The sequence below is a fragment of the Mus musculus genome, chromosome 2 (assembly GCF_000001635.26).
Source record: "Mus musculus strain C57BL/6J chromosome 2, GRCm38.p6 C57BL/6J".
Taxonomy (NCBI): Eukaryota; Metazoa; Chordata; class Mammalia; order Rodentia; family Muridae; genus Mus; species Mus musculus.
Window position 1 is genome coordinate 169407202 of NC_000068.7, and position 144179 is coordinate 169551380.

The following is a 144179-nucleotide window of genomic DNA, read 5'->3' on the forward strand; positions in this document are numbered from 1 at the left end:
TGTGGGTGCATAGGGAAACAAATGTGTCTATGAGCAATTTGAGAATTTGTAGATGTGATCCACTTCCTGTCTGCTCTCTGCTTCCTGTCTGCTCTCTGTTTCCTGTCTGTCTGCTCTCTGCTTCCTCTCTGTCTGCTCTCTATTTCCTGTCTGTCTGCTCTCTGCTTCCTGTCTGCTCTCTGTTTCCTATCTGTCTGCTCTCTGCTTCCTATCTGCTCTCTGTTTCCTGTCTGTCTGCTCTCTGCTTCCTGACCGTATGGGATTCCTTCACCACCAAGGTAAGCTATAGTCCCTCAGATTGCGAGGCACTGCACACTTCCCCTCCTTTAAGATGCTTCATGTCAGAGTGTTGGTCACAGTCATGAATACAAAGCAACTAACGTAGAGCTATTGAGGAATCCTCACTAGAGCACCCCTCTGCAAATGTTACAAATGGTTAACTGAAGCTTTTGAGGACCTATCCGTCTCCCATCAACACTGACTGCTGGTAGGAACTGATGTCCCAAGGAAGATGAGAAACTCGCTAATCAAAGGCACTAGCTATCATCTTGTGGAAGCAGGACTGGCTCTTGTACCCAGTGGCATGGCGGGGTATAGATGCTGTCTATTTATCTGAGTGCTGCCCCAGGCCTCTGAAACTCTGAGATTGTTCCCTCTGCACTGGAGTGTTTGCAGACTTGTAATACTGCTGTAGTAAATGAAAAATTCTTCTTTGTGGGAAGGGAGTGGAGTGTGTGGGTAGATTGTAATGGGGGTTGTGAGTGAATCAGAAAGGAGATGTTAAGATTCATCTATTGCTTGAATTTGTTTGGTTATGTGCAACAATGATAATTTTTTTATTATTAAAAATAAGCAGGCCATTTGTATGAAGGCAAAAATCACATTAGCCAACATTTATAGGATCAGCAAGTTAGCCTAGCTATTCCATGGGTTTTCATGACTTGTGTAGAAGACAAAGTCCGAGGCATGTTGTTCAGTGAGTTTGGGGGAAATGTACTTGTGTACACGGCTAGCACCACATCCAAGCACAGAATAGAAAGCTGGCACCCAAGGGTCAACTGTAGCCTTTGAGTGGGCTGGGGTCTGGGAGGAAAAGAAGGGTCATTGAGGTTTTTTACCAGGTTATTTGAAGGGGGGTAACACCCCAGAGCTTGTGGCTTTCAGAGACTTAGCATCTGGTAACTCTTTTCTAATCAGATAAAAACTCTTTTCTAACGTATGTCTTCATGTTTGTCTGTTTTGGCATTCATAAAAACAGAACCTGTAAGATGCCCTCTTCAAGAGTTTGAACCTTTGGCCATACAAACAGTGTTTTGTTTTCAAATGCACTTGCATTGATTCGCATATATTTAATCCATTTTCATGGCTGAGTACTATTCCATTTTATGAACAGACCATTGACACCTACTAGTAATGACGAGAACCTAGGTTCTCTCCACTTTTTTTTCCTTGTGTGAATAAAGCCCCCAGGAATCTTCTTGTACAGTGGCTTTCCAAGTTTGTTTTAATTTCTTCAGGATAAAGATTAAGATATGGGGTTGCTGAATCATAAGATAGGTGGGGTTTCAGTTTCTAAGACACTTCTGGATGAATGTCTGTGGTGAAGACATGGTGTGTTGACATGCCAGGTAAGTGTGAAGAATCACTCAGTGGAGAGCCTTAGCAGCACTGGCGGTCCCAACATTAATCCCCACAGATCTGCCCAGCACCTCTCTTTATATGGCTTGATCTAGTTAGCCTGATCCCCCGGCTTCCTTTGCATGTAGACATTTTCAAATCTCCAGCATCCCCAGGCTGAATATCTAACACTCCCAGAGCTCCCAGACTAGAAACTTTGAGTAATCAACAGGACACACTTGACACTGCTACACTGTAAAACTTTGTTTCTGCCCCCAAATAATTAATAATACTGTATTTAACTGCCATCTAGATATTATATACACAGGAGAAAAGTGAGAAATGTCAATGGATTGTTTAAAAGTGGGTACCATGTGTCTACACACATGAAGTCTGAACTCAAACATTGTCAACGATATGCATTTTAGGGTAAGGGACACTCAGCCTGCTTCCATGTTCTAAAAGCACAGAGACTGTCATGCCCAAGGATTAAAGGATTAAATTGCCCATGTCATCCAGCTGACTACAGACCCGGTGTGTGTTACATGCTGTGTTCACATTTGCTGAGATGTAGACAGGTCAGCCAACCCAAAGGAAGCAGTGACAACAGACCAAAGAAATGATCTTGCCTAAGTCTGATTTAGTGAACTTCAGGAGTATGGGCAACACCAGCCCAGCCCAGCATGAGTGGTGACTCACAAAACTTGTGTCCTCGGAGGCTCCAGACGGACTTGCAGGCAGCTCCGCTTAAGAGTCTCTTCTCCCAGGAGTGGGTCAGTGCTGATATACTGTGGTGGGGTTCACATGGGTGTTTTCTAATTTTCTCAACTTTCTAAGCCTCCAAGTCATATGAATTTCTTTCCCCACTCTTGGAGAGACTGTGTCTATTCATGGGGCATGGCCCCTCAACAGTAACACTGGTGTGGCCAAGCGTGTAGGTGTGTTTGTTTACACACCTGTTTTCTGCTCTGTTGGCTGTTTATCCATGTAGTGGTTTTGAAGCAGCGGTCAATGGAGAAACAAAGCAATATTTGCATCCAAGATGGCAGTGTGAGGTTTTACCTCCTGTCTATTTTGATTACATAAGATGGAGCGCTCTCCTTGTGGTTTCTGTGAAGAAACTCCAGTGGGGTCTAGATTACCTAGGTAGAGAACTGACCAATAGTTTAAATCAAAACCCAGTGAAGCCTGCAGTGATATGCTAAATAAAAATCCACGGATGGACAACAGAGAGTCAGAAGGCTTCTATTCGCAGTTAATTTTCCTAAGCTTTGCTGGGTGTTTCCACCTGGCACCACAGGGTCAAAGGTGCCTGCCTTCTATCCTAGGATGCCAGCTACTCAGTCACAGTTGCATTTTAGAGAAGCAATACATAGCATTGAAGAGTTGTATGTCCCAAGGATTGCATTATGGGCTGCTCATCTGATATGCAAATTTAACTGGGCATCTTGCATTCCTATTGGCTACAGCTACTCATCCTCTCCAGTTCCCTGAGAGGGTCTGACTTCCCCTGACTTGCAGGAGACAATCCAGCTGAAGCAGCTTCGCTAACTCACTTTCCTAGGAAAGAGCCATTTCGCCCTTTACATAAATAATGTAGAATTTTAGTGATAAAGTATGTGAGGGATGGAGAAGGTGAAACGGAGACTTTACAATCTAACGCACTTTCTCCCTGGCCCTAGTTCATTAGCGAAATCTAGTGACTTAAATTACCCAGCTAACCTCTTCCGCCACTGTTAGATTATAAATCAAGTAGGTGGCTACCACCGAAGGAGTTGTAGAGCTTTGAGGAAGGTTCTCATCAAGCTAAGAGGGGCAGAAAATTTCCTATTACCATGTCGTGCATAAATGGAAATGCTCAAAGCCCCACTTACAGCGCATTACCTCTGTGCAATTCACTTGCTAAAATCAAAGAAACAAAATGGGAACAAATTCACCACTTTGCATAATGGAGGAACACACAAAAAAGAAAAAAATAGTAGGGACTCTGTTCAAACAAAGACCACAGGTAACCAGGTAACCAGAGACAGACAGTATCATTCCAACAAGGAGCTGAAGCATCTCGAAAGGCTTTGCTGTCTGTCTTTCTCCCTTTATTTTTGTCTGTCTCCATGACTTTATTTTGTGTGAAATTTTGAGAGATGAATTCCATTTTCTGTTAATTCAATGGTTGTCACGCCGCATTTCATCATGTGCCTCGGATCATCACAATGAGACGTTAGGTTTAAATGAAATGTTATTGTATATCTCTTAATAGTGCAACGTGCTTAATACTGTCTGGATGGCCCAGGTAGCCAGAGCAGCCAGGCGACTGGAATCTGCAAACTGCAGTGGAGTGACCCGAGTTTAATTGCAAACAACCTATAATTGTGAGCCGAGTGCTTACTTGGGCTTCATGGTAGAAAACGTTGATTTAATATGCTGCTGCGACAGGAGAAGCTTGGATTTCTTTTTTCATAAAATAGTTGGGTGAATGAAGAGCAGGGACTTTGAGATTTATATGTAGCCTCTTCTACTTCTAGAAACCTCTCCCTCACCCGCACTCCAGTAAGCTGTTGTATGTGTGGTCTCTGTGTATGCTCTGTTAGGTAAAGCCTCCAAGGTCAGTGGGACAGTGGGTGAGGGACCATGGGTGACAAAAAAGCCTTTGGGGAAAATGAATTTGGCCAGCTATTGAGAGAGCATTTGTAAAGACATTAACCTGAGAGCACCTGTTCACCACTGCAGTGTGGGGAATGGAGTTAAACTGTCCCTCTCTTGAAAGACGGTAAAATCACACGCCCGAGGAGGGTGCACCAAAAATATTTCCACCCAAAGCAGATTCATCTTTCTGAGGGATTATTTTTTTTTTCAGTTGTGTTTTTTTTCTAAGCAGACAAAACAAAGTAATTGCTATTTATTTAAAATATTCTTTTAAGAATCTATTACTATTAATTATTATTATTTGTGTGTGTGTGTGTGAGCATGTGCGTGTGTGCACGTGTACAGGAGTATCACAACATTCACAATGTGTGTGGTTAAGACAGAAGACGTCTTGGAGGAGCTAGCTCTCTCCTCCTTCACGTACGACTGGGGTCCCAGGGATGGAACTCAGGTCTTCAGAGTTGGCCCCAAGTGATTCCCCCGCTAATCCATCTCATAAGCCACATACATTCATGTTAGGAGCTAAGGGATGGCCAGGACATCCTTAGACTGCTCACTGATTGCTCACAGTGGGTCCTCAGAACCTGAATGCCCCTGACCAGAGTCTCTGCCCCCTTCCTTCTCTCCAGAGACAGCACAGCACCTTGTCTGGTTTCCAGGCACACCCACACCCAGAATGGAGCAAACTGGGTTTGTCTGGGGGACCTTCACTGAAGTGGGTTGCCCCCTGTCAGATGGGTGTGAATGCAAATCGGCCACCTCCAGTGCAGTCCCATTTGCAGGTATTGATCTATGCTTGAAGGAGGGTTCTGAAGAAACTGTCTTTGAAGCTCCCCCACCCCTGCTCTGCTTCCCCAGTCCCTGTGGCTCCCTGATTCCAGGCATTCATCTTGATCTTTGTGTTCCCAACACCAAGGTAGGTCATTTCAGGTGACTTAGAAGTGAGATACCATCAGGAAGAATTTGGAAATAAAGTCTTTGTCGTGTCACATTAAGGCAGCCCTATCAAGTGGCAGTTTATCAAGAGCCACCTCACAAGGTTTTAATGAGCACGCTGCCTGTTCTTGTACAATACTAATTAATCCCATTTTTTCACACTGCTGTGACTGCTCAAGAAACCCACATTGTTTTATACTCGGTAGCAAAGCGGCTCTTACTGATTAAATCTCCTTGCCTGCGATGGAGCTTGACAACTGAATTATACCTTGCTCAAAATAATAATGGGTATCAGCTAATAAATACGGTTTAACACACACAAAACTATGCAGCCAAAATCACACCACAAAATAGTGGTTTGACTTATAGGCTCAGCAGTGTTTCATTAAACATCTGTATTATAATTCACCAGTTTCCCAACTGATGTAATAACCTAATTGATGAGAACAAAGACAAGCCTTATTTATCCACCCAATTGCTTGAGTCTTGACTCACGCTTTTTCCCCCGTGGGTGTTATTGTGAAAATAAATATGCAATATTCTTTTTATAGAAGTCTAATTTAGGTCCCCTTCTCCCTCTGTTGAGAAGTCAGCACCACTGCCACCATGTGTATCTGACAAGTTCTTTACCTTTGTCATGGAGGGATTTGGATAGGGTGGGTGTGGCTGTGGCTAGCAGAGAGGAGCACAGGCTTCTGGGACTTTTGATGGAACTGGGGGAAGGTTCACTGATCTCTTCCCCAAGGACGAAATTGTTTTCTAATCCGACCCCACCTGTCTCTTTTGATGTTCTAAAGTAATTCCAACAGAGCTAGTATGACAATACCCACCTCCCAAATGACTTATGTACCCTCATCTTCACCAAGTCCCCACCTCAGTGGCACCACAGATGTTGTGTAGAACTAGAAAGGGAAAAGAAAGCACACCCAACATCTCCACCATATCTTTCTTTGCATAAGGTGGGTGTTTTCTAGGTATGATGGTATGCACCTGCAATCCCACACTTGAAAGGCTGAGGCAGGAGACTACCCCAGTTTGAGATTATAAAGCAAGTACCATGACAACCAGGGCCATACAGCAAGACCTTCTCAATAAACAATTAAAAAGGCGTATGTTTACTGGAGATTGAAGTAAAAAGTGGTGAAACTTGTTGACCCTGTAGCTTGGATTTGTGTGCCTGTTGATACCAGGTGTTTAATAAATAGATCTTCAAAGATAATCTTTGAATCTTATAACTCGACAGTAGCTCTTTTTTTGAGGTGAAAGTTCCTGGCTTTGTCTTGATTTTCCTGCTCTCATAAACAACTCACTAGATGGCTCGTTCATGTAATTGCCTGCTTCACTCTTGGTTTCTGCCTCTGCCCTTCAGCCTTGAACTAAGCAAGGATGAGCACTTTATTGAGAATGTAGTTTGTCTCAAGAAAGCTTCTAGTCCTTGAGGAGACCACACACAGCCAAGGAGGAAAGACCCACTTTCTAGAGAGTTTCCTTTGTGACGGTGGAGGCAGAAGGAATCACATTAGGAGGCATATGGCGATGTGACAGACAGACAAGGAAAACCAGGCATCAGCAGAGCTACCTCTTCTGTGTGGTTGTTCACTGTGCACTCACAGGAGACCAGTAAAGTCAACGAAACGCTACAGTGTTGGTTATGAAGAGGGGTTCTTTCAAGAACCTGCCTTAAACACCACTTCCTTCTTTGCCCTGCCTTCCTAACTCCTTTACACATGTGCCATGCTCCTCCCAGTGACATCACTTCCTCCCTTGACCCGCCTTCCCAATTCCTTTAAACACGTGCATGCTCCTCTCAGTATCATCTACCTTTGTCCCCTGATCACGGTGACATTCTTGAGTGGAGAGCCAGCTGATATTGCTTATGTGGAGAACTGAATGTTTTTTTTACACTATCTGCATTTTTTGGCTCCTGCACAAACCCTGGCTCCTTCCTCCATGTTCGTGAGCTAATGATATAGCGAGGCAGCAAACCATACCGTTGCTTAAGTCACTTAAGTAGTTTTTCCAACCTGAGCTCTCATATCACCCCTTTGAGAAAATCTAGCAAAGTCAAATCTTACCTTACTTCATTTCTAATGAGTCCATCATGACAAAGATCCCCCACTGAGCCCTCACTCAGGCTGTTGCAGAGTCCCTGTGAATCTGTCTTACCTTCCTTCTCAATTTCCTTTGTCACACAGCCTTGCTGCTCCATCTCCTCATGGGCATTATGCCTTTCTTTCTATGGTGGTTTGCATGAGAATGGCCTCCTAGGTTTATATGTTTGAATACTTGGCTCTCAGTTGGTGGAACTGTTTGGGAAGGATGTGTGTCACTGGGGGTGGGTTTGAGGTTTCAATAGTCCATGCTATTCCCCTCTCTCCCTCCCTCCACCCTCTCTTCCTCCCTCCCTCCCTCCCTCCCTCCCTCCCTCCCTCCCTCCCTCCCTTCCTCCCTTCCTCCTTACCTCCCTCCTTCCCTTCCTCTATTCCTCCTTCCCTTCCTCCATCTCTCCCTTCCTTCCTCTATCCCCTCTCTTGTAAATCAAATGTGAGCTCTCAGCTACTGCTCCTGCCCCATGCTTGCCTGACTGCTGCCATGCTACCCACCATTATGTTCATGGATTCCACAATCCTCTGTAACCGTGAGCCCTAAATTAAATGGTTTCTTTTGTAAGTTGTTTTGGTCACGGTGTCTCTTCTCAGTAATAGAGAAGTAACTAAGACACTTCCTATTCTTCCAACATTAAGAGTTCACATGCCACGTTTTAGAAGCATTTTAGACTCTATTGTCCTGCCCCTTTCTTCTCCATGATTGTCCATTAGTAAAGCAGTACTCACTACATCTTTCTCCAGTACAAGAGCTTTGGGAACCACTGATCATTACAATAAGACAAATGTAACTCATTTGTGTTTGAACGTTTGCCCATGCTATACATGCTTGTACCACAGAGGATGGCATTCTCCTCTAGCACCCTCTCTCATTTCCTCTTTTCTCTCTCCCTCTCCCTCTCTCTCCCCCTCCCCCTCCCCTCCCCCTCCCCTCCCCTTCCCCTCCCCTCCCCTTCCCTCCCCCTCCCCTCCCCTCTCCCTTCCCTTCCTCTCCTCTCCCTCCCCTCCCCTCCCCCTCTCCCTCTCCCTCTCCCTCTTCCTCTCTCTCTCTCTCTCCCTCTCTCTTGGTTTTATGAGACAGGGTTTCTCTGTGTAGCCCTGGCTGTCCTGGAACTCACTCTGTAGACCAGGCTGACCTTGAACTCAGAAATCTGCCTGCTTCTGCCTCCTGAGTGCTGGGATTAAAGGCATGCACCACCACACCCAGCTCATTTCCTCTTCTCTTGCGCTCACTCCCTTCTACCTCCAAGTCAGTGTCATACTTCCGTGTCTTCTCCTGGTGCAGGTCTGGCTCAGGTCACCATCACTCTGCTGCATCCATCATAGGAACAGCCACATCACATTCATAAATCAACATTTCTCAGCACTCCTCCCTGTCACTGGGCTCTTATTGTATTTCTGTCTCACTTCTGTTATGTTCCTGGCAGTACAGATGTGCTATTTAGGGCTAGCGTTCAACAGCCACTTGTTCTTAACACTCTGATCTAGTATGAGTCTCTGAATATCATCAAGTTTCTTTAGGGAACAAAGAAAGTGCGGCCTTCAGAATACAAGATGACTGACTTCCCCCATGGGAGTCAAAAGTCTAGATTGCGTCTCAGAGGAGAGCTCCCTCAGTTCCGATAGCGAGGATGAGTCCCTTCTATTGAAGGATGAAACAAGAACCCTTCACCACCACTGCCTAGCTCCCACAATTAATGTTTTCTTGCCACAGGTGTTCCTGTGTTTTGTGTGTCTGGAGCCTTCGTTCAGAGGCGTTACAGTATGGTTTTCATCCGTATTGCACATTAATTGTGCACGATTACAGACAGCACCATCGTTTGTGAGATGCTCAAATCAGAGCAACTAGCATTCCAACCCCCTTTATGGTTTGCGTTAGGAACTTTTGACCTCTGTGTTCCAGGTCTTTACAAGACATGCAATGAATTGTTTTTAGCCGTAGTTACCTTGCTGTGAAATAGAATATTCCAGAATCCATTCTTCCCATTTACCTGCATTTGCTCATCTGCTTCCATGTAAAACTGGGACAACTCCCAGGAGACCGTGTGAAAGGCTTAGCCATGGTCACCAGCCTCTGGCATCTGTATGCTACAAGGCTTGGTAGAATGTAGTTAGACGATTAGGGGCGTCTAAGGCCCTTGAAAAGGGTAGTGGGATCTGCCTCCCTCTTTTTCTTTCTGCTTTCTTGTACTCATAAGGTGAGTGGTTGACTAACCGGGTAAAGTAGCAGAGCCATATAATGAATATATTCTAGAAAATGGGATTATTGACTGCCTTACAGGATATTGTTCAGGTAGGCCAACAATGGCTGTTTTACAACAGAAAAGCAAAACAATCCAGTAGTTGCTCAGTGTATAGGTCTGGGGTCTTAGCACTCCAAATCTTATACTAGAGTCCAAGAGGATTCCTGGAGAGCTGCTGGCCTTCATTCTGCTTTGGAATCCGGAAGAAATTGGGTTTAGTATTGGCTGCAGTGACAGAATGGATAGACTTGCTAGCAAGAGCAAGAAGGGGCAGGCAAAAAGCAAACTTTTCTCCTTCCTTTGTCCTTTTACCTGGGCTGCCACCAGAAGGTGTGACCTGGATTTGGGATGGGTCTTTTGCTTCAGATAATCTGATCGAGAACTTCCTTCATAGGGGTGCCCAGCATCTTGGATTCTAGTTGGCTCCAGATGCAGTCAAACTGACAATCGAGATTAGCGATCACAGCAATTGACTCTTCTATGACTTCCCAGACCAACATGGCCAGCTGACCACAGTAGAAAATCTGAAATCACAGGTGAAGATGGTCTGCCCTTTCCCCATGAAAGTTAACGACATCACGTCCAGTAACAAAAAATGCAATCACCAGATCGGAGTGTGTCATCAACAAATGAGGCATTGATACCAAGCGTACACATGGAATAAAGATTTGGACTTCCATACATGGCTGTGTTTTGCCAGTCACGTGAAATATAATCCACCTATTCATTGAGTGATATAACAAGGTAATTGGTGAGAGTTAAAGGGGAGTTTTTTTTTTTAACTCATTTGTTTGATCATCTACTTTTCTACACATTTATAGAAGAAATTAATCTGTACTCATGTCTAGGATTTATATTTAGAGAATGGATTTATACCTACGAAAGAATTTGAAGTGACTGTTAAAGACATGAGTGACAATTGAGTCGTGAAGTAATGGAGCTGCGGGGTCATTTTGTCCAGTCCTCTGCCTCTGAGGAGTGTCATTTGTCTTTGCTCGCTCAAGCCTGGAGAACTATGGGCATCAACCTTGGGAATGCATACATTATATTTCTGTTGCTGTGAACCCTGGAAAGTAAGAGTGTGTTCACCTAAATTTGCACTTAACCAAGTCAAAAACGTTAGAGAAATATGTGACAACATTTGATGAACTTCGGGGAGGCTGCGGTGAGCTCCCCTTTTCCCCATGGATGCTCTTCTCATTTTTCAATTTAGGTATTCGAGTTATCTGCGCACTTAAGAAATCAGACTCAGAAGTCTTAAAGGCAGCAGAGCTTTTTACACACACCCCCCCTCCCAAGGTAGTCGGACCTGTTAAAAACTGCTTCAAAATGTAAAAGAACTACTTTGAGATCATCCGAGTCACTCGTTTGCCTTATTACAGCCTTTGATCACACAATGTCGTTGTACTAGTGTTAGGGGAAGGAAGTTCCGTTTCATTGCTCAGAGTTTCTTCCTTGAGTTTCGTTCATTGATTATAATTATGATGTGTGAAGTGATGAGTTTCTACATAATGGCAAGATGAGAAGTTGATTTATTGTGTGGGGAGATTTATGCAGAGAAGAAGACGTAGACAACAGGTTGCTGAGTCTTGGGATGTATTCTAGTCGGTGCTCGGGGGATATGGGCCTTTTGCTTTGACTGTTGGGGGTTGGTTGAGGCTTGCTGAGTCTCAGAGGTACGTGTAAAAGGCTCCATGCTTGCACTTGCTCTTCTGGCCTAAGCACCAAGGGCGATTTTAGAATTTATGAATTGTGAGAGGGCTGAATCAAGGTCTAGGAAGCCATGCATGATGAAGGTCAGTGATGAAGATGGTAACTCCACCATCTAAGTAAATTGGCGTGATCATTTTTCTATCTCAGGAAGTATTGTCTGCCGAGTGCCTGTATGGACAGTGGGAGATAGCTCAGGTGATATGAATTTTTCCTTACCAAGACTGACTGGCTTTTAGTTCATAGGCTAATGTCCATATTCTAATCAGAGAATACAGCTGGGCGTCCTGGATGGAATGGGAAGCATTTGTGGGGCCCAGGAAGGATCCATGTCTCAGGCTCAGCTGCAACCTTTGTATGGCATCAAAGCATGTCTGATATTTTCCACCAGGCTCCTCTAAATGAGTTTGAAGAGATTACAGAGAGCTCCCATTCATTAACTAGAGCGATGCCTCAAAAGCTAAGAGTCCCTGCTGCTCTTCCAGAGGTTCTGAGTTCAGTTCTCAGCATCAGCATCAAGTAGCTTAAGAGTGCCTCTAACTAACTCCGGGGGACTGACTGCCTCTAACTAACCCCGGGGAAACCGATGCCATCCTATGCCCTCCATAGGCACCTGCCCTTACATACATATAGCGCACACATACCCATAATTTTAAAAAATGTACCCTTTTTTGTAGTTGAGCATTTCCTAGTTTTGTGTTTTTATGGGATTCCAATATGTACACACACAGGTGTCTCTGTGTCTATCTGAGGTTCTTGTGTGCTTTTTTTTGTTTTCTGGTTTGCTTTTGTGTTTTCGTTTACTTTATTATCTTTATTTAGATACCCATTTGTTTTCTAATAAGAGACAGAAAGAGTGTGGATTCTGATGGGAGGGGAGGTAGGGGAGGGGAAACTGTAATCAGAGTATATTGTATGAAAAAAAAACTATCTCTAATAAAGAAAATTAGACAAAGGGACTTCCATTCATGTTGTTCAGCAACAAGATAAAAACAAAGACATTTGGTTTCATCATCAATCAGACTTGCCCTTGCTTGGTGTCCTGTGACCCCAGAAGGGGGCATTTGCTGAACTTGCTGGTTGTTCCCCTGGTATTCTGTCCCCACTAATGTCCCATCTCATAACCTGTTAATCATGAAGTCGTATTCCAATCCACACCACAGAGGAGAAGCCTCTCTGTTCTGTGTGCCCATGGCTGCAGTCAGCACTTACCTTCAACGGATGCAGGCCTCCCTTCCATTCCCTTCCCTTCTGGCAATCTGCATGAGGCATAGAACAGGGAAGACAATGATGCCTTCCCATCCTTTTCCAAACCAGATGTAAACTAGGCCAGTCCTGGCTTCAGCACACTCCTAACATCTTTCTTTTTCTATTACAGTAAAATCCAACCCTGTGTCTGTGACATCCAAGGCCCCACAATGTCTCCATTCTGCCTCTTGTCCCTCATTCTCTAATTTCCTTGATTCATGTGCACTCTAAGCAGGTTTATTTCTGTGCTCCATTCCAAGCTTTCCTTGCTTTGGAGAATTTACATGTGTTAGACACTTGGATTAAACTGTCTGTCCTGCTGCTTCTCCACACTGGATTTGAGCCTCTTCAGAGACTCATTTTCTGTTCTATCAATACGAAATCCCTCTCCCCCTAGACTCCCATCCCATGCATCTGACCACATTCCCAGACCTTAGCCATCAAAAGGCCGGATCTCCTGTTTTCTGCAAGTATCCCCTTCCCCCAGGGTTGGGTGATGTCTGTTAAATGGAAGGATCACTAACAAAAGGGAACTGTGTATATAGTAACTGCCATTCTGGGTCTATTCTGGGGCATGGTGGTTATGGGTACGGGATAGTGTCCCTTTGGAAGACTCGTATGTGATATGGCATGTGCTCAGTGAATGGGGCTGTTTTAGAAGTTTTCAGAATGCTTAGGAGGTGGGATCCGACTGGAGACAGTAGTCATTAGAAGCAGGTTCCTGGGGCGGGGGTGGGGTGGGGTGGGGGTGGGGAGAGGCCAGAGAATCCTTAACAGTTTCCTAACGCTGACTCTCCTTGCTGTCCACTTTTGGGCAACTTCCTCCTTTTACCACCTGCCCCCCTCCTCCACACCTCCTTCCCTGCCACCTGCCCCTGTCATCATGGACCTCTATATCAGTAGAGTCAGGGTCCCATTCTGAAAATTTTACAACTGTGAGTGGAAAGTAACTCATTGCCCCTTTCTGCTGTTTCCGTTCGGCGCTGATCATAACGATGATAATGTAAATATAGCCAAAGTATTACAGGAACGTTCACACTTGAATCTGATTCGAGACCCTGCCATTCATTTGTTTAAACTCTCTGGCATAGATGACAAGGAGCCACCAAATCCTAGTCACATCTCTTTTTGCAAGGCAGAGTCTAGTGTCCATCCAAATCAACTCAGGGCTTTGCCGTTGTACTTCTTTTGCCTAATGGACTAGCACTGTCCACTGGGGCGAGTCATGCAGACTGCACTCTGCCCTAGCTCATGATGTTGCCCCTCTGGAATTGCATCTTGGGATTGTGATGCTGTAAAAAAGCCAGTGTGGCTGAACTTGGAGAACCAGACAGGGCAGGACAGATGAACAAAACCAAGCTGAGCCCTGCAGTGCACCTGCCCATGTGATGCGGTTGGGTGGAGGAACCCGAAGTAAAGCAATGGAGAAGCCGTAAGACCATACCACTAGGTCGTGGAACTGTTACAGTGTCACTAGGCCTTGGGGATGGTGCTTGGGAGACCAGATGAGATCCACTTGGCATGGAGAACATCTTTAGTCCACACAAGCTGTTCTGCAAGTCTCGGAAACTGACCGGGAACATTTTCTTAAGTTAAGAATCTGAGTGTTCTTTCTGCTTTGATGTGCCCATGTCATTTGCACAACACACCTGGGGTTGATCCAGTCAGATGCAGAAGAAGGGGGACTCTGGGTCAATTATATTTATTTAATAATTCTTTCTTGAGGTAAGTAAGGTGGACAGTCAAAGTGAAAAAGAGGTTTAAAATACAGGTCATGGCAGGTGTCATGGCAGGTATCATGGCAGGTGTCAAGGCAGCTGTCATGGCAGGTGTCAAGGCAGGTGTCATGGCAGGTGTTAAGGCAGGTGTCATGGCAGGTGTCATGGCAGGTGTCATGGCAGGTGTCATGGCAGGTGTCAAGGCAGGTGTCATGGCAGGTGTCAAGGCAGGTGTCAAGGCAGGTGTCAAGGCAGGTGTCATGGCAGGTGTCAAGGCAGGTGTCATGGCAGGTGTCATGGCAGGTGTCATGGCATGTACCTTTAGTCCCAGCAGAGGCAGGTGTATCTCTGCCAGTTCCAGACCAGTCAAGGGTTCATAGTGAGATCCTTTCTCAAAATAAGTACAAATCAAATACAACAGTGGCTTTTGCTTAAGTACCCATGCAGTACTTGCAGGCACACTGGCCCATTCTTTACATCACCTTAATGATTGACATTGTCTCTAGCTTTCAGAGAACACTAGAGCTCACAATGTAATTTGAAGTTCCCATTAGTCCTTTGTACATTATTTCTTAGCTAGGATGTGAGTGGGGAGCTGGTCTTGGCTGACACTGTGTCTACTCGGACAGCCTCTATCCTGAAACTGGCCTGCTGAGAAGACAGATAACCAATACAGGAAGGGACTGCTTCAGAGTCGGTAACTGTGGCATCAATATTTAGTAAAATGGAAGCCCAAAGATAGGAAGCTCAGGCCACATTGCCAAGAAGATCTTGGAGTCTTTCAAGGAAGAGTTGAGCATTCAGGACCTTAATGACCTAAGGTTATGTATTCATGAATTCACTTTGAACTTAGAGTGTTGCGCACATCCTGCACTTCAGCCACACAACAGCTTGGTGAGCAGCCATTGTGATTCCATGATTAGATGAAGACAGCCAGGGCTGCAAAAGCTACATTTCCTGCCTGAGACACAGTCATTCTTTGGCACCCTTAGGTTGCAAGAGACTGGTGATGTGAATCCAGCCTTGAGGAGAAGAAGCCTTGAAAAGTGCTCACCTGAGAGAAGAGGGCTGTGCAGGGAGCTCAACAAAGCATTGCAGGTGTGTGTGTGTGTGTGTGTGTGTGTGTGTGTGAGAGAGAGAGAGAGAGAGAGAGAGAGACAGACAGACAGACAGACAGACAGACACAGAGAGAGAGACAGAGACAGACAGACAAACAGACAGACAGAGACAGACAGGCAGGCAGAAACAGAGACAGACAGACAGACAGAGACAGACAGACAGGCAGGCAGGCAGAAACAGAGAGACAGAGACAGACAGACAGACAGAGACAGAGAGACAGAGAACTTCAAATCACGGTAGAGTCTGTAGAGATGCAATAGTAGTTCTAATGAAGTGGAGGAGTTGATGCCTAAGCAGCAGAGATTTAGATGATGTGGATTCTGAGGGCGTGGGATGCCTGGCACTGGACACTCGCTCTCATTGTTTATTTACCTCTAGCTTCCTGTTCATCTTAAAATAGCAGTAGGTTTGCTCTCCTGAGAACTACAATCTTCCTCCTTAGAGCCATTGGCCTGGCCAATCAGAGCCCTCAACCTTCTAGGATATGGTTATGAGTTGACAACCAGGGGCTTAACACAGTGTACCTAAAGCATACAGGAATTAAACAGTATGGGGCACAGGTTTGGAGAGGCTGGCAGCCACCTTGGCGTTGTGAAGAACCTGCAAGTTATGTCACCTGGGAGACACAGGAGACGGCAGGAATAGCATTCTGGGTACACTTTTCCAAGTCCACGGTAAACCTAAATCAAGCTAGGTCCTGCTTGTAAACTTCTCAGTTACATCAGCCAATCAGGGCTCATGAGTAATCAGCCAGCCCAAATGAAAGCTTCCTGTTGTTGGGTATAGAAAAGCCACCCGGCTGTAAGAAGTTGCAGTTTCAAAAATTACACTCGTGGGGCAAGCCTCGTCAAACAGTGACTTCCATGTTTAACTGAAACAAGCCCACTGTATGTATCAATAAGAGCAGGGCATGACAGAATCATAAAACCCTGTCTTTGATGGCCTCTGTCTGCTCTTCTGAGCTTGACTCTGTATCGGTTGATACAGTTCTCACCAGTCAGATCTTTGCTGACTATCGTTTGTAAGTTAAGATCTCATTCCACTCCAACATACGGAGCCGTATGATTTGGGCAACATTTCTCCCCTTCTCTAAGCTATGGTTCTTTCATCTGTAAAAGAATTATGACCCCTGTATCAATGGATGGCTGTATTTTGAGTCCTGTTTTGTCTCTTGCAGTTGTAAGAAGAAAGGCAATTAGCTATGTGATTGGAGAGCAGAGATACACAGGTCCTAAATTGAAACCACCCATGTCTACCAAGGTCTTCTCAGATGAAATCTGCAGGTCGTTCCCATGGATCACTATTGGCTGAGACGGTCAGACAAAGCATGCCCCGTCCTTTCCTTCCCAGCAGCCCATGAGGCTGCAACACAAAGTAACAAGGATGTGGTTTTACCTTGTTGTGTTCTGATACCCACACCGCCTACTTTCTCCTGGGAGCTGTAATAAACCTATCTAACAATCAAAGAGTGCTGTGACTATGCCTAAGTCATCACCCGTGAAAAGAAAGGAAAAAAATTAAGGAGACAACCCTGTTCCCTTTCCCACTAAGGCATGTTGGAGGATTGGAACCTTCCATTCTTCTTCTGGGACCGACCTCATTGGATGGAGCCTGGTTACACGGTCGCACTAAGGCCCGAGGAAAACTGGGAGGTGTAGTCTTTAATTAATGATCTGTGCTGTTGAAGAAGGGGAGATATCCTGCTGTATCTATGACCCCGTATGTGGAGGAAACTAATGCATGTTCCCATTCGTTTGCTCCCAGACTCCTCTTGGTTTTGGGTTTCCACAATTCCTTGAGCAGCCAAATGGATGCTCTTCCATCTGGCCTCCGCTGCAGTTCCTCTCAGCAAGGGGCACTTCAAACACAGAGCCAGTGCCTCCGATGTGGGTTGTGGCAGAACTTCTAGTGTGATCACACACACTCGGGTCCAAAGTCCTTCCAGAGCGAGTCTCTGCGACTCAAGGGTCCACTCCCGCTTTATGTTCGCTTCTGCCTTGTTTCATAATTTTTTTTTTAAAAAGGAAACTCTTTTTCTCTTATGCAGAAAAATCTAATTATGCAGTGACAGCAGTTGGCTGACTTGGGCACAACACAACATGTCAATTTTCAGTTGCTTACACGGGCTCGCAGAAACTGTTAGGGATTGTTTTGAAATCTGGCATACACTTCAGTCATGTTAATGCCTACAACTGTGCCAAACTTGATGAAGTTTGGCTCCTTCATACTCCAGGGAAGGTGGGGGATTGGGAAAGGCAAGCTTTTTTTTTTCCTGGCAGTGACATCATCTCCCCCCTCCCCCACCAAGAAGAGTGTCCTCAAAGAAGCCAAGAAAATAACTTGGTATTCACAAGACTGTGGGACAAAATGACTTCAAGAGACCAGAGCCACCCTGCAAAGCGACTGAGGAAATACAGCTGGCATAGCGCTTCCTCTCTCTCCTTCCAACAGATTTGTGCCAGATGTGTGAATATTGATAATTTCTCTGGGGCTCATCTCAAGGCACAATATAGACTTCTGTTTGATGAGGGGGATGAGAGAGGGCAGATCTGTCCCAGGGATGATATTTACAGGAAATATTTGCCTCTCCTCTCAAATCTGTCAAAGCAAAGCCAGAAACCCCAAATTTCCAAACGAGCCTCTGATTCACCCTTTGTTCTGGACCTAGTTTTTATCTCTCCAGTAATTGACAGACTGGAAAATTCATCGGGAAGGCACGTGGTTTGATTCTTAAAATGGCTCCTCTCCAGTGACAGAAGGAACCTGGCCATCAGCTTGGAGAAGGAGAGGTGGAGACTCTCAGGAAGGCATCTCACAGGTGTGTCCAATGCATTTTCTTTACACACTTAATAATAAAAGTTTTTCTTAAAAATGAACATTTTGGGTTTCAAGGGAATGCATCAAACAGCAAACCTACTATTTCTGAAGGATTATGGGTTTCTTCCCTCCCCCCTTCTCTCCTTTCCTCCCTCCCTTTTTCCTCTTCCTCCTCTTCCTTCTTCCTCTCTCCTCTGTCTCTCTCCATCTCTTTGTCTCTCTCCATCTCTCTGTCTCCATCTCTCTCTCGTTCTCTGAGACAGGGTCTCACATGCCCCAGGCCCATCTCCTCTCCCCCAGCAGCCGAGAAGAGCTGAACTCTCTGGTCTTTTGTTTCATGTTCCCTGGTTCTCGACTGTGTCTGCACTCGTTTTTAACACGTGATTCTGGAAAGCTAGGAAATCTCAGAGAAGTTCAGTTTCTTAATTCAACTTTCATGTTTTCTAACATCAGAGGGAATCATTGAAAAGAGTTAAAAAGAAACAGGACGACTTAACATTTCTTGAGAGGTTCAGCTTTGATCAAATAATTATGTTTGAAGTCAACTTTAAAATCAGTATAAAATGTTTATACCTGACTTCCCGTGTGAAATATTTCAAATGGCTTTAAATAGAGGGAGACATACTATGCTGGGGAAAATAGAAGCAGAGAAGAAAGAGGGGTGGGTGGGGAAAATGTACAACCTGGATTTAAAAAAAAAACGATGGATAGGTTTGGAGGTGTTTCTCAGTGGGTAGAGCTCACTTAACATGCAGCAAGCCCTGGGTTTGAGCTTCAGTGCAGCACAGACTAATAACGGTGGTGACATTTATGATCCTAGCGCTGGGAGGAGGAGGCCTGAGAATCAGAAGTTCAAAGTCTTTCTTGGATTCATAGTGAGTTTTAAACCAGCTTGGGGATACATGAGACCTTGTTTAAAAAAATGAAAGGCAAAAGGAAGGGAAGGAAGGAAGGAGAGAAGGAATGAAGGCAAGCAGCAAGCAGGCAGGCTTGCTTTTGCTCAGGACTTCATGCCTGTTTGTTAGAGATGAAAGGTAAACTTGCTTTTGAGTTCTGTGGGAGCCACAGTAAAAGTGGAGACACAATCTCTTATGTCAGAAAATAGAGCACCAGCTTCTATGGGAGATACCATTTATTTCTAACTTTAGAGCATAATTTTGATTTTCAGTAAAGGTGGTGGTGTCCCCTGAAAACATCTGGGAATGGCTGGAGATATGTCTGGTTGTGAAAAATGACAAGAATGGGCAGGTTACTGGTACCCAGAGTCCCAGCATGCCTCTCAGCACCTCACTGAACATGAGATGGCCCCTCCCAACATCTAAACATCTGGTCCAAATGTCAGTCAGGGTTATCCAATCCATGTTTCATGTGATGGTTCAGGCTACCTCCACAGATTAAAGCTCCACAGTGAAGTGAGTTGAGTCGTGCTCTCATGCCTCCACACACCCACCGTATTAACCTCTCCAGTCTGTGCTTCCTGGTGACAACTATGTAAATCCTACTGGATTAGCAGGCATCATGTTGGCACGAACTAAAACTTTCGTTAAGATTCTTCCACAGGGCAGAGAGTAACACTGAGGTGTCATTTCTCAGAGATGGTATGCTTGTGTTTGGAGGGGGCTGGAGGGTGCAGCTCTGTTGTAAGCTTTTTAACCTATGGTAAAGATGTAAGAAAATACAGAAATAGACATAGATGGGTGGATGGGTGAATGGATGGATGGGTGAATGGATGGATGGATGGATGGATGGATTAATGGGTGAATAGATAGATGGATAATTGGGTAGGTAGATATATGGATGGATGGGAATGTGGATAAATGGATGGATGGATGGATGGTTGGATAAGTAGATATATGGACAGACAGATAGATGGGTGGGTACATAGTTGTATGGATGGGTAGATGTATGTATGTATGTATGTATGTATGTATGTATGTATGTATAGGAAGGTGGATGGATAGATGGATGAGTGAATGGATAGATGGATAGATGGATGGGTAAGTAGATAAATGGATGGGTAAGTAGATGGATGGGCAGGTAGATGGATGGATGGATGAATGGGTGGGTGGGAGGATTGATGGATGGATTGGGGGGTAGATAGATGAAAGATACATAGATACATAGATACATACATACATACATACATACATACATACATTATAGATAGATGATGGACAGACAAACTGGCAGACTGACCTTCCATTAGTAACAGCAGTATGGCAGGTTGAAGTGAGGTTCTTAAAGAGGGTGTCTGAGCACTTCACCTGCAGTTGTTGGATGAACACTGTGCCATGTTCTCTAGTGCCATGTTCATAGTTCTGCCAGACTAGCAGACGACAGAAAGATGCCTGGAATACTTACCTGCCTGATGCCTTGTCAATGGTCCCGGTGTTACTACCATCTCTGAGAGATCTGCTGTTTAATGAGCAGCACAGATCCACACCATCCTCCATCTTTGGGAAAGATGCTCAATGCGTGGTCACAGCCTGCAGTCAACATTTAAGGCATGGTCCAAAACAACCAAAGCAAGCAAACAAACAAAAGTGGCGTTTTGAGGGCTTAGGGGAAACAGTGTTTGGCTGTAATCTGGGTGTGGATGGCTCTCTGCTTGGAGTGTTGTTACGTGCTGAGATCAGTATGTGATATATTGGCTTAACTGTGTGGACGTGCAATTTCAGACATGCAAAGTAGGCAAGTGTGGCTTTCGTGGTCAGCGCCAAGCTGGCTTCACTCTAGAAAGCAGTCCCGCATCCCAGAGCTGCCCTAAGGCTCCACCAGTCCACATTCAGACACCATGGCTTTCAATGAGAAAATGAAAGAGCAGAGATGGCAAAAGAGATGCGTGACTGCCATAAAACCTCTCCCTGGATGTGACCATGTTGTATCTGCTTGGATGTCACAAATCAGTCTCATCTCCTGGCTTTTCCCAGATGCATAGCTCGGGAGGTGAGCTCTGCTGGCCAGGTGCTGCTGCATGCAGGGAGGGGCCCTGCACTGCTGCATTCTGACACCAGCATGGCCTTGTAAAACACCGTCTGCAGAGAGCACTACTGTTCTGAAAGCAGAGATAAAATATCCATGCCTTGAGACCATCTGCAAGATCTAGCTTAGACCCCTTCCTCTTCAGCAGTAGGAAAAATGGAAAAAAGGGAGGAAAAAAAAGGCGGAGAAGCGACAAGCCTGATAGACTGGTAACACTCTAAAAAGGCCATTATTCAAATATTTATGGATCCTTGTAGCTAATGGATTCAAATTTACAGTGCTGCAGTTGTCAACAAGATAATTTTGAGAAAAAAAAAAAAACGAGAACTGGAGCTCAGTCCCTTCTAACCCCGAGGCCGAGCTTCTTCCCAGTAAATGAGCAGCTGTTCTCAGTGAAAATTGAACACCCGCTCTCAGGGTGCTCTGTGGAGAGCCATGCCGCCGGCCTGGCATGCCAGGCCCTAAGCTCTGCTTCCGGGAGAGGAATCTGGCTTGTGGTGAGCTACCCACAATGAGCTAGAGGCATCTGTTTTATCAAACAAAGAAAGGAAGGAGCCTTGTCAGTGCTTCAGACACCTCGAACAAGATGTATCTTTAATCAAACTTATGATTTTCAACCATAAGCAGCCAGGTATGGTGGCTCACACCAGTAACCCCCAGCAACTCAGGAGGCTGAGGCAAGAGGGCTGCTCTCTGAGTTCGAATCCAAACTGGGAGAGAGTGTGAGAGTCTGTTTCAAATAATCAGAAGGCAGCAAAGAAAATATTGAATCATAAGCCACCATGCATGACATATGACATCTCAGGGACTGCTTGGGTGATAGTGCTACCCCTTTAAAAATTGGGGTTCACAGCGTCATGTGTGGCTGGCGATGGCCATGAAACCACCAATAAATGTAGAGTGTGGTAAAGCATGCAGGGTTGCTAACATTTTATATCTGGATTAAATTAAATCTATACATTTGATACAATTCAATAAGATGGACTTTGTAAGCATGTTATTTTGGGGGCAAAAAAAAGACAGTAAGTGGGAGAGACTCTATAGTGTAATATTCTGGTGGTTTCCAGAAACAAGGAAAAAAAAATGAAACAGCTTGTTTGGAGAATAGACAATAAAACCTGTAAACCTGTAATAAAACCTGCTGTGTGTTCCTGGGTCTTTAGAAATGCTCCACTAGAGTAGTCTGGAGACATGGCGGCATTTGATTACCATCCCTAGGGGAACAAATGGCGCAGCGCCCTGGCACTGTGGATAAAGCCCACGCGGAGAGATACCTCCTTCTGCAGATGCCTGTGGGTGAACCTGGTTGACTGGACACTTGGATTCCGTGTTTCCTGAGTGCAGGTTCATATCCTAAATATCTCCCTAAGGTTTATGAGTCAGAGGCTTGGTGGAAGTGCTCAGGAGCTGGGGCTTAGTGGAAATTAGGAAGCTGGGTCACTGCAGTTGGTCGGCTCTTGAGGGAGATACTGTGATCCTCCCTGCCTCTGCTCCATGGCTGCGCCGTTTTCTTCCATCACCCCCTCCCACCCTTATGTTCTGCCCAACTCAGTCCCCAAAGCAGTGGAATGAGTCTAAGTCACTCTTGCCTCCTTTGGGTTAATTTTCTCAGGTCTTCTCACACAGTATGAAAGTTCATGATAACCACAGGATTTCAGATAGATTATTCCCCTCCTTCCATGCTCAGTGCAAAACCCAAAACAACAACGACCCACAAACAAACAAACAAACAAACAAACAAACAAATAACAACAAATTTGCAACATATATTTCCTCCCAGAAGCCAAAGGGCAAAAAGAGCTTCTAGTTAGCAGTGCTGTAGACACCTGGTGCCTAATTAAGGAATAATTGTCAGCTGTGTTGGTCTCTATGGCCCTGATGGGATATCTTGCCATCAATGGAATATTGTCTACAAAGAATTTTAATAGTGTCAAGAAATTTTAATAGTTTTATTTTTATACTAAATGACGAGGGAAGAACAATGTGTAGCTAATAGGAACACAGTTGCACCAATGTGAAAGGCTGCGGAGACAAGGTTCTGAACTGTGCCTGGTTACTTAGGTGGATTCAGATGCATGGTGGATCACGTTCCCATAGTTCCCCCCAACCCCGCCCCAGCACTGAGTTAGCACAGAGATGCTAGTAAATTGTGGATGTCCAAGGCAGAGTTTGGCTTGAAAGCAGAAAGGCACAGCAGCAAACAATGTGTGTCCAATGTCGACAGCTTGTGTATGTGAGGGGTTGGGAGACGAGCCCAATATCCCCCACTCCTCCCAGACTCACTGTAGAGAACCTCATGTGTCCAGTGTCCCGAGTGGGAAGAATGGACAGTGTGAAAATGGAATCCCGAGAAGACACCATGTGTGGACTTGGGGCCATAATCACATTGTCTATAGGTGCAAGGCGTGGAGGCCAGAGCAGAATGTGAGCCATGGTGCTTGAGCAGAGAGAGGCACATGGGAACTCTGTTCTTGCCAACACAGCATTCAATTACCAAGAAATCCTCTGCGAACTCCCAGGGCAACTTTAATTCAGGTGTTGCAAGCCCCACGGAAATGAATGACTCCAAGAATCAACACCAAGGCTGGGATGGATGGGAGTCCCATCTTCTTGTTCTGTCAGCTATGACCATGAGGCCTCCTTGTTCTCCTGTTCTCTGGCCCTAACCTTAAGACTATGTGATGGCACGTAACTCACCTGAGGGATGGGCCTGAGGTGACCTGGAAGCACGAATCCAGTCTAGCTTATCTGTGCAGCTTCAGCATGTGATTGGCATTGTGCAGATCTGTGATGGAGAGGAGACATATCCACCTAGCCAGAATGTACATGAGAACACTCACCTGCGCAGACCGCCCTGGTCTCACCTCTAGTATAACTGATGTAAGGAAGATGAGATTTGAACCATGGATCAACCTGAAGTACATAATACTAAGGTTTGGGGGCGGGGGTAGAGTTATCCTTTCCTTTTTACTTTGTTTTATTTACATTATTTTTGTGTTTTTACTAAATACATATTCAGTACCCATTTTATACCTCCATTGTGGTTTTTAGGAAGCTTTTTTGTTTGTTTGTTTGTTTGTGTTTGTGTTTGTGTTTGTGTTTGTGTTTGTGTTGTTTTGTTTTGTTTTGTGTTTTTGGTATGTGAACGTCATATTTCTTTATGAGAGGATGAAGACTCTCCGGGTCATCTGTTGGAAGAAAGAATGCATATGTCACCCGGAAGTGCATTGAGTTGTTTGACATCGATATCTGTTATAATTTAAAACATTTTCCTCCTCATAGATATTTTGTATGTGTTAAAATATTTTATTTTATTTTATTTTGTATTTACACTTGTGGGTATGTGCACATGAGTGCAGTACCCTCGGAGGCCAGAAAAGGGCGGTGGATCCCACACAAAGCCGAAGGGGTTTTGAGTCATCTAATATGGGTGCTAGAAAGCGAACTTGGGTCTTCCTCAAGAGCAGTGAGTTTGAGCTAACCACCGAACATCTCTTCAGCCCCCAAGTGGATTTGAATGAACTGTACTTAATTTTTTTTTCTTTAGGAAATAAGTTAATGTGTTGTTCAATGAATGGCAGGTGACCTTCTGGGATCCAGTCTCCTTAGATATTTTTAAGTCTGTTGGTTTTTAGTGTATGTCTCAAGTTTATCTCAAACTCCAGGTCAGGCAGTCTTGAAGAATCAATGGCAAACTGAACTGTACTGAATTTTAATATCAAAGTTGGGTTGATGTAAAAGTGATCGCGAGGAGGCAAGAGGAGATGATCGGTCGGTTCTGATTAGGAAGCGGGTCCACGCCTGACATGTGGAAAACCCATTGTGTGAGTTCAGAGAGATGGAGAGAAGTTTGCATAGGGAGCCTAATAAATAAGTCATGACCACCGAGGGCTTAGATGGTTTCATATTTAAAGAGATATTTATGAACTATTGCAGAGCTAGGAGAGGCTCTCCACTTCTTTCTTCCCTCTCATTACAGCCGAAGGGGAGAAATGAGTTCTGAAGAGAACTGCAGACAAGCTTAGAACCAGATCCGACCTGTTCATTAAAAGTCAATGCGAGGCTGAGCACAAGTTTTTATTGAAAAGTTCGTTTTGATTTCTCCCTTCCATAACAGCTTCAGAGAAGTTTCCCAAATGGACATGGCTTAAATGCGTTGTGGAGTATGGCAGGGGCCTTTGAGATGGATGTTGTTTTAGGCAGTTGCCCTTCCACTGACAGACCAAATCCTTCTCCTCCCTCCCCCACTCAGGACTCTTAGTTGGGTGCTAGAAAGACAGAGGGTAAAGTCCCTGTAAACCTTCACTATGGTGTGTTTTGTCTCCACTGTTCCTGTATTTCCACCATTGCTCAAGGCAGCTCAGAGAGCAAGCCACAAACATAAGGAGACTCTGGTAGTATGAAGGCAGGCACACATGTGTGTCCGGAGGTGTGTGTGGGGGATGAAGGTAGGTAGCATGATGCTAAGAGCATAAACATGCCAATGAGAGCTGAGGAGATGGCTCAGTGTGTAACATGACTTCTGGCAAGCGTGAGGACAGGGCTCTCTATCACTCACATAAACACTAGGCAACCCCAGGTCCAGGCGAGCAGAGGCAAGCTCATTTCTGGAGCTCGTTGGCCAGACAAGTTGTTGAATTGCTAGGCTTCAGGCTCAGTGAGAGACTCTGTCTCAAAAACATAGGGTGATGTAGCATGGTTGAAGAGGATTCCTGATGTCACCCTCTGATTTTCACATGTGTACACAGCACATACACACACACACACACACACACACGCACGCACGCACGCACGCACGCACGCACACATGCACATGCACATGTGCCCGCACAGCCTAGAGCATGTTTATACTATCTTAGTTCTTCTTTGTGCCAGTGCTGCCATAGGGCACACACAATCCACAGCCTATCTCAGCCTCAGTCCCCATAGAATGTAAACAGAAATGTCCTCCCTATTGAGCCGTCAGTGTGAAGCTGGACAGGGTATGTAAGTAACTTAGAACACTGCCCGGTATGCATTGAGCATTCGTTAAATATTACCTATTTATCACAGTCGGCTTCATATAAATGCCCATCAATACCAATAACTGTTTATGGTTGTACATTCCAATTCCCAAAGAAGCTGATTGCTTATCATTATGTGTATTGATCCCCACACCACCCTGGGTTTGCTTCGAACCCATTTTGTAGAATGAGAGTTATTTTGTTCATTTCCTTAACACGTCACTCAGAATCCGTGATGGGAAGGCATGGGGAATCCAGGATGCAGATGGCTGGCCATCCTTCTTTGCTCCTGTAAGTGGGGAAGAGTTTTCTCAGGGCAGGTGTGAGCATCCATCTCCTCCCCAGCCCATGGCAGGGGACACATTTGTAATTCTTCTTCCTGGGTGCTGGAAGACACTTGTATTTCATGATCAGTTATCTGTAGACAGGTGTCTTAGAAAAGTGTCCTGGCTTGGGATTGGCCATTCCATCATGCTGTCTGGAAGAGTACACAACGAGAGTGTCAGGGGGACACACACACACTTTTCTTTAAGTAAATCAAGCTTTCTTTGAAAGGTGTTCTAGTTTCCCCCACGACAGCCATGACTCTCAAAAGACACAGAGTCCTCAGAGATAAGTGACTTAATTCAATGATAAATGGGCTTCTGAGCAACTCCTGGGCCACCCATGGGTGAGGAGTCTCAGAGCTATAATTTAGCAGAGTGGAGGTGATCAGAATCCTCTCTCACCATCACCTTAGGAGTAACCTGAGGACCGAGGGTCGGGGGATGTGGGAGAGGCTGAGCAGCGTTCTTCCGGGGATAGCTTCAAGAGAAAATGGTTTCATCTAGAATAAATGCTGATGATAAAGTAGAAACTGAATCTCTAAAGATCAGTGGTGGAAGCAGGATGAGATCCCGCTCTTCATTGCCAACATCTCTCTATTTAACCCTGTAAATCAGGAACCCAGAGCTGTGGGGATGGGGCAGTGTGCACTAGTCCATTTTCTATGGCTATAATATGATACCTGAGGCTGGAAAGTGTATAAAGAGGTTTGTGTTCAGTTTGGGAGGGTGACAGTCTGAACAGAATGCCATCGGCCCTGTCGAGGGTCTATTGGCTACATATTGTCAGAGTAGATAGCATCATGACAGGAGCTTGCGTGACTTTAATTTTTTCAAACCTTAGTTTTAATGATGGTTCTTAAACTCTTTAATCTCCCCTTTAGCCCACCACCCACTAGAGGTAGGGGGAAAGAAAGAATATAGGGGATAACAGGGAACAGGACCTGTTTAGAAAAGTTCTTTGGAGCAACTCCCATCTGTGTTGTCTGGAAATTGGCAGTTCAGTTCACAGGTTAGCAGCGACAGCTCGAACCACTCACAAACACTTCACAGATGTGCCAGCAGTCGACTAGAGTTGGGACAGCAAACACAAATTTGCAGTGGTGGCGCTACCTAGCAGAGACAGCCAGGCCTCAGCCTCAGCACGAGTCAGCAGGAGGGAACAGGAGGATCGCCAGGAAAAGTCTCGAGACCCACAAGCACTGCACAGCTAGCTCTATAAGCAAGCCTAGCTCAGCCTCCATCACTGTTCGCTGAGTTCTTTTTATAGTCCCTCCAACCATCACATGTCCTCTACAAGTCTTGCCTCAGCATGTATGTCTGACTTAGCAAAACTCCATGTGAGTCTGTTTCAGCTAACACCATTCTTCCAATCAGCCCAAGTCTGAGAAAGCGACAAGAAACTGCAGCACACCACCAGAAGTTTCTTGGTGTGTTTCTCTCTATGGAATCCCCACAAATACAGCTCAACTACACAATGTAAGGCAAACCAATACATGCATTGTTAGCAAAGAATCCTTCATCACATGCCCTTTCATGTGCTTGCTTTATTTAGCACAACATCCTCTCTCCTGTGTCTGCTTCAGATAAACCTTCCTTCACGAATCTGCCTTAGTCTTTCACCTGTGTCTGCTCCAATGAAACATTCCTTCACTTATTTGCATTAGCAAAACACCCTCCAAAACAAATGACTTTGTTTATTATTATTATTAGATATTTATTTCATTTACATTTCCAATGCTATCCCAAAAGTCCCCCACACCCTCCCACACCCACTCCCCCACCCACCCACTCCCACCTCTTGACCCTGGCGTTCTCTTGTACTGAGGCATATAAGGTCTGCATGACCAATGGGCCTCTTTTTCCACTGATGGCTGACCAGGACATCTTCTGATACATATGTAGTTAGAGACACAAGCTCGGGGGGGGGGGTACTGGTTAGTTCATATTGTTGTTCCACCTATATGGTTGCAGATTCCCCCAGCTCCCTGGGTACTTCCTCCAGCTCCTCCTTTGGGGGCCCTGTAATCCATCCAATAGCTGACTGTGAGCATCCACTTCTGTGTTTGCTAGGCCCCGGCATAGTCTCACAAGAGACAGCTATATCAGGGTCCTTTCAGCAAAATCTTGCTAGTGTATGCAATGGTGTCAGCTTTTGGAGGCTGATTATGGGATGGATCCCCGGTTATGGCAGTCTCTAGATGGTCCATTCTTTCGTCTCAGCTCCAAACTCTATCTCTGTAGCTCCTTTCCTGGGTGCCTTGCTCCCAATTCCAAGAAGGGGCAAAGTATCCACACCTTGGTCTTTGTTCTTCCTGAGCTTCATGCGTTTCACAAATTATATCTTATATCTTGGGTATTCTAAGTTTCTAGGCTAATATCCTCTTATCAATGAGTACATATCATGTGAGTTCTTTTGTGATTGAGTTACCTCACTCAGGATGATGCCCTCCAGGTCCATCCATTTGCCTAGGAATTTCATAAATTCATTCTTTTTAATAGCTGAGTAGTATTCCATTGTGTAAATGTGCCACATTTTCTGTATCCATTCCTCTGTTGAGGGGCATCTGGGTTCTTTCCAGCTTCTGGCTATTATAAATAAGGCTGCTATGAACATAGTGGAGCATGTGTCCTTACCGGTTGGAACATCTTCTGGATATATGCCCAGGAGAGGTATTGCAGGATCCTCCAGTAGTACTATGTCCAATTTTCTGAGGAACCACAAGACTGATTTCCAGAGTGGTTGTACAAGCTTGCAATCCCACCAACAATGGAGGAGTGTTCCTCTTTCACCGCATCCTCACCAGCATCTGCTGCCACCTGAATTTTTGATCTTAGCCATTCTGACTGGTGTGAGGTGGAATCTCAGGGTTGTTTTGATTTGCATTTCCCTGATGATTAAGGATGCTGAACATTTTTTGGGGTGCTTCTCAGCCATTCGGTATTCTTCAGATGAAAATTCTTTGTTTAGCTCTGAGCCCCATTTTTTAATGGGGTTATTTGATTTTCTGGAGTCCACCTTCTTGAGTTCTTTATATATATTGGATATTAGTCCCCTATCTGATTTAGGATAGGTAAAGATCCTTTCCCAATCTGTTGGTGGCCTTTTTGTCTTATTGACAGTGTCTTTTGCCTTACAGAAGCTATGCAATTTCATGAGGTCCCGTTTTTCAATTCTTAATCTTACAGCACAAGCCATTGCTGTTCTGTTCAGGAATTTTTCCCCTGTGCCCATATCTTCCAGGCTTTTCCCCACTTTCTCCTCTATAAGTTTCAGTGTCTCTGGTTTTATGTGGAGTTCCTTAATCCACTTAGATTTGACCTTAGTACAAGGAGATAGGAATGGATCAATTCTCATTCTTCTGCTTGATAACCGCCAGTTGTGCCAGCACCATTTATTGAAAATGCTGTCTTTTTTTCCACTGGATGGTTTTAGCTCCCTTGTCAAAAATCAAGTGACCATAGGTGTGTGGGTTCATTTCTGGGTCTTCAATTCTATTCCATTGGTCTACTTGTCTGTCACTATACCAATACCATGCAGTTTTTATCACAATTGCTCTGTAGTACAGCTTTAGGTCAGGCATGGTGATTCCACCAGAGGTTCTTTTATCCTTGAGAAGAGTTTTTGCTATACTAGGTTTTTTGTTATTCCAGATGAATTTGGAGATTGCCCTTTCCAATTCGTTGAAGAATTGAGTTGGAATTTTGATGGGGATTGCATTGAATCTGTAGATTGCTTTTGGCAAGGTAGCCATTTTTACTATATTGATCCTGCCAACCCATGAGCATGGGAGATCTTTCCATCTTCTGAGATCTTCTTTAATTTCTTTCTTTAGAGACTTGAAGTTCTTATCATACAGATCTTTCACTTCCTTAGTTAGAGTCACGCCAAGGTATTTTATATTATTTGTGACTATTGAGAAGGGTGTTGTTTCCCTAATTTCTTTCTCAGCCTGTTTATCCTTTGTGTAAAGAAAGGCCATTGACTTGTTTGAGTTAATTTTATATCCAGATACTTCACTGAACCTGTTTATCAGGTTTAGGAGTTCTCTGGTGGAATTTTTAGGGTCATTTATATATACTATCATATCATCTGCAAAAAGTGATATTTTAAGTTCTTCCTTTCCAATTTGTATCCCCTTGATCTCCTTTTGTTGTCGACTTGCTCTGGCTAGGACTTCAAGTACAATGTTGAATAGGTAGGGAGAAAGTGGGCAGCCTTGTCTAGTCCCTGATTTTAGTGGGATTGCTTCCAGCTTCTCACCATTTACTTTGATGTTGGCTACTGGTTTGCTGTAGATTGAGTTTACCATGTTTAGGTATGGGCCTTGAATTCCTGATCTTTCCAAGACTTTTATCATGAATGGGTGTTGGATTTTGTCAAATGCTTTCTCAGCATCTAACAAGATGATCATGTGGTTTTTGTCTTTGAGTTTGTTTACATAATGGATTACGTTGATGGATTTCCATATATTAAACCATCCCTGGAATGAAACCTACTTGGTCAGGATGGATGATTGTTTTGATGTGTTCTTGGATTCAGTTAGCGAGAATTTTATTGAGTATTTTTGCATCGATATTCATAAGGGAAATTGGTCTGAAATTATCTATCTTTGTTGGGTCTTTCTGTGGTTTAGGTATAAGAGTAATTGTGGCTTCATAGAATGAGTTGGGTAGAGTACATTCTGCTTCTATTTTGTGGAATAGTTTGTGAAGAATTGGAATTAGATCTTCTTTGAAGGTCTTATAGAACTCTGCACTAAACCCATCTGGTCCTGGGCTTTTTTTGGTTGGGAGACTATTAATGACTGCTTCTATTTCTTTAGGGGATATAGGATTGTTTAGATCATTAACATGATCCTGATTTAACTTTGGTACCTGGTATCTGTCTAGAAATTTGTCCATTCCATCCAGGTTCTCCAGTTTTGTTGAGTATAGTCTTTTGTAGAAGGATCTGATGGTGTTTTGGATTTCTTCAGGATCTATTGTTATGTCTCCCTTTTCATTTCTGATTTTGTTAATTAGGATGCTGTCCGTGTGCCCTTTAGTGAGTCTGGCTAAGGGTTTATCTATCTTGTTGATTTTCTCAAAGAACCAGATCCTCGTTTGGTTGATTCTTTGAATAGTTCTTCTTGTTTCCACTTGGTTGATTTCGCCCCTGAGTTTGATTATTTCCTGCCATCTACACCTCTTGGGTGAATTTGATTCCTTTTGTTCTAGAGCTTTAGGTATGCTGTCAACCTGCTAGTGTGTGCTCTCTCTAATTTCTTTTTGGAGGCACTCAGAGCTATGAGTTTTCCTCTTAGAAATGCTTTCATTGTGTCCCATAAGTTTGGGTATGTTGTGGCTTCATTTTCATTAAACTCTAAAAAGTCCTTAATTTCTTTCTTTATTCCTTCCTTGACCAAGGTATCATTGAGAAGAGTGTTGTTCAGTTTCCACATGAATGTTGGCTTTCTATTATTTATGTTGTTATTGAAGATCAGCCTTAGTCCATGGTGATCTGATAGGATGCATGGGATAATTTCAATATTTTTGTATATGTTGAGGCTTGTTTTGTGACCAATTATATGGTCAATTTTGGAGAAGGTACCATGAGATGCTGAGAAGAAGGTATATCCTTTTGTTATAGGATAAAATGTTCTGTAGATATCTGTTAGCTCCATTTATTTCATAACTTCTGTTAGCTTCCTGTGTCCCTGTTAGATTCTGTTTCCATGATTTGTCCAGTGATGAAAGTGGTGCGTTGAAGACTCCCACTGTTATTGTGTGAGGTGCAATGTGTGCTTTGAGCTTTACTAAAGTTTCTTTAATGAATGTGGCTGCCCTTGTATTTGGAGCACAGATATTCAGAATTGAGAGTTCCTCTTGGAAGATTTTACCTTTGATGATTATGAAGTGCCCCTCTTTCTCTTTTTTGATGACTTTAGGTTGGAAGTCGATTTTATTAGATATTAGAATGACTACTCCAGCTTGTTTCTTCAGACCATTTGCTTGGAAAATTGTTTTCCAGCCTTTAATTCTGAGTTAGTGTCTGTCTTTTTCCCTGAGATGGGTTTCCTGTAAGCAGCAAAAAGTTTGGTCCGGTTTGTGTAGCCAGTCTGTTAGTCTATGTCTTTTTATTGGGGAATTGAGTCCATTGATATTAAGAGATATTAAGGAAAATAATTGTTGCTTCCTATTATTTTTGTTGTTAAAGTTGGCATTCTGTTCATGTGGCTGTTTGTTGAAGGATTACTTTCTTGCTTTTTCTAGGACGTGGTTTCCGTCCTTGTATTGTTTTTTTTTTCCTGTTATTATCCTTTGAAGGGCTGGATTCATGGAAAGATAATATGTGAATTTGGTTTTGTCGTGGAATACTTTGATTTCTCCATCTATGGTAATTGAAAGTTTGGCTGGGTATAGTAGCCTGGGCTGGCATTTGTGTTCTCTTAGTGTCTGTATAACATCTGTCCAGGATATTCTGGCTTTCATAGTCTCTGGTGAAAAGTCTGGTGTAATTCTGATGGGCCTGCCTTTATATGTTACTTGACCTTTTTCCCTTACTGCTTTTAATATTCTATCTTTATTTAGTGCATTTGTTGTTCTAATTATTATGTGTCAGGAGGAATTTCTTTTCTGGTCCAGTCTATTTGGAGTTCTGTAGGCTTCTTGTATGTTCATGGGTATCTCTTTCTTTAGGTTTGGGAAGTTTTCTTCTATAATTTTGTTGAAGATATTTGCTGGCCCTTTAAGTTGAAAATCTTCATTCTCATCTACTCCTATTATCTGTAGGTTTGGTCTTCTCACTGTGTCCTGGATTTCCTGGATGTTTTGAGTTAGGATCTTTCTGCATTTTGCATTTTCTTTGATTTTTGTGCCGATGTTCTCTATGGAATCTTCTGCACCTGAAGTTCTCTCTTCCATCTCTTGTATTCTGTTACTGATGTTCGCATCTATGGTTCCAGATTTCTTTCCTAGGGTTTCTATCTCCAGCGTTGCCTCACTTTGGGTTTTCTTTATTGTGTCCACTTCCCTTTTTAGGTCTAGTATGGTTTTGTTCATTTCCATCACCTGTTTGGATGTGTTTTCCTGTTTTTCTTTAAGGACTTGCAACTCTTTAACAGTGTTCTCTTATATTTCTTTAAGTGAGTTATTAAAGTCCTTCTTGATGTCCTCTACCATCATCATGACATATGCCTTTAAATCTGAGTCTAGCTTTTTGGGTATGTTGGGGTATCCAGGACTGGCTGAGGTGGGAGTCCTGGGTTCTGATGATGGTGAGTGGTCTTGGTTTCTGTTAGTAAGATTATTATGTCTGCCTTTTGCCATCTTGTAATCTCTGGAGTCAGTTGTTATAGTTGTCTCTGGTTAGAGCTTGTTCCTTTTGTAATTCTGTTAGCCTCTTCCAACAGACCTGGTAGACTAGCTCTCTCCTGATTTTCAGTGGTTAGAGCACTCTCTTAAGGCAAGCTCTCCTCTTGCAGAGAAGGTGCACAGATATCTATTGTTCGGACTTGCCTCCTGGCAGAAGATGAAGGCCTGAAACAGGGCCTGTCCCAGAAGCTGTTAGCTTCTGTCATCCACACTCTCACCTGTGCAGACTAGTCTTGGCAGGATCCAGGAATGAAGATGGCTCCCGCAGATGCTACAGCAAAGCCCTCCCGGGCGGGGTGGACACCTCTCCTCTGGCAGGGAAGGTTCCCGGATGTCTGGAGCCTGAAATGGGGTGTACCACAGAAGCTCTGTGGCTCCTGCCTGTCCCAGAAGCTGTTAGCTTTTGTAGTCCACACTCTAACCTGTGCAGACTAGTATTGGCGGGATCTGGGAACGAAGATGGCTCCCGCAGATATTCCAGTAATGGCCTCCTGGGCCACAACTGACTTTCTAAAGAACTCTTGAGTTTCCACTTCAAGCTTGCATGGGAGGAAGTGGTCCCTTGTGAAGAAAGGAAAGGGAGGAGCCCATAATTCTTTATAACTCACTCTTATGAGTACTGTACCTTATTTGGAAAGCCAATAATCAATCCTCTCTCTCTCTCTCTCTCTCTCTCTCTCTCTCTCTCTCTCTCTCTCTCTCTCTCTCTCTCCCTCTCTCTCTCCCTGCCCCCTGTGGCTCCACCTCTTCTAAGTTCTGCTGCCTTTTCTGATGGAGGCCATTCTGACTATGAAGCTTCTAATGCACGGATCTTTGCAAATATCCATAAAACCACAGAAGGTATGGTGAAGTTTTCACTTTGGTAATTCTGGGGTGGCCAGCCATTAGGAGTATAACATATATCAACCAGTGAGTTATTGGCTGGAGGAAGAGCCCATAACAAAGAGAATACAGCATTACAGGTTGGTCTGGAGCTCTGAGCCCTGCATTGTCCTTGCTAGCGGTCTTACAACAGAGTCCTTTGTTTTCAAACAGCAGAGACAGGTCAATTTGCATACTCTAAAAGGCACGGCTGGCATAATGTTATTGTGCAATTTGGAAAAAATAACTACATGTTTCCCATTAGTTCCAATTTGAAGACCCACAAACACTCGGGAATAAAAACCCAGGCATTTGTTTTTGAAAGCCACCCTGATCTCACCCTCACCAGACCCTAGGCACACAGGAACTGTCTCTGAGCTCCAGAGACTGGCTCTGTGCCATAGATTCACCCTCATTTCAAAAGCTCCTTGCAGAGAGAAAAGACAGGCTGGGGAGCTCAGTGCTGGGCTTCTTCCTTTCTTCTTTTTCTGTGTGGTGTCCATGTCAGGAGCTGATCCCACACAGCCTCGGTGGCCTTTGTCCACCATTGCAGGGATGCATTAGGCTGCTTAAGATCCTAGCTTCCACCATATATGACCTGAGCTTTGGGTCCCATGGTTCAAAGTCTTCCAAGAGTGATTTTTTCAGTCTGCCCTTCATGTTGGAACGACAAGACCCGAGATCTCCTGGGCTGCAGTTGTATGCTGTAGCCTGGAGAGATGCCTCCAATAAGTCTTTAGGGGTTTATATTAACTTTGCACCATCATCCAGGATGCTCTTTCCCTTTGGAGAGATACTGCCTGGGCTGTGCGGAGACCTCAGACAGAAAGCCGCCAGTCTAACAGAGAATGTAGAGAATGAGCCTCAAAGGAAAGGCACCAAGGAACTTCCCTGCCATAAACTTCTTGTCTTTTCTTGTCCAGGTCTGCACACCAATGGCAAACTGTGCAGGAGGTGATTCCCTAAGTTCCAAAATGCTCCTAATTTGGATAAACCAGTGCCAGCCATATTTTCTCTGTGTGGCCAAGCAGAGACCTTTAGTATATTCCCTTTGGACCTGGCCATCTAGGTACAAGTGAGTGACTTTCTTCACCCACCTCTGTCCAACACAACCCCAGTGCTGGGATTCCCAGTTTGAGCAAGTGATGCTGTTTTCAAGAGTATTTTCCTCTGGTTACTTCTTGCTATAACCCAAAATCCTCTTCCCAGTTCCCAGCATGCATTGGGGTGTCTCCACCATTGCTCTGTGAGCGTTGGAGTACAGACTGTTCTTTATGGTGTGGGCATGATGGGATGCTAACAGCATTCTACAGAAAACAAGACATTCCTTTTCCCTCAGTGGCTCCATAGCAGAGACACAGCCCCCGTAGCGTCTCCTACAAACACAGACATATCAATCCAAGGTCACTCTTTTACAAACCTGTTCATATTTTCTCCACAAAAAGTCAAGATCCAGATTACAACAAACGAGACAGTCTCGGACACCTGTGAGCACAGAAATCAGAACCACATGGCCACCTGGAAGGCTCCTGTCAAGCCGAGTGACCCTTGGATGACAGCGTGACAAAATAGCTTCACTTTAGGTCTCCGGAGACCACATTTAAGAAGCTCACTGCCGATGAAGGAAAATGGGAGCTCACCTTACAGTGGGTGTGAAATCCTGCAGTATTTAAATAGTATTTATAGCGGCCTCTGCTCTCATGGTACTGCATGGTATTGAACGAAGAAGTAGATGCATACCCTGTTACAGCATATGGGGTATGAAATGCATGGGAAGCCATGGCAGGGATAGGGAGCAGTGGAAAGCGCTCAGGACAGGCCCCTCCCAGTGGATGCGGAGGTAAGAAGACTGAGGTGATCCATTCTGAGAAGTCCTCAGCTGAGGGTGTCTTTCCTCCAAGGCACCCTTGGTCGTGTCTGCAGACACTGTGTGTGAGTGCTCTATTCAGGTGCTATGTGGGTGCTATGCAGATTGCAGATGCAGGCTCAGACTTCAAAGGACAATGTTGGGTGCTTCCCCCCCCACCCCCATTGCCCTTCACTTCATTTGTTGAGGCAGGGTCTCTCACTGAATGTGGAACCCTCTGCCTTGGCTAGGCTGGCTCACTGGCAAGCCCTTGGGACCCTTCTGTCTCCACCTGTATTAGCAACTTTTCTGCCACGATAAAAATGCCATGACCAGAACAGTTTAATGAAGAAAGGGCTTATTATGGGGCCTTAATATTCCAAAGCGGTAAGAGCCTATCATGTCAGGGGAGGTGTGGCCACAGTGGAAGGGGCAGGAAGGTAGCTGATTATATTTTCAGAGAGAGAGAGAGAGAGAGAGAGAGAGAGAGAGAGAGAGAGAGAGAGAGGAGCTTTACAACCCTCAAGCTGGAGTTACAGATGTGTGCCAGTGTGTGACTGCATGCGAGCTCAGGTCCCATGCTCACATAGCAAATACTTTACCCACTAACCCATCTCCTTAGGTTTTAGAGACACTTTCGATGATCTCATTGAGGGGGTGATGGGGTGCTCCTGGTGTCTAAGAGGTGAAGTCCAAGAATGCTAAACGCACTAGCTCTATGATGTACAGAATGGGCCCACCACTGAGAACTACTCAGGCCCATCTTCCAGTAGCATCGTGGCTGAGAAGCCCCGAGGTGAACTAAGAGCTGGAGGAGGGATGTCTACACATAGCAAAAACCCTAACCAAGGAATAAACAGCATCTTGTCTTATGGAACACCACAGCTTGTCAAACTGCCAGTTCCATGGTTGCACACAGAGCGTGACCCCTGGAAAGGGATGAGGGAGTGAAGAGAGGTGTAGTCAAGATGAAGTCAATCATGTGTATCTCGAGGGGCCAGCAGGAAGTGCAAGGCAGGGTAGGGAGTCCAGTGGCCCCAGTCTACTGAGTCATAGTAGAACAAGAGGGGTGGCCCAGGGCTCTGGTTCTATAGCATAGCTGTGACTACCCAAAGATGTAGAATTTCAGAACATTCTGGTCTCCCATGAAAGCTGTACCCCGAAATGTTGGTCTCCCAGCCAATCCTTGAATCTAAATTATCAACATGTTATGGCTTAAGGAAGGAGAAGTATCTCAGGAGAACTCAGGTATGCAGCAGCCGAGCTGGAGACAGACTCATACAGGGCAGTAGTCTTCTCTGTGCAGAGAAGTTTCTAGACAGCTTGTCCCTGCAGTTTTCAACTTTCCAGCCTATGACTATATAGGCCAGCAGCTGGGACACCCTGATTTGCTGGGTGCAGGCATGCTGCTGTTCTTCAGTAGGGAATTTCTCTCCCCCTTCCCAGGCATCTTTAGTCCCATCCTCCTCTACCACGGTCCACTCTCAAGCTCGCCATATCCAAGCCACAGTGCAACAAGAAGGCAGGCAGGAAGGAGACAAAAACCTTCCTCCATGCCAGTTGATATGTGAGTTTGCTTAGCATTTTGAATATTATTAAGTGTTTGAATTTCTTCCTATGTCTTTTTCACCAAGATGACTGTCTTTCTGTTTCCTTGACAGCCTCAGCAGGACCAAATTGACAGCCCTTTAAAGGCGGCTGACGACAAGCGGCATTAATTAAGTCATTGCCGGACTGTAATTGTGTTAAGAAGTAAAAAATCTAATATGAGAAAAGGTTAGCGAGTCCTCTCTCGTGTCAGATTTTCTACTCCCTATGAATATTAATGTCCTTAATGAAGACAGTCTTTGCCTCATCAAACCCAGGCGCCGCATTCAGGTGCCAAATCCCCGCGCCATTGATTTGTTTTTAAAGAACAAATATGTCAGGAGAGAGTGACTGTCCTGTTTCTTATCCACATCATAGAGGGAGCTTTTGTGTTATCGGGAAGGGTTTATAGATTTTTTTGTGTGTGTGCAGGAGCTCTCACGGAGGGGAGGGGTCTCAGCGTGCCCGGGCAAGGTAAATGAGTTACAGTAATTTAATATCAGTGTTGTGTTTGATCGCATTAGCTACTTTTCTGTGTGTGCGAGCAATATTCATCTATTAGCAGGGTTATGATCAGCAGTTTTAATGATAAAATAGGAATTCTCTTTAGGAAAAGGGAGGCTGCAGAGGAAGCCCTGAAGTGAGATGGGGCAGGGGGAGCGGTGGGTTCTCCATCACTCAGGATGCTCTTTCTCCTCTGACCTGAGGGATAATGGCAGTGCTGAGGGAGGATGCTGCTTTAGCAGGGTGGGGCCCCGCAGCATCAGCTGCTCCAACGGCAGTCTTGCTGGAGCTCTCTTTCTCATTCATTATTTACTCATATCGAATCTAATCAAAGATGAAAATCTCACCTCACCTCCAACATTCTTAGCCATCAAGGGAGTATCCCTCCACCCTTTTGAAAAGGATGCATTACTTCTCATGGAGGGATGAGGCACGCCTATACAGGGAGCTCTTGGGAGATGGAGACAGAAGGGTCAGTTCAAGAACAGCTTTGACTTAGCAGGGTGCAATGATAACATGCCTGCCCTTATCCCAGCACTTGGGAGACGGAAGACGGAGAATCAGGGATTCAAGGCTAGCTGGGGCTACAGGGAAACAAACCAAACTGATTGACTAAGTAAATATAAAGTACTTGTTTCTTGACTTCTTCTCTAGCATACCTGGCCTCTAACGATGGCAACAGAATGTCGGTTCATTTTTCTGAGACTCTGATGATGAAGTACTAGATTGGATTATGCCCTGGTTGACTGAAACATGTTGATGTGAGAATTGACTTGGGTGGAAACTGGAGAAGAAACTTCTAGAGGGAAATTCAGTATTGAGACGTGTTGCTTATGTGCAGAGATCCAGGTTGGGACAGTAGTTTGCTGATGGTCAAGGGTTCAAGGTACCTTCCAGTCTTCCATCTATCACCTCTTGTGTGATCCTTGAATTCATTGCTCAAGATGACTGTTGGAACTCCAACCATCACACTGATACCTAAGACCAGTAAGTGTGTAGCTTTATATCTCACAGGGGAGCCAGCAATGTGTATTAGCATCTTGTAAGTGCTAAGCAATTCATTTTTTCTTTAAGTTTTATATTCTTATAGGATGTATCATTATTAGTCTTCTATTAATATATGAAAATGAAGACTAAGTCAGTACCTTAAAACAGTAGAATGTTATAACTCACAGTTCCTGTTGGCCAGGAACGAGGACATGGCTTAACTGGGCTCTATGACCAGGGTCTTTGAGAGTGTCAATCAGGTATTGATAGAAGCTAGGACTCTTGTTCCATCTCTGGTCCCCTGGTGGTTGGCATAGGTCATTTCCTGTAGGAATATGACCAGTACGTCTTATGTCTTGCTACATGTCTACAGAAACCACTCACAGCATTGCCTGGAGTCCTAGAGACAGTACATGATGTTGTGGGCTATTGGACCAGCAAGGACTCAATTCTCCAATGCTTCTCAGAAACTCCTCTGATGAAATGAGCCCCACCCAACTAATTGACTGAGCCAGCTCTTTGTTTGCCAGTTGAAGAAGTGGTTTTCTATTACATGCAGAGGCATCCAACAGTAGAGGGTAGGTGATAATCTTCCAGCCAAATGAGAAAGTATAGAAACTCAGAGAAACATCTCTACAACTATAAGAAAGTTGACTGTATCTCTATGCTGATTTTCTTTATGAGGTTGTGGCTTTCATTGTCACTGTTCCTTGAGTGGTTAAGATGGCCAGTGCTTTTATGCAGTATCCTTTAGTTTGGAGTCTATCCAACACGAAGATTTTATGAATTTGAGAGGTGTTTGTTGAGGATTTACATGATTTACATGTGCTGAGAGCTACATAATAGAGACGGTTGTGAGCGAGGGGCCGGGGGAAGGGATTAGAGGCAGATAACCACCATGACTCTGCACCTCACCTTACCTCAGTTGACTTGCCTGTTAAGAGGGCATGGCCATAGCAGGGCTTGGCTCCTGGACACTTTGGGTGTTTAGCATTGCCAACATCAGTTTCTATTACAAAGCATCTGTATTCATATTGCCTCATTTTAATTGTAAAGATAAGGGTCAGAGTCTAGAAGGTTTTGGGCTACACTGACACATCCATCCATCAAGCTACGAAGGGCATTAGACTGGGACTCTCATGGGGGCTACTGATAGCTCACTTCTGCCATGAGGCAGATTTCTCCCATCTTCACACACACCCAGGCATTGGGGGTGGGGGTTTGCACATTTCATTAGTTCCCTACAAACACAGTGCAGACTGAAAAGCTGTTTCTTCAGAGGAGGAATCAAGTTGGCTCCAGATCCCCTCTCTGATGCCAGACCGTGGGAAGTGAGAGAGGATGTCAGCACTGGCAGTTGACAAACAGAGATGGTTCCAGAATGAAGAGGATTGGCCCAAATACTATCCATCCTTTGCAAGTGTTTGCCTGTGCTCTGGGTGAAGAAGAAGGTTGAAGTAACCCACAAATCTTCACAAGGTATCCTGGAGCCCTGGGAGGGGGTCATTGCATGGAAGCGTCAAGTCTAGGAATTTATTGATTTTCCGTACAAAGAAGAAAAAGCTTAAGTATGATATTTGCAAACTAAGTACTCTGAAAAGAATGGAAATGGAGAATCAGAATATTAAGAGCTGGTTGGGTTGCCCAGTGGGCAGGGAGCTTGCACACAAGGGTGAGGACCTGGATTCAGGTCCTCAGAACCCATAAGTAGCTGGGTGTGGCATTGTGCACCACCAGTTCTAGCTCCTCTGTAATGGATGGAAGAGAGAGAGATAGGAGAATGACCTGGAAACTTGGGTCAACTAGCTTGGCATTTGGTGGCAAAAACTAGACCATCTCAAACTGGGTGGGAGGTTGGAGTGACACCCAAGGTTGTCCTCTGACTTCCACATATGTGCTGTGACAAACACTCTGCACTCACACACATGAATACAAACACACACACACACACATACACACACACAAACACATGTGCACATGCACACACATGTGTGCAGGAACACAAGAAATACACACGCATGCACACACATATACACACATGCACAAGTACACACATATGATCTATCACACACAGATACACAGATGGAAAGATCAAAAACAATTTTAAAGAATATTGGTCAAGTCACCTCTGACCTCAGCCTATTTTTTCCATTTCTTCCCTTAAGGAAAGCACTTAAAACCTTGAAATGTGACCTTCTGAACATATTTTTGTGTGTGTGGAACTGGAGATTCTTAAGTGTATAAGGCAAGCACACTGCACTATACCCCCCCAAAAGTGCCAGAACCATTTTGTAATGACATAGATTACACCTATGCTCTACTCCCTGAGAAAATACACATAATTGTTTTGTTATTCTTACATGAATGTATAGAATTGCTTAGTGTTCTGTTTGTTTTTTATCTAGAGGTGTCCTTGAGTTGAACATAATTTGTAACTTGATTCTCCCCATTAGCCATGTTTTTGAGGTCCCCTGATGTCACTAAGCACTGACCTTTACCATTCCTCTAAACCTGTTGAGGATCCTGCTTCTCCTGAGCTGTGTGACTAGGTCATTTCCAAATTTTTGGCGCTGAAAATGACGCTATCATGGGCATCTTAAAAAAATGACAGCAGCCTAACTTCTTTGCCACTCCACCTTGGCCCTTCTGGTCAAGATCTTGGGTTTTGTTTCTTAGAGTGTTCTTATTCTTTTTGCTTTCCAAATCGACCTGTTGATAGAAGATTCATCTTTCTATGAAATGTGATGCCCAATGTCAATCATCTATTGGGTACTAGAGATTCTAAATCAAATCAAATAAGACATAATTCATTCCTGTGTACAATCATATCTTGATTCACCCTCCCAACCCAGCTAAGGCCTGGTGGAAACCCGCCTTTTTCCCCAGGAAGATGTGTTGAGGCTTCTGGGAGACTCTGGGAACTAAAGAAGTAGGAAATGTGGGCTTTCATTATTTCTCAGTCAGAGACTGCCACCTACCCCCAGGGCACCCGTGGGTATGTATGTGGAGGGAGCAGGGTAGCACACACCTACCCTCAGCCAGGGAGGCAACCAAAGAGGCCTCTGGGAGCCAGACATCCTAGCCTACCCAGCTCTGTGTAAACGGATGGGAGTGTTGGGGGCACTATGTTCTGGGTATGATATGGGCCTTGTTCCTTTGTACTCTCAGGACTGTGATTATCCACAAGTGACCAGAAAAAGATTGGGCCTCTGCTGATCTGCCAGGGAGAATGAGGGCTTACATGTACTCTACAGTCATTAGGGAGAAGGGACTTGTGACGCCCAGGCCTGCTGAGGATGCATAAATGGGTTAAAGGATACTGGAAAAGAGGGAGACTTTTCTTCAATGGTGTATTCATTCCTAAGCAGCCCATGATTCTGTGTGGGGTCCCTCACCTATGCTCCTGTCACCCAATCCTGTTTGTGGCCCTTCACAATGTCCCTATGACTAACCCTAGTTGAGTTTTCTGCTTTCCCCAGGTTGTATTTGGATGGAATAGTTTCTTTCTTTTGGGGGTGCTACCTGGGGTGAACAGACATTTGTTCATCTCTCAGAAAGAGTTTGCACAACAGTAGGGAAGCTGAGCATCCACCAGGGGCAGGAGACTGTGGCTACGGAAGGGCAGTGTGAAGGATGCTTGCAGTGGGGGACGAAGTGAGTATTTATCACTGTCAGTGTCCTGCCTGTGATGCTGTACCATGGCTTTGCAAGATGCTTCCTCTGAGAGAAACTGGGTCAAGGGCAGGTGGGGTCTCCCCATATCATTAACAATTGCACGTGAGCCAAAACAAAAGGATTAGTTAGTGAGTGTGGAGTGGGAGCGTGGAAGAGACTCTGTTCTCCAGTCTTTGCTCATCGTCCATTTCCTCTCCACACAAAGGCATTAAGGAAAGGCTTACTGCATCCAGGCGTGAAGGCTCCTAAAATACGCACCTTCATTCCTCGCCCTTAATGGTCTCTTATGGAGACTTCAACCTCAGGACAACAAACAGACAAAATGTCCTCTCAGCTAGAACCAGGTGTTAGGAAGCACCACACTTCATCACCCCAATCAACTGATGTGCCAATTACCAAGAAATAGCAGCATTGATAAACTACATTAGGACTTCTGTGAAATCCGGCTCTGGAGAACTGAAGGAATCTGCTTTGTGGCTGCGTGGTAACCTGCTTGTCCAGTGGCTCTCAACCTTCCTGTGGCTGACACCCATTAATGCAGTTCCACATGTTGTGGTGACCCCAACCATAACATGTCCTACTTTATAACTGTAATTTCGCTACTGTTATGAAATGTAATGTAAATATCTTTGGAGACAGAGGATTGGCGAAGGGGCCGTGACCCACAGGTTGAGAACCAGTGCTCCATGCAAAGACAACGAGTGGTACACATGAGCCTTGTGTCATAATTTCCTTAAAGTTAGATAAGCACATTTCTCAAAATTTGTCTGAAAAGCATCTTTGTTTAACAGATAATATTGTTGGGCGATAGTACTGCAGCTGTCCAAGTATCATGTGGCTGTCTCTGACCTGACCTAACCTGACCTGACCTGGACTATTAAGTTGAAAGTCATTCCCTGGCTTCCTGTTCTCTCTGCCCGATCACCGTCAGTCCAGGCTGGAGAGCTGCACACACAAGAGATGCACAGGTGATTCTGGCACACGATGTACCAGTGTGCCGGAAGAAGGAACACCAGATGCCGTTCCCTGCTGGCCTCGCTTTCATGTCTTCCCCCTTTAGATCTCACTCCATGGCTCCAGTGTTGTTTTCCATAGCTCCAACGACACATTTCTATACAGGCCCGCTGACGCTTCTCCTGTGAGTGAAGGATTTTTTCAGTGGTTTTGGACTCACATTGTTGTCAGGTTGAATGCAGTTCACACTGATGTTCCCCAAACTCACTTAGGCGACAGTCTGTAACAGAGTTGGTTCTAAAAAAAAACAAAAAAAAACATATCTTCAATGAAATAACAAAAAGCAGAGAAACATTATGCATGATCTGTAAATCAAACAGACCCTATTCAAAGGATGGTCTTCACCTAGATATGGTATTTAAAGTGACTTCTCAATGAACACATGCTTTTCATTGGTGGTGGTTACATTTTTAAATTATATATGATAAAATGAATTATATATATGTATATATGTATCTATATAGTATATAATTTTTGAGATGAAGTTTTATGTAGTCCAGGTTGACTTAGAACTCCCAGTGATGCTTTTGCTTCAGCCTCACAGTGCTGGCATCACAGGCGTGTGCCCGTTTGCCACAGGCGTGTGCCCATTTGCCACAGGCGTGTGCCCGTTTGCCACAGGCGTGTGCCCGTTTGCCACAGGCGTGTGCCCGTTTACCACAGGCGTGTGCCCGTTTGCCACAGGTGTGTGCCCGTTTGCCAGGATCTCTATTTTGTTCTTTTAGATGATTTTCCTTTGCAAAATTGCATTCCTGTTTTTTCCAGAATTCATGATATAAAGGCAGTAAAACCAGTAGTTCAAGGTCACCCTGGGCAGCTCAGTGAGTTAGAAGCCACCCTGGGCTACACAGTGAGTTAGAAGCCAGCCTGGTGTAGCCTTCTACACTATGCACAAGTATATGGCTACATCTACATACGTGAAACATAGACATATAACACAAGCAAGCGTCCTTGGTTCACATTTGAGTTTTCTATTTGAGTCACCTAAAGGATGGCCTTGAACTACTGACTTTACTGCCTCTACATCCTGAGCTCTGGAATAACAGGAATGCTATTTTGCAGAGGAAAAGATGAAGTAATCTTTATTTCACAACGACCTCACAACATACTGCGGTTGAAAACATTTCCAAAAATATTGGAAATGCGTATGTGTATGTATGTGTACCATGTGTGTGCAGAACCTGTGGAGACCAGGAGCGGGCATCAGATGCCCTAGAACTGGAGTTACGGACCGTTGTGAATACCATGTGGGCTCTGGGAACTGACCTTGCAGCCAGGGAGGGTGCTTAACCACTGAGCCATCTCTCTAGCCTGGTTCCTTATATTTTCTAGGTCACATAGATTTGTTTCACTTTATGCATTTGGGGGGGAAATATCACCAAGCCTGAGGTGTTACATGTGCAAGTGTGGAAAAAAAAAACAGCAGAAAGAAGAACTTTACGTAAGATTCGTCAGGCAAATTGCTGTGGAAATAATGCATTTTGGGCAAGGCTATTTGAAAGTGCAAAGAGATTCGACTGGGCTGAAGATGGAGGGTGAACACAGGGATAAAGTTATAGAAGAGGCTGTGATCACACAGCTGCCTGCACATCCCAGGCCAGACGCGGGAGGGACCGAGCTGAGTGTCAAACTGAGAACACACCCTTCACCCTGCTCCAAGGCACTGCTGTCCCTTAAGGAAACCGGTCTAGTGGTAATGTCAAGTCCTTCAGGGTTTGAAAAGAAGCCACCCAGACTTTTCCGTGGAAAACATTTCCTCTATTTGAAAATTTTGATCACTCAAACAGGAAATTCAGATGTGAACCAAGGACGCTTACTTGTTCTGTATGTCTATGGTTTGCGCTTGCAGATGTATTCATAGGTCTATGCATCAGTGTGCAAATGCACTGGTAGGTTGCTGTTTTACAACCCAGGAGCCTTTGTATGTTTGGATTTTTTTTTTTTTTTTTTTTTTGCTGAAGTTGTATGGTTATTATACAACAAGATACAGTTTGCTACAATGTCAAAATCTCTGCTGAGTCACATCAAGATGTGACACAAGATGTTGTTCACATCTTAGTCCCAGTACACAGGAGGCTGAAGTAGGAGGAGCAAGCAAGTGTTCAAGATTTGCCTGTACCACATAGTTCTAGGCTAACCTAGGTCAGTCTCAAAAAAAAAAAATCCCAAAACACAAAATAGCAAGTGATTTGGGGGTTATAATGCACACAAATGACCATTGAATATTTGGATTTAATACCCAATTAGGCCCACCTAAATGACAGTGCTGTAAATTTTTTCTTCTCAAGAGTTTGCATCAGTACCATTTTTTTTTGTTAGGATTGACCCATGTGGGTGCTGGCCACTCTGGCTTTCCTTGTCCCTCTCTTATTATGAGCTCTTCTGTCTTCTCAGTAAAGAAGCTACCTGCATGCCTTTGTGCTCTGGATGCTGAAGCTAAATGAAGCAAGGGCTCTGGGCATGCAGGCAGGCGGGCATAGTTCCACCTTCATCAACAGCAGAGAAAGAATTCATAAGCTTCTTGTCACCTCTGATGGATGCAGTGTAAGAATGACCACTCTTTGATGGCATTCATGCCCAGCAGGGTATTTATTCAGACAATAATCATGGTAGCAGCCAAAGCCCAAAGACAGAACACAGCCCTGGATTTGTAATGTTTAAAAAAAAGTTTTTCTTACATTGGGAAAACTCATTATTCACGTTGTTATTAGGCATGGCCCACACATGATCTCTTTGCAAATCCCACCCGGCTGGAGGTAAAGGTGCACATAGGATTACGGTTCTCAGCCCTCCTAATGCTGCAACCCTTTAATACAGGTCCCCATGTTGTGCTGACCCCCCACCACAAAATTATTTCATTGCTACTTCATAACTGGAATTTTGCTACTGTTCTGAATCATAATGTAAATATCTGGTACGCAGAAAATCTGATATGTGACCCCTGTGAAAGGGTTGTTGAACCCCCAAAGGGGTCACCACCCACAGGTTGAGGACCACTGCCATAGTGTGCCATGAACTGAAGGGCTGCTGGTTCACATCACTGACCTCAGAGCATAAATTTGCAAAAGCTTTTGTAGACAACTCAGAATCTTATAGTATATAATAGTATTTCTCAGCTGAATGGGGTCTTGACTACTCTTCCACCTTAGGGAACACTGGGAAAATGTAGAGAGAGTTTCAACCATCGAATCCAGAGTAGGGAGGCTCCTAGCGGGTTGTGGGTGTAGTGTAGACTAGTTTCATTTCTACTGCTTTGATAAAGCTTCCTGACAGAGAGCAACTTAGGAAAGAAAGGAGTCCATTTAAACTGATCATTCCAGGTCTGTCACTGTGGGGAATTCAAGACAAAAACTTCAAACAACTGGTTACATCACACCCACAGTCAAGAGCAGAGATTAATGTATGCATGCTTGCTTGCTAGCTAGCTTTCCTGTGCTCAGACCAATGCCTCCAATCTCACTGAATTCAGGTCACCTTGCCTAGGGAATGGTGCCGCCCACAGGGAGCTGAATCTTCCCACATCAATTATCTGAGCTAAGATAATCTCTGATAGACCTACTCACAGGGGTATATAATCCCTCCCTGAGACTCTTCCCTGGTGATTACAGGTATGATAAGTTAGCAATCACAGACAACCATCACAAGATACTAGTGAAGATCAGGCAGCATAGGACAGTTACCACCATGAACACTGCCCTGGCCCCCAAAGGTTTCGATGCTAAGGTTAAGAACCCCTGGTTAACAAGAAGCTGAAGGCTGTTGCTATGGGAGAGTGCCATGCCCCCCATTAGACCACCCCCACAGCTTAAATGGGGCTTCAGTTCTCTTAGCTCCACTTTTGACACAATGGCTAACATGGTCCAGAAACACTGTGCAGTTCACAGCATAGAACCAGCCTGGACCTTAATACATTGCAGATAATTCCTATGCTGAGACAGAGAGTAGTGCTTCTCTGGACAGCCATGATGTGATCCATGTTTCTCTGTGCATGTGGGAATCCCTGATGCTTCTATATGTCCCAGAAACTTCATTTCAAGATATTTCATTTTGGAGAAATGAAATCAAGCAAAATTCCATCTGCACAAATCTCACAGATTCCCTTACCTGCTAGCTTAGCAGCCCACCATGCCATAAATAGCAAGAGCTGCGGGAAACCGAGGAACATGGCCCTCTCCTGCCAGGGTTTCACGGCCTAAAGTTGGCATGGTCAAAGCTTTTCTGAAAAGGCCTTACCTGGCAGTGAATAACTCAGCCAAATAGGGATCACTGTTTCTGTCTTAACTGCTCAACTTTGCTACAGTAGGTTGCATCATTTTAGGAAATATTCAGATGAATAGGCAGTGTCATATTTAATAAAACTATTTCCAAAAGCAGGGGACTGGCAGGATTTCCCCCTTGCTAGAATCCCCTGACCTGTGGTCTAGATGAATGAGGCAGACTTTATTATTGTTTAGGGAAGAGGGGTTAAAAATGAGACAAATTTGTCCTGGGGGAAATTGTGTGTGTGTGTGTGTGTGTGTGTGTGTGTGTGATGGATTGTCTTTGCCCCATCTTTCTGGTGTCCCATTCTCTTGGCTCTGAGTGTGATAATTCCTTTGCTATGGCAGACATCATTGAAGTGTCACCTTTGCAGAGACCCCTACCTAACTATGGCTTCAATATAACCTCTCCTTTACTTTTCTATCACAAGACCCTGCATTATGGGCTTCATGTGTATCCCAACCAAAGAGTCTTTTCATAAATTTGCTGTCTTTTTCCTTCTCTGTACAAAACCAAGAATCTTGTCCTCTTCCAGACCCATGTCTTCTTATCACAGTACCTGGCATACAACAGGACACATACACACATACACAGATACACACAAATACACACACACACACATACACATATTCATGGAGATGCACACATGGACACACATACATACTTATGGACACACACATGCATATATGGGCACACACAAACACACAGGGACACACATACACATGGACACACACACAGACACACATGGATACATATGTGTACATGTACACACACACACACACACACACACACACACACACACGAACAAAGTAAACTTATAAACATGAATTTAATAGTTGTCCAGGGAATAGGGGTTAAAAACGAGACTTAAATTTGTCCTGGGGGAAATGGTCAAATTCTGTACTTGTTTCCCTTAAATGGTCATTGAGAGAGCAGCTAATTCTAGCAGCCAGCATTAACTGATGACTCTCGTGTGCCAAGCAATGGTCTAGGCATTTACACATATTAGCATTTTTATGAGGTAAGAATTGATATTATCATTCATTGTGTAACTGAGAAAAGAACCCGGAGATTAGAAACTTGCTTCTAATAACTAGTGAGGCTCAGACTGGAAACCAGAGAGGCTGCTTCAAACAGGAGGATATATGCTGCCTCCATGGTCTCTCCCACTTATCAAAATAATAAGGACATAAACACGGACAGAGACAGCTCAGTGGGCCTGACTGCTTGCTGCTTAAGAACCTGAGTTCAGATTCTCAGTAGCCACATACAAAGCCATGTGTGACCCCATGTGCCTGCAGCCCAGGGCTGGGTATGGGGGATGTGGGTGGGTGATTTGTGAGTATGGCCAGGGCTTGCTGGTTGCTAGCCTAACTCTGGGTTTAGTGATAGAGCAGGATAGCAAATATCTTCCATGGGTTCTGGGTATGAGTATCTCTAAGCACATGTGTGCAAGCATTCTCAGATCTACACAAAGCACACACCCACAAACCTACAACACTGCTACCCTCACATATATACACACTTACAACAAATATATATGTAAATCCAAACACATCTATAGTACACATGTAGAACACTCACGCACACACCTTCAGCACACATACATACACACATACTCCAAATACCCATAACACATACCAGCATACCTATGACAACCCCCATACCTACAATAAACACATACACACACTTACAACACAAACATACACCTAAATCAAAAACACACCCACACACTCACACCAAACACACACACACACACACACACACACACACACACACACACACATTAAATACTAAAACTCCCCACCTTAGCAAGGCTTATTTTGTTGGTCATCTGCGTATTAGTCACTTTCTGTTGCCATGATGAACACCATGACCAGAAGCAACTCCTGAAGGAGAGTTTAGATCAGGAGACTGAGAAATCGAATCTTTCACCATAAACACGAAGCAGAGAGAGGGAAGTGGGAGTAGGGTGAAGTCATAAACTCTCAAACATCACCGCTAGTGACAGACTTCCTCCAGCAAGGCCACACCTCTTAACCTTCCCAAACAGTGCCGCCAGTTAGGGGACTAAGTGCCCAATATCCTGAGCCTAACAGGGGCATTTCTCATTTAAACCACTGCACCCTGATTTAGCATGGTAGAGAGAACTGGCAGAGATAAAAACCATCCTACCCAGCATGCACCTGTGAGACATCTGAGAAGAAAACAGATTGGCTTGAAGGGCTCGGGAAGAAGGGGCAGGCAGCTGAAGAGAGATGGGCAGAGAAAAAGACGATTATTGACAGAGATGACAGAGTACAGAGATGTTAGGCACAGACAGAGACAGAGAGCTTTAGTAAGTACAAGGCTGCCAGGGTGGATGAAGAAGACAGAGAGATTAGCCAGTTTTGTGGGTAAGGCTCTCCAGGTCTGTAAATGTTACTTTTCAGGTCTAAGGGAGATCAGAGAAGTTTTTGGGGAAATAAAACAACTTTCAAATCATTGCTGGTCTTCACAGACTGCTCCAAGCAGGCTTTTTTTTTCCTTCAAAGAATTACCTAGTGGCTAGTGAAGCTCTCCAACCCTCAGGGACACCTCACAATGGCACTCCCAGGCTAGGGACATAATACTTGGTCACAGAGCTTGGCCTACTGTCCAAAGACATAGACTCTGAACTTTAAAAGTGCTTTAATTAAGTATCTGGTCCCCCAACCCCTTGGCGACAATGAGGTGGAATTCTCTATATGGTTCTGAGAAAATGCTCGTGCTGGAAAAGGGATCTCACATCCCTTCTACTCATTTACTATGACTAGAAGTAATTTTTTGTGGATGAATCAGAGAGAGAGAAAGTAAGGAGAATGGATCGAGGGCCAGGCTGCTCTGGGAGGATACGTTGGCTGCATCTATGTGGGATGCCATGTTTGATCAGGCTGCACACACTCTGGTCCTGGGACTGTCCAACTTGAACTCTAGATGGTTGTGGTTCATCCTGTCTCACCACAAGGTCTTTTCTGGTTTTGTCTTTTTTTTTTTTAAACATGCCATCTTTTATTATTAAACAACCAGGAAATAAACCATTTTCTGACCTGTAACCTAGAACCTCATTTTTACTTTTCCTTGAGAGCAGGGGCCCGTTTATCTTCCCAGCTTTAACACTCCTTTTCCTTCTGATTTAGCTCGGGGTCATCTGTTTTCTTGAGTAATGGAATCCTTCCTGCTGATTCTGTTTCTGTTCCTGGAGATTCTTCCTTCCTGCCCCAGCTCAGTTTGGCCCAGCCCATATCTTCAGTGCCAGCCTAGAGACAGGTTGACCTTAAAGATACCAAGATACACCACCACATTCTATATTAAGAAGCACCACTACTGTGCAAACCCTATCTGCTTAAGGCATAATATGTTGATAAAATCAGAGTAACTTTATGTTGGTACCTGTTTTTGTTTCCCTTTCCTGTTGCTGTGATGAAGCACCCTTAACCAACGCAGCTTAAGGGAGAAAGGACTTGACTCACAAATCCAGGTTACAATCCATCATAGCATCTCAGGGGGACATCAAGATAGCAGGAGGGTGAAGTCACCGGGCACATCACATTCACCTCCAAGAGCAGAGATTCATGCTAGTGCTCAGCTCAACTCCTGCAGTTCAGAATCCCCCTACTGGGGAATGACGCCACCCACAGTGGGCTGGGTCCTCCCTCCTCAGTTAACCTATGTAAGACAACCCCCACCCCAGGGACATGTCCACAGGCCAACCTGATTTAAACAATTCTTTGAAATGGAAACTTCTAGTTTCTTTGGAAAGTTAGTTATGTCAACTGATGTTTTCCTGAAGCAGACACAGGTGAAAAGATGTCTCCATCTAGCAAACACATGGAAAGACACTTGATGAAGGAGCACAAATATGACTCCAGAGACAGTGGGAGACAAACACTGAGCATTGGTTTGGTTTGCTCCACTTTGCCATTCTTCATAATGACGCCTGTGTATTGGTTTGCCTTACATCGCGTTGTTAAGCTCAACTTGAGGTGATGTTGACTTGGAGAGAAACTTTCCCAAGGGCTGGTTGAGAGCTTCTTTAGCAGCCTCACCTCAGGCCATTTGGAGAGCCTGGAGGTTCCTTCAGGATTGGTCTTCATCTTCTTGGTGTCTGCCTGCTTAGAGAACTGGTCTGCAGCTGCTGATTTATGTTTGGTGTTTGCTTCGGGACTGAACTGCTGCCAGAGAAGATTGAGCTTGCCCCCCAAAGAACTATTGCTGAACAGGTCCACCTCTGCATATCATATAACTTATCTTCCACGACCCCTGCTGGGTAGTGGGCTAGGGGAGAGGTTGACTCCTTATTAAAAGAAGGTTGCCAAAAATTTATGCCTACAGTCACTCATTGAGATTCCCTTTCCAGATCATCCTAAGTTATGTCAAGTTGACACTTAAAATTTAGACCCACAACACCATTACCCAAAGTTTGTGACCACATGCAATTAGGAAATCAATGGGGAAAACGTGGTTGTCTTAGTGAGGGATTCCCTAACTGTGAAACATACTATGAAAATCAAAGAGATGCCATTTCAATGAAAGGTTTTCTAAACGTATCTGACTGGAAGGACTCACCAGATCTGAGATTATGTTGTGGCAATGCTGCTGTCTGTAGGAAAGGGTGGGCTAATGGTTCATGTTTGTGCCTGGTTGGGAAGATAGGAGAGTGTTGATCTTTTTTTTTTTTTTTTTAAGCAAAGCCCAGGCTTCCCCACACACCAGGTTTTGGAAACTGCACTCACTTGGTTCCCAGCCACTTTCAATTAAGCAGCCACCCTGGATACAACTCAGAGATCACTGCCCCTGCATGTTTAGAGGACCAGGTTCCCATCTTCAATTTCCGTCCTGAGGTCACCTTGGGAGAAAGAAAGGACAGTGAGTTTAGAAATATTGAAGACTTCAAATCAGTATTTTGAATAACACCCCAGCAGGGAGTCGGGAAGAAGAGTAGATGGACTCAGATCTGGAGAAATAATCAGATTTTGATATACAGCCTTGAAAACTGGACACTCAAGAAAAAAAAAAAAACTTTCAAGGATTCAATGCCAGGAGGAGACGGAGAAGATGAAACCAGGAGCTTGTGTTGAAATGAGCCCTAACAGAAAATAAAACACATTCTGAGTGGTTCATCTCTGAAATGCAAGAGAATATGGGCTCTGCAGCTACGTCCTGGCCAGGCCCCAGCGAATACTATTTCTGCTTTATTTAATGATTTTTGGGTATGACTCATGAATTCAATGGTAAATAGGGCAGTGTCATAGCGTCAGGTATTTTTAACAGATCAGAAGGGAGAGTATGCAGGGGTATAAAAAGGACATGAATTTCATAATAAAATAGCATGAGGGTCTGTGGAGGGAGTCGGTATCTCCCTGGAATGCAAAGCTAAATAGATTACCATATGCTCCCTTCAGGAGCATTTGAAAAATGAAGACCAAATGTATTTTATAGAGTGGAGCTCGTCTCGGTGCAGATAGCCACTGACTTGAAGCTGCAGCTAAAATAAATATGGTACCTTCTGAGTGCTCTTCACGGACACTGGTGACCTATCAATCTTCCTATCTTGGGGAAAAGCAAACCGGAGGATGACAGCCCTCTCCCAGAAGAGTGGTTGATATACGTTAAGTGGCCATGTCTCTGCTCCTGATTATTAATTGTGGCTAATCTAGAGCAAGAAGGTGTCCCTAGACACTGCAGATGCTTCCTGGAGCACCCGGGTCCGCAGGCCGAGTGAACAGAATAAGAATTTCCAGCTTGGGTTTCTGGCTTCACCGCCAGACCCCGCAGCCAAGCGTGCCCATGCTTCAGATGGCGCAGTTAACAAGCACCTGACGAGAAGCAGCTTAGGGCTGCAGAGATTTATTCTAGCTCTTGGTTTGAGAGGGTACAGTCTATCATGGCAATGCACGGCAGGAAGCATTGAGGTGGCTGCTTTTACAGCTCAGATCTGAAAGCGGAGAAAGGGCAGGCAGGAGGTCAAGTCAACCACCTGCTCCAGATGGGCCACACTTTCTCCTCCACAGCCATCACCAGCTGGAAATCCAAGGTTCAAATACATTGAGCCTGTAGAGATGTCACGAGTTAGACCGTAACAAAACAGCTCTGGAGGGATTCTGTCAGTGTGTTGTCATGGTTACCAGCCTAGACAACATCTACACAGTGAAATGTTTTAAGTCCAATTGGTTAAGATGTTGTCTCCGAGGGCTCCAACTCCCCCTCCATCACCCTTCACCCTTCCTTTGGAATTAGGTGCTGTTTGAATGACTCCTGGCGTTTTGAAATCTGGTTTACAGAAAGGTGAGTCGAGGGTGAGGGTAGATGGGGGTTAATATGATGAATTGATGTGGTCCTCTGTCATTGGCACTTACGGTTAAGGTCCCATTAGCATCATCTCTGTATAGGAATGATGTCTGGGAAGATGCTACTCCCACTGTGTGTGCAGATGAAGCATCGCCATGGTAGGAACCCCCGGGGTGAGTGCCAGCACACAAAATGGATAACACTGGAGATGCCCAATGGTCATCAGAGAAGCGCTGTAGCTGGGCATTCAAGATTCTGAGAGTTTACCTGGCCCCGCGAAGAAGAGGAAGGCTTGATTCTCTTAAGCACCCAGGAAAATTGTGTGTTCAACATTCAACAGTGTCCTTGTTAATGCCTCGTATACATTATAAGTATACCCTGTATCTAAACAGTCACAATTCTGTGTTTGAATATCTTACCAATCTGTCACTGAAATTTGTAGTATGATACATGAACATAACATAAAACTCACAATATGTTTTTTAGTGTGTTAGTGGCAAGTAAGTAGCTGGGAGCCTTAATTCAAAGAATGGCTAAAGCTCAATCACCGAGTGAGAGAGCTTGAAGTCACCTCCAAATCCTACAGCCCAAGCATGAAGCTTAATAGAGTGTTCCCCAAATCCTACAAATATTCTGAAATGTAAATGCTGTAGTCAATAGTGCATTTTAGACATCGTATGAGTATTTGTAAATTGTCAATAAATAGTTTTAAAAGTTTTGACCAATCACAGTAGGAGAAAGACTATTTTCTCTATCTTTCTAAAGAAAGTATTTTTAAAAATACATCCCTATCATAAGAAGGTGATCAAAGAGTATGAAACAAAAATATTTTAGAGGTGTCAGACAGTTAATAAAATATGAAGTTATTTTTCTGGATTTTCTGATGTTCACGGTTTGTTAGTTTTTCTTTAAACTAATGATCCCTCTTGACTTAATTTCTCATTCTGAATATTCACTTTCTTAGCAAGCTTTATGTCTGTACTTCAAGTACAGACTGAAAGGGTGACTCCAAATTTGAAGAGTACAAGATCGAGGAGACAGGAATGTCAGCCTGGAGTTTGGAGACACAGAGGGCTTCATGCATGTTGGTTTCTGTTTCCTAAGCTCGAAGCAATAGCGAAGGGCTGGCAAATGGTTCCGCAGGGTAAAGGAGTCTGCTCCCGATCCTGATGAACTGAGAGCATCCTCAGACCATACATGATGGTGGAAGGAGCAAAAAACATGCCTAAGGGCCATCCTCTGACTCCACGTGTGCATCATGGCTCATGTGTGCCCATACTCAAGCCCATTTGCACACATGCGAGCACACGCACACACACATACACACACACACACACACACATGTATACACACACACATAAAGGGAAAGAGGTTTTTTTTTTCATTTTTTTAATTTTATTTTTTAAGAAGGTAGATGGTTACACCGACAGAGTGGCTAGAGAAGGGACATTTGGAAGGTGAAGTGTCACATCTGAGTTTGCACGACAGAACTGTGACACAGCTCTGTGTGCTGCCTCAGTAGGGAGGCGGGGGACTGGATTGTAGGCCCTGGATTTCTGCATGGTTTCAACTGATCCCTCAGCCTGGCTATGGAACTCCCTGCACCCTGTGTGAATCCTGCAGGCGAGCACCACAGGGTCACATGCGTGGGGTCTCAGGAAAGTGGAGTGGGAGAGAGTGGGGGAGAATTACTGGTTAATGGCTTGCAAGTTCTCTGTTTCTGTCCCTTCTTCATTCTGCTCCACCCTGCATGTTTTAAAGGCTAAAGCGACATCTTTCTGCGTCTCTAGCCTCTACAACGCTCTGCTCTGTGATGTATGGCCTTGGTCTTCGTGTCCATGCTAAGTGCAGAGCCAGTTTCCAGGCATCAGCCTGGTCAGCGTCCTGAGCCAGGTTGGACATAAAATGTTTGTTTCTGCCATCATAGAACATTCCATAGTCTTTGTGTGGGGGACAATGAGAGTGTGTGCATATGTATAAATATTGTAATGTGTGTGGGTATATACCCACATGTGCACATGTAGGTGTAGAGGAAAGCTTCACGGTTGACCCTGGTTCAAGGCCATTCTGAGCAACTTAATGGTATCCTGCCTTAAAGTAATTTTTGTAATGGGAAGGGTTAACTTAATGGTGGAGGCCCCTGGGTCATCTGTGTATGCACACGTGTGTGGACTCTCTGCATGGTGCTTCTTGCATGGGGTTGTCCTGCATGGGTGCCCTAAGTAGTTCACGGTGGGTTGGGTCATCTAGGAGCAACTGGTTTCACTGACTGTTCATGGAGGGAAACTGAGACAGGACCTCCCCACCCTCGTCACAGTGGAGGACGATGGGGCATTTCCTCCTTTCATGAGCCTTAGGCAACACATAGGAAAAAGTCTCTCACCAATGGACACCTTGGCTGAAGAAGTTCAAGAAGTGAACCAAAGGGCCAGTAACATTTTCAAGGGACCTTCCGGAAGGGGAAGGTCACCTTATTCCTTTCTTGTGTCCCATGCTCCTCTGCCATGGAACAAGCATCAGTAGAGCTGCGGTGGAGACCATTGGCTTTTTCTCAGGTTTGCATCCTGGCCCATGCTCAGTGAGTCTACACCATTAGGAAATCATTTCCCTTGAGCATGTTTTAGCTTCCCAGCCTTTACAATGAGAGGACTTTTTACTTGTTGTGTTCTTGAGTTTAGCATGGGACAATATTTAAAGAGAGCATAGAAAACGTCCATGAAGTCTTAGGGAAGCGGGATTCCTTATTCATTTTAAACCTATAGTCTTCCAATTCACTCATTTGTATGTGTTTCCTGAGTTCTTACCATAACTAAATATCTTCTGTAATCCCACTTCTAATCAGACTCATTATTTTATTGAACATAAAGTGCTTTAATCTGGTCTATGAATGGTATAAAAGATTTATTATACAAATGAATTTTTCCTAACATCTATCGCTCTGTAAATAACATTTAAAAATTGTTTGAAGCTGGGTATGGTGGCCCGTTCCTCTAATCTCAGCACCAAGTAGGCTGAAGCAGGAGGATTCAGAGCTCAAGTCCACATTTTAGCAAAAAAAGACTGAGTTGTTTCAGTGGGCATACCTTCAAAGCAAGCTAGCATGTAAACAAACAATAAATAAGTAAAAAGACTAGTTTCTGTATTTCTTCAAGTCACCATAAGTCACACCAGTGGCATGGGCACCATAGTTTAAGAAATGGTACGAAAACAGCTGTTTTTATATTTACTTTCCCTGATTCTACTATCCACTCACAAACTTACTGATCCCTCTAGATATTCAATGGCCAAGTCACCACTGAATGAAATTGTTTATTAAGCATCTAGGGCGCTCAGGTTCTGTGCCGGATGACGAAGGGATGTGAATACCAGCCGGCTAAGTTCTCGCCCTGGGGAGCCCAAGGAGGGAGCCAGCCACATACACAGGCAATTAATACTAGTTTACAAAGACCTGAGAGACCACAGACTAGGGCCCAGGGTGCCAGAGAAAGAGGGCAGGCTGCCTGTGCCTGGGGAGTCAGTGAGATCCCTGTCAGGAGATTCTCAGAGGACTTACACTCAGCCCTCCCTCTGGGTGGCTCATGATGAAATCATGGTCGGTTGTTGCCAATGAGTGTGAACATCAATGAGAGAGTTCCTTGTTGAGTGAGATGATAGAGGGAGGCGGCTCACGAGGAAGAATTCTGGCCAAGGTGCACCCATCCTCCTTTTGACACACACACCTGTTGAATATGTTCTGTGTGCTTGGCCTGGAGAAGTTGGACTCAGCCATCCTGAAGAATGAATTCTATTGGGAATCTCAGATGCCGTGATAGATACAACCCCACAAGCAATAACTGACTAAGAACTGTGGCAATTGCTCTGCAGATATATAATGTCATAGAAACACGAAATTCTAAGTAGACTAGTGTGTTTAATTTTAATGGGAAGAACAAAAGTGTCAAATAAACTGCACCCCTCAGAGTTTCCAGATAAAAAGCCAAAAATCAAGGAATATACATGGGCTGGTTCATGCCCCCTGCCCCTGCACATGTGTAGCAGAAGACTGTGTTGTATGGCCTCAGTTGGGAAAGAATGTGCTTAATTCTGTGGAAACTTGATTCCCCAGGGAAGAAGAATATTTGTGGGGGTGAAGTAGAGGTAAGTGGGCGGGTAGGGGAACACCTTCTTAGAGGTGAGGGGATAGGATGAAGAACTTAGGGATAGGACTGGGAAGTGGGCCAACTTTTGGAATAATAAATTTTATTTATTAAATAAATAAAATAATTTAATAAAAAGCATTCATTCTTTGAGAATTTCCTACAGTGTGTTTTGACCATATTCACTTGATCTCTTCACCAACTTCTCCCAAAGACCCTCCCCCACACCTCTGTGCCTTTTTCTTTCCCCTTTCTTTTAAAAAATAAACAGCCATTGACTCCGATTTGTGCTGGCCATATAGCTGAGTGTGGGTTCGTGCACTAGAGCATGGTTGATATCTCAGGAGATAGATTCTTAAATGAAACTGAGTTTCTTTTTCCCATAAGCCACCAACTGTCTGTTTCTCCTTAGCTATGGGTGGGGGCCTAATAAATCCATCCACTCCTCCAGGTGAATGTGTTGAGCAGCTTGGTTTTGTGTAGGCAAGCAACTACTTCCAGCTCATGAATGACAGCCCTTTATTTCAGAAGATACTGTTTTACTTTGGTCCTCTCTGACCTCTGGCCCTCACAATCCAAAAAATGAAAGTTAATGGAGGAGCCAAAAGAAGAGAAAGAAATGTCTAGGGTGTTGGGTTGGGAGTGACATTGTGAGTAAAGCTTTGTTGGAGGTGTAGACACCTTAGCATGGTGAAAAGCATAAAATGGCCTAGATGAATAGCCTTGTAGGTCGCAGCCTCCCTCTCTGATGGATTAGTAAAAGATTGTGTTGGTTAGTCCTGAATGCCAATTTGACTGAATTGGGAAACATCCGGGAAATATATGAAGTATGCTTAGAAGTAGGGAGATATATGAAGTACACTTAGAAGTGTATTATCTGAGAATCATGCCAGAGAAGATTGACTAAGGAGAGGCACCAACCTTTGGTATGGGTAGCATCATCACCTAGGCTCCAGACCCAGATGGAATAGAAGGAAAAGGGGTACAGTCAATGAGTGAGACCACAGACACATTCTCTCTCTCTCTCTCTCTCTCTCTCTCTCTCTCTCTCTCTCTCTCTCTCTCTCTCTCTCTCATCTCCATGATATGTTTTGTTCTTTCTCCTGCATATCTTTCCCACCGCTTGGACTGATTCCCCAGAAATTGTAGGTCAATATAAATCTCTCCTTTCTCAAGCTTTTTGTTCTCAGGCATTTGTCACAGTGATGGAGAAATGTCTAAGTATGGAGATGAAACACAAGATCAAGGACATATGATGTTGGGGATCACACCAGATATGGGAAGAAAGCAGTCCCCAATCTGTATTCTAAGTACACTATAGAGAAATGTGAAGATTTTAAGCCGAGAAATTTCCCAGCTAAATTTTCCTTTGGGAGACTCCACTCCCAGTTCAGCATGGGGAATGGATTGGCAAGAACATGAACTCAAGTCAAGGGTATGAAGGGTGCAAAGGAAGGTTGATGGGGGATAAGAAGCAGAGGGGAGAGGCAGACTGGTGTCTCTAAAGAATCAAGTGCATGCTGCCCTCTGAGACCAACAGAGTGAGGGCACCATGGAAACCAGAGCTATGGTGGCCGTCCGAGCTCCCTTTGCATCTGTGCTGTGGGAGGAGCTTCACTTTCCTCTCAAAACTCTGTACTTTTGTATTCTAAATAGGGAGCCAACCACTGAGTGGCTGTATTGCCTGAGCCAGAAGCACATGGAAATTCTATCGGAGAGTAGGTGCTCCGTCGAGTGGAGTCCAGACACAGGGTGAGGTGCTTTGTCTGCGTGCTCCAGGAAAACACTCTTCCCATCAACTTTACAATGTCTTCTAGAGAGGCAACCTTACTGTAAAAGCACTCACACATGCTGCTCCTACTCATAAGTGGCATTATCCACAGATGTGTCAAAGCCATAAAATAGGAGATTTGGAGGCCATCACAGCTGCAAATGATTAATATTTTCATTCCAAGATGCCAAGGAGCTACCAAGGTGCAGTTAATGGTTACATGCCTGGGTCTTGTACTGTGGATTTCTTCCCACTGTGTAGCCGAGGAGACTAGAAGTCTCCACTGGGAGCACGAACTGGACCTCAGGCGGTTCTTCCTGTCTCTATGAACTGCCTCCTCCTTCTGACGGACGAAAGGAACAAACAACATTCTCACAGCCAGCTGCAGTGATGGGCTTCTGCAGATGGAGAGGGGGAGGGGAAATTTACAAGGATGGCACTGCACTGGCCACTGTCTGGGCTCAGAGAATTTCTTCTCTCTTCATTTCTGTTTGGAAATGCATCACACTTGCCTGCAAACTCCACCAGCTTTCAAAGTGGCTTTTTACTGCTACTAACATTTAAACTTCTCAACATATCCTCCCTGTTATGATGTAGGGTGTATTCCTATGCATATTGGTTTTTCCTCTTCCTCCTCCTCCTCCTCTTCCTGGCCCTCTTCCTTCTCCTTCTAGTCCTCCCCCTTCTCCTCTTGGTCCTCCCCCTCCTCCTCCTGGTCCTCCTCCTCTTTCTCTTCCTCCCCCTCCTCCTGGCCCTCCTTCTCTTGTTCTGCTTTGATGTCTATTTTGAGGATATTTGTTGATCTATGATCTAAAACTCCCTTTTAGAATACCCCACATTTAAAGATAAGAAAATGGAGCAATCAACAGAAGACAAAGGCCAGGAGCTGAGCCTTCATCTCTTAGTGAATCTGTTATTCAGAAAGCTCCATGTTCTCCTGAAATCTCCCCAAATCTCTCTATTCATGTGGTTTTGCTAGGATCCATCTCTGTTGAAAAATCTAGTTTAAGCTGCCTGGCAGTCTGAGAAAAGGAAGATCTATTAATTTAATCATTTGTATGAATCACGTCTAAATGATCTCAGCAGAGAAAATGTGTAAGCCATTTAAATCCCATCACTACATATTATATAATAATTACTGCTAATTCCAGTTTGGATGGGCCACAATTTGGCTTTCCATCCCCCCTGCTTCTGAATACAGAGAATTGCGATGACCTCACCGAATTTAGCCTCTCCAGCCTTTAGGCTTTCTTTGGCCTTCCTCATTACGGACTTAATAGCCACAATCCGCTTCGAGGGTCCAGTCAACTCGGAGTCTGTTCCCTTCTGGTAATTAGCATTCATTTTGTGATTTCGGAGTTCAAGCTCTCCACAGAATAGAGCCCGGTGTTAATCACTACTGTCTTCCTCCCTTTGACTCTGATCTGTCACTACCACGCGGCTTGTCCCATACCTAATATTTTTGCCCTTACCAGCCGACTGGCACCTCCGCATCCCACAGAGTCAGAATTGGCAACTTTTGACAGATCTGTAATCATGCCGTACTCATCAACGGCGTGCCCGTTAGTCATTTCATTTCCACATTCTAACAGTTAATATGCCTTAATTTCTCTCACTTTGTGAATATTTAATTCCTCCCTTTTCAACATCATTTTTAGGTTGTGTGAATCATTTTCAAAGCCTTTGCTCTTCTCTCCGCACTACCATCTGCATATTTTATGAAATGGCGCGGTTAAGTCTCCGAGGGCTCTTGAGAAAGATGGAGCTGGCAACCTGCTCATTAGCTGTATACCTGGGTCTGTGTGAGTCCCAGATAATGGCCAGCTCCCATTTGGATTCGAATTAGGATTCGCTGACAAATAACAGTCAGGATATCTCCTGGGGATGTCTGCTCGCTTGTCGGTGCCTTCTCCTTCTCTCAGAGAGTTCTAGAAAACCGGTTGGTGTGGGGGTCGGGGGAGAGCTGCCTTAAGTGTCTCACATCCTGGTGCCAGAAGCAGTCTCTAGCTTTTGAAGTGGAGACTCCCAAGCTTTAGCACATTAGCACCTGGAAAGGAGACAAAATTCCCCAGAAAGGACACGTGCTGAAGGTCGGGTGATTTGGCCTTCAGCTTTTACAAGTGCCAGAAGTTGGTTTTCTGTAGAGACCAGTGACCAGCTGTCCCAACCTGGCGAAGACTAGTGTTTCTTATGGTAAGGGACTTAGCGTCAGGAAGGTCTAAGATGATGCGGTCACCACGCTGTGGCTCACTTAGGATGATACACTCACCATGTTGGGGGTCACGTAGGAGCCTTGCAAATGCTCCCAACCTCCAAGGCAGATGGAGAAGCCTTTGGACTGTGAAATGAGCCAAGCAGCTTTCTTGTCTTTACTGCAAAGGCTTTGAGTAGAGGCCATAGCCAAGGTGCCCACAAGCAGAATGTGCTGAGTGCCGTAGCTGCATTCATGAATTACCGTCTGCATGTGAAATCCAGAGATGTCGTATGAAATCACTTCTAAAACACAGAAGACACGGCTCCACCAGATCTCTGTTCTTTGAGGAATGGAGGGAGCAGTTGGAGCCACACAGCACCTGTAGATGTGGCACCTGCTGGACCTCCTCTTTTTCTCTAGCTAGAACTAGCTTGTATCACTTTGTACTTCTGCATTTAATGTTAAGATTGCTGGGCCCATGGTGCACCTACCATGCACCTGCTCCATTGTCTGCCATTGGGCAAGGTAAGCAAGCACACTGGGTCACTACTTTCTTATGGTGCTGTGGTTTAAATATGAAATACCTTACCCAGGATCATGTGCACAAGGCTTGATTGGCAGACTGGGTCACCACTGCGAGGTGACCGGACTCTTAAAAGGTTGGCTCTAATGGATGTCAACAGTCATTGGAAGAGATTTGGAACCTTGTTCTCTTCCCATCCATTTCTTTGCAAACCCCAAGATAAGCAGCTTTGTCGCACTGTGGATGCCCCTCAGAACACAGTGACAATGGGCTGAGATTTCTGAGCATGAGAAAATAAATCTTCCCATTGTATCAGGTTTTTTTTTTGTCTCAGTCATTTTGTTGCAGCCGTTGAAAGCTCACACACCAAATAGATAAAACAATGCTCCTATAAATGTTATAATAAATACAGAATTGAGTAACATTGAGAAAATGCATATGAATAAATTAGTATAGGCTTGGTATTCAAAAATTGTCCATTAAGCATGGGTTTTACATTGTTAGTGGTGGTGTTAGTTTTACAGTAAAACAAACTAAAACTTAGAAATGCCCAATGGGTGTCTTAGCATATAAGTCCTAACCACACAAATAAGAAGAATGAAAGAGGATTGCTATTAGAAGTTTGAAACCATCATGGAGAGTTGGGAGATGGCTCAACTGTCATGGAGAGTTGGAAGATGGCTCAACTGTCATGGAGAGTTGGAAGATGGCTCAACTGTCATGGAGAGTTGGAAGATGGCTCAACTGTCATGGAGAGTTGGGAGATGGCTCAACTGCAATCTTACTTTCTCTGCAAACATAAGGACCTGCGTTTGAATCTCAGAACCGCAGTCAAAAGATTCGTGAGCAATGCCTGTCACCCCGGCACTGTGTGGGCTCTGCTTGGGAAAGATTAATCCTGAGAGCTCTCCAATCAGTGACTGTGCAAGTCAGTGGGAGACTCTGCCTCAAGGCAACAGAGAGGAGAGCGATTAGAGGGAGACACTCAGTGCACTACTACACAGTCATGCATTCACAACACACACACTACACAGTCATGCATTCACAACACACACACACACACACACACACACACACACACACACACACACACACACACCACAGAGGCTATAATGTCTTTGGAAAGCAATACCAACCATGCTTGTAAAACAATCTCAACAATTCCACTTACACAATTAATGATGCCCTTGACCCTGCTGCAGAACATAGCATACCATGATTGATGGTCAGTCATCCTCCCGGGTTCCTCTCTGCACCAGTAACTCCCCTGCTGCCTTTCAGCATCCAGTAAGGCTATACCTTTCATGCAGACTGAACTTTGGGGATAGACTCTGTATCCTAAACATTTTCTCCATCAGAAATGGTCATATCCCGTAGTCACCTCGTGTCAGCAGGGATTTTCCTGGAGGGCAGCAATGATGTAACACTAATACCCTGGATTTACACACCAGTCTCCCTCCCAATAGCCCCAGGGTACTACCTTTTATTTAGTTTTAAATGTTTTTCCACTCTCAATGGAGTCTGTGGTGACACTGCCTGCCCATAGCTGTGCTTTGGAGTGACTTGGAAGCTCTATGGTTGGATGACATATATTTTGAGAACCAGGCACTGTGGCATATGCCTGTAAGTTCAGTTCTCAAGACGCTGAGACAGGATGCCATCTTGGACTATATAGAGTGTTCTAGGCCAGTCTGAGCTGGAAAGCCTGTATCAAACAAAACAAAACAAAAAACAAAACAAGTGTTGTTGATTCTAACTCATCTGCATCTAGCTTTTAGTCTGTGGTTGGTCTCCTGGGTTGTGCAAATTGCCCAGTTTTGAAGAGTGTAATGAAGCTGTCTACGATGTAGTTAGAAGGGTACAGGATCCACCAGGAATGCAGGCACAAAAGCGCCAATAATGGCCTTTTAAACAGCTCTACCACTCAAGAGGCAAGAAGAGGGTGAAGAGGGCTGGGAGAGATGTCAGTTAGTAAAGTGGTTGCCGTTCAAGTCTCAGTTCCCAAGTTCAGTTCCAAACATCCACATAAAAAGCCATGTGGGTGAGGGACCTATAATCTCGATGCCCTCTCCGTGTTGAACAAGGAGATCATCAAATATTACAGAGCTCTGGGAATCGTTAAGTGCAGGCTGAGCAAGAGGAAGAACCCACTGGCCTGTAGATTACTCTCAGTATCGTAATTCTGTATTTTATTTTTATTCATCTCCCCACCACCACCTTTCAGTTTAACTTCTGAGAAATTAAAACACATCTTCAACGCCTACCTCTTAGGCTTCCTGGAAGCAGTGCTGACCCAACACTTCAATATCACATAGATGCTAGATGCTGGGATTTATGGTTGTAGACACTGGGCAGCTCTTGTCTGGGGTTGGGACATCTAGTTGGGGTGGTTGGGGTCTCTTGATTCTCTCAAAAGGAGTCCACAGAGGCTTCAGCTCCACCCTGGTCTTACCCCCATCTCCTTTATTTACTACTATTGGATGCAACTCTTCTATGAGTTCTCAACTTGGGCCTCCTGGGCTCATAAAAGCTTCATGGAGAGGGAGAGGGAAGCCTGGAATGCCACGGCACAGTCCTAAGGGACTTCTCAGCAACCAATCAATGCATCCCAATGTTGACACTCCCGAGTGAAAAGAATGTTGATGGCCCATCCATGAGTGCTGACCGCAGTCATGGATGGAGAGGAAACAGTAAAAGATGAGAAGGGGCTGTTAGGGGCGTGGCAGGCAGGTGAGGAGCTGCTGGAATGGAGGAAAGAGATGGACAGGATATGTTAGGAAGTGCCATTCAGGGCCAGTTACTAACTGTGCCCTGATTACAGGACTACCCAGGTGGCAGCGGGGCTCCCAGAAGTCAGTCTGAGGAGCTCACCTCTTAAAACACACTCCAACTTCATAGTTGAGCTCAGGGAAAGTTATGTTTAGCCCCCTCAACAAAAGAGTTTTATGGATGAAGATTTTTCCACATTCCCAAGATTCCAACCAACCTCAGGTCTGAATTAACTCAGATATGCTGTTTTGTTTACATAGAATATCCCTAACAGATGTGTGAGGACATTAGGGTCCCCTGGGAATATGTTTTCGAAAGAGAATCCTTCTTATTCCTTCTTCAGGTGGGTTTTTTTGTTGTGTGCTGGTGACTTGTGGAAAATGGACCACCTCTGGCTTAGCGATCAGGTCTGAACATTTCAGATGATGATAAACTCTATTTCATAGCATTTATCATTCCAGACATAAAAGTAATATATGTCAATGTCCTTTGAAAACTTCTCTGAGACACCATATACATGAATTATAATAACAAACATTTTTAGTTTTACAAAACAGATCATCCAACCTGACTAATAAAAGGTGACACAGGATCTAAGGAGATGACCCCGTACTTGTTGTACAAGCACGAAGACCTGATTTCAGACCCCCTAGTTAAAAAAGGGAATGGTTATAGGCACCTCTAACACTAGCACTGTCTGGGGCAGAAACAGGAGGGTCTACTGGGCTGGCTGAGTGCCAGCCTTGTTCCAAGTTCAGTGAGAGAACCTGTCTCAAAGGAACAATAAGGAGAGTGATCAACGAGGAAGACAGCAACATTCTTTCTCTGTCCTCTACACATGCATGTAAGAGTGTATTCATCCACACAAAGAGTGAGAAGATACCACACATACATATATGCATGCCTGTGTGTGCATGCACGCACATGTGCGCGTGTGCACACACACACACACACAATGGGGAGAGAGGAGAGAGAGAGAGAGAGAGAGAGAGAGAATCCTGCAGAGAGTGTTCTGAATGCCATCTCTGAGCAGAATCGTCATCTCAAGGCTCTTAAATCCTTCAAATAAGGAAGGTCCCAGCCCTCTGCTGCACAGCAATCCCACAATGCCCTGAGCCACACTGTCTAAAGAGTCCTCTTAATTTCACCCCAGAGCTCATCTGCTCTGAGTGCAGTCCTGATATCTTTGAGAGGTGGCAGCCCTCCCCCAATCTTAGTCAATTAAACAAGCTATTGTTTCTGATTAAGATATCACATCCCAGAGAATAACAGCAATTAAAGCTGGAACAGGGACCCCATGGGTCGCGCAGTCCACTTCCCCGCCAGCTCTCAAGGAGGTTTTACATTAGGCTGTAGTTTTATGTGGTTTTCCTGATTTGGTTTTTAAAATCCCAGTACCTGTCAGTGCTAATTACATTCTGGCTGGACATCTCCACCATGACTTGATCAACTTAGCACGGCTGATTTTCACAGGGCTGACACAGAGCGACTGCTGCTTGGTCATCACAGAACACTGGACAGTTGCCGGGCATGCTTCTGGAGGAAGGAAAGCTGTGCGGTGATTTGGTCTCCTGGGGAATTAGAGGGGTTTGTTTTCTGTCGGAAATGCTTTTGTCAGTTACTGTGTTTCAAAATGCTGGTAACATAGTAGGTCTTTTGTTTTCCTTTGGCTAACTTAGAAAAGAAAAGAAAAGAAAAGAAAAGAAAAGAAAAGAAAAGAAAAGAAAAGAAAAGAAAAGAAAAGAAAAGAAAGAAAAGTAGGTGTCTCCTATGCCTAAGTGTTACTTCGCTGGTAACCAATTCCCCCACTGCACGGGAGGCTGGAGCAGTCTGTAGGAGAAACAAATGGTCCCTGAGGATTTATTGCAGGATAGAGCTGATAGTTTACCATGATGCACTGCTGGGTCCTGCTGTTCACTTCCCTCCATTCTCAAGGCTGGAGTGTATGTGACAAATAAAGAAACAGAGGCCACTCCAAAGTCACCATGCCAGAGTCACAGTGGTAAACAGTCTAATTTTAACAAATATTTTATGGATCAAATTTGACCTATTTAATATCTTAAAATAATATTTATTAAATTAAGGAACCGATATGTTGTTAATTTTATCTAGGAATATTTAATATTACATAAATATAATTATTTTCTGTGTAACAATTTTACAAGTCATAAATAGTCAGTGGATTGAAGTTATTAAATAAGATGTTCAGCATGCTAATAAAATAAAAGTTTATTTTAAAACTAAACTGCTATAAATATTAATAATCTGAAACATTTTGGTTTTGTTATTTCCTTTTAAATGGTGTTGGCTCCATTTTGGCCCATTCTTTTTAAAATACCTGGGACCTCTTTCCCTTTGTAGGCCGTGGTCCAATTCCACACTGATGTCCCTGTTACTGTGTTTGGAGTGGAGTCTGTGCAGACTTTCTCACTACCACGGGGCTCCTCACATCTGAGGAAAACAAAAACTGTTATCGTGTTTGATTTCTTAATAATATCTCGAGTAAATCTGCCTCAGAGTGATTTAGGAAATATGTTTTATACAATATTACTGTCATATTCTTTTACAATTAAAACATATTATGCATACTGGAACAAAATAATAATGACCTCTACTCTCTGTCTTTAGCCTCAGCCAACAGGTTTCCAGGAACTCATTTTTGTATCTATTTTGAGAGAGATACTATAGTATTTCAAGCAATATTTCCCTCTAGCAGAGAGAGATGATAGACACATTTTGTTCTGAGTTGTGTGTGTGTGTGTCTGTGTGTTTGTATGTGTGTGTATGTGTGTGTGTGCTTTAAGCATGGAGTGATATTAATGGACAAATGTAATATGCACCACGCCTCACATCGTCTCAGGCCCTCTTTATGTATATTAATTTACTTGACATAGCTGAGTACCCTGTGAGACAGTCCTAGGCATGATGTTCATCCTCAAACAAGGCCACAGGAAGTTCGGAGCTTAAATTAGTTGCTGGAGACTTGAATGAGGTTGAGACTTACATCTCAGACACATTCTGAAATATTAGAAATAACAATGAACACTGATGCTTTTAACATGTATGTGATAGCTCACCTCTTATGAGCCAGTCTCCTAACCTGGACATTTGGACCATTTCTCCTCCCTACCCAGACTTTAAACACTGCGACAGTGACCGTGCTTGACTGCACACACTGCTTTTTCCAATTCTTTGAAACAGAACAACTTGGTTCATTTATACTTTCAGAACTAGAAAAGCAAACAAACCAACCAACCATGCTCATAGGAGTTGCTTGAATTTTCCTCCCATTCCAGAAACTCTTCTTTAAATCCTTGAGTGGGGCTTGGGTCTCCCAAATTCTCCAGCTGAATTTGGGGGCTCTGAGCACAGTACCTATTCTCTTGTATGGAGATTAGTCACAACACACTGATAAATTCTCACTCTGTAGGCTCCTGGGTCTGAGAACAGAGGGATTAAGACACATTCTATGCCCTTCTGCAGCACTGTGCACAAAGCATGACGTTCCTTCAGCACGCAGAGGGGTTAGACCTTCAGCCTTACTCCTTGAACTTACTCCTTGGTGGTTAAACTGATGGTTTCACCCCCGAGGAAGATTTAATTCCTCGATAAGCCTTAATCGTGCCCTGTGACATTTTTAGTTGTAGTGGTGGAGTGGTGGACCTAGTGCTATGGGGGCCAAAAGGTGGAGGCTAACTTCCTCACGATGTACACAGTATCTCTGCCTTTTCAACAAAAGATTACCCAGTGCAAGATGCCAGTAGGTTCAGGGCTGAGAAAAGCTCCAAGTCAATTATCACACTCTTTGATACCGTTAGTAGTCTGCCCATGGGCAAACACAGACACACCTGCCTTCGGCTTCACTAAGGTTCCCACGAATGCTCTTTTTTTACTGCATTAGGCTGTAATTTCTTGGGTTCACAGCTATTTCTATTAAGAAAGACTCTGCTGCATAGAGGTTAGTACCGCTCCTGCAGAGGATGGGGGCGTGGCTGATCACAACCACCAGAACTCCAGTTGCAGAGGATCCATCCGGGGCCCTCGTCTGACCTCAGTGGGAATCAGGGACACACATAACACATTACATAATACACACACACATACATACACATACATACATACATACAGGCAAAATGCTTATGGACATAAAATACAATGTATAAATCTGAAAGAGTAAAGTATCTAGAAAATAAGACAACAAAATGAATGCCATAAGAAGAACTCAAACTAGTGACGATTTCAGAAGAGACTGGACTAGGAGCTGGGGATGTAGCCCAACTGGTAGAGGGGTTTCCACAAAAGCACAGATACCCTAGATTAATGCCAAGAACACAGTTAAAAGAAAGCTGTGTTGCTGAAAACGTTTAGCCCCAGCTTGGGAGGAGGGGTAGGGAGTCAGACAGGCAGATCCCTGGGCCTCACTCCCTAGCTAGTCAAGCCTAAATGGTGACCCTTATGCTAAAGGGAGATCTTGCTTCAAAACACAAGGTGGAGGGCTCCTGGTGAATGATGCCTGAGACTGGTCTCTGGTCTCTACATGCACGTGCGTGGGCACACGCACACACACACACATACACGCACACGCACGCACACACATGCACGCACGCATGCACACACGCACACGCGCACGCGCACACACACACACACACGCACATGCACACACGCACGCATGCACGCACACACGCACGCACGCACGCACACACTCACGCACACACGCACACACACACGCACACTCACGCACGCACGCACGCACACACTCACGCACACGCACACGCACACGCACACGCACACGCACGCACGCACACACACAGGCACGTACGCACACACACACACAAGCACACGCACACACACACGCACACACGCACGCACACACGCACACACGCACGCACGCGCGCGCGCACACACACACACACACACACACACACACACACACACACACACACACACACGATACATGGGAAGTTCTTTGAAGTTCATCCTTTTCCATCACTCTCCTTTCTGCCACATGTCAATCACCAGGCGCTTTCTGTAGTCTCTTCAGGATGACTTCTCTCCAGGCCTCTGCTGTCTTCTGTCTGTAACCTTCCTTGCTGGCCTGCTTCTTACCTGTTGGTTCTCAGGCATGGCTGCAATGCTCTTCACTCAGGTCACACCTCAGACCAATGGAATTGGAAACCCTGGAGTGAAGGTGTGGCTACCATGTTCCCACCTTGATGAGAATGGACTGAACCTCTGAACCTGTAAGCCACCCCCATTAAATGTTGTCCTTATGAGAGTTGTCTTGGTCACGGTGTCTGTTCACAGCAGTAAAGCCCTAGCTAAGACCTTCTCCATGTTAAGAATTGCCCCACTTAAAGCCTACAGCCTTTGGTGAGCATGAGGGACCTGGAGGAAGTAGTGTATTTTAAACTTAGAATTGGGTACCTTTCCTTGGCAGAGTTTTCCCTAATTTTTCTAACCTGCATCATTGGTCTTTGCTGCTCAGACCCCCTTGCTTGCTGTTGATTGGTCATGCTCGCCTATCGCTCCTTCCCTGTGTGCTGGGATTCATTTTCTTCCACCTTTAATCAACACAGACTTTACATTTCATGGCCTGGCTCACATCTCCTTTCCAAATCCAGCGTTCCTTTTTCTGTGTGTCACCCCAGATCCCAATGCGGACAGAATCTTGTTGCATCAAAGCAGACCTATTTTTTTTCCCCTACAAATAATTTTTTTTTTTTAAAAAAACCCAAGGCTTTCCACTGGTGGCTGAAAATTTTTGGTTTTATCCTTCTAATTACTCCCAGGTTAAATCTCAGTAATATTTAGGTTAGCATTCACCCTTCCCTGGCTTGGTGACCCCCAGGCAGTCTGAGTATGATGAGATGGTCATGCAAGAGCAAGAGAGAAATTTCTAGAGCTCATGCCATCCATGGGTCCTATGCACCGACCTTCACTGAGGGGAGGTGGTTCCCCCCAGGGCTTGAAGGTCATGGTTTTCAATCTCCTTCCATGTATGACCTCTCTATACACTCAACATGTTTCTTATGCCTCTGTGTAAATTCATGTGCTTTGGGAATGTGAGAACACTGTCAGATTGGGACAACAAGAAGTCTGTGTCACTGCCTGTCCTTTAGGGATCTTATGTAGGGGTGACCTTCAGTGCTTACCAGCAGTACTCCAGCTCCTTCCCGGGCACCATCTTGCTGCGGTGAGTGAGTTATCTGTCCTCCTGATGGGGACTCTCCTGAGCTTACTTGGTGGCATCTCTCCCACCCGGCTTCTCTCACCCAAGGTTGCTCCACTAAAGGGGCAAAGAGTAAAGCTGTTTTTAGACAGTTGCCCAATGCTTTGATTTTGTTCAAAACGTTTTTCCCATTAATTTGAATGACTGAAAAATCTCCTTCTTGGATAATTATCCCCCCTCTTCCTTCCTTCCTTTCTTCCTTCCTTCCTTTCTTCCTTTCTTCCTTTCTTCCTTCCTTCCTTCCTTCCTTCCTTCCTTTCTTTCTTTCTTTCTTTCTTTCTTTCTCTTTCTTCCTTTCTTTCTTTTTCTTCCTTCCTTTCTTTTTCTTCCTTCCCTTCCTTCCTCCCTCTCTCTCTCTCTCTCTCTCTCTTTCTTTCTTTCTTTCTTTCTTTCTTTCTTTCTTTCTTTCTTTCTTTCTTTCTTTCTCCCTTCCTTCTTTCTTTTCTTCCTTCCTCTCTTTCTTTCTTTCTTCCTCTCTTTCTTTCTTTCTTTCTTTCTTTCTCTTTTTCTCTCTCTTTCTCTCCTCCTTCCTTCCCTTCCTTCCTTCTTTCCTTTCTTCCTTCATTCCTTCCTTTATCTCTCTCTTTCTTTCTCTTTTCTCTCTCTTTTGTTCTTTCTTTCTTTCTCTTCCTTCCTTTCTTTCTCTCTTTCCTTCCTTTCCTTCATCCTTCCTATCTTTCTTTCTCTCTTCCTCTCTTTCTCTCTCTTCCTTCCTTCCTTCCTTTCTCTCTTTCTCTCTATCTTTCTTTTTTCAGTTAATTTATAAACTACAGTAGTCCTCCAAGCTTTAGCCTTGTTAGCATCCTAATAACTCTGCCAAATTTCAGAAAGTCAAACATTTTTGCTTTAGGTAAATTATGTTTTATGTCTTCCATCAATTGCAAATAGGGCTTTGTTTTGTTGGTGTTAGTGTGTATCTGTCTTCCCCTGAAGGATATCCGTGGACATCACAGACGCATGGTAAAAGGCAGCAGCCCCATCTATGTTACAGCACCTGCGACACATGATAGCATTTATCATTCTGAGTCTTCATTGTCACCTTACCTGTGAGCCCGGAGCCTTTCTGTCATCATCTCAGGAGAGACCCTTCTGGCGACACTCGTAAGTGCTCAATTTATCAATAAACAAATACTTATTGAGTGCCACTTTGTGTAAGACACTGGGCTGGTTAGTGGGAATTGCATTGATCAATCTAGATCCAAGACTTTGATGGAGCTTGTGTCTAGCAGAAGCGGGGGGGGCGGGCAACTTACAGCGCGATGAAGTTAGCAGTCACCGGCTCTGCTGTTTGCCCTCGGTGCTTTCTACTTTTGGGGGCATGTGACCAGGGTCTCTGGCTTATCTTCTGAGGAAGGACCCCCTTGGACATAAATAAGTAAATGCTAAGTAGGAAATGATATTTGAGTGGAGTGAGAAAGAGGCTTGCTCTGTCAGGGAATATAAGAAAATTCAGGAAGAGGCAGGGCCAGGACTGCAGCTTGTTCGAAATGCAACGTGAACATTTGGCTTGAGGACTGAGAAAGAGCGAGCTGGGGAGAGAAGCGTCTCTGTGGCGAGCTGGTGAGTGGACCGGAAGCAGGCCAGGCATTTTCATGTTTATTAAATAAATCTAGCAATAAATGGGCTTGGAGGAAAGAGGAGACTTTGACTTCTGCTCTGAGTTAAGCCCCACAGTTGCCTAGAATCTGTGGCTGTGGACTACTGACTCATTCCATCCTGCATGCTGCAATCACAAACCAGAGGCAAGGCTGGAGGAAGGAGAGGGAAGGTATCCAGCTGCTCTGGTGGGAAACCCAGATGACCACATCTCCTCTGCAGTTGAACCCTCACAGATCTCCTTCCCTTGACCATTTCTTTACCCATCAGTGCCTTCCAGAAGAGCCAATGCTTGCTGGGGCTGGGGTCGGGCATTCCCATAGACTGTGTCTAGTACCAGAGCACAGCCAGAGGTCTGCTGAAGGACAGTGCTGACTGGAAACCTGGCCAGGAGGACTTTGACAAGCCCTTAATCTCATCTTATCGGGGAGCATTTCTTCAGGATGGTCCCAGGGATGCTTTCCCTTCCCTGATGCAGAAAAAAGAAAGCACAACTGACGTAACTCAGGGCTCACAGGTACCAAGCAGGAAGGTCAACCCAGGACCACTGCTCTGAGTCACTAAGCCAGAGGTCTTCGAAGAGTCGTGGGTTGTGCACAGTGGGTTTGGCTGGTGGCAGCCATCCAATTGGAACGAGGATGCTGCCCTCCCCCCCACCCCCGTTCTTCCATCGCTCTAATAAAAGTCAGATGGGGGAACTGATCAGATTGCTCTCTTGGCCCGGACCCCCTTTAAATCAAACAGAGGTCTATTTTGGCTCTCTATGTTAAGCAGACCCAGAGACCTGACATTTTGTGTTTATTTGAAATGATAAGCTTAATCACGAGCAAAATGTTAAGAGATGATAGAAATGGCCACAGTAAGGTCACATCATGTCCCTGCCAAACACAATACAGCCTCTCACCCCCGCCAGGTTGCCAAGCCCTGCCACAGGGGGCCCGGAGGCGCTGGCAAATGGGGACCAGAGTCTGTCTATGTGATAATTAGTCCATGGTACTCGGCAGAGCCTGCCAAAACTGCCATATGGTAGTTTTATGACCTGGACTGCTGTTATCTCTAGAGAAAGCTAACATCGTAATCTCATTTCCTCGTTATCTGTGATGAGAACTTGAACCTTCCACAGGGCAAACAGGCCAGAGGGTGAGGAAGCCAAGGAGTCCAGAGCCCGAAGACAACACTGCTGAACTGAAAGAGGTATGTGTTACTGCTAACAGTGGTTACCCTCGAAGGTGTCCTAGGGGCTTCTCTGAAACCTGATGTGTGCTGTATATGGACTCTATTACCAGACTAGAACCCCTGACATGGGAAGGCAAGCAGGGTTGACCTCCAGAAATGTCACAGCCAGGATCCTATTTCTCTTATCGTTGTATACTTTACAAACAGATAGGGCAAGCTATTTTTTTAGATGTATTTATTTTATTGTTTTTATTTATGTGTAGGTATGCATGTCTCTGTGTATATATGCACACAACACACAGTGAATGTCTGTGGAGGCCCAGGGGCATCAGAGACCTTCCTGTTTGAATCACAGGTGTTTGCAGACCACCTGATGTGAGACCTGGGGGTGACATTTCAGTTCTCTAGAAGAATAGACTATGCTCTTTATAGCTTGACCATCCCTCCAGGCCCTGGCCCAGAATCTTCTATCAAAAATTTCTAGAGGTATGATAGACAATGAGTTCCCCAAAGCATTTTATTGAGTGGGTCAGCTTCAAGATAATCCACATCATTATCACTAAGAAAGAACTCCAAAATGGAGGAGAAAGGCTGTGTGTGATCCCTACGTCCATGTACCGTGTCTTTGCATGTTTCATCTCCTGCTTAATGAGGGGTGCTGTAGAAGAGGCAGCTGCCAAGGCTGGAATGGCTGTGGGCTCCCAGATGTGAGACAGAACCCAACCATCTCAGACGCTCTCGGAGTTAATTTCTCTCGTGAGATTTGGGGTAGAGGCTGCCCACTGCTCTGTTCCTCACATTGACTCTTCCCTTTCTTCTTCTTTCAGGATAACGAGGAGGCCAGCTAAAGGTAACACTTGATAGCCATGTGTTGGTAAGACGCCTGTGATTATCGGAGTGTTGAGAAAGAGAAACGCAGAGGTGGAGCCATCTCTTCTGTTGACTCCCAAATGTCTACTGGCAGGATCCAGGGAAATCCTCCCCCATGCCATTGTTTGTGTTCTTACTTACATATATCTGTATTTTATTTGTAGTTGATTCAAGTTCTTATGTCAAATGAGAGAAGTAAGCTATTTCAGTTTAAGATCATCTTCTCTATCTTGATGTATTTTTGAGTTCCAAGAGGCTGCCCAGAAGCCAGATGTGGGGTCTTTGTTATAATATTCTGTCTATTGCAGTCTTCTGTAATGGAGTATTCAATGTTCCCACGGAATTCCTGCATTTTTGTCTCTCACTCTCTGTGTGTATAAAGGTTATCTGTTAATATAATCTGTCTACATGGATCTACATTTGTATGCACACATTCTTAACATTTTATATCACCATCACAGGATACACATGTATCCTTTGAATTTGAGTTCTTATTTCTCATAATCTTTATATATATATATATATATGCTTAAATCAAGGTCAAACTGTTACGCAACGCACAAGACATATTTTAAAGGCATGATGTCACAAGCTTTGATTCCCATGCATACCTGGTGTGACCCATGCTTAGTCAAGTAGATGGCCATCAGCTGCTGGGTGACAAAGAGTGTTGTCCAGGAAGCCTCACAAACACGCACATGCTGGCCAGTTCACGAGGACAGAGTCCTGTCCCGGTGCCAAGAGATGGGCTTGGCACAGGGACAAGGTCAGAGTGTCCACATTCACAGGAGTTCCCAGGCAGAGCCACAGCCTTCCCCTCATCCATCTTGCGCATGGTCACTCTTATCAGTTGATCATGTCAGGCTGTTTGCTACAGAGTTAGCCTGATTGTGTGAACCAGATCACATGACCTTCCATAAATCACTCTCATCATCCCTCGCTATTTTGAAAGCCGATGAAACGGCTGGCTCTCGGCTCCTTGCTTTGTATGCAAATGATGAATTATAGATAGAAGGAAGGGGAAGGTTGTCTCTGGCTTGCTGGCTTGCAGGGAGCGGATGAGAGGAACCTTGCTGCTGCTCTCAAGTATTTATTGTGACATTGCTGAGAAAAATTTAAACCCCAAAGACTCCAGTTCTCTTGGGACATTGTTAGCCTTCTGCAGGAATTATTAAAATGTACAGAACTGTAGAAGCTGTGCTTTATAATAATTAATCAGGGTCTGTTGATTAATAAAGCTCATATTTTAGTCTCGATGATTCAGGGGATCATCCGAAGGACGGTTTTCTTGTCACTTTGATTAAGAAACCCAACTTTGTGGTGGAGAGGAGAGGAGAGACGGTTGTGCTTCCTCCAGCCCCCCATAAAATAAATATTGAATGAGAATATTAACTCCTTAACCTTGGCAACAATTTGTAATTTTCATAAGGGGGAAAAACTCGTGTATTCAGCAAATAAATCGCTGTGGGGATTTCAGGAAAACAAATTGGAGAGAATGAAGAATGCTGCCATATGAATTCTGTCACTTTTATGGGCCAGAGTGATTAATTTGTTTGTTTGGGTCCCTCAATTAAGGCCACAAACAGAGTGAGGTGTCGGGAGCAAGTTAGCAGTATCGTCTGGCACGGAGCAGTCAACTGCCGTGGAGAAGCAGAGGCTTGAGTGGCTGCCCATAACCTTGAGCCTTAGCACCACACCAGGCCCACCCTACCTGGGGTTAGCGTCTGATGTCCCTCTATTAATAGTTCTAAGCTTGTTTTTACTGATAACCCTTTTCACTGCCCAGCTACGCTGGAGAAGCCTGGGTTAGAGTTAGCAGGGCCATCCCGATATTTTCCTGGGCTATCTAATTATTTTGAACTCAATTTGATGAGATGTAGAAAAGAAATAAACCCATGAGCCATTTACCTTGCTAGAGAGATGGCTCCCTTTGTCTGTGAAAATCAAAATCAAAATCAAAATAATAATGAAGAAGAAGGAGAAGAAGAAGAAGAAGAAGAAGAAGAAGAAGAAGAAGAAGAAGAAGAGGAAGAGGAAGAGGAAGAGGAAGAGGAAGAGGAAGAGGAAGAGGAAGAGGAAGAGGAAGAAAGAGGAAGAAGAGGAAGAAGAGGAGGAAGAAGAGGAGGAAGAAGAGGAGGAAGAAGAGGAAGAAGAGGAAGAAGAGGAAGAAGAGGAAGAAGAGGAAGAAGAGGAAGAAGAGGAAGAAGAGGAAGAAAGAAGAAGAAGAAGAAGAAGAAGAAGAGGAAGAGGAGGAAGAAGAAGAAGAAGAAGAAGAAGAAGAAGAAGAAGAAGAAGAAGAAGAAGAAGAAGAAGAAGAAGAAGAAGGAAGAAGAAGAAGAAGAAGAAGAAGAAGAAGAAGAAGAAGAAGAAGAAGAAGAAGAAGAAGAAGAAGGAAGAAGAAGAAGAAGAAGAAGAAGAAGAAGAAGAAGAAGAAGAAAGGGAAAAAAAGCCAAAGCATTAGAGGCCAGCACCAAAACCCTTGTGTTTTTAATTTTGCAGTCACCTGGGGCCCGGAGATGTATTCCTGCCCCTCTTTGACCTTCCACACTGCTACCCAGAGGATAATGTGGAAATATTTGCCAGTGTATATATCAAGCTTACTGTTTTCCAGGCCAGCTCAGCTTAACACTTACTGCCCGGGGACCCTGGATAATCCGTGCTTTGTTTACAAGTTTTATTTGTTCTTGCAGGCCCCCAGGCCATCTGTCTATAGGGACTGCAGATTTAAGGCTCATTTCAATTTTACTCTAACATTGACTTTTTTTGTATCGGTGTGTTAGTGGCATGCTAAGAAGAGAGAGAGAGGGAGAGAGAGAGAGAGAGAGAGAGAGAGAGAGAGAGAGAGAGAGAGAGAGAGAGAGAGAGAGAGAACGTATTAGTGTGTTAGTGGCATGCTAAGGAGAAAGGCAACTGAAACAGATATGTTTCATATTTCTCTCAGAAGAAAATGAACAAAGGACAGAGAAAATGACCTTTCAAGTGAGTGGGAAGATCTAGAATTTTCTGCAGTTCCTTGTTGTCATATCTACCTGGCATTGCCCCTTTCCAGAAAGATGGCCTCAACCAACTTCCGTTATATCTTTAAGTCTGACTTCTGGTTTGAAACGTAAGGCTTTCGTCAAGCTCTGCCCCTTAGGCTCAATGTTGTGATGAAAGGAATCACATATAAAAGCGTTGGTCCTAATGCTTGGCACAGATTCAAGTATTTAAAAATACAGGGAAATGCTGATGGTGGTGAAGGGGCCATGGTGATACAGAAGGAAAGAAGACAGAAAGGACAGAAAGACAAGAGGCCAACAAGGGAGTTAGCATCCAGGGCAACAGGCAGAGTATCAAGAATAGAGGCAGGAAATTGGCTCTGAGTCTCAGGAGGCAGAAGAAAGTGATGGGTGAAACATGTCTCTAGATGGACCACGATAGAGCCAGAAGAGGGCCAGACCTGCACCTCTGGCTTCTTCTTTTCAGTTACGCATCATTCAGGTGAACACAGTCTTCGTCAAATGCTGGAAGAGAACACCGTTGAGGAGCTTGTGAAGAGCGAGGAACGGACATAGTCAGGATGTCAAGACAGCTGACAGAAGTACCAAACAGCAGGCAGGGGAGGGCCTCTGATGTCACTCTCATAGATGAGCCGGATCTATCTGGCTTTCTGGGAAGGTTCTTGGAGACCAACCATGGGGCAAACCGATCCCGGGATGACATCAAAGGCTTGATTTTGGTTAAAGGAGAATAAACAATGGGTAAAGAGACAAACCAATGTCCCAAGAGAGCCGTCTCCTGGGCGTACACAGCCCGTGCTCAATCAGTGTCCCACCAGTGCTCTAGACTGAGTCACCAATGAGAGCCATCTCCTGGGTGTACATAGCCGGTGGTCAATCAGTGTCCCACCAGTGTTCTAGACCGAGTCACCAATGAGAGCCATCTCCTGGGTGTACATAGCTGGTGTCAGTCAGTGTCCCACCAGTGCTCTAGACCAAGTCACCAATGAACTCCTGCACTGCTGAGATTATAGGTTCCTGCTGCCATGCCTGGCGTTTACTTTGGTCCTGAGGCTCTGAACCAGGCCTTCTTGCTTGCACACCGAGCACTTTGTCAACCGAGCCATCTCTCCCAACCCCTTAAAAGTTATTTTTGAAGGTCAACAATAATAAATTTTTTTAAGAAAATCGTGAATATGTGGTGGAATTCTACATTAAAATAAGCACTGTTCACTTTTATTTAGTTTGCAGGGCTGGGAATCAAACTGTTGCCTGTTTTTGTGTATGGGAAGAGACCTCCCTCTTCAGAAAAGGGACCTGAGTGTCTGCATGTGAAGTCTGCTGAAGGCAATTCCCTTTTTGTCACAGAAAGAAAGCTTTGGGGGGAAAGCACCATCCAAGACAGGTTCCCACCACCTTGAAACTGTTCTTGGCTACCTATCAGGCACCTCTGATGCCCTCTTCCACCTCCTGGCCCTCTTCTTTAGAGGCGATTGACTTACGTTCCCCCTTAGAAATGGCTCTTCCCTTTTGCAGTTCACGGAGTTGTTTTGACGGCCTGGTAAGATGGTTAATGTAAACCTCTTTCAACAGCATGGAGCTCAGGATTGCATTAGAAATGCTAATTTTCAGAGTTCTCCTTTCTTTCTTAACAACATAGTTCAAGTGATGCTTAAAATAATGGATTTACCATTGTTAAATCATCCTTTAATTGTTATAAAATTTAGAGTATTGTCATTTTTGATCAATATATAAAGCTTTGGTTAATATCCGTGTATGTACATGTGTGCTGCTCTGGATAAATTACCAGAAGCGAATGATTTATTATTTTTGTTGTATATTCGGAGGACGTGAATGATTTTAAGCCTCTTTATCTCAAACTTGCTTTCAGATAAAGAATAAACCATTTTATACTTCCAATTGTCACATAAGATAACAGCTTTCAGTAGTGTGTACTATGCCTTACTCATTCTAACTTTTTTCTATAGCAAGACATTTTATTCTTTTAATTTATATTTATTTATTTACACATCAAACACTATCTCCTTTGGCCCCCTTCACAGAGACCTTCTCCATCTCCCCCCTGCCCTTCTCCTCTAAGAGGATGCTCCCCTCTGAGTAAATCCCCACCCTGGTGCATCAAGTTTCTGCCTGGGTGGGCACATCTTCTCCCACTGAGGCTAGACAAGGCAGCCCTTTTGGGAATTGAAACCACAGTGGGGCTATAGATTTAGGGAGAGCTCCGCTCCAGTTGTTGGGGGTTCACATGGAGACTGAGCTGCATGTCTGCTACATATGTTCTGGGGGTGTTGTTCCAGCCCGTGTGTGTTCTTTGGTTGTTGGTTCCATCTCTATGAGTTCACGGAGGTCCGGGTTAGTTGATTCTGTCGGTCTTCCTATGGTTTTTCCATCCCCTTCAGGGCTTTCAATCCTTCCCCCAACTCTTCCATAAGAGCCCCAACCTCCATCCAATGTTTAGCTGTGGGTATCTGCATCTGTTTCAGTCAGCTACTGGCTAGGAGAGGACAGTTATCCTAGGCTCCTGACTGCAAGCAGTATCATTAACAATGTCAGGGACTGGTCCATGGGATGGGTTTCAAATTGGGCTGGTTTTTGGTTGGACACTCCTTCAGTCTCTGCTCCATCTTTGTCCCTGCATTTCTTTTAGACAGGACAAATTTTGGGTGAAAAGTTTTGTGGGTGGGTTAGTGTTTTTATTCCTCCACTGGGGATCCTGCCTGGCTACAGGAGGTGGCTTCTTCAGGTTCCATGTCTCTACTGTTAAGCAGCTCTGCTAAGGTCACCCACTCCTGGGAGCTGCCCCCACCTCAGGTCTCTGGGACTTTCTAGAGATTCTCCCCACTCCCAACCCTCAGCAGTTACAGATTTCCAGTCATTCTCCTGGCCCTCTGGGTCTCTCGCCTTTCTCTCTGAACCAAGCCATTTTATATTGAAGCAATTTCCTTATTTTGTGGGTAGAGTCCTTTCTCCCCTGGTATCAGTGAGAAGTACTATTGCACACAGCTCCACGGTATCTTTGAAGGTACGATGACTCTGGCCTGCGGCAGTGTGATGCCCAGGAATGTCTTGAGTGGAAAGCAGGACTCAAGGACGTCTCCCTGGCAGCTCAGAGGCTCTGAAGTTGAGACCCAGTTCCTGAAGCTGTACCAGCATGGAGCTAACACCTAGGGCATAGGGAGTTCCACAAGCCATGCATATCCACCCAGCCATGGGTCCTTTCTGCAAGAGGCAGTGTGCTCACCTGCTTGCACTGGACTTGCCTGCGTCTTTCCCACAGAGGCTGTGCATGGCCCTATAACATGGTAATAAATTACCTTCTTGCTACAATCAACCCAATTATGTCACCACGGTTTGCAGAGAGACCCCTCATGTTTCCATACACTGTCTCCTACCCCTCTCCATCTACCTTCTGAGTAGAAACCCGACCCTTCTTTGTTTAAATGTTGTTACCGAGTTTCAGAATCGTTTTATACACGTCCCGATCGACTGGATCTTATATGATCCATCCCTCTCCAGGGAAGATACTGTTCTTTCCCAACAGGAGATGAAGTCCGAGGCTCTCATCTGTGGTTATGGCTCTTGGGCTAAAGTGTGATTCCCTTCTTTCTGTCCGCTCGGCCTGTATCACAGGTGACATTTTATGTGTAAGTTACATATGCTGCACAGTTTCCTAAAGACTTCCTATGCCTGGTTGACCTTAAACTACAAAAATCCAAGAGACAGCCCAGCAATGAATGGAGGAAAACATCCTTGTAGAGGAAGGCATGCCCTCACTAGACGACATCTCTCTAGTAAGAGGTAGAGCTGGACTGGCGAGCCAGGACACCTAATTCCAGAGACATAGCTTATACCTTATTTCCGTATTGATCCAATGTCTCTAAATCCTATACAACCCTAAGAAAAATGATCACATAGACTGACACACAAAATTATAAATTAATTCCTACCAACACCTGTCTGCTATTGGGCGTGGTTGTTTTTAAGGTGTGTGTGAGCGAGCCTAGCATGTCACACTCTGTATAGTTCAATCAAGTTCAAACTTTTCTGTCGATCTCTGCTATAGCTTATTAAAATGAGGCAGTGGGGAAAGCTGAGGAGGGGGTCACTCACTTGTGGTGGGTTTCATTGACTAATGCCGGTGCCAGCGTTGGCTTCTGCTCTGTTCCTTTTCTCAAAGTGCTAATAGCAAGATTCTGTCCCCACAACCCTATTACTGGTGGCAGTGGGTATAATCAAGTAGGGCCTGCAGGATAAGTCAAAAGATTAAATTAAGTTGGGATTTGAATCCCCACTAAACAAGAATCAAACAAAGATTAGATTTCTGGACCCCAGTCTCAGAATGGCTTTCAAGGGCTCCTCTCAAACAACAACAAAAATATATCATTATTCACTTCGACCATGACCATGGGCATGTTAAAGGAAATGCAGACAGAGAGAGATGAGGGAGGCCAAGGACCGGCCCGCGATGGAGCTGAGTTCTGCATCCCCAGAGTGATCGCGACTCCCAGAGCTTGTTTGTTTCCTGACCCACTCAGGAGAAGGCAGACATTGAAATCACACCCAGTAACACAGAAAGCGGAGGGTCTAAGAGAGACCCACCACCCTGCCCTTCACCTGTCTGCATTCAAGTTCAGTTAACATAAGGCTTTTTGAGGTTTGGAAGAGCCAGTAAGTAAACAATTAAAGAAAGTGTCCGTTTGGGTAAGAGTACTTTACTGTCAAGTAAAGATGGGTTGTAGGAATGCTTTTTCTCTTCCTTGGGTTTTCCTTCATTCTTTTTGTTTGTTTGTTTGTTTTTTGTTTTGGAGATCTACTGTCCTCAACTATATGTGTCATTGTGAAATTAAATACAATTGACTGTTTTTCTATTGTACCAGCAGGTCTTAAATGGTGATTTCCTGAATTTGATTCTCTGAACACAAAGGTTACCACTTTAACTCTTTTTAAACATGCATTGCTAAATCTTTCATTCCCTTTCCCTCTCCTCCCAGCTCCACTTGCTGCCCAGCCCAGCCCACCCAGTGCTCGCTCTATTTAATTACCACCGCTGCTTATGTACAGATAGAAATGTGTAGGCGCAACCTTCTGATTCCATCTAGTGCTGCTGTGTGTATGATTTTAGAGCTGACCTCTTGGGATCATTTAGAGATGGATGACCCTGGGGGTGGCTGCTCTTCCTCTCTCAGCAGTCATTATTCATCAGTAGCCCTTTATCTAGGGATGGAGCCCGCCCCCACCCCCCATTCATGTTACCATCTTAGCCAGTGTTGTGATTGCTTGGATCTTCTTTGGGTGACCATATTGTTGAAATTTCTTGGCTGCCACTTCCCTGTCATATCTACAAAGACACATCTTGTAGCAGATGACATGGTCTCCTGATTCTTACAATCTCACTACAGTCTCTTCTAAGGTGTTCCCTCAGCCTTAGAGATATTCAGATCGTGTTGTACGTACGCCAGTTGGGGCTGGCCTCCTACACTCAGTTCTTCTCTGCAGTTTGGCCAGTTGTGGATTTCAGCAATGATCTCTGTCTGCTGCAAAAAGAAGCATTTTGGAGAAGGGATGAAAGCTTTCAGTGTAATCTCTAGCAGTGTTCTAGATACTTATCCTCGCACCCAAAGACTGATTCTTGACAGCAAGTCACAATCTAGATGATTTCCACGACAATCACACTTTGTAAAGAAAACGGTCAAATGGACAATAAAATATGTAAATGGGTTGTTCGGGTTGCCTTATTCACAAGAAAAATGGAACAATTTAGATTTTTTTTCATAGTCAGGCAATCGAATATCGCTGGTGGTTCTTCCAATTGGAAGTGTTTGCTTCGGTTCCTCCATTTCTCCTGATTCCTGGATGAGTCAAATGCTTCCCGGGCATGGGTTCATGCTACCTCAATGTCTTTGCTCTGGGGATTTCACTCTTATTATGGTCCTCGGCATGGGGCTTAATTACCTCACAAGGGTGGGGAAATAGCCAATGTCCATATTTCTATATATCAGTAAGCTTCAACAGCAGATGGAATCTGCCAACATCAAAAGTCTGTCCATTCTAGAATGTGTCAGTCAGTAGTAGCTATTACTAAAATGTGTCCCTAACATCCAGATAACAGCTCACGAAGCAGAGTCACCTCTCAGACGAGGAGACAAGAGATGTCATAGAGGGGTGGATGGAGAGAGCCACAGATAAGACTCCCCCTTCTCAATACTGGAGACATTTGTGGTTCATACCCTAATGGCCTGACCTCATGTTCCCAGTGAAAAGCTCATTTTATAGTAGACTTTTTGTCCTCTGCCTTTCTGTCCTCTTGACAAGTAAGGAAAAATTCTCCCTTTGCTAGAAGTCGGCATCCATTTTACTTGTGGGGAGTGTTATGGTTTTTTTTGTTTGTTTTTTTTTTCCTGTTCAGTAACATGGCTACTCATGTTCCGAGTTGCAGTGTCCATTCCTGCGTGTGAATAGATATGCATACCTGTGCCGTAGAGTGCACGTGGAGATCAGAAGACAATCTGGGTTGTCAGTCTGTCTGTGTCTCTCATCTTGTTTCAGCCAAGGCCTCCTGGTTGTTCGCTACTGCATAGGCCAGAGCAGCTGGCCTGAAAACTCTGGGAATGCTCCTGTCTCAGCTTCCATGGGGGTGCTGGGGTTACAGGCGAGCACCACCACTGACTTCTAATGGGATGATGCTGTGTAGGGCTTGGAGGTCCAGTCCTCATGCTTACACAGAGCGCTTTACCCACAGAACCATCGGCCCAGCCCTCTGCTCTTAATTTCTGGTGCCATCACGTCTAATCAATTTCAGGGTTAGCAAGTACCAGTTTCCACATCGCCCCTTGGCCTGATAGAGTGATAACAGCCCAGCTAGACGAAAGGATTCCATCTCACAGCAGGAGCTGGCTCATCTCTGTGGTCTTGCTTCCTGTGCTGTTTGCTGTCTGGTCCTACAGTTTTCCCTTTATTGGATGCCTAGTTATACATTCTTCTTGTAAGCTCTCTCTCCCATACTCTTTTCTTGCTTCACACGGGCACAATGGGCACCGAGCATCTCTGCCGTTACCACCTGAAGACGTCACATGTGCAGAAGAACAACAAAGATCCTTTCCACTTGGGGACACTTCCCTTGTGTGTCCCAAATTAAAAATAATGGTGAAGGCTGACTTCTGGGTGCTTTTCCTATGCAGTCACTGTGCAAAGTGCCATGTGCACATTCTTTAGAGATGAGGGAGCAGACAGAGGGACTAAGCAGGCTATAAATTGGAGATGGATGGTGTCCACAGGACTCCAAACAAACGGAGCCAGGTCCCAGGTGTCTCATCCCCTGAAGAGTTTTAGTTCACTGATGTTCCCAACTCAAAACAAAGCTGCGGTCACAGGAGCAGCTAGGGGATACTTGCAGTTGGCCATGCACTCTGCTATTGAAGTGTCCTTTGAACCTCTAAGCCCATCCATAGGTACACATTACATCATCTGCCAGGAATGCACCTTCCCACTCTTCCTGTCCCCTTAGCCCCCGCCCGCCTGTCACTATCACCACTCTGGCCTCTGTTGCTGGAAGAGTCTGTTCAGAGAAAGCACTCTGACAAGCTCATCTGATGTGTTCCCCGATTCCAGCCACCGATTAGCCCTTAATTTTCCTCCGGGCTCTAAGTGCCAGAAATTATATTCCTGTGGTTTCTTGCGCATTATGTCACCCTGTTAGAATGCAAATCCCCGTGACCCCCTTGTTCACCTCAGTATTCCCGTACATGTAACTGTTTCTGACACAGCGCAGATGCTCGCATTTGCCTAACGCATAAACAGAAGAATGCATTTTTACTAGCTTACAACTCATGCACTCACGGCCCCTGATTGTCGCCTGTGTGACAGTTGTTAGGTGGCTTTTCTGAGTACAGTTCCGTTACTTCACCTGGAAGATGGGGACAGACACAGTCTTTCACTGAGGTAGCTTTTAGATTTCCAGGAAGCAGTGTGCAAGGACCATTTAAGACTAATTGGAGTCAGGGTTCTGCAGGAGGGGAGGGGAGGGGAGAAGGGAGTCCCCCTTCTGTTTGGTCTTTATTCATCAACTATTTAAACAGCCTCCCCTTCACTCCACTCTCGGCACAAAAATACAAAATTGTACAGTCATGGATTTCAAAGGAGGATTTAAAAAACTACTAGAAATTTAATAGATTTGGAAACTGGGAAGAATATACAAAATTAGATCTTCAGCATCCTGTATTGATGTAAATTTACAATGTTAGGATTCTTTGGCTCTAAGTTGAATTCCATATCAAACAAACTAAAGCACAAAAATATACTCACTTCACTAAAACAGCCAGGACAGTCTGGCAGGGCCGATCCGTCAGCTCAGAGGCGTTGGCAGCCTGTGCCTCTCTCTACTTCTCAGCTCTGCTTCCCTGACTTGGCGTCACCGGCTTCACACCGAGGTCGGTTGGTCACGTCTCTTCTCAAGCTCCCTCTCTGATGACAGATACTCTGCCTTTCAGCTAAAAGTGTCCATAGACTGAGAGACGGAGAGCACAGGTTTCTCCTTGTTCCCAGTAAGAGTTTCCAAACAGTGGCTAGCTGGCCTGGCTCTGGCCCAGGATCCATGGACATTGAAGCAACCAGGGAGGGAGGGAGGGAGGGAGGGAGGGGGAGAGGGAGAGAGGGAGGGGGAGAGGGAGAGGGGGGAGAAGGAGAGAGGGAGGGAGGGAGAGAGGGAGAGAGGGAGAGAGGGAGAGAGAGAGGTGTTTTTGATGGGCCAGGACTGGTGGATGTATTGGAGCCTTAAGTCAACAGTAGACTCCACCGTTTGCCCTGAGTCAGGAGGAGGAGCCGCTCCTGTAAAAACTGAGGGCCATTATAACCAAAAGGGAAATTTGGAAAGGGGGCCACAGAAGACATTCAGCTGTTCCCTTGGCTTAGAGGAGTGGAGAGACTGCTCACTTGGTCAAGTTCTTGACACACATCTTGAGGGCCTGGGTTAGTGTCCTCAGCACCAGTGTAAGATGAGAATGATAGCCTGCAGTCCTGGAACCAGGGAGGCAGAGACAGGAGTTTATCTGGAGTCTGATGGCTGGCTAGTCTAGTTGAGTTGGTAGGCACCAAGTTCACGCACAAGCGCACTCGGACATACATGTTTATATTAGAGAGAGAGAGAGAGAGAGAGAGAGAGAGAGAGAGAGAACAGATAGTGCCATGCAATGGTGCCACAGCTTGTGGGCCACACCCCGTTCTCAGTCACGTCCGTCCCGTCCGTTCTCAGTGCTGCCCTTCTGCCTTCCTTGTTGACTCAACTCTGTCTTCCACCACGGCTCACTGTGCACTCCCAAGTCCTCAGCTGAGATGACACTGGACGTTCACAGATGAAATGCTAAGTCCTGATGGCCAAAGAAAGACAACTAGACAACTAGATATGTATACACACATGCACACACACATACACATGCAGAGAGAGAGAGAAAGCACGTGCAGTGTGAACAACCATTCGAAACATCTTCTATTTCACAGAGATTGTAGACAAAGGAAGATCTGCGTCAGGGAAAATCCAGTGCATTTTGTTTCCTAAAAAGAATCGGTGTGGGAGTTTATTGTTTTCTCTCCTGAGGGATAAACATTTTAATTTAATAACAGTCAAAAAGTGCCTAAGTGTGCTTGAGGAAAAAAAATATGATGTTCCTAGGAGGGCAGATTCTCTTCTCTTGCTGAATAATTGGAAGCAGCATTCAGAGCAGAACTATTCAAAAAATACTGACTAAAATACCCCGTGTCAACATCAATAACAAAACGACTGTAGTAAACATATTTATGTCCCACCCTAATATGGGACAGGCATTTTACATATATCATTTGCTCAGTTCCTCATGTCAAGCCTGTGAGGTGTGGGGTGTCTATTTTACAGGTAGGTAAACTGAGGCAAACAGAAGTTGGCCGGCTTGAAAGTAAGGGATGGAGATGGCATTCCAGTCCAACACTGTATGGCTGACCTTGACGCCTAGGTTGACATGAAGCATTTTAATACCAGGTCTAACCGAGTGGCATAGGTAAGTCGTGGATTTGTACGAAGAGAGCGATCAAAAAGGGAAGAGCCAAAATAGAAAAATAAATGTACGCGGTATTTATTAAGAGAATGTTGCCACAGCTGAGGTAACAGACAGCGGGGTGGCCAAGCCAAGAAAATAAAATTGTATGTGTGAAAGAGAGAGAGAGAAAACATACACACAACAGGAACTGTCACATAAATAGAACTTGGTCATTCTTGTGTTGCAGGGCCTCTGGGAAGGGGGCTGGCTGTTCGCACAGGCATAGAAAGCAGTGGGCTTCATCGATCATTTCTGCCTCTCTCTTCCCGGCTTTGGCTGTAGCATGTGGTACTGGGCTATGCTAGTTATGTGTCACTGGGATAACATACTTGGAAGAAGCCACATAAGGGAGGGGGCTTTATTTTGCTCACAAAAGCTTCTTCGTGGGAGTCACAGCACAGCAGAGCATGTAGCTCGCGAAGGCAGCTACTCACACTAGGCTAACCCATAAGCAGACAGCTCAGACAGAAGCAGAGGAGGTTTCTAACCATAAGAGGCCTGGTCCCAGCGATTCCCCCCTCTGCCAGTCATGCTTGTTTGCCCCAAAGGCTTCACAGTCCCCCTCCAAACAGCTCCAGTAGCTTAGCACCCCATGTTCAAGCACACGAGCCTATAGCACGTTAAACCATAACACCTCGGAAGGTGGTTCCAGAGAGACTTTCTGGATCAACCAATGTACAAAGAAAAGCCTTAGTCTGCAGTCCAGGTCACAGCTAATCCTTAGGGACTGTTTACCTCAGTCCAGGCACAACAACTAATTAAATACCTTAGAGTGTCTCCCTGAAGAACACTCTTCATTGACTCTGTTTCTCTAGAAAAACAAAACAAAACAAAACAAAACAAAACAAAACAAAACAAAACAGCAAAGCAAAAAAACCCCAACTGAGCACCAAGAAGTATGAACTTACTTAGGTAATCAGGCCCCTCCATACAGCATCAGAGCCTGTGCCCCTAAACACTGGGCTGCACCTCTAGATCATGGCTTGCAACATTTTTTCCTACAAATGGCCTGATAGTAAACACACAGGTTTTGCAAGTCTGGCGTGAGCTACAAATTTTAATTTCCACAATGCAGCTACAACTACCTAGACTATAAAGAGATGGAAGGACAATATAGATCAATAAAACTTTATTTATAAAAAACAGACAGCAAGGCCGAGTTACCACAATTGGTCTAGACTAGTTTATAAGCCTACAATGATTGATCTTATTGCTTATAGGTAATTGTAGACATAAGACGTGTGTGTGTGTTCACACCTGTGGAGGCCAGAAGTCATCATCAGGTGTCTTCATTGTTTGCTAGCTTACTTTTAGCATGGCGCTTTTCTCTGAGCTTAGGGCTCATCAATAGGCTGGCTTGGCTGGCCTCTGAGCACTCAACATCCTCCAGTCTTTCCGCAGCAGCATGCTTCCAGGCATACCAACACAGCCAGCTTTTTATGTGGGCTCTGGGATCCAGACTTAGGTCCTTGTCTCATGCAGCAAGTACTTTACGAATTGAGCCTTCTCCCTGGCCTAATTCTATACCTTGTAATAGTCGATTTCCCTGCAAGCTTCCTGGCTTTCTGGCATTCCATTTCCTCAGCCTTGTGACACTTCTCTGAGTTACGCTGATGACAAATGCTTGCTGAAATGTTACCGACATTTCTAGGTCTAGACACCATCCCCGCATAATCTCCATTTTTCTGTTGTCCTCTTCATAGCCCTGGAAGCTAGGTGTCATCATCCCCTTGGCACAGGTGTTATTGTTGAGGTCAGCGAGCTAAAGAAACTTTATCATATCGCAACAGTGTTGCAAGTTGAGCTGAGACAAAACATCAGACCTAACACCTGGGCTAGCAAGCTTTCTGTAGCTGTAATGTTTGCCTCAGCAAATCAACTTACAAAGAAAAAAAAGGGTTACTTGGACATTTTAGTCGTCCATGGCTGACTCCTGGGTTTGGGGACTTGCCATGAGACAAAGCATTATGTCAGGGGACAAGTGCCTGAGCTAAAGCATCCATCTCATGACAGAGATGAGAGAAAGAAAGATGAAGGGTTGGGGTGCCTCTAACCTCCCAGAAGTCTCCAGACTGTCATAGCTCTCCGTGGTCCTACCTCTTGACCATGGTGGTGCACTGTAGACAAGCCTGGATCATGGGGTCCTCCTGGAAACACAGTCTGAGTGCCGGCAGAGCCTCTCCTTCTTGCTTGTCATGATTTCTGCATCTGGCTGTGGCAGAGAGGACATTCAAATGTACATTTCAGCAAGCATCCTAGCGATTCTTACCTGTACTCAAGGTGAGGAACCCAGCACAGACGTCCTACCTGAGGACACTTGTGTGAGGCTCTCTGAGAGCTTCCACCCTGGGTAAGAGCTTGGCCTGGAGTCCATCCAACTTTTGGGTTTATCAATCTTCCCATTCTTTCCTCTTTCTTCATTACCTGAAGGCTCATTTGTCTTTGTGTCTAGTCAGTCCTTCTGGATGGTTGTGGACAGGGGCTCAGTTCATTTCTCTGTAGCTAGAGTTCATCATAGAGTTAAGCTTTATGGATACTGGCCAAATGAGTGAATATGTTAATTCATAAAAACCTTGACTCCCTGGAATATAAAATGTCTTCATAGCTGCCTTTATCTGTGTCCAGTCCCTGGTTATTTCCCTGCATTCCCTTGTTTTAGTTTGCTGTTAGTCACCTTCTGTTTCTGCTATAAGACAGCATGCCTCTATTGATTCTCCTCATAAAATACACTTCTCTTCTTACTCTTGGTTTGAATATAACTCAAGAGAACTGGAGAATATGACTGTTTCATGGGAAAATACTTCTAACAGGAATCTCTGCTAAGGAATTAATCAATTAATTAACCAATGAATGAATTATTGATTATCTCAAGACAAAATTCGTCAAGAAGCAACTAAAGGGAGAAAGAATGGATTCTGGTATACAGTTTCAGAGGGGTGTAGTCCATCATGCCAAGGAAGACACAGCCGTAGGCAGGGAGAGCATGGTAGCAGGAGCCACAAGCTGACACATCACAGAGCATCCATACTCAGGAAGCAGAGAGTGAATAGATAGTGTAGCCTGGCCATAAAGCCTCCCACGCTACCTGCCCCAGTGACCCACTTCCTCCAGCAAGCCTCCACCGTCTGAAGGCTCCACAACCTTCCCCAACAGCTCTACGTTAGTAAAAAAAAAAAAACAAAAAAAAACCAATTGCTCAAGTATGAGAGTCCACAGGGGACATTCCACATTCAAATCACAGTATCAAGTAATTACTCTGTGGCATCCCTTGGGATGGATCTAAGGTCTTACACATCGGGCAAGTGCTCAACCACTGAGCTACACCCCCAGCCCTCTTTTCACCTTTGACTTTAAAACAACATCTCACTGGTTTGCTGCGGCTGGTCTTGGGTTTGCTATTTAGCTCCAGCAGGGCACGTGGTGTTGATCTTCCTGTCTGGGCCTCCTGCATGATTCTCTGGGGTCACGGACCTGCATCGCCAGATCTATTTTATATGTTAACATAGTCATGAGCCCTTATTGGCACTTAAACTGACCTAAGGGGTGATCACCCTAGTTCTTCTTTCAAGCTTTCTGTTTAGTTGAGGAATTAAGACTCACATTTTCTTAAATAGAAAACAATGTGCATTAATTATCCTATGGTAAATTGCATTATAATGAAATATCAACTTCTGTCAATTTCATAGATTATGTGGCTTAACTAACACAACTGTCTATTTCATCTCTAGAGGTGAGCAGGTCCAGGGTCAACATGCCAGCAGGTCAGATGTCAGGGAAGGTGTCCATCCCAGTTGACAAAGGGCTGTCTCAACACTGGATTGTCTCATAGAACACAGGCTGAGATTCAACCCTTGATCTCTTATCAGTTCATTCACAAGATCTTGAAACACATTCTTTTTAAAGGTCTTCCTTCCTGGTGGCATGGTGGGACCTAGGATCTAAATGCAAGTCTTAAGGGGCAGTGCAGCCCAATGTCTATGACGGTTTGTTCAAGAAATAACTATTTAACTGTTACCTCTTCTCACCACTGTCAAAGTGTCAGAGACACAAGAATGAGCAGCAGCAGAGCCAGTGGAACCCAGAGGTTCATCTAGAGAAAAAGACCATGAGCCAAAAAGCCAGTCTGAGAACAAGACGATCGGTGACGGTGGTGACGGAGGTGGTGACAGAGATGAGTTGAGATGGGGCCACATGATTGACCTACGAGGTGGCATCAGATAATCGGAAGTCTCTGAGACAGAACTTGAGAGACAAAAAGAACAAGGTCTGAAGACTGAGGGTGGAGCAACCCAAGCTGAGAAAACAAAGCAACAAATAAGAGAAAAAGCAAACGCCCTAAGATCAGTAAGGAGGGGATGTTTTGGAAGGGCTCTGGTGCACTGTGGTTTGGAGTAGTAAGAGATGGAAACCAAGAGGTTGTCATAATCCCACCCTACTTGGTATTAAGATGGTGAGGAGTTGAGAGTCAGTCTACATATATCATGAAACCAATGGCAGAATCATATTGGGATATTAGCAGAATCTGCTGAGAGTTTTGAGATAACCATTTTGGTCGTGAAAAGTCAAGGGACTTTTGGTCAAGGGACAAGAGCAGGAGTCAAAAGACAGTGGCCCTCATCCAAGTAAGGAGCTGTGCAGGATAGAGAGGGGTTATTTGCTTTCTGATGCTGTGATAAACACAGTCCAAAACCAATTTGTGGAGTAAAGGGTTTATTTCATCTTACAGGATCAGACCATCATTGAGGAATCTCAAGGCAGAGCTCAAGCAGAAACCACTGAGCAACCCTGCTTATTTATACCATCTTATTTATAGGTTCACAGTCAGTTGCTCTTCTTAGAAAACTTAACATGTGATGGGTGAATTTGTTAAGCTGGAGATGAGAGAATACTGGTCCAAGAGAGAAATCAAATAAATGGTGGTAACGAAAAAAAATCAACTGGGGATACATTTGGAAGTTGCTGACTGTTGGTGCTGGTTAGAGCCATGAACTCAAAGAAACTCCCTAAAGGAGGGTTGGATGCTATGAGTGAGAACCCTTCTTTGAGATGGGCCAGCAGACTGTGCCCAGAGCTTGTACCACCATGAGATTGGTGACAGCCCTCAGAAGCTAAGATGAGAAAGAGAAATGTCTGGTGGGCTGTTTCTAATGAAATCAAATTCCCAGTTGTTTCCCATTAGGTCATTTTGTCATTTATTCAGCTTTGCTAAATCCATACCTTTGTTTTGATGTACACCCCCCTGCCCCAACACATACACACTCTTTAGAATGTAGGCAAACAGAACTGAGTGGCTGTAGTCCACCCAGTAAGCCCTACATCATCTTCATGGTAGTCACAGACATGCGTCCCCTTAGACACATCCATCAGTGAATTCAGCATTTTCCAAGGAACAAAAGAAAGGGTCGGCCCATTTGCACATGGAGAATACTCCCTCGATGTGCTAAGAGTTCCTAATGAGGACAGCAGCCATCTGGCAAACAACCCACTAGATTGAAACAACAACAAAGTCAACATAAGCAAAATATGTAAAGTTGTTGATCGCTGACAGACAGCCTGTTGATGGGCATCTATTTAGCTTTCAAAGCAGTCTGGCAGATAGATTAAAAAAATCCATCAGACCTGTAAAGCCGTAACCGGCCAAATTTCCCCAGGGGGCCTTTCTGTATGGTACTTATCATTTCCAGGGCCGTGAGAGCTCTGCTTGTTCCAGGCGTCATTACCCTACATAGGACAGCAATGCCAATGTGGGAGCCATCTTAGACGCATCACCAGGGGCAGGCATAGGAGGCACAAGCCTGTGTGCATGCTGGCAGTTTTTGGCCTGCAACTTCGAGGTGTGCTAATGGTCATGGCTTTATTAGAGGTTTTTGGTAATTATCTTCTTGCTGTCGTGAAGTCTTTTCCTGGGAGCCCACAGAGGGGACCACCGAACATGTCTATCATTTCTGAGGCATGTGGGAACCACCCAGAACATCACCCTGGTTCCTTTAGCCATCACAGTCCCTAAGAAAGTCAACGCTGTGTGGGTTTTCCTGCCCGGTGAAATGGTTTCCTTGTTCCTAACTGGGCCTTATGTCCTTGGGAAGAAACTAAAAAAAAACCTGAGTTGCCTCCAGTTTAGGAGATGCTGAAGTGGGAGACTAGACAGATGTGGGTTTCTGAAGGAAAGAACGATTTGTCCAGCATACTGCCTACCTTCCCTGAAAAAGAAGTGAAAGAGAAAGAGAAGGAGGAGGAGGAGAAGGAGGAGGTGGAGAAAGAGAAAGAGAAAGAGAAAGAGAGAGAGAAAGAGAAAGAAAAAGAAAAGCTCTCTGACAAAAGAAGCCATTGGTCATGACCTCAGGAGAACGGAAATACAGAATAAAAACAATTTCAATCTGTGAAGTCCAGTCAATGAGAGCAAACAGGCCACCCAGCAAGGGCATTTCCTTTTTAATGGTTACCTCTGAGTAGACTGAACAGTGCATGCGTGCCTATGTGCACGTGTGCACGCGCTTTGATTTTTCTCCTCTTTTAACTGGGCGTGAATACATGAAGGCACATGTCACCCTGATTCCATCACCCCAACTACGTGTGCTAACTGTCACCAGTATCTTCCTTTGGGAGTGTGTGAATCCGCTCTCCCCCATTTTCTCACACGGCAGTTCCTCCCGTGAGCAAACGCCCACTGTCCCTAAAGATTTCTCTAATGGAGGAAAGAGTAATTAACCGCCTCCCCCAGACGCTGGCTTGGTGGCCAGCCCCTAATTTGCATCCTTTCTGCAGAGGTTCCAATGTCTCCTGGATTTATTGCCGCACTAAAGTCACCCTTTAAATCACGGATCACCATATCGGTATGTGGCTAAAAAAATGTTCACAGCATTGTAATTTTATGTACTAGCAATAAACATGAAAAATGCGTTTTGGGGTTGTTTAACATTAAAAATAATGTTTGGGAAAATAAATTTTAGGAGAAATTTAGGGCTGAAGAAGGGGACCCTATTCAGTCCTAGAAACTTGGATTCATAAACTGAACAGCAAGTTGGAGGGAGACCAGAGTCGCAGGGGAGATAGGTCAGCACTAGGGCCTTTAGTGTCGGGATTCATATACCCCTGACACCAAAAGCCCCTCCTGATTGCTCTCCAAACAGCAGTAGCTTTTATTTCTAGAGTTGGCTAGAGATTGCTAAGCAATTGCCATTTCAGAAAACTTTTTTTTTTTTCAGGAATGAAAATAATGTGGCCCATGATGCTTTTCCAAGGAGCTGTTTGGCCTCCGTCACCAGGACAACAGCTTGTGAACCTACCCTCACCTGGAGAGTTACTCTGGGGTCTGGGGCCATGGATGTGACACTTGGCTCTATTCCTGGACACGTGACTTGTGAGTGGCACTCATGACCTACAAGTACAAACCACCCGGATAGAGTGAATGAGTCTGTTTACCCTGCTCTGAATCTCACACCAGCTGGGCGACCCGGGGAAAACTCCTCACACTTTCTGTTCCTACTCCCCAACTTTTTAGTTTGACTTTGAGAATATTTAATGGCCACACATCAAAGCCTATGCCCAGGCCAGGGCAGTGTGTCGGGCCATAGTGTAAGCCGCGTGAACCTGCGTTTAATTCCTAAAATGCACATGACAAGCTGGGTGCAGTGAGTGGTGAGTGTGTGTGTGTGTGTGTATGTGTGTGTGTGTGTGTGCATACACGTGTATATGGTTTGTGTGTGCACACACATGTTCACATATGTGTGCATGTACCTATGGAGGCCAGAGGCTGATGTCATATTTCTTGCTCAATTCTTACTCACTTTATTTATTTATTTATTTATTTGAGACAGGCTCTCTCACCAAACCTACAGATCACAAATTTGGCAAAGGTGGCTGGCCACTGAGTCCCAGGGATCCTCCTGTCTCTGTGTCTCCAGCTCTGGAGTTACACACAGACACACACACACACACACACACACACACACACACACACACACAGACACACACACACACAGACACACACACACACACTCACACTCACACACACACACTAACACACTCACACTCAGTCTCTCTTACACACACATACTCTCACACACACTCACTCACACACACTCACACACACACACACGTATGAAGAGCCTCACACAGCTGTTGCTTCCCTAGCTCCACTCAGTGTCTTCTGTCCCCTCGCAGGCCTAGGAACAGAGAGAGATGATCAGAAGGATGAGACCACGGAGCTCCAGCCAGACCAGTGCACGGGGATGGCCTTGCTTTCTCTGCCGTGTATCTACAGAGCCTCAGGATATCCCAAAACACAACGAAAGGGCGTCATGGTCACCAAGGGTTAGAATGACACTCTTGATGGGTGTAGAGACAAACTTACAAACACTGGACAATGAATTACAAATTGAAAGCAAGTGAACTCCCACACCCTTTTCTAACCCAACCAGGCGGATGATCTAACAAGGCGGCCCTGAAGCCCAAATTAGTGTGTGGCAGCGTGGTCTGTTCTTACACCAAGCTCAGAGATTCTTTTCAGTGACGCAGAGGGGGACACAGAGCTCTGGATGCTAATTAGCCCCCACCAGACCCTGTTGAATAGAACCCTTGTACCACACCCTGAGGAAGACTATGGCAAGGCCAGTAGCTTTTGATAAAAAGGAATGTGTTTATTCATAATGTTTACATGTGACTCTACAATATCATATGAGTAGCATAGTGAGATTGAAACCACGCGGGCCTATGGAGCTGAGTAACATCTTATGGTGGTTTTCGTGCCTCTGTGGGATCTCCTCCGGTACCCTTGGCGGTCAGTGTGCCTCGCTCTAGTGCTTCTCCTGTTTTTAACATCTGTATTATAAAAATGTAGAGTTTGATTGCGGAGGTCTTATAAAAAACGTAGAGTTGACTATATCTGGGGCAAAGTCTGGGTTTATGCTCTTTTAACAAGCTCCCGGGTGACAGGGACATGACTGTCCTGGGACCTTCAATGCAGGTAGTAGGGACCAATGCTCTTGTTCCTCTATTTCTGACTTCTTTCCCAAGGCTGATTGCACTTGAGCTGCTCAGGGCCAGATAGGTGAAGATGGTGGGCAGAGGTCAAAGGTTACCCACCAGCTTCCCCCAAGCCCTCCATCCAGAAGACTTTCAGGACTCCTTTAGGTTTCCTGGATATGCATAAGTGAAAGGCACCCTCCCTGCCTCCCTACCCCCGCCCCTTTACGCCTGTTTCCTCCAGGGGTCTCCTTTGCTTTATTTCTTAAGTTAACAAGACAGGACTCTCTGAAGTCATAAACACTGACATTCCCGGATGCAACAGTGGGCAAGATTATTCTCCCTGATTAAGCCTTTGACAGGCCGCATCTTCTCAGCTAACACCATGCCAGGTTTTATTAGTAAATTGGCCCTAGAAGTTTCTCTTACCTACAGATGTCCTAGCTCAGCAATCCTTCCCCGAGATCAGAATGAGCACATTCAAGAACACTCTGCATGGAAGCACCAAGAACAATAATTAGACAAATTTGCAAACCAGGCAGGGATATGAGTGACGATCTCATATGGAGACTGTTAAGTGGAAACAGGAAACTTAAATAATTGACTGTTAAAACCAGCTAAGAAGGCTACGTTGCTTCCGATAACCAGACACTGTTATTAGGTTACAGCGACAAGACCATTAAGATGAAATGGAGGCTCTAGCTCACTGCTTTAATAGACCTGAGCCATGTTATAATCAATGATTTCATCAGTCTATCCTTCCAACGCAAGTGACAGCAGGACTCCAGAACATGCAGCTCCGTAGGAAGGGGACAGTGTGGACCCGAACCTCGGATGGAGGTGGCCCCAGACAGATAACAAGCCTCTGGAATCAACTGTAGGCATCTTCTGTGTTTCTTTTTTTATGGAAACATGATTTTGCATCTGTTTCTGATGCCACTCAGCAATCCACCTTACCAGGCAACAAGATACTTCTAGAATATTGGAAAGCACAGCTGGGGAGAGGACTCTGTCTATACAAGCATGAGGACCTGACTTCGATTCCTAGAACCTACTTTTAAAAGCAGGGCGTGGTGTACCTCCCTGTAATCCCAGTGGTGAGCATGGTCAAGTAGGCGAGTCCTTGGGACTGGGCTAGCCAGCCTGACAGGCTAGCAAAACTAGTAAGGTCCTTGGGAAAGTGAGAAATGAAATCCCATCTCAAAATCAAAGTGCAGAATGAGTGTTGGGGACAAGCTAGGTTGTTCTCTGTCATCCACGTGTACCTGTGAAAACACAAAACACAACCACTATACCACACAGAGATGGTGGGAGTTGTGTGGCGATGTAGTGGTTGTGTTGTTAGTATTTAGACATGTATGCATTCCTCAAACATTTTAATTTATTTTTTTAATTAGGTGTTTTCTTCATTTACATTTCAAATGCTATCCCAAAAGTTCCCCAGACCCTCCCCTCCAACTCCCCTACCCACCCACTCCCACTTCTTGGCACTGGCCTTCCCCTGTACTGAGGCATATAGTTTGCAAGACCAAGGGGCCTCTCTTCCCAATGATGGCCGACTAGGCCATCTTCTGATACATATGCAGCTAGATAAAATTTCTCAATTCACTCCAGTCTGAAAGGCCCCATTCTACCAATCAAGTCCGTGGGAGTTTCTGGAAAATGTAACATGGGCACTGACAGGCAGAAGAGCTGGTTCGGGTGTTGGCGTCTGATGGGAGTCATTCATACTGAGAAAATAATTATCATCCTCAAAGATGAGATTCAAACCCAGTTTATGTTAAGGAGTTTAGCATAAGGGCATTAAACAAAACAGTTGCTTGCTGGTTTTCTCTGAGCACTGGGTGAGGCGTCTCCATGTTATTTACATACCAGCATACTTTCATCCTTTCTCCAACTAGATGGCTTTGAGAATCCCATACCGACCAAGAGGGAAATCACTTGGTTACCGAACGTTTCCTGTGTTCATTATGAGACATCAATCGAGATATGTTAGCATATGTAAAATGGAGTGCTGGAGAGGATACGGACTCAAAGATTTGGCTGGAAAGACAAAAAAGAGACAGAAAGGGGAGTTGGTAATTAAGCAGTGCTTGCTGAGTGATGACCACAGGGATAATGGCTCTAAGGACATAGCTATGTGCAATATGGACCTCACCGTTCTCAGTCCTTGCTACTCTGGTACCACTGGCTGGGACCCTTCTCTCATTACGAGCAGAAACTTGGAGAACCTACCTGTGAGTGGAGGAAACAGCCACGGGAGCTGCCAAACACTCAAGGAGACAGGCTCTCTACTGAGCACATGGTCCGAGAGAGCTGGAGGGGAACTGCACACAGTTATGAAAAGGAAGGGCTTTCCGATCCTTATTGTATCTCTTCTGTATCCCATTGGCTCTGGAGATGAAATCCGTAAGTAGTTTTCCCATCAGCTTTGCATGGTCTGAACCAGATTGACAGTGCTCTATTAACACGACACAGGAGAGTCCACACGGGTAACACGAGGGAAGCTTGAGAGACCACACACTGTCATCACACTAACCGTGACAGTAGTACTGGGTGAGGATTCTGCAACGGGCACCCAGGGCCACTGATGGCTCTAATGTGGAGATTTTCAAGTTTGCTTTTATCAACTTTATGGTGCTGCTAAGTGTGGCTGACCAGTACCACCACCAACCCCAGTGATGACAGTGACAACAGCCACATCAATCAAAGTCCACAATGACGTAAATCTGGGAGCTGTGAGAGCTGACGTAAAGAATCATGCTTATGCTGGTAATCTTTACTTAATCCAGAAGTTCCCAAGCGGAAGCGGATAGAACGGCACCACAGAGGTTGGTGATGCACCACCATCTCCTCCGCCTCTTCCTCCTCATCTTGGTTCACCATCATATACTTTCCTTCCTCACGCTCTTCCCATCTCCATTTTCCTTGTCTTTCTCCTCTTCTTCCTGTTTTTCTCCTCTTCCTGTTTTTTCTTGTTTTCCTTCCCCTCTTCATGATTTTCTCCCCTCTTTCTGTTTTTCCTCCTCTTCCTGTTTTTCCTCCTCCTCTTCCTGTGTTTCCTCCTCCTCTTCCTGTTTTTCCCCTCCTCTTCCTGTTTCTCTTCCTCCTGTTTTTTCTCCTTCTTCTCCTTTTTTCCTCCTTCTTCTCTCTTCCCTTCTTTGCCCTTTCCTCCTGCTTCCTTTCCATCAACTCTTTCTTCTTCATTTCTCCTCTTCCTCCTTCTTCCCCTTCCTCGTTCTCCTCCATCCTTTCTCCCCTCTTCTTTCTCCTTTCTCTCCCCAGTCTAGCTGGATGGGTGGGCTTTTGCACTCTGAAGCTCACCGGTGTTGATTGGTCTGATAATGTCTGAACTGAGTATGAATTACTGAACTCAAAGCCTTTATACATCCAACTTTCTGGGCATCATTATGCTAGCAACCGTCTTTCATGCTGAACTCTGAAAGGCAGGTTGGAAGGAAACAGCAAGCCTTATATTAAAAACACGTGAGACAGAATCCCATGTCACGCAGTCAGGATTCGACCTGTGTAAATAACAGCTGGGCTCGGGGCTGGAGCTGGGGTCTTCAAGACACGTCAGAGAGGAGGAGGTTGAGGGTGGGTGTCCTGCAGTGGGCTTGCTGGTATCAGATACTTGTGAGTCCAAGACAAGCTGATATTTTGTTTTCATTTTTCTCCCCATTATCAAATACATTTTTAACTTTATAGATAGGATCACTATGGGTTTGAGGATAGCCTGGGCTACACTGTATCCCTGTTTCAAACTAAGCTAAAATAAAGCAAACAAACAATCGGCATGAGGTCCTGATGCATCTTCCTGGGGCCTCTATCTGAATACTTCTCAGAAGACAACTTGACATAATGTAGTCTCTCTCTTCCTCTCCGGTTTCACACGGTGCTGTGGGGAATCTTGGGTGTGATGGGAGCAGGGCGGTTCGGATGACGCCAAGTTTTATATCACAGAGTCTGCCTCTTGAAACTTCATGATCCCTCCTGATTTTCCCCAATAATGATGGAAAGGCGGAGCAGAATGATGGTTAACTCTCACAGAATGCTCAGTCAGCGCTTCTCTGGGGGGTGGAATCTGAGTTAATGCTCACAGCAAGCCTCTTAGCAAGCTGCTATCAAAACCGCCATTTAATACCTGGGAGAAAGGACGATACAGCCAAGCCAGGACCACTGACTTAGAGCTAATGCTGTAGTCTATGGGCAGCAGCATCCCATGATCCATGCCCTTCGTGCTTCCCTATCCAGCTGCCTTCCCTGCAGGAGACCCATCTGTGAATGAGGGGTGGTTAGACATTGCTGATTATGGCCCTGAGTTGCTTCTGTTTAAAGCTTTACAGATTCACATGCACTGTCAGAGTCTGTCACCCCAAAGACACAAAGCAGATGAAAATTGGACTCAGTAGAAACCCAGAATACTTAAGGATGGAAAGCCAGGTGTCTGCCCTGGCCTTGTAGGCAAGAGCCAGCAAAGCAGCGACTTCCACCCAGGTAAAGAATTCTCTGCTCCTCTTTTCCTGGCATTGCTTCTTGGGGGCTATCTCTCCCCATATGCTCCGTTGCCTCCCTGTGATGAAGGTCTGGGCAATGGGTGAGCAGAAGTGAGTCCAAGTCTCTATCTGGCATCTGCCTGATCAAAACAAACAGGGCAACTCGCAAGGGTTCCAGGCTGTGGAGAGCCTCTTGGCTGCAGAGAGCCTCTCCGGGGTTTCTGAAACTTCCATCCCTGTCTCTCTCCCCCTGTCGCTTAGCACAAGCTCTTATCAGACACCTGCTACAAACAGAGGTGAGAAGCTGTATAGCAACACAGAGAGAAAGGGAAAACGCTGACGAGATCAGATCTTACGCCAACTTCTAACTTCCGAAACGCGCTTCTCATCATTTCTCGCCACCCATTTTAAACCGCCTCACACAGCAACTTTCCTCTGCCGGAACTCTCTAGAACACTGGGGTGTGGAAAGCGACACAAGGTCTCTGAGGACATGGAATCACAGATCCAAGTGCTCCCAAACCTCTATAGCCAGTAATGCTCCCCAAATGCTCCAGTAGTGCTCCCCAAATGCCCCAGACAAGGGTACTGAAGACCAGCCTTGTACCACAAACTGACATTCTCTTATTCCACCAGTGACTTCAGGAGTCAAGTTGCTCACAGATTCCAACCACACAAAATGTCTGTCTGCCTCTAACGCTGCTTCTCCCTTATGACGGCCAGGCTTCATCTTGGCTTGAACTTGCAAGGTAGCTGAGCAACCTTCAACTTCCGACCCTCCTGTCTACTTCTTGAGTGCTGGAATGACAAGCCAGTGTCCCCATGTTTTGTTTCTAAGGTGCAGGGAACCAAGCCCAAGACTTAGTACAAGCTTGGCAACTAAGCTCCAGCTGCAGCCCTCAGGACTAGTCATGGTTGTGGATTTTTTATGTTAAAGTGCTTTCTTCTACTCTGGTGGTACTGACATTTGAGTGTGTGTAGTTATGGGTTGGTGGTGGTTTGAATACGAATGGCCCGGATGGGCTCATAGGTTTGTCATCAGGGTCATCAGGGAGTGGTGCTACTTGCTAGGAATTAGGAGGTGTGGCCATGAGGGAGTGGGTGTGGTCTTGTTGGAGGAAGTCACTGGAGGTGGGCTCTGAGGTTTCAAATGCTTAAGCCAGTCCCAGAGTCTCACTCAGCTGCCTGCAGATCTAAATGCAGAACTCTCAGCTCCTTTGACAGCACCATGTCTGCCTGCATGCCCCCATGCTTCCAGCCATGAAGACAATGGACTAAACCTCCTAAATTGTAAGCAAGCCCCAATGAAATGCTTTCCTTTATAGGAGTTGCCATGGTCAAGTTATCTCTTTATCGCCATAGAACATTGGCTATAACAGTTGGGAAGGAACTTCCAGAGCACAAAGGGTGTTTAACAGAAATGAGACCCCTGCTTCTCCCTACCAGATGACTAGGCCTCTTGTATCCCCACCACATGCACAGTTATTGTTGGGTACAAGTGACAGAAACATACAGATGGCCCCCATTTAGCTCAAAGGAGCATAAGATGTATTCATACACAGACATACACACACACATACAATACCTACACATGCACATGCATACACAACACACACACACACACACACACACACACACACACACACTAAATCTATTGCTAGTAATGAACAGAAAACTGAGTCAGGAGGACAACCATACAAAGGCTGACTGTCTGCTTTGTTGTCCGATCATCCTGCTCTATTTTCTAGACTCTCTCTTATGAAGACAGGGTATTATTATATTATTATTACATTATTATTATTACTACTATTATCAGAGAAAATCAACAAATACCTCTTTCTAGGAGAACAGTGTCAGAATCTGAACATTTCTCAGATTCAAAGGCCAACTAAGTGGCACACAGCTAAGTCAGGCATGCCCTAGCTGGACAATGGGAATAAGATACTTAAATGCCGAGAGAGAAGTGAATTAAGTGACATGGAATGTGTACATTTATGGGGACCTTGGCAATAGTAGAATATGACACCCCGCTCTTTAATAAGATAGGAGCTCCAGAGAAATCAACTAACCCAAAGCCACAGAGCTAAACAGTGGCAGAGGTGGGATTGTTCAATTATTTTTTCATCAAACATTTATTAAGCTTCTGTGAGCTGCTGGGTGCTGGGGGTGTAGTGGTTGGAAGACAAATATAATCCCTGCTCCTGTGCAAAAAGAGAGGGGACACAGATCTACACACAGACACTGGAGACGCGCTCCTCCCAGGATGGAAGGCAGTGTCCTGTCCTCATGCACACCCCAGGATTGTGGGATGTCCCCTCCATGTGCCACTCTGTGGAATTCACAAAGCACATTAACCAGGCCATTAATAGTCCTCATAATGATCTGGGTGTCAACTGGCATTGCTTTGGATACACACTTGTCCCCCGGTATCTGAGTAAGAATTTGTTCCGGGACCCCCTCAAGGATGCCAAATCCCCCAGGAGGTCCCAAGTCAGCTTTGTGTGATTTCTCATAGCTGCAACTCTAGCACTTGGGATGCTGAGGCAGGAAGAGCATCATGATTTGGGGCCCATCTGAGCTACATAAGGATACTCTGTCTCAAAAAATCCAAACACAAAAGAAGTACCCAGAAGTCCTTTCTATGAAAGACTATGGTGTTGCACTGAAGCTAGCCCAGGAAGCCTCTGTAATGTCCTGATTATGGTGTTGCACTGAAGCTAGCCCAGGAAGGCTCTGTAATGTCCTGATTATGAGTGTGTGTGTGTGTGTGTGTGTGTGTGCATAGATGTGTGTTTGTGGGTGTGTGTGTGCATAGGTGTGTGTTTGTGGGTGTGCTTAGGTATGTGGGTGTGTGTGCATAGGTGTGTATTTGTGGGTATGGATAGGTGTGTGCATAGGTGTGTGTGCACAGGTGTGTGTGCATAGGTGTGTGTGCATAGGCATGTGTTTGTGTGTGTGTGCATAGGTGTGTGTTTGTGTGTATGTGTGCATAGGTGTATATTTGTGTGTGTGTGCATAGGTGTGTGTGCATAGGTGTGTGTTTGTGTGTATGTGTGCATAGGTGTATATTTGTGTGTGTGTGTGTGTGTGTGCATAGGTGTGTGTTTGTGGGTGTGCTTAGGTATGTGAGTGTGTGTGCATAGGTGTGTTTGTGGGTGTGGATAGGTGTGTGCATAGGTGTGTGTGCATAGGCATGTGTTTGTGTGTGTGTGCATAGGTGTGTGTTTGTGTGTATGTGTGCATAGGTGTATATTTGTGTGTGTGTGTGCATAGGTGTGTGTTTGAGGGTGTGTGTGCATGAGCACAGTGTTCACAGAGGCCAGAAGAGGCCACCAGATCGCCTGAGAGATGAGGTTATAGGTGGTTGTGAACAGCCTAACAGCGGGAGAAGCATTTTCAATTTAGGCTCTGAACCCGTCTCTCAAGCCCCCACTTTCCTCTGCATTGTAAATCATCTTTAGGTTTCTATCAAACACTATGCAAATTAGCCATTAACAGTGATTATGTCATAATGTTTATGGAGTAATGTAAAGAAAAAGCCTATATAGGTTCAGTGAAAATATAAATTTCCCCTAAGTATTTTCAATCTTTTTTTTTAGTTAAAGCAAGGCATGTAGAATCCATAGATAGAGAGGTTGGTTGTATCTGATTAAACAGATAATGGTATTGAACATTAACCACCCTGCTTCCTTTCATTTTTGGATATTTTTATTTTATTTTTTATTGTACTGGGTTTTATTATGATCAAGAAGCTGAAAGCTCAGGCTTCACTTGGGGTTACACCCATATAGTTCACCCCTAAACCCCCAAGCCTGTCAACTAGGCATCTTTTCTAAAAGGCTCTACAACCTCTTGGAACAGGCACCAGCTGGAGGCCGAGTCTTTGACCCCGCGAGCCTGAGAGGGCACATACTGGAGATGCTGAATTACCCGCATGGCTTGATCCTGACTTCACAAGGCAGGCTGCTTATGCCTGGTGATTCCCATCCTACGTGTAAGAGGAGGGGCAGGTGAGAAACAAGAGGAATCCAAGCATCTACAGGAGGCCCATGTCTTAGGATCACGCTGTTGCCATGTAAAACGCTCTGACCAAATGAACCTTAGGGAGAAAAGCGGTTATTTTGCTTACACTTCCAGACCACAGTTATCCATGACAGAAGTCAGGGCAGGAACTCAAGGTAGGGACCTGAAGCTAGTAACGTTTTCTTATGCCACCCAGGACTATCTTCCTAAGCAACGGTACCGCCCACAGAGGGCTGAACCCTCCTCCATCAATTGACACCGGCATGGCAGTCTAATCTGGGAAATCTCTTAATGGAGACTGCCCTCTCAGGTGACTCCAGACTGTGCCCACTTGGCAGTGAAAGTTAACGGACCAGTTACTCTATGCAATGCCAGACTCCTTATGAAACATAGCATGTTGAAATCCTTTTTTTAAGAAAACGGTTCTATTGGGGGACTTTCAAAGCTTCTCAGTTCTAGTCCTGGCTGCGAAGTGGGAAATTCAGTGACACCAGGTTCACCAACATTGTCTTTTCTCTTCGATCATCTTATTATGCCGTAAGCTCATTTCAGAGAAGGATAAATCCTGCCGAGATGAGAGAAAAATAATGATACCGAATTAGCTAGATCGATGGCGAGAGTAATCCAGGTGAAATTCTTAAACGCTGGATTGGGAAGGGCAATTCAGCACGGGCTACGATGTCTCCAACTATACAATTTATTCTCCACCATGAAAACGGATGTGCTTCGTGAAATACTTCTGCACGAACCTTTTATCTAGAAACAACAGGAATTTTAAGACAGATTAAGGTTTAGTGTCTCAGAAGATTATATTTCGAGCAGACTGTCCTCAGAGGGGTCCGCTTAACTGTTGACAAGCCGGAGGAGGGGGAGTCGCAAGGATATTTGACATGAAAAATGTGTATTTTCTCTCTGAGTGTTTACTAGCGTTCACAAGTAGCAGGAAATGAGCCGTGAAATGTATTGTCAAACATTCAGTGCTCAAAATATAATACATTACCTGGAGTGGAGCTCTTTGCTTTGCGAGAGAACCTCATTCTGCATTTGTCCACCGGAAGGATGGATGAACTGGCCTTTTATCCCGCCCTTCCCAAGTCATAATGGGCAGAGGCAGCGGAAATTGGCAAATGAATTTCCAAAAGCCATTTACATCTCCCTTCCCCCTGAACTCCCTGGAAGACAGAGGTTTGGAAAACTCAGGCTTGCTTCTCTGCAATTAGAGCTAATCACATGACCCAAATTCGCCCAATGAGATCTGGGTATTAGACCCCCCCCCCCCCCATGCGATTCCAAACAGAAACTACCTGGTCATTGCTCTTTCTCAATCAGGGGCCTGAACTCTCTGGAAAGGACTAAAATTCAGCCTTAGAAGAGCGCATTTGCATGAAGGCTGTTATCCCTTTCTCATCTCATAATAAAATCCCCGTGGAAAACAGGTTAGGAAAGAAGGCGTTGGTTTGGCTTGGCGTTGGAGGGGATAGACTCGTGGGATCAGGGAGGCATGGCAGCAGGAGCTTGCTTACATCCACATCGGGGAGGATCAGGAAGCAGAGAGCAAGTTGGAAACAAGGCCAGGATATAACCCCAAGGCTCGCCCCCAGAGTGCCCCACTTCCTTCCACCTTTAAAGATTCTGTAACCTCCCAAGACAGCTGTCTCCACTGGGTGGAAAATAGTGAAGCACGTGACCGGATAGGAACACTTCACATTCAAATTACAGTCCGCGGTAAACACGGTAAACACCGGCTTCTGCTAGTCCTCAGATACCACCCACCCTCCTTTGTGCCACGTTCAGTCAGTCACCCGAAGCTGCCTACTTCCTGTGGTTAAAAGGTCTGGACCAGTAGTGACCTCCAAGTCTGCTCATCACTTATTGTGCCTATCACCCGTTGCAGAAGTGCAGGGGCCACCTGGTAGTCATGAGGTCTTGTGATTTCAATATGAATGGTTCTTCGTAGGACATTTGCTCCCCAATTGGCAGCAATGTTTGAGGAAGTTGTAGAAAGTTCAGGAGATAGCCTTTTTGGAGGAGGTGGGGACCCGGAAGCAGGCCTTCCAGTTTTATATCCTAGCCCTTTGTGCTGATCCCTCTGTGATTCCTCTGTGTAGGATGCCACAAGACCAGCAACCCTCCTGTTGCTCTCCCTGCCCACTGCTGCATCTCCCCAGCCATGATAGACTGTATCCCTCTGGAACCCTAAGACAAACACAACCTTTCTCCCTTGAGGGCCTTTGTCAGGATATTTCATCACAGCAAAGAGAATGTCAGTAAGATAGTCCTCAAGTGAAACACAGGAAGGTTGACAGAATTTTGGAAGAATTAGTATGACTTAAAACCTCACATCTCAACAATGAAACATTGAGCTTCATAATAAGCCAGAATAGTTCTTGCCCAGCCCGGGTGGATGTGCCTGCTGTGCAGGGGATTTTCTGGCCTTTGTTTTACCTTTGTGGATCTTTTCCTTTGATCTCCCTTGGCTTTCTTTTTAGTCTTTGCTTTTAAGATTTAGCTCTCTCTGGACACCGCCAAATGTGCTCTGTGATCCAGATAATATTTACTAGGAGAACAAAAGGAAGAAACAAGAGACTAAAACTAAAGCACAAGAATTTTTCTGTTTTGAATTTGGCTTTTGTAATCCATTTTGTTTATAGGCCCTAATATACTTTATCTCTGTTCTTTTCTTCCTCACTTTTAATTCATTTAACCATGCATCCATGCATCAATTCCTCTACCACCTATTCATAGATTTATTCACCCATCTAGTCACCCATCCACTTATCTATCCATCTATCCATCTGTCCATTTATTTATCCATCCATCTATATATTCAAACATCATCCATACATCCATTTATCCATTCATCTATCCATCCCACCCATCCATCCATCCATCCATCCATCCATCCATCCATCCATCCATCTATCCAACAATATCTATCCATCAATCCATCAATCCATCCATCCATCCATCCATCCATCCATCTATCCAATAATCCATTCATCCACCCATCTATCCAACAATCCATTCATCCATCTATCCATCCATCCATCCATCCATCCACCCATCCATCCATCTATATATTCAAACATCATCCATACTTCCATTTATCCATCCATCCATCCATCCATCCATCCATCCATCCATCCATCCATCTATCCAAATATCCATCCACTCAGTTAATTAATATTTATGGGGTACCTGCTACCTACTTGGCACCAAGTTAAGTTCTTGGGATTTCTGTTACATGGACAAAGCAGATTCATTCCTTGGCTGAGATTACATCTTAAAGCAGATACTGGAAGGCAGAAAAAGATCAACATCACTCATACTATTTATGACAATTATTTTTTTTAAGAAAGAAAGCCTTGGGGAATAAACAAGGCCAGCACTCCCCTTACAGATATGATGGTCAAGCCTGTGACATTTCTATAAGATTAGAATAAATAAGGACACCAACCCAAATACTGAGGCTAAAGGGAAGAACAGCTGAGACAAAGAGACCATGCAAACAAGTCCCCTGAATGACGGATGTGCTTAGCTAAAAAGAGAAGGCCAGTGTGACCAGAGTGAACAAAGAAGTGACAGGGAGAGGGAGGTGACATTACAGAGGCTCCATCAAGGTCTTTTTTTTTCTTTATTATCCATCCAAGCTATAATATCCACTACTATTCTTATTGGACAAAATACATTTCTAGCAAGGAACATGCCAACAGATAAGCATAGAAGTCATAGTTGAATCCCATTAGCATCTCATCTATTGCTGGGCTACTTTGGTAGCTATAATACTTTGCAGACTCAAACTACTGTTGCACTTTCAGTCTGTAAAACCATTCTAGGCTTGACTGTTCCATCTGATCTTGTCACCCACCCCTGCATCCTGGTGCCCAGTCCTGTGTCTGGCAATGAGTTACTGGATGCCACCACCTTCAAAGGTGGTCCAGCAGAGAATCAATTCACAGGGAAAAAGTAGGACATGTGTCCATGACAACCATCAGCATGACCTGTGTAAGCATTTCCAAGTTCTGAGAAACCCAGGCAGGGAGACAGCTCCGTCAGAAAAGCATAACGCACGTGAGAAGACCTAAGTTTGTCCATAACACCTGTATGTCATAGGTCACTTCCTGTTGGTGTCACAAACTTAATCCATCTAAAAGCAACTTGAGGAGGAAAAGGCTTAGCTCATCTTAGAGGTTACAGTCTATCGCTGAAGGAAACTGAGGCAGGAACTGAAGGCAGGAGCGTGAAGCAGAGTCCATGGAGAAATGTGGCTCGCTGCCTTTCTCTTAACCGTACTTTCAGGTTCATCTCTTAAACAGCTCAGGGTTACCCACTCATGGGTGGTGCCATCAGCCATAGGCTGGCCCTCTGTCATCAATCAATCAGTCAATACAAGTCTCACAGACTTGCATATAGGCCAAAACCCTAGCCATCGCAGGTGCCAGTTGAAACTTGTAACTAAGTTTAGCAAATTTCATGGTTAGATGGAATTAGATTGGTTAGCTGGGAATGGGATTGCTGAGAGAAGATTGGTGTGTGTATATGTGTGTGTCTGCACATGTACGTGCAAGTGCACACATGTGCTCTTGCATGAACACGGGTGTGCACAAGTAGGTAAAGGTCAGAGGTCAACTTCAGGGGTTACTTCAAGAGCCAGCAGTCCTGTTTTCCAGGTTGGCTTTCTCAGTGGCTGGGGTTTCGCTGCTCAGGCTGGTTGCCTAGACAACCACGGGGAAACCACTGTTTCTAGCAACCCAGCATGGGACACCCTAGCCAGGAAGTTAGGAGCACGAACTGTCACGGCTTTTTGGTGAATGGTTGGGGGTTTCTAAGGACAGAATCCAGTTCTTCATGCTTAAGAAGGCAAGCCTTTTACTGGTCACCTTCCTGAGATTTCTAGGTTTTAATAATTATTTGTAAGTTCTGTATTGAGACATATAAGACCTTCCACTGACTGACTGCCTCCTCAGAGTTGGACACACCGATGATCCCTCTCTGTTCCTCATCTTGGATCTGTACCATATACCCCGACATCATAGAATGTTCTTGAATGCATTACATGTGTTTCAGATATGCCATGTGACGATATATATTTTCTTTATGTGTTTGCCAGTTGTAATCCGTTTTTATGCATTTCTGGTCTGACAAGAGATTTGTCTTCTGAATATGGACATCAGAAAGGGTCACCTTGATTGTGCTGGCAATTTCTGGTCACTATGCATAGCCCACGTCACAAATACTGCATGTATACAAATGGTTTGTTAATGATAGTGTGGGTATTGACAGACTCAATACCCTTCATGCACAATGACATCCCCATTCCTTGAGTCTCTTACCTGTCCACTGGATCCTAAACCCATCAATTGACCTCTTGTATTGCTGTTATGGATGGGGTGGGGGGGTGCTGCAGGAAGGAAGAACAAAGCTATACTGTGTCGACCTATACACCCCTCCTTTTCCTTAGTGAGGCTTGCCCATGCTCCTGTTATTCTCCTGGAGAATCTGCAGTCAAGTGGTAATCAGCAAAGATGGAGGGGGGTCAGTCCCTTTAACTCGGGAGATTTTTCAGGAACACGTGAGTGCATGTGTGTTCACAGGCAGCGCTTCTGAGATCCTTGCAGTGGAGGTGAGTAACAGTCCTAATTGCCCTTTCACAGAAGCACAACAAAGATTCAGAGAATTCGGGTCGTTTTCTGAAAACCACACAGCTTACAGGTTTTGGAGCACAGGAAAGAACCCAGCTTTTTATGAAAGGTCCTTATGCAGGGTCCCACTCAGCAAACTCTCACTGCACCCTTCCAAGTGCCTTTTGTTTGAGTGGAATATCCGCTATATTCCCAAATTCACAGCAAACTTTGTATCCTGATAACATATTCAAGGACCTCAGGCAGTATAATATCATAATAGATTTTGGCCTCTAGGGGTTGTCCCATTGTTGTCCTACCTGCTTCTCAAAGTTCAGGAGAGAGGGGGAGATGCAGGCCACCTGTCATCCTGTCTCAAAGAGATGCCTGACTCAAAAGGAAGTTGCGGGTGGAAAACAAACCATCAGCCTGCCTGTGTTCCAAGCCTAGGGCTTCCCCAGCCTGCAGACTGACCCCACAAGGCACTGATAGGGCACAGGGAAGGATGCAAGAAGGATACGGTGCTTGTTGTCCCAGCACATGCCTTCCCCGTAAGGGTACCATCAGGAGGCGGGGTGTGTTTCGGCTTGCCTTGCCCCCATCCTGTTCACTGTCTCTTCCTGCCTAGAGACCAGCACCCAAGTCAGACAATAGACTGAGGCTGAAGTCGACGAAACCACAGAATGAGGAACGAGAACCAGAAGCCAGTGGCAGCTGAACTCTTTGAGGGCAGAAGTGGCGACCAGTGCAATATTAAACACGTTTTTAAAATCCCATGTCAACTGGATGTCAGGAATAAATTTTAAATCTATCACCCTGCCCAGGGCCTCCAATAGGAAAGAGTCCCTCGGGGCCAAGCAGTTTAGCCTACAGTGTTCCCAGAGCTAAGAAAATCAAGTGTCGAAATCCATGTCTTCACCTTCCCTAAAAATGGAAGGGTATGTAAGCTGGTTTCTATTTTTGGTCCATGCACCCGAGTCAGCTGGATGTGAGCTCCGGGGATCGTAAGGTAACATCTCTTCCTACAAAATACGCTCCCATTGTTACCAAGTGTCAGGGAGTGTAGGGATATTAATAATGTTGAGAACCCCATGTTTGAGAATTACATCTTCCAAAAGAGATTTTAGAGAGTCAGGCTCTAGTATTTGGGGATAGAATTTGTCAAGATGACTTGCAACAGCGAGACTGGATCGGCTGCTTTGGAGTATAAGCTGGAGGTACGCGGAGGGGGGGGGGGGGAATGGGCCTTGACTTCCTCCCTAGGTAAGGATCAGGTAGTGATGGCTTCCTGGCTGCTGTCTCTAAGGATGGTGGAAATGATCTCTGGGTCCCTTCTGATCTTTAGTACAGGGAAACACATGGACACGGGGCAGCTTATTACAGCTGCATATAACAGCCTTATCCCCAGCAGCATGTAGTTAGGTGGTGTAGGGGCCCCAACTTCCATCTCTTAACCATCTGTCCTACTGAATCAAGGACGTTAACATCCAACTGCACTCCACCCATATCTCCTGCACCACGGAGCGCCCTAGCCAAGTATCTGTGTTTCCTTCTTACCGTTCTGTGAGGTTTCTCTCCCACCCCTTTAAAGCGTTCTTCGTTATTTGAGTCTCCATCCTGTGTGCACTGTCCCCAATGTGGCAATGTGTGCTAGGAAGATGGAACCCATGAGACATGGCAGCCACCTTCATGGCAGCCTCCAGATCCTCCACTTTGATCCTTGCCTGCCAGGGTATGGCTACGCAAGCCTTAGCTTGAAGAGAACTGTTTGCTTCAGATCCTCTCATTCACAGGCTTGATGTCAGAATTTCTGGCCAGCTTTTCTCTGTCACTTCGAGGGAGCCTGGGGTGTCAGAGGTGCTAAGAAAAAAAGCAAGATTTATTAACTAAAGAACACATGTGCCTAACATAGCCTAAGAATCTAAACCAGGACCAGACATGGACTGGACTCCCCTGGGGTGGAGTCAGTGGGAGCAGTAGAAGGACTTGTCCTCTGGCTGGCTGGAGAGCCCAAGTAGAAGACTTCCAGGACAAAGTGAACAGCATGGTGCTAGACAGAGGTTGACAACGATGGTTCCATGAGGGAGGAGCTACCTCTGTGCTCACTGTTTGTCTTAGTCAGGGCTTTACTGCTGTGAGCAGACACTCTGACCAAGGCAACTCTCATAAGGACAATGCTTAATTGGGGCTGGCTTACAGGTTTAGAGGTTCACTCCATTATCATTAAGGCATCTAGTCAGGCATTGTGCAGGAGGAGCTGAGAGTTCTACATCTTCACCCAAAGGCTGCTAGCAGAATACTGACTTCCAGGCAGCTAAGATGAGGGTCTTAAAGCCCACACCCACAGTGACACACCTATTCCAACAAGGCCACACCTTCTAACAGTGTCACTCTCTGGGCTGAGCATATACAAACCATCACACTAGTCAAGACTATTATTGCATTTTTAAAGAAATCATTGTCTCACCAGAAGTCTGGTTGCATTCTGGAAAAAGAATAAAATGTGCAAAGTCATAATGAAGTAGACAGCAGCCATGAGCATTTGCTTATGTCACCATTCTGACGACCCACTGTTCACCCTCTTGGCCATGTCTTGATGCCGGGCCAAACTCAAACAGAGCTGTCGGTGCCCCAAAGCCGCACACGGTAAAGTTTTTGGGTTTTCAGTCATTCTCACTTTGCTGCTGTCAAGTCCAGCTCTGCTCTGGGCTTACTATTTATCACACTGGCTTTGAACAAGAAGTTGGATTTTTCCCTTTCATAACAAAAAAATATGTTGATAGGTATTTGTTGACCCTGGCTGGTTTATACAACATGTCTGGGATTTGGCCAGAGTCTTTGGTTTTTCTCTTCTCTCCTCCCCTCCCCTCCCCTCCCCTCCCCTCCCCTCTTCATGGTTTGCTTGCTTGCTTGCTTGCTTGGTTGCTGACAGGCTCTCCCGTAACCCAGCTATCCTTGAACTCCAGATGTAACCTTGAACTTCTGATACTCTTGACGCCACCTCCTGAGTCATGGGGTTACAGGCCTGAGATTCCATATCTGATATATGCAATACTGGAGTTTGATGCCAGGCCTTCATGCATGCAAAGCAAGCACTCTACCAACTGTGCCACAGCTGCCCTCAGCTCTTGTGTCAGGGTCTTTAAGACAACCTTAACCTCTGATCATGATTTTATGATAGGGCTTCCCTCTTGACAGCTTTCCTTTCAAGGAAGGCAGAGGGGGGAGGGTCCTTTTCTCATTGTGTGAGTTAGAGACACTCAACTCCAGTTCAGTTGGGCACCCTGATTTTTTTTCTCTCTGTTGCCTCTGACAGACTTTGTAGCAAGCATATGTGTCCCTTGGCACAGACAAGGAAAATTCTGCACACACCCGCCCGTTGGCATTTAGCGCTCCATTATACCCTGGAATCTCAGTGCTTATATTTCCGTGGTGGTGTCTCTTATTGTCTTAGTACTAAGGGAGAAAGCGTAACTCAGACTAAAAGCAAAGTAAATAGCAGAGAGATAAAGAGAGGGGCAGGTAAGCCTGGATCAGCAGGATTGGCAGGGCAGATTTGACTCTTTGCATTGGCTGGCCCATGGCCCCATTATGATGCCGGTTCTTATCTTTCTGATAGTTCAATGCCATCTTGTCACACTGGACTGATTCCTGTCTGTACTTGCTTGTCTCTAAGGTACAGTTTTATATCTGACATGCCGATGACCTGAAACATGCTTCCTGAACTCTGAGTTGATTGACGCTCCAACACTCACGCTCAACTCAAATATCACTTCCTCTTGGAAGCCCGCTGGGACTGCGCCCTGTACATTTGCCCACTTCCAGTAACTCATTGTTCACCACACCATGTTGGCTTTACCTTTTCAGAGGCTTTTCCCAATCTAAAGCTGTCATGTTCTTTTTTCCTTTAACTCTGCCTGCTATACTGTACTCTAGGACTGAGGGCCTGAGGGTCAGTGTCTGTCTTTGTGCACTTAGCTGAGTTCCTAAAGAGCCAATAAGTTTTAGAGAAAGGGAAAGAGGCAGGTAGCCCTGGAAAGGGGCCCAGAGGGACTGGTTCAGTCATTAAAGTCCTTGCCACATACGCAGGAGACCCAAATTTATATTCTCAGCAGCTGCATAAGATCTGAGTGTGGCAATGTTCACCCTCAACACTAGCATTGAGGGGGAGAGGGGAAGTGTGGAGCAGGTCCCCAAAGCCTGCTGGGTAGCCACGTTAGCCAATCAGTGAGCTTCAGGCTCATTGAGCGACCTCAAGAATAAGATGAAGGAGCCCTGATGTTGATTTATAGCTTGCATATGCTCACACATACCTGCACATACACCTGCCATGCACACAGAAACACAAATACATACAAACAGACAGACACATAGCATGTGTGCGTGCGCACACACAGACACATCATGCCTTGATTTCAGGGAAGGAGGTTGTCTAACTGAGGAAAACTTATGAAAATTTTTCAGATGCACAAGCCACAACCACGTGGCAGAGGTCACAGGCTGACCCACAGCTCTGTATGCCCTAGTGGGGAATGTGCACAACGGAATCTCCCCTGCAGCCGTGAGTGGAACACACCTATTGTGTCAGGTCTTCATGCTGCCACGTGAGCTGTTCTTGGCAGCTGTTTTATGCATTCATGACTGTGGACAGAATGACAAAGCCATTTATATGTCAAGAAAAAAAATCACCTGGTGATCTTCTGTGTATTGTCTTCTGAGAGAATACTTAGTTCTCAACACCTGCCAAACAAGAGCCACTGCCAAAAAAGACATAGAAATAAAAGGTTTGAAAGAAATCATGGAAAAAGAGATCGGAATGAAGCAGCTTCCGGATTGCCAGCACTACGCATGCGCACTTAGAGCCACTGTGCACTTTTCTTCCATGAAGACAATGGAGGGACCGAACAATGCTGGGATTCAGAATATAGTCGAAATAAAATGGCCGGAAGTGCTATCCCCAGATGATTTCACAGATCTACCTCACCTAACGGGGAGCCTTTAAGCATTACCCACAAACCAAGAGAGGCTGTAATAATGTCGCCACCCCTTGTCCCTTCATGCAGCTCTTTGCCTAAAGAATTTGTCCCGTGTGTCCTTGCCAACCTGCCAGAGGCAAGGAAACCTGCACCGCCCCCGCCCCGTGTGGGAGCTAAGCTTGCAAGCCAACGCCTCTGCACCCATGAACGGATTCACGCTTCCTATTTTAAAGTGGTCAGCGGCAGGTGAGCGGCTGTGCGAGCACAGGCAACAAACTGTAAAGATGGAGCCAAGCAAGACGGTGCCACGTGCCTTCATTTCGGTTGCCTCTGTCAATCTGCTCTCACGATGCCTGTTACAACGAAACGATGCTCCAAAGAGATCACCGCATAACATAAAAATGGAGACCACACAGGAGAGGTGTGTTTACGTTAAAGGGAAAAACCTCAGAAGAAAACTGAAACCAAATCTGAAGCCTTTCTGTGTCCCGCATGGAAAACTCCCAGGCAAGAATGCTTCTTAGGAAGGTCTGTACGGTGGCGGCACACTGAAGAGGGGGAGGCCAGGCTGGAGAGATTACCAGTGACAGCCTGGGCTAAGGACTGAGACTTTATAAAACAAAACCAAAATAAAATAGTATAAAACAAACAAAAAGACTCCTCTGTAGATTAAGGAAGGCAGTGTTTCTCTTCACAACCCCCTCCCCCAATAAAAAAGGTCACAAAAGAGGATCAAGAACAACAGGGGTCACCTCAATGGGCTTGTGAGAGATAGTACGAGATCTCTTCCTGGAACAGGCAGCAAACGTGTTGCTCGAAGCAGAGGACAGAGAAGGAAGAGATCTTGAGGGGAGAAGGGAGGTCAGAATAGAGTTCTTCACGCTCAAGGAAACACTTGAGGTCACAGGGATCTGAACTTTAGCTGCTTAGAAAGCATCGAGAACAGGACCAGTGACCCCGCCCCCTTCAAAGATCTCCATGAGAGAACGGTTAACCTAGGGTGGAAAGGGGGGAAATGTTTATTCTACCAGCTGTAGTTTCTTCTGGTAATTTGATGATGTAAGGGAACTCTTCCCACACCTCTTTTCCCCTTAAAGGAGAAAAAGAGAAGGAAATCCAATCCGCCCGTAACTGCTAGAATAGAGGCGGGAAGGAAATGAGGCCAGGTGGGCTAGAGACAGCTCTTGTCTCCTTTGCCACCTGTCCTCAAGTCCCATTTTTTTTTTCTTCTCAGTAAAAACTCCAGTCAGGTTATATTTTGATACCTTCCACTTGACGCTCATCAGGTGACAAGACTGTTAGGCCAGTAGGTTCAGCCAGGGATATGCATTCTGAAGAATGTTCCAGAATGGTCTCCATCTCCCCTACGCGTTGCAATCAAGCTCAGCCTCTCACCTGCTGACGCCATGTCCGTCGCTGCCGGTCTACTTGCATTATTTCATGTGGCAAAGTCAATATGAGAATTAATAATAGCTTTCCGATCTACAAATAAAAGCACGCCACTTTAAATTTTTGGCAGTGAGCTGGCATTTTGTCATTTAATCATTGCAGATCATTACACTGCAATACGGGATGTAATGACATGACACTCGTAAGTGACAAACACTCGGTCTCTCCTGCTCGGGAAGGAATAATGTAATAGGACGCAAATTATATCCTTACAGGTTGGCCTCCATCCACTCTCACGATTGAGGATGGAGACATTGAGCAGATACAAGGTGAACAGGAGGAGACTGTCCCCTACAGATGTCCTGGTAGGGACACAGCCAGCAGGATTGTCTCCATCCACAGGGGACAGAACTTTTCTAACGCTGAGAATGGTCTTTCCTATCTAGAGCCCCACAGGAAACAGCTGTGTTGAGGATTCCTTCTTGCTTTGAAATCCAAACATCATGAGACGGAGGCGAGGAGGGAGAAGGTGGCTGCTGACTTTAAAGTATATCTCCATAGTTAGTTTTGACAAAGAATCAGTCTACCTCTCATATGGGGAGATGGAACAGTCACGAGGGAGCTTGCTGTTCAAGTCTGTGGATCTGGTTTTGATACCTAGAACCCAAGTTAGTCGGGTGTTTGTAACCATAACCCTGGAAAGTTGGAGGCTGGCTGAACTCTAGGGCTGTCCATTCTGCTAGCCCAGCCAAAGTGTCCAGTTAGTCAAAGTCTCCGTCACAAAAAATTAAGATGTGTAGTCCCTATAGAATGATGCCTGAGGTGAACTGTGGTGTACGCACACACACACGTGCTCTCTCTCTCTCTCTCTCTCTCTCTCTCTCTCTCTCTCTCTCTCTCTCTCTCACACACACACACACACACACACACACACACACACACACACACAAAATGATGGGGGACTGGGAGGGGAGAGGGCTGGCATCTGCCCCTGATTTTCTAATGCTCAGATTTCACTGGAATGCTAACAGAATAAAGCAGCCGTTCTGTGGTGGCCTCCCTCTGTCCTTCTCCATTTGAAGTCTCCGCCTTTTGAGAATGCAGTCCATGTGCCCCGTGTCTGCTCTGTTCAGGGTACCTGGAATGCCTCAAGCTCACTAGAGACCTCACATGCCTAGTGTGAACTCACTTTCTTCTTATAATCTCTGGATGAAGGGTACTGCCAGCCATCCAACTGCATAAGCTAGGAACCTTACAGCATGGTCTGGTCCTTTTCAGGGTGACAGGTGGCACATTGACTATTGATTCAACAAAGGATTTCAATCCACCAGAAGTGGTTGTCAAGACCACTCAGTCACCCCACCCTTCAGATCTGTCTTCTGTGATGGTTCATCTTGCTTTTCGGCTTAACAGGATGTTGTATCACCATGGAAACACATCTCTGGGAGTGTCTGTGAGGGATTATCATCTGGATTGGGTTAACTGAGGTGGGAAGACTCATTAGATATGAGCACTGTGATTTAAACAGCTGGGGTCCCTGAACACCATAGACAAGGGTGACCAGCCCCCTCCTATTCCGGTTGTTGTACCTGTGTGACAGAATGTATCCCCCAAAACTGCAAGCCAAAGTAAACATGCCCTTCCTTAAGTTACTTCTTGTCCAATAGTTTTAAAATCTTTTTAAATTATGTGCATGCATATGTGGGTATGCATGCAGGAGGCCTGATTTGTCAGATCCCTCTGGAGCTGGGGTCCCAGGTGGTTGTGACCTGCCAGATGTGTGTGTAGGGAATTGAATTCTGGTCCTCTGGAAGAGCAGTTGGTACTCTTAACAGCTTAGCCATCTTTCCAGACTTCTTGCCGGGTATTTTCAAAACAACAGGAAAATGAGCACAGCTTCCAAACAGCACTCGGTCCTTTGCTTGCTTCCTTCTTCCTGGACCCATCTAGCCTGGACCAGAGCCTCCTCCATCCATCATAGGCTGTGTTCTTTTTCTTCCCCAGAGCCAGCAAACTCTGCAAGGTTCAGACTCAATCTCCAACCCACCCCCAGCCCCCACTGCTTTAAAGCTTCTGTCTTAGTTACTCCTCTGGTCCCGTGATATCTTTTATGGGGAAGGATGTGGGGTGGGGAAACAGTCTCACTATGTAGCCCCTGGCTAACCTGAACTCACTCTATAGACCAGGCTGGCCTCAAACTCACAGAAATCTGTCTGCCTCTGCCTGAGTACTGGGATTAAAGGCATCCAATTATTAAACCATGTGACTTAATGAAAATTCTTAATTTTATGTTATTGTGACTATTTAGGACAATAGCCATCAACTGGGAGTGACTGTCTTCTGGAGGATATTAGCAACGACTGAGGACAAGTTTTGGTTGTCATAGGTACCTCAGAGGTGAAAGTCGGCTGCTGTTAGGCATCTTTCAATGCCCAAACTGGTCCCATGAGAGACTTACATGGTCCAGAAAGCCCCTGGGACCCAAGACGGGGTGTAAACAGCTGCTTCTGGGGAGCAGTGGAGCCTCTGCAGGAGAGGGGGGTCCCCAGGGGGTGTTCTCTACCTACCGGTGTTCTGACCTTCCAGGTTAGCAGGCATACTGATGGGTGGGAGACACAGTAGAGTAAGGCGAATGGCAGGGAGCAGGAGAGTGAGTATTAACCCGGCTGCAGATGCTGGGCATCTCTGCATTCTGTCCCGTTAAGATTCCCAGAGCTTGCCAGATGCGGGTAAAAGAAAAGGGGGAAGGCTGAGTGGATGAGACTCTCGCTGAGGTGGCCCTTGCTGCAATGTCCCTCTAAGCACAGCCCGTAGATACTGGTGATAGACTCCAAGAGAACTTACTGGAAATTTCTCAAAAAACCCTTGGAAAATAGACATGTGCGGGTGGTGGTAAGAAATTTACTGAAATGAACTGTCTGTGAACGAAGAATATGTGAGCAAAATAGATGTTTTATCTGTCATTTTCTTCATAGAGAGATCCATTAAGCTTCTCCATTTCATGCCGCTCCTGTTTGGGGAAAGCATTTTAAGCTAAATCTTCATTTTCCTTTGGAAAAAATCAGTATGGAAAATAGGCAACTTGACACCCTTCTTTTCTCTCTCTTAGGAAGGAAAAAAGTATTTTTTAAATTTTTTATTTTTTTTTGTAAACCACAGAACTGACTTCTGAAAAACACCCTTGGGTAGTACAGGGAAATGAAGAAGATGGAGTTTTACTTGGATATTTTTGACCCGTCAAGGCTAGAAGAGCCTTGGTCACATCTGGATTCATAGCAAGCTGGAAATCCCTGCAATTGTCCAGTATGAATTGATAACTATCACCGTCTTACGGAGTGACTTTGATCTGCCTTTGCTGGGCCCAAGGTAATGGAAGCAACAAATTTGAGTCTCGGACAATCTGTGATATCCAAGATCTTCACTCTTGTTTTTGAAGTAGGAACACTTACACATAGTTAAATTACAGCACTATTAATTAAATTTTCTATCTCCGTGCAATTAAATTACTTCTTTTGGCAGAAATGTGTGCGTTCAAAATGTAGCCACACATTGATTTTCAGAGGAAAACACTTAAAAAAGAATCTGCAGTGTCTCTGGGGTTGTACACAGGCTTTCGGTGGGGGTGGGGCACAGGAGGAACATTGCAGAGTGAACAGAAAGATGTGGGAGACCCTACCCACTGTGTCATTAACGTGGGTCCTCTGGGGACCTGCCGTCCATTCCCAGTTAGTGAGTGAGCAACTCTGGCCACCTATGAGTGACTGTTATTCTGTTCCCACCATGAGAGGGAGAAGCAGTTGGAAGCACTGGGGGTTCCTGGAGCTTGCTTGTTCCAGCTTGTAAGGATGAATTGCTTGTTGTCTTACCACACCTGCATCCTGTGATGTCAGTGACCTAAAACTGGACATGTATGTGTGTGTTTGTGTGTGTTTGTGTGTTTGTGTGTGTGTGTGTGTCACTACAAGTGGGTGTTGTATTTACACTATGGAAAGAAGTAGCTACACATCACAGCCTTTCCTATCTTCTCCCTTTGCTAAAGCATTTCAAACTGTGGATTATGACCCCCAGAGGGGTCAAGTCAGATATGGGGGAGGGGTAGGAAAAGTTTCATAGCAGTAGAATGTTTCTGAGTGTGCAATGACGGCAAGTTCCTTGAAAATCAACTATGCAGAACACATGTGCGCTTTTGGTCCTGCCCACTGCCGCCCAAGCATGTAACTTCGCTGTTGTTTTCGTCCTGGGAAAGGTTCTAATGCCTGGAAAAGTTCCTCATGTTGTGATGACCCCCCCCCCAACCATAAAATTATTTTCATTACTATTCACAACTTAATTTTGCTTCTGTTATGAGTCGTAATATAATACCTGTGCTTTCCTAAGGTCTTAAACTCCTGTGAAAAGGGTCATTCGGCCCTAAAGGGGTCCCGACCCCCAGGTTGAGAACCACTGCTCTAGAAGCTGGTGATTAAATGGCTTCCTACAGCAGCATTGAGCAGGATTCCTGTACCTCCTAAAATGTGCCTTTCAGAGCATCTCTTGGCTGGACAGAGAAATGCCGTATAAACAAACAGGAGACGCTAAGCACTGTGAACAAGTCATGTGACGAACGAGTGACTGGAACAGGCCATGTGACCAGCGAGTGATGGAAATCAGATATCTTGTGGAGGTGGCAGCTTCAGCCAAGGAGGGCTGAGGCCTGAAAGACTTTGCAGCTACTGCAGTGGGTCAGACAGACACATGGACACTGTTGCATAGCTCTCTGGAAGTGCAATTTTTCCTTGAAGAGAGTATGGATGTTTAAGGACTTCTAAGCTTGTGTTCAGTCTTTCCAATAAATTTTTCCAATAAAGTCTGTGTGGGTGGGATTGCAGAAGTTCCTTGGGAGCCTGGCTTTGGTTTAGTCAGACCTGAGTTTGGCAGCTACCTCTGTTGTTTCCCACTTGACCGTCATCCTGTCTCTTTACTCATGTAAGCTGCACAATGCTCATCTTTAGCAGAGTGATAAGAGTCACATCTGTTTCCATGGTTTTTGTTTTTTAGATCAAATGAGCTACCACATGCAAAGTGCACAGTCACGGTTAGTGCTCTCTCTACAGAGCATTGCAATTCTCTTGTATTGTCAGCCATTTTGTCTGAGCATTATGAGAAAGGCCAGAATGTTCACTCAAAGCCTCCTCCACTTTCCCAGGTCCTGTCATGAGTCAGGGCATGGAATCAGTGCCACTCCTGGGTGCAACTGCTGTGAGAGCCTTTGGGCTTGAGCCTCAGCAATGTTCTGTGTCTTTTTGCTTCCTTGGGTGGTGTGCTAGCTGCTTTTCTGTTGCTATGATAAATACCATGATGAAGACGACTTATAGGACAAAGGAGTTTTTCGGTTGGCTTGTGACTCCAGAGGGATATCATCCATTCTTGTCAAGGAAGTACTAATGTGGGTTATTATTTCATCCACACAAAAGAAGCAGAGAGAGAGGAAGGGGGAGGGGAGGGGGAGGGAGAGGGAGAGGGAGAGAGGGAGAGGGACAGGGAGAGGGAGAGGGAGAGGGAGAGGGAGAGGGACAGGGAGAGGGAGAGAGAGAAAGAGAGAGAGACTCAAGGGAAGTGGAACCAGACACGCCTCCTCCAACAAAGCTGCACATTTTAAGGGTTCTATAGCCTCCCAAACAGCACCATCAACTGGGGACCAAGAGCCCAAGCATATGAGCCTATGGGAAACATGTCACTGTCAATCCACCATGAATGAACAGGAAAAGCAGGAAGAGAGAGACATGGGGCTTGGGTTGTACATTTGAAACACCAAAGCCCACCCTCAGTGACACACTTTCGCCAACAAGGTCACACCTCCTAATAGTGCCACTCTCTGGTGACCAAGCATTCAAATTTAAGAGCCCACAGGAGCCACTCACGTTCATTCTGCCACAGCATCTTACAGAGAGTCCCTTCCAAACAAAGAAACATGGAGATTGCAAACTATCTTTCAGAGAACTCACACCCCACCCTTCTGAGCCTTGCTTGTGCTTGTGGAGGATAACAGCAATCAATTCCTTATCTATCAGATAAATGATATTCTTCTTCCTGTCACCAGCCATGTGTCTGAAAGCTCTTGAAGTGACAATGCATGTACAGGAATTGGATTGCCCTTCATTAGGCAAGTGAGCCATCTCACCTCCTAACGGATTAGATATATTTATAATGATTTCTATACACACCCCCTCCCCTACCCCCTGAGACGTGCATAGAGATGACAACCCAACACTAGGTAAAGAAGAACATATTTAACCCGGTGTTGATCGGTGCCTTAGAAGAGATAGGGATAAGGAAGGCTCTGAGTTCTCCGATGTCTCCTTGTGGCATCAGCTCACTGTTCTGCTGTGTGGTAAACACCACATACAAACCAACTTGCAGGAGGAAAAGTATTCCTTGGATTACACTATATTAAATTACATTGCATAAAGTTTCAGCAGCACACACCGTCACTGAGGGAAGTCAGGGAAGAAACCCTGGAGGTAGGGATTGAAGCAGGGCCTATGGAGGAGTGCTGCTCACTGGCTTGCTCCCCATGGCTTGCTCAGTTTGCTTTTGTCACAACCTAGGGCCACCAGTCCAGGGAAGGCAACATCCACAATGATCTATCTTCTCCTCCATCAATCGTACTCAAGAACATGCCTCAAAGGCAAGCTCATAGGCCAGTCTAGTGAGGTAACTCATCCATTGGGTTTCCTTCTTCCCAGGTGACTCTAGCTTGTTTTATGTGAAAAAAAAAAAAAAACCCTGACCAGCACACCTCTGCTAACTACAGCACCCCAGCTCTGCTAACCACAGCTTCCCAACTCTGCAAACCATAGCACCTTAACTCTAGTAACCATAGTTTCTCAACTTTTCTACTAAGGATGAAAACGTTATCAGGCTAACTTAGGCTGGGGATGTATCATTTATCTCTAGTCAGGTGAGAGCAAGGGAGCGAGGGAAAGAGAGATCATATAAACTTTTTATATTTATAAACATGGAAGCTTATGTGTACTTGTGGGTATTTTGATAACGTGAAAATTTTCCGCCACAGCCTTAGGACTGTTTCTGATATAGTGGAATGTCTTAGAGAGAACATATGCAACACACACACACACACGCACATGCACACATGCACACATGCACAAACCATTGCTGTCCAGCTTTTAAGTTCCTGAGGCCAGAGGTGGATGTTTATTATTTTTTATGGTAGAGTCTTGTGCCCAAGTAGAGTCTTCAGTAGCACAGGTCATTAGAGATGATCCATCAACTACAGCTTGAACATGCTCTGGTCCATTGAGTATGGCATGAACGTGATGCTGTGGACAGTTTCAAGACAGGTATACTGTGTCCTATTTCCTAAATTAGAAACGTGAGGTGATACGTGGGAACAGCCTTTACTCTACACTGTCAAACTTGCTTGTGGTAGACTTGAGGTTGACCCCAGCCCTAAGCCCTGTGATCCGGATATCCCCACTGTGCCTCAATGACCCAGGGCTCAGTGAGAGCTCTGACAAGAGCTTCCTAAACAAACATCTGAGACTTTGCGCTCCTTGATATCCACACAGTACTTGACTGTACAAAGGAAATAGTCTAGAAGAAAGGCACCATGGCATTTAAGAGGATCTTTCTTGGTTCTTGCTTTCCACAATATGAGTTTTGTATTAATCCAGGTCTGGTGTCTTCTTTATGGACCGGTGCCTTCTGAAAATGGCTGTCTGGATCACATGGGTACTTCTTTCAATGGAGCTCATTGCCTGGCTACTCCTTAATAATTTGACCACCATTTCAGTGTGCTAAGTGCTCTGAATGAAAGTAGCCAACTGGGCAAATACATTAGGAACTAAAATGAGTTTGGAATCAGCAGCTCGGACACCTGAGACACCAGCACACTGCATCAATCTAAGTAGTAGCTAGGTGCTGACAGGTAGTGGTGACACAGCTTGTATGCAGAGTGCCTGGCTGTTCCCTCCCCCAACTGTGAATATGCTGGGCAGGGGGCGGGGTGCTGATCACAAAACCAATGCATGGTCACTGTTTTTTAAAACATACAGATGTCCAGATGTCTACAGAGTAGATCCATAATATTTTGGCACTTAAACAGCCTTTGCTGCCCCTTCTGAAAAGAGGGAGCATATGAAACTCAAAGCCTCCATCCTCAGCTTTCTATTCATGAACACTGCAGGAGCAGTGCCTTTCAATGAATGACATGTAATTCATGCAAATACAAATGTGTGTACAACTATATGTGTGTGTGTACACACGCACACTGCCATATAAACACACACAGATATGCATGCATCTACAGTCCATACTCACGTTCTCTCAACGTTTTCTGTTACAAACTTAGCCACAATGCTCATTCTTATATAAGCTACATCATTATGTAATTGCTTGATTACTCCCTTAGGAAAAGCTTTTTGGAGTAGTATTATATTAACTCACACATTTAATATTTAAAAGGCTTAACATACAAAAATGGTTACCACACAAAAGACAATATAGAGAAAATGCATAGTATCTATATGCACCATGCGTATATTTCCTGTATGCTAAGGCATATAGGAAGCACTCAAAGGGGGTCACTGGAAACAAAGGAGTGGTTGTCTGAAAATGCGGGACCCCTTGCCCACGTTATTGTAAATTAACTTGAGGAAGGGCTCGTTCATTCAGGTGGGCTCACTGGAAGCATAAGACAAGCTGGCTCTCCATGATCAAGGTTCACTTCTGTCCAGGGGATGCCACTGTCCCCATGTATCCCAGCTGTATCCCCAACAGGAGTCACTAGGTACCCACAGAATCTGCCTCAGTACCACGTAAGGAGTCTAAGCTGTGCATCTCTATGTGGGATGTGGATGTGGACATCAAGCTTGAAATAGACTGGCCCTGATTTCTCCAGCCAACATGCCAACATGGCACAAACAGGGACCAAAGGCATTTTACGGGCCACTCAGTACTGGACTCACAGTGGCTTCTACCCAACCACTTCAGACCAAGGAGAGGAGACATAGCTATTGCCCCAGGCAGAAGGGAAGGGGATCCTCTTTCTTTCCCACTCACCTCTTGCTTCATTCTGTATCTTTGCTCTCAGTGATCACCGGACAACTGTAGCCCAGGCTGCATCTGGTCTCCCTCCAAGCCCCAATGTAAAGTTCCATATCCTGTTAGGATAGAGTTGGTGGAGACTGGCCATTGGAAAGGTTATTCCAGCTCTGGACTCAAGAGCAGAGAGCATGTGGACCATCTTGCTCTTTCTGGACACAGATCTCTCTTTCTCTCTCTCTCTCTCTCTCTCTCCCTCTCTCCCTCCCCCCCTCTCTCTCTCTCTCTCTCTCTCTCTCTCTCTCTCTCTCTCTCTCTCTCTCTCTCTCTCTCTCTCTCTTTCTCCCTCTCCCCCCTCCTCCCCCTTCCTTTCTTTCCCCCCTCTCTTATTCTTAAAGAAGGTATAGCATGCTTTGGGCCAGTGCTAGCAGAAGACTGGTGTAGAAACATACATATTCTAATGCCCTAAAGCCACGGCCTGGTGTAACTTCAGACAAAGAGGCCCTAGCACAAAGGTGCTTGCTAATATCCCAGCTCCCTAGAGGAATTCCAGGTACTATTTATCTTCAGACTTTCATGGAGGCGGACTATGAATGTCAGTGGTAGACGTGGGCTAGAATTTCAGATGAGCGTCAGGATCCTGGTGGCTGAAGTGACTGGAGCCATACTGTCCCTGTTTCCTAAACGGAACACACTCTAGAGTTAGCGCTCAGTAAATAGGCACGAGGGGCTTCAGGCCAGTGCCTCCTGTAGGTTTGAGCCTCAGTTTCCTGTTTTGGTTTTGTGGTCTTATTTGGCTGCTACGGCACAGAGGTGCTTCTAGGAGAGTGTTAGTGTACAAATAGCCTGCACTCCTCTGTAAAGTGACCGACCGACCTAGGGGCGGCCATTATTGTCACTGTTACTCCTCACACCATTGGTTTAAAAGTAAAACTATGTCCATGACACTTTGACCCGTTCTGTGTGTGTTCATGAGTGCACTGTGTGGGTGTCTGTGCACATTCATATGGTCATATGATGTAGATATGACATACATGTGTGGGTGAGCATGCCCATGATATTTAAGTTCATCCAATTGCACGCATATGGGCGTGCATGTGTGAGATGGGTAGCAGTGTATGACTGTATAATGTACTGTGCCTGTTCATATGGTTGCATGTTTGTGGGTGTAGGTGCCTGTATGTGAATATTTTATGTGTTTACATGGCTCTACACATGAGGGTATACATGTGTGTTAAGCTGTGTGCCTTATATGTGCATGTGTCTGCATGTGTGTGAGTGTGTATGTGCGTGAGGTTGTATGTGTGTGTATGTGTGTGTGTATGTGCGTATGTGCGTATGTGTGTGTGTGTGTTCATATGGCTATATATGCTTACGGGGCAGGATCTTCCCAGCCAGACCACATGAGCTGATTGTCAAGCCCCAGAGATCTGCCTGGTTCCTTTTCCCCCGTGCAGGGGACCTGAGTTCTAGGAATCTGAAGACAAGCACTTTATGGGCTGGGCCACCTCCCTAACTCTTATTTTTGAACACTGTTCATCCATCAACATCTAGAACATAACCCTGTGAGGATGCAGTGAGTGACCTGAGGTAAGGACTGGTGGGGATGACAGAGAACACCCACTCCATGTTGGGGAAGACCCTTTCCTACCCGTCTCTAACACAGCACTTTCTTTGCCCCAGATGCTATGAGTTACTGTCATGCGCCATGCACCGGCCTCTGGTGAAGAGGAGCAAATGCTTATCTCACACAGGATAGAGAGACTCAGAGAGACGAAATACCGTCCCAGGTCCCTCAACAACCGTGTCTGCCATGGAAGCCCCACAGGAATGACTGCTGTCTCCTGTAAGCCTTGAACTTAACATGCCGCTTGCTACTTCTGCTTCCTGCCTCCTTGGTTTGGGGAAGGCCTAGAAGCAGAGCGCTGAAACTCAGATCACGTTGGCTCTGGACTCTTCCTGGATGTCTCTGGATGTAAGCTGGTGACTCACATCCCTCTGCTGCCCAGTGGCGTGGAAGAGCTTACCCTGAGGAAAGGAACGAGCCTGTGCTACTTGGCTCTGGCTTAACTCCTCGGCTCCATCCCCAGGAGAGCTCACCTGGCCCCCTCCCATCAATCTAGCTGAGTTACAAGTTTAAACCGAAGTGACATTCTAGAAGCAATAATTGGCTTAATATTCTCAAGAAGCAGAGGATGGTAATTTCCTCAGGGACCACAAAAGCATAATGCAGTTCTGAGGTCCCAGAAAGGAATGGGTGGAATGGGCTTGAAGTCTGTATCGCCATCCGCAAACACAGAGCCATCCATATCCCTGTGGCAGCACTCACCTTCCGCGCGGAAGGCTAGCTTCCCACTATTATTTTAGCTGACATCCTCCTTTCCAACTTTAAGCAGTGTTCTTTAAGCATCTCTAAACTTTTGCTATTCCTCCCCGAAACCGCGCTATGAATTTGCTTGTCACCATAAGCCGTACACAAAGAGAGACACATACTGCAAGCACAAAGATATCAGGAAGTGGTTTTCCTAGCAACAGTAATCATCAGAAAGATCCCAGAACATCCTCTCTATTCATACAGCATTTCGTGTTTTGAATAGTGCTGACAGGTGAAGTGGATTCACGGTATTTAATACAAAAAAAAATATTGCTGGGGATTGGTGCTGCACAAAAGCGCAAATATCCATACTATTCACAGGCAGCTGAATTCACTGTTTTTATATCTATCTAGATTATTTAGTGAGGGACAATTGTGAAAGCAAATACTCACCTGCTTGCCGAATGACTAATCCGGGTGTATTATGGAAAGTCTGATTCTCTAGACTTCCTTCGGGCAACTGGGACACTGCTCTAAATCAAATCCGGCCTGCTCTGTGCACGACAGCTTTGTGCAGGGTTTGAATGATAAAGAGACGTCCTGCTTGCCAGGTCCCTGGGCAGATGTGTCCAGTCAAAATCAAACGCGAGTCAGGGCTGCTGGCGAAGTCATCGACCCCGAGGGGTGCTGTGTGGTTATTGCCTTGAGTCCATCAGGAACTCTCTGCCATCACTCTTTCTGCTTCTTGTGAACAGTGGTCCAAAGAATGTATCCCTGGGGCCTTAAATAAATGAATAAAAATCAAAACAAAAACAGAGGGGTCTATGAGGGGGCAGTGCTAAAGAGAAAGAGAGAAACTGAGAGACAGAGACAGAAGAGGGGGAGGGAGAGAAAGTCCAAGGTTCCTTGGAAGAATCCAGGAGAACATAGAAGAGTCTAACCCGTGTGGTGTCCAATTCCATAAAGAATTAAAGTCCCGGGCAGGTGAGACGGTTCAGCCTATAAAGGCACCTGCTGCCCAAGCTGATGCATGGAACTCATGGTAGAAAGAAAGAACCAACTGCAGCAAGCTGTCCTTTGACATTTACATATGCACTATGGCATACATATGCCCCACAAACAAGAAAATAAATGCAAAAACTCTTGTTATTATTATTGAAAAGAAATAGAGTACGTAAAAGCCGTACAAGTGTGAGTCCGCAGGGGTTTGCCATCAACATTTTCTTTTTGTTGGTGTTGTTCTTCAACACACATTCTATTTACTTAAGACCCGAACAAATCTGTGCAGGGTGGAAGGCTCCAGAGTGGGAGAATTCTCAGTGTGGGGCTCAGAAGAAAGCTGATGTGCAATCCTGAAAGCTCTGGAGACGTCTCTCATGGCTGCACATACTGAGTCTTGATACTCTGGGTCTTCCTCTTCACGGTCACATGGAGAATGAGAAATGGGTACATTCCAGGGTCATTGCATGTAGGTCTGGGTTTCAAGTCTAGCTGTGTGACTGAGGGCAATTTCCAAAAAAACGTGCCAGTCATATTTATTCTAGAAGCCAACCGGGGTGACTGATCATGACAAATGCTTTAATACTTCAAAACCATTTAAGGATATGTGCAGGTCATAGAAGGTATCCATCAGAGACATGCTAATGAGGGCTGAGGAGATGATCCAGTGGTGAACACTCTTGCCCAGCAAGCCAAAATATCAGAGTTCAGAACCCTAGAACCCGCATAAATGCTGGGTGCACATGGCAGCTTCCCTGTGATTACAGACTTGGAAGGCTGAGACAAGGAATTATTAGCCCAGGAAGCTACACCACTGAGCTCTGGGTCTCACTGGGATCCCTGGCCTGGAGGAGAATGAGGGGGAGTGTGTGTGTGTGTGTGCGCAAGGGAAGAAGAAAAGAATGCAAGTCATGGAAAGGAATGCTGCAATTGGCTGCATTTTACAGTCCCACGTGGCTAGCAGAGCATAGTTGGCACACACGGGCCACAGGAAATTTCACTGTGTCTGAGGCCATTTAAGATGCATCTACCTGGTCAGTAAACTACTTGTCTTGCAAACATGGGGACCTGAAGTCCATTCCCTGGACCCAGGTAAGCAAGCACTGGGTGTGGGGATGGAAACCCGTAATTCCAAGGCTGGAGAAGCAGAGACAAGAGGATCCCTGGCCATCCAGCATAGCAGACTCAGAAACCTCTAGGCCAGTGAGAGACCCTGGCTCCACAAACACACACACACACACATAAACAAGCCAAAGGTGGACAGTGTTTCTGAGAGAAGACACAATAAGTTTTCCTCTTTATCCATGCACATTCATGCATCTCATCTAGCACACACACACACACACACACACACACACACACACACACACACACCACAAATGCAAATAAAATAACAGGCATGCACTATGCACTGTTCCAGAAATTCTCAAAGATATATCCAAGAAGATGTGTGGTGGACAGGGGCGGTGATCTGTGTATACTACTGTGCATACTACTGGGAGATTAGAAAAATTCAAGCACTTGTCCGTAGGGAAGTGCATAAACTTACCACACGGCGGGGTGTTCATACAATGGTCAGAAGAAGCAGGGAAGGTATTGATCAACATGGCGGCACCCCTAAGACATAAGTCTGAGCGCCTGAAGTAAAAGGGTGCTATGATTCATTTATAACATGCTTATTAAGGACACAATGCAAATGTATCTTGCTGAGCACATATGAAACACTCCTGGGTGGGTTTACAATAATGTTCTTCTCAGTTAGCAGATTGGGAGCTAAAAGAGTAAGGAACATGGCCACACCCCAGAACTTCCCCGAGAACTCCTAGAGTGCATAGAGAGATTTGAAAACTGTACAAAAAATATGATTTTTAAATTGTTATTACATTTGTCCATATTCACTTATTTGTGTGTCTTCGTGTCTATGTCTTTGTGTGTGTGTGTGCCTGTGTGCGCGCATGTGTGTATATGATGTGTGTGTCTGTCTATTTGTTGTATGTATGTGTGTGTGTATATATGGTGTGTATGTATCTATCTGTGTTGTATGTGCATGTGCACATGTGTCCATGTGTGTACATGTGTGGGTATGTGTCCATTTACCTATATGTCTGTGTGGTGTGTGTGTGTGTTTGAGTGTTTGTGTGTGTGTAGGCCTGTGTATATATGTGGTGTGTGTGTGTGTGTATGCCTGTGTATATATGTGGTGTGTGTGTGTGTGTTTGTGTGTGTGTGTTTGCGTGTTTGTGTGTGTGTGTATGCCTGTGTATATATGTGGTGTGTGTATGTGTGTATTGTGGGGGGACACATACACATGTGTTTTCAGACTACTTAGTCCAAGAGCTTCTAGAGATTTTCATGTCTCCATTTTTCACTTTGTCCCCAAAGCACTGGGAAGATAGACGTGTGTTCTCCCACCTGGCTTTGGACGGCTTCTAGGGGCTCCAATTCAGGACTTCTCATTTGCTCTACCCAGTGAGCATTCTCCCCAACATGACTTCTAGATTCTTGACAATCAGGTCACCTTCTGTATGATGGGCACACCCCCAGTTTCACAGTGAGTGACAGAAAGAGGAGATTGTAGGATTCGTGAGGTGCTTCATCCCCAGTTGACCTGTCAAGTGTGACTGTGTGTGGTACCTCAGGAACAAGGAGACAGTGAGGTCCGGTGGAACAAACTAGTAATCCATGTGACTAACTAGATTAACTAGGTTTAACTAGTAAAACCACACTCTGTTACTTCAGTAGCCACCACTGACATACAGAGATGTGGGAATAAATGAGACTCGGCCACGCCCCCACTGTCTCGGCCACGCCCCCACTGTCTCGGCCACGCCCCCACAAAGTCTCGCTGTCGAAGGCGCACAGATGAGGGAAGAGATGATCGAGTGGGCTCTCTAACAGGATCAACTCTCTGGGAAAGTGAGTTAAAAGCCCCCACCGTGAGAAAGCTCATCCGTGGGAGAGACCAAGTGAAAGGAAAACAGACAGGGGAGCGTGGAAGACTCTCAGGACAGAAAACGACCCCAACGTGACGTTCTGAAGCACGTGGGCAAAAAGTCACTCAGTCAAGTGGACGGTGGAACCTCGTCTTTTCCACGCCGTTCTTCAGTTGTTACCCAGGTGCAATTCCTACATCCCAAGTGCTGGAGGAAGCAACAGTTAAAATCGGCGGTGACCCCATCCTCTGAAAGCCCATGGTGGGCTGGACAGTTCTAGCACTAATCTGCCCTCCCTGGTCCAGGGCACAGCAAACGAAATTCGGCAGCCAGCGAGAAACCTATGACCTGCAGTGAAAATAAATGACTCGTTACGTCGAGAAATTCTTAACTGTGTTTAGCATCTCAGCCCACTTAGATTCAGCTGTAAGTGCAGTAGAATTACCGGTATCTGTGACTTTTCCTACAACCTTCTAATCTGCAGATTTGTACAGAACATTAAGACCTTCAAAGGCACCCTAAGGAAGATGGAAAGCTTGCTCAGTGGTGAAGAGTATTTGATTTTGCAAAGGACCCAGGTTCAATTCCCAGTACCCACGGGTTGGCTAAGGGTCACCTATAACTCCAGTTCTAAGGCATCAGTAGCCATTTCTGACCTCCATACTCACCAGACACACACGGCACACACGCATACAAGCAGGCAAAACACTCATACACATAAGATAAAAAATAAATACATATTTAAAAAAAGATGTGGTAAGAAGCTATAAAATACCGTGTGTGCTTACTACCACCCCAAAGTATAGTCTTTATTAGACATCCCACCAGATCTTGTTATTTAATGTTATAAAGAAACTATTGGCAAGTTCCCTTAAAGCTACTTTGATAACTGATTATATTTAAATCTAAATTCTGTTATCCTATGTATCTTGCACCCTGCGTGAATAATGCTATCCTGGATATCTTAGAACGCCACAGGGACCTGTGGAATGAAATGGTTAGGAATCCTTCCATGCCTTAAATAAGTGGAACGGAAGCAAATGCCAGGTGTAGCAACGGCAAGGAGGCAAGCCGTCCAAAGAGAACCTGGTAAGGCAGGGAAGGGAAGGGGCCCTGCAGAAGGAGGCCTTGTGTTATACAAATGTATAACCTGAAACCATCTAACAGTATGTGAAAGAACTCCCCAGAAGAAGCCCTTACATGTAAGCACACGCAGAGATGGGCAGGCCTTAGGACGCCGTGGTGGTACAGCGCAAGGGCTTGTGGGGTTCGTACCGTGCAGATGGGAGGTAGACCCATGTGAGGGGAGGGTAGAGAGGTGTGCAGGTGTTTCTTGGTCAGAATTTCAGGGTATGTGCAGAAGATGTGAGGAAGAAACCAGAGTGGGATTCGGGGGTCTCAGGTGATGGAGTGTGGCCCACAGCTCGTTTCCCTGTCAGAGAGGAAAAGTGAGACTGCCTAGGCCTGCAGAGCCCTGGCACCATAAGACTTGAATAGCCTGTGATACCAAGAGTATCCCCTTGCCCTGACATTTTCAGTCCCCCAACTACCTCCCCTCACAGAGCCCGCCTGCGACCTGATGTCTCAGTAAAGATGCTTTGGCTAAGCTGAACCTGTAGATGCCCTGTGCTGTGTGTCTGTAGCTCCCAGATCCCCAGATTCAACTGACCACGAGGAGAAAGCATTCGGGAAAAGTGTAAGATAGGCTTGCCTTTCTTGTCACTCTCTCCTAAATAATGGAGTGTAACTCTTTAGATAGGTTTTGCTCTGTATTCCCTCTTATAAGTAAGTCGGAGGTCGTTTAAATTATTTGTGAGTGGGTGTTAATTGTATGTAAATGCTACATTGTTTTGTCCAAAGGATTTGAGCCTCTGGTGGATTTGGGTATCCAAGGAGGTTGAGGTCTTGGAAAAAATTCCCCATGGATACTGAAAGATGGGGGGTGGGGAAGAACGCGCAGCTTAGATCCTGTTCTCAGGTTACCATTATATGTGGTAGTTAAGTCTTATAAAGTGATCGCCAGCTGGAATTAGGAGCGCTCATCTTATGGAGAAACAGATGAATAGGTTCATGGGAGCCCAGAGTCATAGCCTTTTATCAACAAGATGACTCCATAGCCTGGCTCTGTGTACGAGCGTTTATAGACACCTTCTTCAGGACATGTTACTGCTAGGATAGTAATGTACTGAGGACAACCAACTACACTGCCCCTCGTGCCTGAACGTACTCACCACTCACACCTTTCCGCTAAGTAACAAAACCACCAATAGAAAGCACAAAAGTACAAAACCGAGTGGCCTTTAAAACATTGCAAAGGGGACACTTGCTTACAGTGTGAGACCTGAAGCCCAGAGCCTGAGTTGCTCTTTACCAACCTCAGTCAGAAGCATTGGTTCACAAAGGCCTGCACAAACACTCTCTTGTCTGGGGCTCTGAAGAGGCAAGCGCGCTCCACAGAGTCACTCAGCTGGTGGACAGCTTGCCTAGTAGAACCTGGGTTCCAACCCCAGTGTGGTGACACCCGTCCATTATCCCAGGACTTGGGAGATGGAGGCAGAAGGACTTGAATATCAAGGTCACCCTTGGCTACATAAGGAGTTCAAAGCCAGGCTGGGAAACATTAAACCCTGTCTTAAAAGTATAAAGATATAAATAAGTCTGAGTAGGCAAGAAATAGCCAACACAGACTTAGCGAAGGCGGACCAACGGACCAATGAACCATGGTTCCTCTATAAAGACCAGCAAGTCTGAAAAGGCATCAAATGAGACAACAGCCATTGGCTCGTGAGATAGCCTCGGAACTTAGAGCGAATCACGGGTCTGTGGCGTGTTGCATGGCTATCCTTTATGGCTAATAACATGAGCACATGATATGTTTGTATTTCTGGGTCTGGGTTACCTCACTCAGAATTTTTTCAAGTTTCATCCCATTGCCTGCAAATTTCATGATGTCATTGCTTTTAACAGCTGAGTGATATTCCATTGTATAAATGTACCTTTTTTTTCCTTTATCCATTCTTCAGTTGAAGGACATCTAGGTTATTTTCAGTTTCTGACTATTACAAATAAAGCTGCTATGAACAGAGTCAAGCAAGTGTCCTTGTGGGATGGTGGAGCATCCTTTGCGTATATACCCAGGAGTGGTACAGCTGGGATTTGAGGTGGATCGATTCCCAACTTTCTGAGAAACAACCAGATTGAGTTCCAAAGTGACTGTATGAGTTTGCACTCCCACCAGCAATGGAGGAGTGTTCTCCTTGCTCCACATTCTAAGGATAACCATGCTAAAAATCCACAGATCCAGAAAAGGGGAATCTCAAGGTGGGCTCAAGACAGGGAGTGCGTAAATCTTCCTGTGAATGGGAATAGAAGAGTGATTATGGAATAGAGGTGGGGGGGGGTATGTAGCATGGATGAGGGAACAGGAGGGATCAGGTGGAGGCGGGGGTGAAGGGAGGGACCTACAAGGACAAGCCTAGCTAAGACTTCTAGCAATGGGGGATACAGAGCCTGAACTGGCCATCTCCTATAACCAGGCAATATTTCCAGTGGAGGGATTGGGACACAAAACCATTGACCTACAATTTGCCTTGCCTACAGGATGTGCTGGAGCAAAGGTAGCACAGAAATGATGGGAGTGGCCAACCAATGACTGGTCCAGCCTGAGACCCATGCCATGAGCAGGGGCCCACTTCTGACACTGCCCTGAAGTCCAGGACCCAGAGGGTGGATAGCCCGGAGACCTGGGATAGGAAAGGATTCCTAATGGTATTCTGCTATACTTGTAGATGGATACCTAGTCCAATTGTTGTCAAGAGGCTTCACCCAGAAACTGATGGGAGCAGATGCAGAGACACCCAGCCACATTAGGCAGAGCTCAGGGAATCCTGCGGAAGAGAGGAAGGACTGTAGGAGCCATTGGAGTCAAGGACACCACAAGAAAACCCACAGGATGAACCAACCAGGGCTCCCAGGGGCTAACAGAGGCTGAGCTGACAACCAGGGAGCCTGCATGGAGACTGGCGTAGGACTTCTGCACATGTGCTACAGTTGTTTAGCTAGGTCTTCTTGTTAGACTCCTAACAGTGGGGGCAGGGGCTGTCTCTGACTCTTTTGCCGAATTTAGGGATCCTTGTCTTCTATTGGGACTCCAACTTGATATTCTGTGGTTGATTGACATCCATGGGAGGCAGGCCCTTTTCTGAAGAGAAACAGAGGAGGCATGGGGGATGGGTATACAGAGCAGGTGGTGGGAAGGGACTAGGGAAGAGGTGGGAGGGGAAAACCCTGGCCAAGATATAGAAACAGAAAGAAAGAAAATGAGAATATTTATATAAAAATAAGAATAAATTTAAACAATTAAAAGGGAAAGGGGAGAATGATGTGATTATAATTTTAATTTCAAAAATAATTTTAAAAATCAGCTGGGCAGTGGTGGCGCACGCTTTTAATCCCAGCACTTTGGAGGCCGAGATAGAGGCAGGCAGCACTCAGCACTTCTGAGTTCGAGGCCAGCCTGGTCTGCAGAGTGAGTTCTAGGACAGCCAGGAGAAAACCCTGTCTTGAAAAAAAAAAAAGGTCATCCAGGGACTTCTGGTCTAAAATTCAAAATCCCCGTGAGTTAAAAGGAGCCCCTTCACCTCACCCGTGACGATCTCCTCTATTGTAGAGTCTGGTGAAGGCATCACAGAGAAGCCTCACAGAAACACCTACGTGGTATTGACATAGTAACTTGGCACTGTAGCCTATCAGGTTGCCCTATAAAATGGACAGCCCAAGATGACTTACGAGAGGGGGCGAGAGTTCGTCATCATTTCTCCACCCCCTCCCCCTTTGCATTAGTGTCTCAAAGAGTCCCACATCCCAAGCTCTTGTCTCCACTCTCCAAGGTCATCTTTCTCTTCATCCAGTCCTGCCACTTCACTTAGAAACACTTTTCTTGTAGGTGTGGCATCTCCTTGCCTGTATCAGTATTACTTCCTTTTCCTTAGGATGCAGATGGAGGAAGTTCAAGAAAGCAGAAGGACTGCGGGATAACCGGGGGATTCTTGTTGCAAGCAACGGAATATCTTGAGTTACAGTAACTAAAAAAGACTTTACTTTAAAAAAAAAAAATCATCGTTCCTAATAAGAACTCTGGAGACGGTTATTTGCTGGGTTGGTTCGAGAGGGGGGTCAGCAGACTCCAGCTCGTGGGTCAAATCCACCCCCCCAAGACATTTTTTTTCTTTTACCTGAAAATTAAGTAAGTTTGCTAACAAAACTGCAGCAGCGGAGGCCCACAAAGCTTAAATATTTAAGTGTTTAGCTCTTCACGAAACTAGCTCTCTGACCCTTGGTTCAGGATTCGATCGCGTTCTGTCATGATCTCAGCCTCCATCTCAGGCCCTCCGCAGCTATCCGAGCTGTCTTTGAGCCGCATCTCAAGCCAGCCCCACACAGCATGCCTGACTGAAGAAGGGAAAGATGGGCTCTCCTCTCTTGCTTTTGAGACTCCAAATGAGGAGTTTTTCCCAGAAGGCTGAATCAGACACTTTGGTTCCTGTAGGCGGGGACTCTATCGAACAGAATAGCAAACTTCAAGGAAAGGTGGGATAGGGCCTGGCTAGCGTCTTCTACTTCCTGTGGGAGGAGACTTTTGCTGAGGACTTGGATTGGATACTGAGCTACCTTCCGCAGGGATGTGCTCACCCAAAGAGTGCAGTTCTCAGAGCGGTTCATCACAGCACCTTAGTCTGCAAGGCCTGAAACTCAACACACACTCAGGCACACTGTCCTAGCTCAGGCTTTGCAAAATGCGGGCTGGAAAGAAAAACTGTGAGATAAAGGGTCGATGTTTAAATTTAAGCTTTAAAGGCTGGTTTATATTATCTCTGACGTCTACTGGAAGAAAACTAATTATCTATGTCTATCTATGAGGTTAGGATGATTAGAGAAAGATGTGAAGTTGCCAGAGTGGTTGTGGAGAGTGTGCAAGGTCTTTGTGCTCTCATTTCTAAATACACACATAGGAGCCACATACTGAATACACCAACACATCTGCATGCAACATCCTGTGTGTTGTATGTTTATGTTGGCACATCCACAGAACAGTGGTACACAGCATGTGGCAAGCCTTGGTAAGGGCAACTGAGACCCTGCGAGGAGACACTGTGAGTCCCTAACAGCTCTGCATCTTAGGGACTCCTCAGCTTTATCTTGAGAAGCCCCCTCCTTGATGGCCTAGGATAAAATGTCAGCTCATTCCACCATATAGAATAGGGGACTGGGAATATGGGAACATATCTGCTTTGGAATATCTCCCATTCATTTTCAATAGAACTTGTATCAAAATCAAAATTCTCGTAATGCTGACTTTAAATAAGAGACTTTAAAGAACAAAAGCTTTTTACCCTTGACTTTCTTCTCAGAGCACAAGGGGGGTATTGGAAGTGGGAAGATTCATGTTGGATCCTCAAGTCTTGTGTTGTGGTGGGGGTGGGGGTGGAAACTCTAATATCAGCAAGGGCTTAACTGCCTTAAAAAATCACCAACCTCCCCCACCTCTCCTGTTTGGGACAGCACATGTGTGCCTTTCTCCCTGAAGCCACAGATGTTTAGGGTCTGCAGGAACTAGGGAAATGGGTTTCTGGTGGCTTTTGCTTCGAATCTTGTCAGTAGAGGCACGCCCTATCCCATGAAGCAGACTGAGCGTGAGTCTCTTAGAACCTCTCCCTAGCTCTGGTGGGTTTCTTTCTGACTCGTCTCCATAAGTGACTCTACTAGTGAGTGGTATGCTTGTCTATGGAGGGAGATGTGTGCAGTGGTCCCTAATGGGTTGTGCCAGCATAAACGGCCCATGATACAGGCCTAGGTCCATCCTTTTCCATGGCTCTCCCTCCTGGGTTTACTGGGATTTGTGCCAGAAATTAGAGTGTTCTACAGAGGGCGCCTTTTGAAATCAATGCACTTTTACCATGGGAGATGGTTAGACAAAGAATTCCCGGGGCTGTAGGCAGTCCTACCGTGAGGAGCCAGGGAGTTTACAAGAGGAAGTCGGTGAAAAAATAGGGAGATGAGGCATCTACCTAAGTCCAGAAATGTCCCTTCCCTGGCACAGACCCTGACAGTGTGTGTCTGCAGTCTCCTGCTTCCATTCACAAGGGGATGGAATGATTATTGAATCCGGAACAGGCTACGCCCAGTTTAATCTCATATTGGAAATACTTGTTGCCCTGCAAAGTACCTGTGTGCTGAGCCTTGCCAACTCTCATTTAATAATTAAAGTGGGGACCCATTTATCCACTGGCTGGGACAGGCTGGCACGAGGGTGTCTATTGATCTGGTGTGTCATCTCGAAGAGCAAAAAGCTGTTTGCCCTGCACACTTGTCAAAAAATCACTGCTTTGTCACCTGAGTGTGAGCCTGTCAGTGGTGGCAACGAGGGTGACTTTGGGAGACAGCTCCCTCCAGGAAGGAAGTCAGAGGCTAAGCATGGAGTCCAGTCTGGCAGGAGGCAGGCAACACTGGAGACTTAGTGGGTATTTGCGCTGGTCCTGGTGACTTCTTTGGAAGCTCTGTTTGCTTAGCTGCTGGATCTCCAGAATGACCCGTGAATAATACATGAGCCACTTGCCCTGTCTTAGGTGTGGGATGCCTTGTCTTGTAAAACAAGAACTATGGCGGGCGCTTCTTCTTTCCCATCAGTACCCTGCTTTCTCCGCACTCTTGCTCAAAACATAACAGTGTATTTTCCTCTGTTCTTGTCCAATGAGAAGATTACAAAATGTCACCTTAATAACTAAGATTTCTGGGTTAAGCTTGAGAGTTGCCTGGCTGTAAGTGCTAGTGGACAGTTACCTAAATAATTCAGCAAGATCTTACAGCTTCATAAAATGGACGGCTGCATCTCTGGAGCCTCCGACTCCTTCCGTGGGTCATCAGGAATGTATAAATAAGGACCATATTGGATTTCAAGTGATAAAAATCTGCTAGACGCCGCTGAAGCAAAACAGAGGGGATTTATTTTTGAAATATCTGGGGCCTCACCAGCTGCACAGCACAAAGCATCTTAGAGAAGGGCTGGGGCCCAGGACTGAAACGCCTGTGAAATTATGTTCTGAGCCTCATCTCTGTCCCTTTCAGGGATTCTGCAATAAAGCACCAATGTGAACGAACCCACTGGGTTTTATGCAACCCCTAGCTGCAGTTACTCAGTAGCATTAATTCCCACCAGTTAAAAGCAAGGGATTGGCTCTTTGCTGTAATAATTCACAACCAGATTCCAGATTTTGGAATTTTAATAACCACTGGCATAAATAAATACTGCTTCTGTTTCCAATTTAATGTAGAGCCAACATTTAGGGACCCACCACCCTAAACCACTTCCCTGAGAAGCATTCTGGAAGGAGAGGTAGTCACCACCTGGCACGGGGTGTGTGACCAGGGTAGGGGTGAACACACTCTGTCTCCAAAGATCCAGACAGGAAACGTGAATTTGCTCAGGCCTTGCCAGCCACGTGGTCCCCGTCACATGCAATCAACTCTGGCTTTGCACAAAACGTACCCTCAGACAATACACAAATGGATTAGTTTTGGTCTATTCCAATAAACTTTCTGGGATGAATTTAGGCTTTCATGTACCATTCACATGTCAAGAGATATTCTTTTGAAATTTTCTCCAACTACTTAAAAATATTAAGCAAAAAAAAAAAAAAATGTCCGTGGTCTGTACTCTGGTCTGGAATCAGTCCAAAGGGTCTGAGTTTGATGACCCCTCCCCCTCCAGCAGCCTAGATCTAGTGGCACTGATGTGATCAATCAAAATCAGTGTGCCATCTAGGAAACAGTCACCGAGCCTGGGGCAGCTTTATGACACGTGAGTTAAAAAGGAACACACTGGGTTTTCTATTCCAGAACATTCTCCTCACTTTTAAAGACTGGATTTTTTTTGTAAGTTCTGTGGATGTCTGTGTGCTTATAAACACACGTGTGTGTGGACGACCTCAGAAGCCAGAAGAGGAGGTACAACAGTTGCGAGCCACCCAGTGGGGACAGGGGAGTGAACTGTAGCCAATTCAAGAGCAGTGAATGCTCTTCATCATGGAGCCATCTCTCTGGCCCCAAGCTTCCAGAACATTCTTGATGATGGCTCCCTAGTGTGCGTGAGAGCTTCTTCAGCCTCCAGCAATTGCCCAGAGCCGTTCTCATGGTCAACAAGTACTCATTTATTGTTGCAAGTTATCAACAGGAAATCAACCCCCAAAATGTGTCTTAGCTTTTTTTTGAGCATTAAAGAGCTCCCCTCTCTAGCCATGGACATTTGATCTCCGCCATTGGTGTAGGACCCGATGGCTGTCTGGTCATCTTGTCTACCTACCTATTGTACACTATTTCTGAGAGGTTGCCTTTGGGGTTTAGGCAGTGCTATTCAGAAGTAGCCATGGTTTCTAGGTTACTGTCACTTAGAATGTGTTTGATATTCCTTTTATACCTACTTTGGAGATTCCAGCACCCTATCCTGGGTTGATAAAAAATTATAAGCACAATGTTGCTATGTTTTGGCTAATGGAACTTTTTCCCAAGCATACATGCTTTGTGTATGATATGTTCCTCCTACAATTTATAGTTAAGGAAAAGAATTTGTCATTACATGTATTAACACTGTACTATTTGCTTTTATGAGAAAAAGAAGAAAATAAAAAAATCTATGAGAGAAAATTGTGACGAACCAGAATGTTATAAATTATAAGTAACCCAGGTGCACTGAGCCCAGTGGCGTATGAATGCAATCTCAGCATTCATGATGCTCAGGCAGGAAGATTATAAGTTCAAAGCCAGTCTGGGCTACTTAGCAAGACCTGCCTCAAAAAGATTTGAAAAGAACAATAGTAACAATATTGGTACAGGTATAAACAAAATTCATGTCAACTCTATTAATTGACAATTTCCAGCTGTTCAAATACTAGTGTTTTCAATGGAATCAGTGCGATGTGGAATAAATTACATGTAATTTCACAGCTTCTTATCAATTCTTCTTATTTACTGAAGGCTGCCTTGTTCAGCTTCCAAATTTACGGGCTAGGCAAGAAGGCTGCTGCAGATAGTACCCAAGCTTGGGGAATCGAGAGAGACAGAGACAGAGACACACAGAGAGAGAGACAGAGACACAGACACAGAGAGAGACAGAGCAAGAGAGACAGAGAGAAGGCAAGAGAGAGAAACAGACTGACAGACAGACAGACAGACAGACAG

At 45.2% G+C, this 144179-nt stretch overlaps 2 long non-coding RNA genes across 3 annotated transcripts; one reads left to right on the forward strand and one right to left on the reverse strand.

Annotated features, from left to right (window-relative positions):
* Positions 1-44051: 44051 nt before the first annotated feature.
* On the reverse strand, positions 44052-87779 carry Gm34112. Of its 2 annotated transcripts, XR_375316.4 has the most exons (4): positions 87428-87779; positions 72409-72542; positions 53309-53421; positions 44052-44531 (listed from the first exon to the last, which is right to left on the reverse strand). It is a non-coding gene; the product is annotated as a predicted gene, 34112 (long non-coding RNA). The 2 variants fall into 2 exon arrangements; XR_003953970.1 differs by lacking the exons at positions 44052-44531; positions 53309-53421; positions 72409-72542 and adding exons at positions 81810-82745; positions 83237-83369 and having other exon boundaries at positions 87428-87770.
* On the forward strand, positions 54722-97645 carry Gm14249 (predicted gene 14249). The gene is made up of 7 exons (NR_166520.1): positions 54722-54860; positions 73419-73586; positions 75205-75275; positions 76085-76107; positions 93227-93534; positions 96396-96550; positions 97354-97645. It is a non-coding gene; the product is annotated as a predicted gene 14249 (long non-coding RNA).
* Positions 97646-144179: the final 46534 nt, after the last annotated feature.